We start from the raw sequence: 143,744 nt of genomic DNA on the forward strand, positions 1-143,744 counted from the left end.
CTCCTTGTCATGTATTTGTTTTTTTGCTGTCCTGTCGTGGGCCAGTTGCTAATGAAGGCCGACATTTTTATTCTTATTTTAGTATCTACGCTGATGTCTTATATCAAAAAACCTCATCACCAGGATCAGCTGTCCTCCATACAAAAGGTATACCCCTCCCCCACTCCTACCCCAATCCCCATGTGTTCCTAATGGCACCTCCACATTGGAATGGTAGAGACATTAGATAGAGTCGATAACAAAAAAATACATCTTATATACATAACACAGAAATGAAACCTAAAACTGTCTCATTCCTCTTAATCCTCTACTTTCCCACAAAGATATTTTAGCATATAAAATTTAATGCACGCCTAGAACTACTAGATGACGACATTAAATCATATTATATGGGTACAAATGTACTTTTAGTACACAATAATGTATGGACATATTGAGACAGGCTGTGCTAAAATTCCTCCATAGAAACTGTTGTCAAAATTTGTCACAATAGAATCAGTAGAATGTCAAAACAAAGGTCTGATTAAAAATATTTTCTTGGCATAAAGGCAAAACATAAGCTTGTGGTAAGTAAGGTCTTAAGAGTATCTATTTTTCAAAGTAAGAGAATTATGTATTTTAAATTTTCCAAATCTGTTGTAATATTCATTTGTATGGTGGTTTGATTATATTTAATATATCATTAACAGCCAGTGTCACTTAATGATGTTGTATACGGTCGGTGCATGTGTGTTTTGGAAGACTGCAGTATGTGGAATCACTCGCCCATTTTATAGTGCAATCTCACTGTAACATACTGCTAAAGATACTGAACAGCACACCCCACTTATAATATCATAGATATTAGCATGAATATGAAGTACACATTTGTACAGAAGGTGCTGTAAATAAGTGATTACCTGCAGATATGAAGATACCACCTGTCGGAAACATGAGGACATCTTCCACCGGATGGCCATGGTCAACGGTCAGCACACTGTCCCCAATACGACTGTCATACATCTTCACCTTGTGGTCATAGGAACCTTGCCAATGAAAAAGAAATCTTCTGTTAAAAGCTGTAGTCAACGGACAACGGTAACACTTCAATTGAACCAGAGTCTTCAAGTGCCAGAATATACAGTGAAAAGTTTGGATTGCTAAATTTACAAATTAAACAGGGTCTTCAAGTAACTTTAGTTTTGAATAAAAATAGAGCAATGATTTAAATCATTTTTGCATAATAACTAAATATATCTCTTTTTTTATTATTTCTAAATGGCATAAATAAAGATTTGATTTCCTGACTAAACAATCATCACTACATACAACAAAAAACTATAAAAGATAATTAGATATTTAGAACCACTTTAAGACAACATATTCTTTAATGACCTGATAATTGACTTCTCATATCAGTAAGACTTGCTATTTTTCTCTTTAACTTATGTGAATGACCTTGACATTTGACCTTCTGCATGTGCAGTAGGACTTGCTCTTTTTCTCGTTAAGTGGCGTCAATCAGATATGAATATAAAAACTGCCAAACTTCCATCATCTTTTAAGCTTAAGACCAGATATCTCCATACCATGTCAGGATTGGCAGTGTATAGTGAATATGAATGCCGATCACGAGAGTGACACGAGGTTTATTTATCTATAACACAACAGGACACTCACCCCACCTGTAACAAGTTTAATCAACAAAGTTGTACCACTTGCATCATCAGGGTATCACAAGATTAAATGGGGTTAATTTCCTTGCTGCTATATCTTTACATCATATCTTAGATGTTTTAAATCATTTTATCTTAAACATTTTTGATTTATTTAGTACGACATTATGCGTTTATAAACATTACAGCTGTGATTTTAGCCTTATATATACCATCTTTATATACTACAGATTCTAACCTTACATATACCATCTTTATATACTACAGATTCTAACCTTACATATACCATCTTTATATACTACAGATTTTACCTTACATATACCATCTTTATATACTACAGATTTTAGCCTTACATATACCATCTTTATATACTACAGATTCTAACCTTACATATACCATCTTTATATACTAACAGATTTTAGCCTTACATATACCATCTTTATATACACAGATTTTAACCTTACATATACCATCTTTATATACTACAGATTCTAACCTTACATATACCATCTTTATATACTACAGATTTCAGCCTTACATATACCATCTTTATATACTACAGATTCTAACCTTACATATACCATCTTTATATACTACAGATTTCAACCTTACATATACCATCTTTTATATACTACAGATTTTAGCCTTACATATACCATCTTTATATATATACTTACATATACCATCTTTATATACTACAGATTTTTAGCCTTACATATACCATCTTATATATACTACAGATTTTAGCCTTACATATACCATCTTTATATACTACAGATTTTAACCTTACATATACCATCTTATATACTACAGATTTTACCTTACATATACCATCTTTATATACTACAGATTTTAACCTTACATATACCATCTTTATATACTACAGATTTTAGCCTTACATATACCATCTTTATATACTACAGATTTTAACCTTACATATACCATCTTTATATACTACAGATTTTAGCCTTACATATACCATCTTTATATACTACAGATTCTAACCTTACATATACCATCTTTATATACTACAGATTTTAACCTTACATATACCATCTTTATATACTACAGATTTTAGCCTTACATATACCATCTTTATATACTACAGATTTCAGCCTTACATATACCATCTTTATATACTACAGATTTTAACCTTACATATACCATCTTTATATACTACAGATTTTAGCCTTACATATACCATCTTTATATACTACAGATTTTAGCCTTACATATACCATCTTTATATACTACAGATTTCTAACCTTACATATACCATCTTTATATACTACAGATTTTAGCCTTACATATACCATCTTTATATACTACAGATTTTAGCCTTACATATACCATCTTTATATACTACAGATTTTAGCCTTACATATACCATCTTTATATACTACAGATTTTAGCCTTACATATACCATCTTTATATACTACAGATTTTAGCCTTACATATACCATCTTTATATACTACAGATTATACCTTACATATCCATCTTTATATACTACAGATTTTTACCTTACATATACCATCTTTATATACTACAGATTTTAACCTTACATATACCATCTTTATATACTACAGATTTTAACCTTACATATACCATCTTTATATACTACAGATTTAACCTTACATATACCATCTTTATATACTACAGATTTTAACCTTACATATACTACATCTTTATATACTACAGATTTTAACCTTACATATACCATCTTTATATACTACAGATTTTAACCTTACATATACCATCTTTATATACTACAGATTTTAGCCTTACATATACCATCTTTATATACTACAGATTTAACCTTACATATACCATCTTTATATACTACAGATTTTAGCCTTACATATACCATCTTTATATACTACAGATTTTAACCTTACATATACCATCTTTATATATACAGATTTAACCTTACATATACCATCTTTATATACTACAGATTTTAGCCTTACATATACCATCTTTATATACTACAGATTTTAACCTTACATATACCATCTTTATATACTACAGATTTTAACCTTACATATACCATCTTTATATACTACAGATTTTATACCTTACATATACCATCTTTATATACTACAGATTTTAACCTTACATATACCATCTTTATATACTACAGATTTTAACCTTACATATACCATCTTTATATACTACAGATTTTAGCCTTACATATACCATCTTTATATACTACAGATTCTAACCTTACATATACCATCTTTATATACTACAGATTTTAGCCTTACATATACCATCTTTATATACTACAGATTTTAGCCTTACATATACCATCTTTATATACTACAGATTTTAGCCTTACATATACAATCACTACAGATTTTAGCCTTACATATACCATCTTTATATACTACAGATTTTAGCCTTACATATACCATCTTTATATACTACAGATTTTAGCCTTACATATACCATCTTTATAACTACAGATTTTAGCCTTACATATACCATCTTTATATACTATTTTAGCCTTACATATACCATCTTTATATACTACAGATAGCCTTACATATACCATCTTTATTTATTTACCAGTGGTGAATTGATAGTATATATTTCTACAAAGGCTACTCAACTTTATTTCTACGATAGATTGAGTATTACGTGCAATTTGGACCGCGCGATGAATTTATGATTCAAAATCAGAAACTTTTGGTGTTTTCAGCACCGAACGTACGTTATGAACATGCAGGTATCAAAAAATGATTTTCAACCTTACATGTACCATGTGTTATATACTAGAATCAGTTACAGATTTTAACCTTACTTTTACCATCTTTATAACTACAATATTGTAACCTGTACAATATTTTTTATTACTACAGATTTTACGTCGCTTACATGTATACCATGTTCTTTATGTACTGAATGCCTACAGCTTTACAACAGGTAGATCTACCTTACATTATACCATCTTTATATACTACAGATTATAACCTTACAATATCATACCATCTTCTATATTACTACAGATTTTAACCTTACATAGCACCATCTTTTATATTACTACAGATTATTAGCCTTACATATACCATCTTTCATATACTACACAGATTTTAACCTTACATATACCATCTTTTATATACTACAGATTTTAGCCTTACATATACCATCTCTTATATACTACAGATTTACTAACCTTACATATAAGCCATCTTTTATATAGCTACAGATTAGAACCTTTATCCTTACATATACCATCTTTGTTATACTAACAGATTTAACCTTACATATACCATCTTTATATACTACAGATGATTTTAGCCTTACATATACCATCTTTATATACTACAGATTTCTATACCACCTTACAGGCGGTTTTATTTAACCATCTTTTATACTACAGATTCTAGCCCGTTTACATATACCATCTTATACTAAGCAAAGAAAAATTAAACCAAACTTTATGCGACCATGGTGTTTTTTACAACAGATTAATAACCTTACATATACCCATCTTTATATACTACAAGACTCATTTTTAACCTTACATGTTCATTGATATAAGTTGGCGGGGAATTTCCGCCACTTCGAGTGGCTGTTCCAAATGCCCGTCGGAACCAAACATATAATTCAATTTTAGTCTTATAAATGCCATAAACACTATAAGTGTAAATTTTGAGCTATGAAAATAATAGTTCAGACTGTAAATATAAGGATTATTCGCGGTCCATTCCAAATATCAATACCCTACTCAACTTTATCCTTCGATAGAACCACCAGAAAGAGAATTTAATCCTTAAATACTACAGATTCTAACCTTACATATACCATCTTTATATACTACAGATTTTAGCCTTACATATACCATCTTTATTACTACAGATTTCAACCTTACATATACCATCTTATATACTACAGATTTTAGCCTTACATATACCATCTTTATATAATACAGATTTTAGCCTTACATATACCATCTTTATATACTACAGATTTTAGCCTTACATATACCATCTTTATATACTACAGATTTCAACCTTACATATACCATCTTTATATACTACAGATTTTAGCCTTACATATACCATCTTTATATAATACAGATTTTAGCCTTACATATACCATCTTTATATACTACAGATTTTAACCTTACATATACCATCTTTATATACTACAGATTTTCAACCTTACATATACCATCTTTATATACTACAGATTTTAACCTTACATATACCATCTTTATATACTACAGATTTTAACCTTACATATACCATCTTTATATACTACAGAATTCTAACCTTACATATACCATCTTTATATACTACAGATTTTAACCTTACATATACCATCTTTATATACTACAGATTTTAACCTTACATATACCATCTTTATATACTACAGATTTTAACCTTACATATACCATCTTTATATACTACAGATTTTAACCTTACATATACCATCTTTATATACTACAGATTTTAACCTTACATATACCATCTTTATATACTACAGATTTTAACCTTACATATACCCATACCATCTTTATATACTACAGATTTTAACCTTACATATACCATCTTTATATACTACAGATTTTAACCTTACATATACCATCTTTATATACTACAGATTTTAACCTTACATATACCATCTTTATATACTACAGATTTTAGCCTTACATATACCATCTTTATATACTACAGATTTTAACCTTACATATACCATCTTTATATACTACAGATTCTAACCTTACATATACCATCTTTATATACTACAGATTTTAGCCTTACATATACCATCTTTATATACTACAGATTTTAGCCTTACATATACCATCTTTATATACTACAGATTTTAACCTTACATATACCATCTTTATATACTACAGATTTTAGCCTTACATATACCATCTTTATATACCACAAATCTAACCTTACATATACCATCTTTATATACTACAGATTTTAACCTTACATATACCATCTTTATATACTACAGATTTTAGCCTTACATATACCATCTTTATATACTACAGATTCTTACAGATTCTAACCTTACATATACCATCTTTATATACTACAGATTTTAGCCTTACATATACCATCTTTATATACTACAGATTTTAGCCTTACATATACCATCTTTATATACTACAGATTTTAGCCTTACATATACCATCTTTATATACTACAGATTTTAGCCTTACATATACCATCTTTATATACTACAGATTTTAGCCTTACATATACCATCTTTATATACTACAGATTTTAGCCTTACATATACCATCTTTATATACTACAGATTTTAGCCTTACATATACCATCTTTATATACTACAGATTTTAGCCTTACATATACCATCTTTATATACTACAGATTTCAGCCTTACATATACCATCTTTATATACCACAAATTTTAACCTTACATATACCATATTTATATACTACAGCAATTATGATATCCTTTTGTGAGTGAAATTCAGAAAAATCTCACCTTAATTAATGCTCACAAACACATGACATCACAATTACCAGGTAATACCTACCCACAAGGGCAGATAACTAATACATGATAAGCTAAAAAGTATATAGATGATAGATATCAATGTTATATAAAAACTTAAAAGTAAAATTTTTAGTCTGTGATTTGTTATGCTGAGAAATCAAAGCAATAAATATTTATGTGTTATGAATATGTTAGGAGAATGTTTTACCTGTGGGAACAATGTTTTACCTGTGATAACATTTTATCTGTAATAATATTTTACCTGTTAAAAGAATGTCATTGCTGGAAAGACTTGAAACACCACATCGTACATAGTCCTGAAAAACAAATCAATGTGTTAGACATTGTGTTAACTGTAAAGTTTACTAACAAAAGTTTGAAGATCAGAGTGCTCTACTGTGCCTCCACTTTGTATGGGAAACAAGTAAGAATTTATTCGGTGGCAAAATGGTCCATCTTATTCCAATCTGACCTATGTGTTTAGACCATCATTCTCTTTGTTCTTTGGATGGGCATTATAGACAGGTTGGATTTTAAAAACAATTGTTTTAATTTCAATTTTAATTGTGACAGGTAGTATTGTGATATTGATTTCATTAAGAGTTATCTCCCTTCCAAACAGGTATGGTCATTAGTCATTTTGATTTCCTCTTCACGATATACAGAATACGATCAATGACTTCCACCTATAAGATAGCACAGAGTACAGAGGAATGAGCTTGTATAGATAGTTACAAGGGAATGTTTGAATAACTTTAAACTTTAAAACAAATATCAGTTAGAGTTTCCAATATTTGTAAACATTAGGTTATATATACACTGAATATAATCACAGACATAAAAGATCATCTCATTTATTTCACAGGTGATTGTTAATGAAAGTTAATTACCTCCCTTCCTAATCAGTGAATTCTCAGTATCTATATATACCAGTCATGGAATCAGTGTAATAATGTACATGTGATATAAATTATCTAAGTAACTCTTACACATGATAACGAAGATACAGTAGAGAGAATCAGAAATGTACACTACGAAATAAATCACAAGAAAAAATGTTTGTATTTTTTGACACTTTTATTTACAAGAGAAAGCCAAATCACCAGAATATATGTATAAACCAGCGAGAGCCTTGATCTAATGCTTGTTTTACAAGTACTCGCCCTGATATTTCATTTGACTGTAAAATAATTATTTATTATTCCAAAACTATTCTTACAGAAACATTGATTCATTTTACCATATGTTCAAACGATCTAATTAAATGATAATGTATGGAGAAAACACCTGGATTTATGGCTAGTGTAAAATAAGGCAATGTTGGTGTTGACGTATAGAATATAAAACAGGGCTATGGAGAGTGTGACCTATTGATAGACATAGCATATTAGTCCGTGAGATATACATGATGGATGCTCTTCGCAAACCGATATATGACCATACATTCAGTTTCATTTTCGCCCGGCCATTAATCAACGACGAGAAATGTGCGGGGAATCCTGACTCGTGATTGGCACTGACACTGCAGCAATTACAATCGCAAATTACACAGGAAAATCAACAAAAGATCATTTACAAATATTTAAACAGGGTATGGTTATATATTTCCAAATGATGGAAACTGTATAGCGGGGTTATAAAAACGGCAAAGTAATCAGCATAGCACCCCTTCAGAGGTCACGACCTCCCAGCCTCTCTCTGGTCTCACATGGCAGCAGACCATTATTTATTGGTTAATCAATGCGACCTCTTTTTTTTTTTGACTTCAATTTACATATTTTCTTACTTCAAATTAGAAAAACAACCACAAAATTAAGCACTTAAACAATTTTAACAGTTAAACTTTTTATAATGTAAAGCATTTAGCTTTTAAACTTGAAGATATTTAATCATGTAATTATCTCGAAATATTTGTAAATCCTTAACAAGTTTTCTTTAAATTTTCCAAAACAATTTTTTTAACTATGCTAATTTATTCACTTAAAATATTCTTGATTTAATACTTGTTACAAAACATGCTTTGATATATCTATTTTAGCATTATTCACACTGAAAATATATTGATAATCTATTATTACAATCATCAATATTTCTTAATTTTGTTTCTACATTTTATTTGATTAATTTAATGTAATATCAACAGCCATGGTCATTTCAAGCATGTGACAAGTTTATGGTGGAGGAAAGCCAGAGTACCTGGAGAAAGAACATCGACCAGCGGTCAGTGCTTGGCAACTACTCAACATAGGATTCAGTTCCCAACCCAGAGGTGGAGAGCTTTTGATTATGTCGGGATATCTTAATAACTTGGCTACTATACATGTGGCTCTAATGAACTAATTGATCCTAATTGATAGATCTGTTTGAACTTTAGTATTGTTTGAATATAATTAAACTCCCTGTGATTGAAGAATGAGTACATAAGTAAGTATATCATCAAAATCTTTACACAAAAGACCAGTAAGTAAAGTTATATGCCGTTTATGGAATGATATCTGGGATTAGCGTGGTGCTAACGGCCAGACGGTGGGATGGCTGGACTGCTATCTAATGTATCTTCTATAGGTGATTATGTATTGTGTCACGTCCATGATAGGCTAATTAACAGCCGTATTAGATTTCCAATCGCCACGCTATATCAAACATTAACAGGCTGTTTTTGATAAAATCCACTAGATGTCTCCACTGTCCATGTTCGACTCTCTACAAAGTACATTTTATCTGTGTTTCCGCGGAAATATTTATGACTTTTTGTATCTTTTATATTTTTGTATGTAGTTTGAGAGATGACTGCAATCGGAATGATAGAAAAAAAATAATTACAGCGAATACCACACAACATTTAGGGACAGTAATGCTGTCTACTAAAAAAGTCTGTCGATGGTGTAGACTCGATGTCAAATTGACTATTACAATTGCTATTTCCTTTGCTCCGTCTATAAAATACGCTGTGATAACAGAAATAATTACAAACTCATACCAAACAGCCAATGCCATTTTTCAAGAAGTCTATTAATAAAAATGAAAAGTTTTGTTGGGCAGACAGACATGTACACATAGAAGATGAGTTGGTTTTGTTACACTTATATTCCCCACCTATCACAGACAATTGAACGGCCAGGCCAGATACAAGCTAACTACAATTGTGATTAGATAGTGTGTGAGAGAGTCAGACTACAACGACCAAATGTCTGACCAATTGATAGGATCTGTAAGCATTCGTTACAATTAGCGCGAGACAACAGGGGTAGGTAAGCCTCCAGAGGAGTCGGATCAAACCTCTGGAGGAGCCTGAACGACACACCGATCCTCGTTAATATGGATCAGTGTTTTACCCACAGGAAATTATTGGTATTACTAATAAAACGGCCTCCATCTAAAACACATCCTGACAACAAAGTTGTACTGGGAATATCCCCGTAGGTTTCTTTATAAAACTTGTAATACAGACAGACACAGATTTTTCAAGTTTTTAAGTGATCAGTGATGTTTCACTACACAGATACAAACTGAAGGGAATTCATTACTGAAAACATTTCTGTAATGTACCATTTATTCTACAAAGGTTTCTACTTTAGATTGAAGATATACAAAATTGTATGGGGTTTTTTCTGGTGTTATTTAACTTTTTTTTCTAAAGACATACTATACAACTCCAGATCTGAATCCAAATTTTCAACTATCTGAAGGTGAAGGCTTTACTGTAAATTCTCTATAAAAATTTTTTAAACAAAATGTTTGGCAGTTGTAAGTGTTAATACCGAGTTATAATATCTATAAGACCTACCTCCATAAAGAATCAGAACAGGACATGACACGATAGGACGGGACAGACAGGGGTAAATTATACTTTCCTCCCCCATTTCACATCCTCCATACTCCATAACATAGTCCAGGGGTGGATGTAACCACAGTGATAGTAACCCCTGGAATGTCAAGGGGTGATATAAACACCTGAAGTATTGAGGAAGCCATTTTAAGGGATAAAGTTTTTCAGTTATTGTTTGTTTCAAATTATGAACCATTATTTTATTTTTTCTTCGTATTTTGTCTCCTATTGAAATGTTTATGAATTTTTCTTTTATGTTTACTTAATTTCTGCCTCCTAGGAAACAAAGGGAGGTAAACCAAACATATACCATCAAAAATGTCTAGTTAATATAAGATTCTGTAGTAGCGTGTTCCACGAAGTCGTGACAAATAGCAAGTGACCGCCCCAGACAGACGAATGATTACAGTCATATACAACAATATTCAACAATGATCAGTTGATGACATCGTATAAAGTATTTATCTATTGTTATATCATCAGATCCACCAGTCCGGCTGCTTGACCTCTAATGACCTTGGGTTACTGCAGACATCAGACTGACCATTAATGACACTTGTAGACATCATTGTTTTTTCTCTTTGCTAAAGTTATATAATTTCTAGGAATATTCAGATATTTTATTATTCAGATGATTTTCAGCAGTGGCAGAGGAAGTCCAGGGTTGTGGGTTTGATCCCGACTGGCTGTATACTACTCTCGCCCTGTTACACTGTAAACAGACTTATTTTGAAGAGATCAAATTTTAGCATAACATATATCATGATGAATTTGAGATTATGAGCAATAATTGCATTATTAACAATGTATAAAAAATATTTCATCAATAATAATTATGTTATTTTAGAGCAAATTTCTGGAGTGACTCATCAAAGTTTTACTGTCAATATAACAGGATGAGATATAGATCAGAACAGATAATAATATATATCCCTAATACCATTTTTAAGGAATCTAAGCTCAGAAATGGAGATATTTTGATGTCTACATTATCCAAGAAATATGCATAGAATCTAAGATGATCAAACAAACTCACTTCTGTCTTATTAGCTTTCTAATTACATTGGAAAATCAAAGACTTGTATGTAAACAAACATCTTGGTACGGACCTATAGGTATAAGGTAGCCTTCTACATAACAGGACCATTCATCAAATACAAGTAGACTAGTTAAGTATGGCCATTTCTTCAGATTGGGCTACCTATAATGCTCGAGACATTCTGAAGTGATTTCATGAGATGTTGACCAAACCTCGAGAGTCGGCACTCAATACAAAGGAAATTCTGGTTATGTTTTTTACCTGTATAGTTCATCAACCTGATAATGACTGGAATTAGTCTATACTGTATCATCAACACCTGGATCTCATAACGACAAAACCAGATAAAGCCAAGCCATACAATCTATACCTGGACCAGATAAAGCCAAGCCATACAATCTATACCTGGACCAGATAAAGCCAAGCCATACAATCTATACCTGGACCAGATAAAGCCAAGCCATACAATCTATACCTGGACCAGATAAAGCCAAGCCATACAAATCTACATACCTATACCTGGACCAGATATAAAGCCCAAGCCATACAATCTATACCTGGACAGAAAAGCATACAATCTTACGCCAACCTACAATCTATATGGAATAAAGCCAAGCCATACAATCTATACCTGGACCAGATATATAAGAGCCAAGCCATACAATCTATACCTGGACCAGATAAAGCCAAGCCATACAATCTATACCTGGACCAGATAAAGCCAAGCCATACAATCTATACCTGGACCAGATAAAGCCAAGCCATACAATCTATACCTGGACCAGATAAAGCCAAGCCATACAATCTATACCTATACAATCTGGACCAGATAAAGCCAAGCCATACAATCTATACCTGGACCAGATAAAGCCAAGCCATACATCTATACCTGGACCAGATAAAGCCAAGCCATACAATCTATACCTGGACCAGATAAGCCAAGCCATACAATCTATACCTGGACCAGATAAAGCAAGCCATACAATCTATACCTGGACCAGATAAAGCCAAGCCATACAATCTATACCTGGACCAGATAAAGCCGAGCCATACAATCTATACCTCCACCAAAACGACTTTATTTTCACACAAAAATTAATAAGTAACAAACAATAACTGTTACAAAGGGCAGATAATTCTATAATACTGAAAATTGAATACATCTAATGACAAACATTTTTTCAGCTATAAAAAAACACAAACTTTACTTCATACAAATTGTAAAAGATATAACCTTAAACTTTTTTTTCTAAATGGAAGATCTGGAAGAATCAAAACAATTCTTTTTAGCAACACTTATAAGCATAACTGGAGAATTGTACCACTAAACCTTGGTACCATTAGCTGTCATCGGCTACAGGAATCAAACCCAATGCAGTTACACAAGGGGGACCTCTGGTGTGGCATGTTCATTTCCTATGTTGTGCATTTGCCAGGTAGGTGGTTTTTCTCTGGGTACTCCTGCTTTCCACCACCAACAAACCTGGCACGTCCTTTCATTACCTTGACTGTTATAAGACATTTAACTACTAAATAAACCCTGTTACATAGGGGGCCATGGTGGCCAACACATAACTACAGGCCCACCAACTCTGGACTTCAAGTTTGAATCCAGCATGGGGCAGTTAGAAGTTATTGCTTATAAGTAGATGATTTTTCTCCTGGTACTCTTGCTTTCCTTCTCCTCCTTAATCTGACACAACTTTAATAATGACACGGCTGTTAACATGACATAAACCAAAAACAAACACAAATAAATTTATCTTTAGAAGCACGAATAGAAAATCAAAATTATTTCTTTGTGTGGAAGCTTACGTCAGCATATATATAAATGAAGAGAGCTTGGTTATACCCCAAACTTTATACTTGTTATTAAGGAAACAAGAATCCCAACGTTACCCCTAGTCTCTCTGACACCAGAAATACAGTATGTCAATGTCACGTTGTAAATTTTGGCCTAAAACGTTATTTCTGCCACAAATGAATGACTTTTCTAGCGTAGCCATTTTCTATTCTAATAAATCCTAGCCTTGTCCCACTGAAAGCATGTATAGGAACTAATCATATTTTGAATTCAGCAACGTCAGTGCCCACATATTTAAACAACAATAGATCACGAGTATATATACTGGCCCAATGACAACCAACTTCAATATCATTTAGTCTGTCCCAGTATCAGCAATGCTTCCTGCTTTATAAGTTTGGTTCCATAACATAAATTATCTCCCCTGAGTCAGAGAAGGAGTGCGTTGAGAAGACCGACTGTCTGGGATCTCAGACTCTGGTATGTGATTTACAATGGTGTAAATCAGAATTAAAACATAACATATAAACTATAAATGTATTTATCTAACGACATTACAGGCCAAATAACACTTGAAAAATTATGCTTACCAAATAAATACATCAAATTCTAGGTAATATGGGATGGCAAAAATTCCACTGAAGTGTGTATGTGTCTTCTGCAACTTGAATTATTATCGGAAACGGATCTTCTATTTATAGAAACAATGACACTGACCTTTGAACCTTTGACTTAAAAACACTTCAAAACCATGCCCGGAGTTTAAGCTTGATTAGACGATTGTTGAGCGTACCTTCATTAAATGCACAGAAATGAATAAACTAAGTTACCGTAGTAACACTGTGACCATGACCTTTGACTTTTAGACCTTAGAGCTGTTTCAATTAAGAACCTTTTTAATAATAATTAAAAGTAAGATGCATAAAGTTTCAACAAGAATGGCAAAAGGAATTTGGAGTTAAAGCATAATGACCTCTTTGTGCATGGATGGAAACCCAGGCATAGTGATAAATAAAAATAAATAATAACAGTAGTAAACAAACTGATAATCATCAAAGGTTTTCCATGTAATCAATTTATCAAATATTTCATGTGTTCTATAATCCATATCATGAATATTAAATATAAATTTTCATATTTCATACAACGTTTAATGTTATGACCAAGTTGGCATAAATACTGAACTTTTTTCTACAGAAGCTTAGCATTACACTTATTATCAAATTATCTTTCGGATACATTTCTTATAACAACAATAATCTTACTGACAACCATGACCTTGAACCTGATACCATATTTTTTGTAGAGCTGATAGCTTGGTATACATGGGAGTTTTGAACAAACCAGATATATTTCAGCAGTGTTGTATGAAATGCTGACATTCTATGTGTGGCTGACATGTGAAGGTCAGGATAAGGTCACCAAACTCTCAGTCAAATTTTGAAGACTGAAACTGATATGAAAACATTAAAATATATCTACATGATATAATTCAACAATACCATATTACTATATCAAGCCAAGGTCACCTCCAGGACAGGGTCATTTAAGGATGGCCTTCAATGAATGTGATGTGTTATGTGTTGTGTGCATGTTTTTGGGGATTGCAGTATATATATATTAAATTTGTGTCTTCTTGTATAGTAGAACTCTTAAATCCTTTTCAAAGTGATATATCATTGGAGCCTGTTGACAGAGACACAGAACAAATCCAGCCCATCCAATCGGCAAACCGATTGCCCCATTCTCTTATGATGAGACGTTATAGACTATGGTGTGTTTCGACCAGGGGACAGAACTCATGGCCAAAACTGAGGCAATGTCAAGGGAGAAGTTAGGAAGAAGAAAATGAGTTAGGAAGAAGAGAAAAAATAAGATACCAAATTTGGTTGCCTTTTACAAGCATGCAATTGGGCAACATAAACCATTCTAACACCCTTCCTGCAGGCAGTCATTACAAGGTCAATTCCTACCATGTAAAAAGTTCATTCTGAGTGCATTTGCTTGAATTTCTGTCTTCAAATTAATGCAAGGAAAATAGCAGTCCCCTCAAGCAAGATAACATCTTCGGCAAGTGAATAAAATCATTAGAATAAAATTTGAATGATGTATGACAAATGTGAATGAAAAAACAGAAGAAATATTTCTGTATGAACGTTTCCTGTTGTAAACTAAGATTGAAAAGTGAGATAAGGCCGCCCCAACCAAAACAACATTGACAATTATCCTTGTATCAGATCAGTAGGAACTCGACCAGAACATGGGGGTGTTAAATTATCATCCCCCAGCTCACAGAACTGTCTGTCCCCTTCTCATGTCATTACTTGGGGTGTTAAATTGTCATCCCCCAGCTCACAGGACTGTCTGTCCCCTTCTCATATCATTACTTGGGGTGTTAAATTGTCATCCCCCAGCTCACAGGACTGTCTGTCCCCTTCTCATATCATTACTTGGGGTGTTAAATTGTCATCCCCCAGCTCAAAGGACTGTCTGTCCCCTTCTCATGTCATTACTTGGGTTGTTAAATTGTCATCCCCCAGCTCACAGAACTGTCTGTCCCCTCTCTCATATCATTACTTGGGGTGTTAAATTGTCATCCCCCAGCTCACAGGGACTGTCTGTCCCCTTCTCATGTCATTACTTGGGGTGTTAAATTGTCATCCCCCCAGCTCACAGGACTGTCTGTCCCCTTCTCATATCATTACTTGGGGTGTTAAATTGTCATCCCCCAGCTCACAGGACTGTCTGTCCCCTTCTCATGTCATTACTTGGGGTGTTAAATTGTCATCCCCCAGCTCACAGGACTGTCTGTCCCCTTCTCATGTCATTACTTGGGGTGTTAAATTGTCATCCCCCAGCTCACAGGACTGTCTGTCCCCTTCTCATGTCATTACTTGGGGTGTTAAATTGTCATCCCCCAGCTCACAGGACTGTCTGTCCCCTTCTCATGTCATTACTTGGGGTGTTAAATTGTCATCCCCCAGCTCACAGGACTGTCTGTCCCCTTCTCATGTCATTACTTGGGGTGTTAAATTGTCATCCCCCAGCTCACAGGACTGTCTGTCCCCTTCTCATGTCATTACTTGGGGTGTTAAATTGTCATCCCCCAGCTCACAGGACTGTCTGTCCCCTTCTCATGTCATTACTTGGGGTGTTAAATTGTCATCCCCCAGCTCACAGGACTGTCTGTCCCCTTCTCATGTCATTACTTGGGGTGTTAAATTGTCATCCCCCAGCTCAAAGGACTGTCTGTCCCCTTCTCATGTCATTACTTGGGGTGTTAAATTGTCATCCCCCAGCTCACAGGACTGTCTGTCCCCTTCTCATGTCATTACTTGGGGTGTTGAATTGTCATCCCCCAGCTCACAGGACTGTCTGTCCCCTTCTCATGTCATTACTTGGGTGTTAAATTATCATCCCCCAGCTCACAGGACTGTCTGTCCCCTTCTCATGTCATTACTTGGGGTGTTAAATTGTCATCCCCCAGCTCACAGGACTGTCTGTCCCCTTCTCATGTCATTACTTGGGGTGTTAAATTGTCATCCCCCAGCTCACAGGACTGTCTGTCCCCTTCTCATGTCATTACTTGGGGTGTTAAATTGTCATCCCCCAGCTCACAGGACTGTCTGTCCCCTTCTCATGTCATTACTTGGGGTGTTAAATTGTCATCCCCCAGCTCACAGGACTGTCTGTCCCCTTCTCATGTCATTGCTTGGGTGTTAAATTGTCATCCCCCAGCTCACAGGACTGTCTGTCCCCTTCTCATGTCATTACTTGGGGTGTTAAATTGCCATCCCCCAGCTCAAAGGACTGTCTGTCCCCTTCTCATGTCATTACTTGGGGTGTTAAATTGTCATCCCCCAGCTCAAAGGACTGTCTGTCCCCTTCTCATGTCATTACTTGGGGTGTTAAATTGCCATCCCCCAGCTCAAAGGACTGTCTGTCCCCTTCTCATGTCATTACTTGGGGTGTTAAATTGTCATCCCCCAGCTCACAGGACTGTCTGTCCCCTTCTCATGTCATTACTTGGGGTGTTAAATTGATCAACCCCCAGCTCACAGGACTGTCTGTCCCCTTCTCATGTCATTACTTGGGGTGTTAAATTGCCATCCCCCAGCTCACAGGACTGTCTGTCCCCTTCTCATGTCATTACTTGGGGTGTTAAATTGTCATCCCCCAGCTCACAGGACTGTCTGTCCCCTTCTCATGTCATTACTTGGGGTGTTAAATTGCCATCCCCCAGCTCAAAGGACTGTCTGTCCCCTTCTCATGTCATTACTTGGGGTGTTAAATTGCCATCCCCCAGCTCACAGGACTGTCTGTCCCCTTCTCATGTCATTACTTGGGGTGTTAAATTGCCATCCCCCAGCTCACAGGACTGTCTGTCCCCTTCTCATGTCATTACTTGGGGTGTTAAATTGCCATCCCCCAGCTCACAGGACTGTCTGTCCCCTTCTCATGTCATTACTTGGGGTGTTAAATTGCCATCCCCCAGCTCACAGGACTGTCTGTCCCCTTCTCATGTCATTACTTGGGGTGTTAAATTGCCATCCCCCAGCTCACAGGACTGTCTGTCCCCTTCTCATGTCATTACTTGGGGTGTTTAAATTGCCATCCCCCAGCTCAAAGGACTGTCTGTCCCCTTCTCATGTCATTACTTTGGTGTTTAAATTGTCATCCCCCAGCTCACAGGACTGTCTGTCCCCTTCTCATGTCATTACTTGGGGTGTTAAATTGCCATCCCCCAGCTCACAGGACTGTCTGTCCCCTTCTCATGTCATTACTTGGGGTGTTAAATTGCCATCCCCCAGCTCACAGGACTGTCTGTCCCCTTCTCATGTCATTACTTGGGGTGTTAAATTGCCATCCCCCAGCTCACAGGACTGTCTGTCCCCTTCTCATGTCATTACTTGGGGTGTTAAATTGCCATCCCCCAGCTCACAGGACTGTCTGTCCCCTTCTCATGTCATTACTTGGGGTGTTAAATTGCCATCCCCCAGCTCAAGGACTGTCTGTCCCCTTCTCATGTCATTACTTGGGGTGTTAAATTGCCATCCCCCAGCTCAAAGGACTGTCTGTCCCCTTCTCATGTCATTACTTGGGGTGTTAAATTGCCATCCCCCAGCTCAAAGGACTGTCTGTCCCCTTCTCATGTCATTACTTGGGGTGTTAAATTGTCATCCCCCAGCTCAAAGGACTGTCTGTCCCCTTCTCATGTCATTACTTGGGGTGTTAAATTGTCATCCCCCAGCTCACAGGACTGTCTGTCCCCTTCTCATGTCATTACTTGGGTGTTAAATTGTCATCCCCCAGCTCACAGGACTGTCTGTCCCCTTCTCATGTCATTACTTGGGGTGTTAAATTGTCATCCCCCAGCTCACAGGACTGTCTGTCCCCTTCTCATGTCATTACTTGGGGTGTTAAATTGCCATCCCCCAGCTCAAAGGACTGTCTGTCCCCTTCTCATGTCATTACTTGGGGTGTTAAATTGTCATCCCCCAGCTCACAGGACTGTCTGTCCCCTTCTCATGTCATTACTTGGGGTGTTAAATTGTCATCCCCCAGCTCACAGACTGTCTGTCCCCTTCTCATGTCATTCATTCACTCCACAGAACTGTCTGGTCATTATTGGGTGTTAAATTGTCATCCCCCAGCTCACAGGACTGTCTGTCCCCTTCTCATGTCATTACTTGGGGTGTTAAATTGTCATCCCCCAGCTCACAGGACTGTCTGTCCCCTTCTCATGTCATTACTTGGGGTGTTAAATTGTCATCCCCCAGCTCACAGGACTGTCTGTCCCCTTCTCATGTCATTACTTGGGTGTTAAATTGTCATCCCCCAGCTCACAGGACTGTCTGTCCCCTTCTCATGTCATTACTTGGGGTGTTAAATTGTCATCCCCCAGCTCACAGGACTGTCTGTCCCCTTCTCATGTCATTACTTGGGGTGTTAAATTGTCATCCCCCAGCTCAACAGGACTGTCTGTCCCCTTCTCATGTCATGCTCCCCCACTCAGGACTCTGTCCTTCATGTATTACTTGGTGTTAAATTGTCATCCCCCCAGCTCACAGGACTGTCTGTCCCCTTCTCATGTCATTACTTGGGGTGTTAAATTGTCATCCCCCAGCTCACAGGACTGTCTGTCCCCTTCTCATGTCATTACTTGGGTGTTAAATTGTCATCCCCCAGCTCACAGGACTGTCTGTCCCCTTCTCATGTCATTACTTGGGGGTGTTAAATTGTCATCCCCCAGCTCACAGGACTGTCTGTCCCCTTCTCATGTCATTACTTGGGGTGTTAAATTGCCATCCCCCAGCTCAACAGGACTGTCTGTCCCCTTCTCATGTCATTACTTGGGTGTTAAATTGTCATCCCCCAGCTCACAGGACTGTCTGTCCCCTTCTCATGTCATTACTTGGGTGTTAAATTGTCATCCCCCAGCTCACAGGACTGTCTGTCCCCTTCTCATGTCATTACTTGGGGTGTTAAATTGTCATCCCCCAGCTCACAGGACTGTCTGTCCCCTTCTCATGTCATTACTTGGGGTGTTAAATTGTCATCCCCCAGCTCACAGGACTGTCTGTCCCCTTCTCATGTCATTACTTGGGGTGTTAAATTGTCATCCCCCAGCTCACAGGACTGTCTGTCCCCTTCTCATGTCATTACTTGGGGTGTTAAATTGTCATCCCCCAGCTCACAGGACTGTCTGTCCCCTTCTCATGTCATTACTTGGGTGTTAAATTGTCATCCCCCAGCTCACAGGACTGTCTGTCCCCTTCTCATGTCATTACTTGGGGTGTTAAATTGTCATCCCCCAGCTCACAGACTGTCTGTCCCCTTCTCATGTCATTACTTTGGGTGTTAAATTGTCATCCCCCAGCTCACAGGACTGTCTGTCCCCTTCTCATGTCATTACTTGGGGTGTTAAATTGTCATCCCCCAGCTCACAGGACTGTCTGTCCCCTTCTCATGTCATTACTTGGGGTGTTAAATTGTCATCCCCCAGCTCACAGGAACTGTCTGTCCCCTTCTCATGTCATTACTTGGGGTGTTAAATTGTCATCCCCCAGCTCACAGGACTGTCTGTCCCCTTCTCATGTCATTACTTGGGTTGTTAAATTGTCATCCCCCAGCTCACAGGACTGTCTGTCCCCTTCTCATGTCATTACTTGGGGTGTTAAATTGTCATCCCCCAGCTCACAGGACTGTCTGTCCCCTTCTCATGTCATTACTTGGGGTGTTAAATTGTCATCCCCCAGCTCAAAGGACTGTCTGTCCCCTTCTCATGTCATTACTTGGGGTGTTAAATTGTCATCCCCCAGCTCACAGGACTGTCTGTCCCCTTCTCATGTCATTACTTGGGGTGTTAAATTGTCATCCCCCAGCTCACAGGACTGTCTGTCCCCTTCTCATGTCATTACTTGGGGTGTTAAATTGTCATCCCCCAGCTCACAGGACTGTCTGTCCCCTTCTCATGTCATTACTTGGGGTGTTAAATTGTCATCCCCCAGCTCAAAGGACTGTCTGTCCCCTTCTCATGTCATTACTTGGGGTGTTAAATTGTCATCCCCCAGCTCACAGGACTGTCTGTCCCCTTCTCATGTCATTACTTGGGTTGTTAAAAAATTCCATCCCCCAGCTCACAGGACTGTCTGTCCCCTTCTCATGTCATTACTTGGTTGTTAAATTGTCAATCCCCAAGCTCACAGGGGACTGTCTGTCCCCCTTCTCATGTCATCACTTGGTTGTTAAAATTGTCATCCCCAGACTACAAATTCTATTCCTTCCTAGGAATGGCCTGTTGTCCTCCAAACATTCCATGTCATTCCTATTCATTCCTTCCAAGGAATGGTCCTGTTGTGATCCCACTCCCCTTCATATTATAAATTGTCCTCTCCAGTAGGACAGTCCAGAACAGGACTGTTGTCTTAATATTTCAGTATAGGATATTCCATTCCTTCCTAGGAATGTCCTGTTGTAATTTCCAACCGTCCCCCAGTTCCATATTCCGATTCCTTCCTAGAAATGTCCATGTTGTATTTTCCCACCGTTCCCTTCCAGTTAGGACAGTCCATATTCTATTCCTTCCAGGAATGTCCTGTTGTAATTTCCAACCGTCCCTTCCAGTAGGACAGTCCATATTCCATTCCTTCCCAGGAATGTCCTGTTGTAATTTCCCACTGTCCCTTCCAGTAGGACAGTCCATATTCCATTCCTTCCCAGGAATGTCCTGTTGTAATTTCCAACCGTCCCTTCCAGTAAGAAAGTCCATATTCCATTCCTTTCCAGGAATGTCCTGTTGTAATTTCCAACCGTCCCCTCCAGTTGGACAGTCCTTTGGTCTGTAGTCTTCCCCTCCACCCTTGAGTAGTATTTCCCCTACAGAGTGCCCCCAACCTCTCCTCACAGTTCTGTACTCTGGCCCACAGCCCTCCGAGTATTTAACCCCTAATCATGCCCCTTCCTTCCCTAACTATCTACCTGGTAAGCCAAGTTTCCCCTACCCCTCCTCTGAGAATTGCCCCACTGGTACTGTGTGTGCCATCCTATCCCACCCTTCCTCTGAGTACTGTTTCCATTAATGGAACTGGACCCCCACCCCCTCCCTTGGTCCCCCCCCCCCTGCGACTCCTCCTAAAGTACCATCCCCTCGCTTCCTCTTAAGGTACCATCCCCTCGTACAGACTGGTCCTGATATTGGGCAAACTGACATTCAATACAGCAACTCAATCATTAAAAAAAATTGACGTTATTTTTTTCGGTAGCCTATTTCTAATTAAATTTTTGTGGATATGGAGTGAGGCCTGTGACAGATATTTGGATAAAACAGCCCCCTACATTACAATTCCTCGAGTCTGACCCCATCACCACTAGCTCATCACATTCTACTAAGTGAAATTTTTGAGGGCGGGATTTGTAAAAACAGCGACAAGTTTTAGAACATGTGTAAGAAGCCAGAGATGCCAAATATAATTACTTTATGTGCTATATACCTCGGTGGTAATTCTCCGTCTAATTCTCGTCTAAAACATAACCAGTCAGAACGGGTTAACAACACTACTAAGTAATGAAACCCATTGTCATTGTACATGCCAATAACTCAGCCATATATTGGAATTGGACAATCATGATGAGAAAGTTAAAAAAATTTAGACAAATGTCCTGCCATTTATTCTTATTTTCTTCTTTAATTCAAATACCTAAATGTGACAAATGAATATAGGTGTTGAATACAGAGTAAATTTGCAGTAGTAAATGTTGACCTTTTTTACCTTTATATGTGTCGTTCTAATGCAGAGATAGCATGCTACACTCCATCCCAAAGTCTTACTTTGTACCAAGACTATCATTGATACATTCTTCTTTCTTTACGAACCTCTGACTCATCGCCGACACGTCAATCACCATTCTCATGTCACCAAATTTTAAGCTTTACAAAAGATTATTTGATTAGTCAAACAATGAATTGATACATTGATGGTATCGTCAGGAAAATCACAACAGAAATAGAAACTATTACCCGAGTATGTTTGTTTGTGTTTTGTTCAATTACCAGCCAGGGTCATTTAAGGGCATGCCATGTTTATAAGGTGATTGAAAGTCTAAGTACGAAGCAACTGCCACTCGTGGGATTCAAACTCAGAACTCACAGGTGAAGGGCTGGGCATGATTATATATGTCAAAACACCTCATCAAATCAGCTGCCACATATATGTTGAATAGTTTTAGCATATCAATTAATTTAGAATTTCAGTTTTAAAAGTTTTATCTCAAAAAGGAACATCAAAAATCTTTCAGATCTAATTGATATAGAATTGCAATAAACTTGGCCAACAAGTTGGAGATGTAAGGAGGAGAGTTGCCAGATACTAAATGTAGGTAATGGTTAATGGGCTTTCTTAGGAGGCATTTTGTTTTAAAACTAAATTTATCAGTCATACCTGTTATTGATATTAATGGGACATAACACAAGTCTAATACAGTTTGTAGGCTCCAAAGGCCAATACTTTTGCAGTAAAAATTTCTTCTCAAATGCAAAAAATATTCACTTGTAATTCTACGATATTTCAATTTAATCAATCAATATATTCACACTTCTTATAAAATTCACAATAAAGACAAAATAAGAGGAATTTTAAGAGGCCATTTTAATTTAATCAGCTGGAACAACACTGGGTTGTGATAAAAAGATGGCAGTTTTTATTTTTCCAGGGATTCTGATGCGAAAATGAAACCAGTTGCTTTATACTAACTGAAATAAATTAGATGGTGCATTTAAAACTAGATTGCCTAATTAGAGTGACATTTCTTCGCATCTAAAGGAATTAACATTAATTAATAAAAAAGTCTAGTGACAAATTAATCAACTCACCAGCCTGAGCCCGCATTCAATTTAATTTATTTAACAATAAAATTTATCCTTGCCTTAAGTAATTAAGGAGATTAATTAAGACCTTATGAAAGGAACAACCACAGCTTACACTAAGAACATCCCCTATGTCTGCTTCCCTGATAATCAAGCCCACAAACAATATTGGGCAAAGACCAAGGAAAATATAATCTGGCCCTGTTTAATGATAAATGCACTCATTTATAATAACAAAGTATAAATGCCATGGTTTGGGAGAAGTATGTGTGAACTTGGAGTGGTCGGTCAGCTGATGGTCAAACATTCGGAGAACTGGTCCTATGGTGGCGAGATGATGACAGGTCTCGGTCCGATATATTTCATGGTCTGTCTAATTACTGACACCTCGACTTTCCTTGTCTGACTCCATAACGACAATAACAGGGTACAGTACCTACATACACTTATACACCCTGTATGATCCTGTGGCAGGACCAGCAATACACAATATACATGTACATGGACAAATGTGGTAGGGTTTCTTAGATCACTTTTTCAATTAAACAATCTTAAAATCATGGCTGCTCGGACAATATAAATGTTTCTAGAAAGTCTTCTCATTTTTACCTTGTAACCATAGAAACTCGGACGATCTGTGTGTTTCTGGAAACTTTAGTCTATTTTATTTTGTACCTGTTATAGGACCAAATACTAGTGTTACTAAGGAACCTCAAAATGTACATGTTACAGGGCCAAATACTAGTGTTACTAAGGGACCTCAAAATGTACATCTTACAGGGCCAAATACTAGTGTTACTAAGGGACCTCAAAATGTACATCTTACAGGGCCAAATACTAGTGTTACTAAGGAACCTCAAAATGTACATCTTACAGGGCCAAATACTAGTGTTACTAAGGAACCTCAAAATGTACATCTTACAGGGCTAAATACAAGTGTTACTAAGGGACCTCAAAATGAACATCTTACAGGGCCAAATACTAGTGTTACTAAGGGACTTCTCAAAATGTACATCTTACAGGGCCAAATACAGTGTTACTAAGGTGTACATACTTAGGCCAAATACAAGGTTACTAGGGACTTCAAAATGTACATCTTACAGGGCCAAATACAAGTGTTACTAAGGAACCTCAAAATGTACATGTTACAGGGCCAAATACAAGTGTTACTAAGGGACTTCAAAATGCACATCTTACAGGGCCAAATACTAGAGTGTTACTAAGGAACCTCATAATGTACATGTTAAACGGCCAAATACTAGAGTGTTACTAAGGAACCTTAAAATGTACATCTTACAGTACCAAATACTAGTATTACTAGGAACTGGATAATGCATATCTTGTAAAGCCAACCACTATTATTACTAAGAGGCCTGAAAATGTACATGTTACAGGGCCCCATCTTCACCCTCATGAAGCCTGATGCTAACCCCGGGCGGTAATCTAACTTTGATTGTTAATACTATCAGGGGATCTAATTGTGAGAGGGAGCAATACTTGTGGGTATTAACTAATCCCCATCTTACTGCGTTGTATTAAGTTAATAACATCAACTCATTGTGTTATCATCAATTATTCTGTGTTAAATATGCATCAGACCTTCGTAGAGGCGGAGATCCACAGATGAGCTTTCCGTACCAACATTGCCTTGATATTGTACAGTGTTAGTAAGTTATGATATTACTGGCGGTGATGAACCCTCATCATCCTATAAGTAATCATTCCACATCTCTCCAACTTTTGATCCACGTCCTGCCCCTTGCTTGGCAATACCTCAGGGTCCTCATGAGTTTGAGAGGTTTTTTCTGATTCCCCACTGAAGTATAAGTACTAAGACCATCTACATACCAGGGTTTACGACATCAACAGGCAAACAAATTAATCCTGATTAAAGACACTGGCTTCCCTCTTCAACATCCATTCATATGAATATTTGCGTTCCATTAATTCATTATTTCATTAATTCTCCGACAGTAACTGTAAATATAATAAAAGTCTAAATCTCCCTCGCACATTCCTTCATTGTTCTTTAATAGCTTCTACCACTAGGTAATGCATCAATATAACTATTTTCAGACGTGATGTTCCCCATCTCAAAATAAATTTATATACTCCCTGCAAAAAATTCTCTAGATTACAGTGCTTGTACCTGAGATGTATTTCATTTAATTTGACAATTACGTTGTTTACCTGGAGGGATAATGAAAGTGCAGATGTTCTCATAGACAACCGTGAGTAATCGGCTATATCTGTAGAACTTTAATTCGTACAATCTGAACACTTTTATAAACCAGATAACCAAATTTAAAGTGATTGCGTACATTTTTGCTTAGCTACCAACCAGTATCAAACAAGATTCATGTGAATATTTTTGTTTCATTTTGATATCAATTTAACTTGTACTAGCAAGTTCCTCGGCAACCCAGCATTTGCTAAGATATTTTTACGGTCAGTAATTTTAAGATGGATTACGATTTTTTATAGTACTATTTTTTACAAAATTTGTTTAGGAAATCAAAAGACATGAATCATTTAAAATTTCTATCACACATGTAACTAAAATATTCAACAAAATTTAAATTAGGTTTTTTTCAATTGAAAATCAGTATTATTTTTATCTTTAGTAATACACCTGGCTTCGCAGTGTATTTCTTTACAATCTATATACATGTTCCTATAAATAATAATGGGCACAGCTGATAACACTGTAGCATCATGTATATTAGCCAATCATCACATATATTAGCCAATAATCACATATATTAGCCAATCACCAGGTATATTAGCCAATCATTACGTATATTAGCCAATCATCATGACATGTATATTAGCCAATCGATGTATATTAGCCAATAATCACATATATTAGCCAATAATCACATATATTAGCCAATCACCAGGTATATTAGCCAATCATTACATATATTAGCCCATCATCATGTATATTAGCCAATCATCATGACATGTATATTAGCCAATCAGCATGTATATTAGCCAATCATCATGTATATTAGCCAATCAACATGTATATTAGCCAATCATCATGTATATTAGCCAATCATCATGTATATTAGCCAATCATCATGTACATTAGCCAATCATCATGTATATTAGCCAATCATCATGTATATTAGCCAATCATCATGTATATTAGCCAATCATCATGTATATTAGCCAATCAACATGTATATTAGCCAATCGATGAATATAAGTCAATCAGCATGTATATTAGCCAATCAGCATGTATATTAGCCAATCAACATGTATATTAGCCAATCACTGTATATTAGCCAATCACATGTATATTAGCCAATCACATGTATATTAGCCAATCCATGTATATTAGCCAATCAAGTACATAGTCACAGTATATTAGCCAATCAACATGTATATTAGCCAATCATCATGTATATTAGCCAATCATCATGTATATTAGCCAATCATCATGTATATTAGCCAATCATCATGTATATTAGCCAATCATCATGTATATTAGCCAATCATCATGTATATTAGCCAATCATCATGTATATTAGCCAATCAGCATGTATATTAGCCAATCATCATGTATATTAGCCAATCATCATGTATATTAGCCAATCATCATGTATATTAGCCAATCATCATGTATATTAGCCAATCACATGTATATTAGCCAATCATCATGTATATTAGCCAATCATCATGTATATTAGCCAATCATCATGTATATTAGCCAATCATCATGTATATTAGCCAATCATCATGTATATTAGCCAATCATCATGTATATTAGCCAATCATCATGTATATTAGCCAATCATCATGTATATTAGCCAATCATCATGTATATTAGCCAATCATCATGTATATTAGCCAATCATCATGTATATTAGCCAATCATCATGTATATTAGCCAATCGATGAATATTAGTCAATCAGCATGTATATTAGCCAATCATCATGTATATTAGCCAATCATCATGTATATTAGCCAATCAACATGTATATTAGCCAATCGATGAATATTAGTCAATCAGCATGTATATTAGCCAATCAGCATGTATATTAGCCAATCAACATGTATATTAGCCAATCATCATGTATATTAGCCAATCAACATGTATATTAGCCAATCAGCATGTATATTAGCCAATCATCATGTATATTAGCCAATCAACATGTACATTAGCCAATCATCATGTATATTAGCCAATCAACATGTATATTAGCCAATCATCATGTATATTAGCCAATCAACATGTATATTGGCCAATCAACATGTATATTAGCCAATCAGAAAGTTTGGTTTGGTTGGTTTAACACCCTATCAGCAGCAAGAGCCATTTAAGGACATACCATGCTTAGGTGAGGAAAACCAAAGTACTAGGAGAAAAATCAACAAGCAGCAGACAGCACCTGACAACTGCCCCAAATGAACTCGCTACCCATAGGGGAAGGCTTGTGGTAATATCAGATATGAGCTTGGAAATTTCTTATTGCTGGATTACTGGTAAGAAATTTTTTCGATATAAAAATTGTGTGTGAAAACTAAGCAACCCCTTCAAGAAGAAAATAACTATAGGTACCAGAATACACGATCCCAACAATCCTGAGACCATATGCATTCATAAAACCTTAAGTGATTAAAACCAGCAGGCAGGTTATAGTGGGTGACCCTTCGGTCCTGTCATGTTTATACTTTTATAAAGGAATATTGTGTCACGCATGTCCATCACCTTGGAAACACTAGGCACACATAGGCATAGTTATCGTATAAATATGATATATTTTTTCTCGTTACGGAAGTGTTAGGAGCGAGGTGAAATGCTGACAGAAGTTTCCGGTACTTTTAACAACCTTGAGTGCTGTACTGTCAATGACACACACACAGATTTTTCATTCAGAGAAATTAAACAAAAACCTGTGATGCAAAAATGAACAAAGACAGCAACAGAAACAAAACAAATCTTAAAAAAAACCCAGACAACTCAGCATCAAATGGAAAACTTGATGTCCATATTTTGTAGATAAAGTGTGACCTTGGTAACCGTACAATAAATCACATGATGCTAAATAGCCGACCATTAACTTCAGAAAGAGGCACAGGAATCTGTTATAAAGCACTAAAAAAAAAACAATTCAGCAGCAAAACTGGCCATTCTTTGAAGTGGATAGCGACATAATATAAACCATGCTCAGCTTAATCCTTTCTGACAAAGAAAAGGACTTTGACCTTGGTGATGACCTTTCTCCTTGTTGAAATCCTTATCAGGAAGGATCATAAAAACCTCCAGGAGAAACCTTGCATTAATTTTTGAATTCCGTAAACTCCCGCTGGGCATGTCATATTTAAAATGACATATTAAAATTTGATGGCAGGAAGTAGTGCCGATATTAAGTCAAATCAACATGAAATTTAAAGAAAACACATGAGAATCTGAAAAATCAACGAGGGCCACTTCCCTCCAGCGACCAATCTGTTGCAGCTAACAGTGTAGATCTGTACGCACACGAGTAGGAACATGATTTTTTAGCAGCAATTCCACAGGAGGAACATTTACAACATGCCGTGTGACACAATATATCTGTAGAGCTGTACATGATGGATTGGACAGCGCCGTCTGCACATTCTATAAAATTTACAAAATTATAATGGAAACAAAATGGATAAAAAAACTGTGAATGGGTATCATGTGGTAGCACTTTATGTGTGGTGTAGTTGCTGGGGTTAGTCTGGGCTATTCTAGTCTTCTCTATAGCTGATTCAGGATATATTTCATTTTTTCATTTACAGCTGGAACATTCTGGTACTGTATATAGAAATGATAAAAAGGAATCACAGCAAAATCAGATTTTTTTTAAATAAAAACTATCAAAAAAATTTATTTTTAAATAAAAACTATCACAAAAACAGGACAATAACTTCACTTTTTTTACTTTTTGCTTTTTTGTTTTTGTTTTTTTGTTGTTTTTTTTTCATTTATTGCAACATAAGTGACCCTACATTAATCTAAGAAAACATTAATAATAGATCTAGAAAGTTTAGTATGCAGAAAACTGAACAATAGACGCAATAATAATATTCTAAGCTGATTAATCCGAGCAATACATACTGTATAATGGTAACTGTAACATACACCCCACTGTTTTTCAATGCAAAGTAACCTACCAAGCAATAAGTTCCATAATGAGAATAAAAACCCCATGATTAGAATCTGCTGTATTCCAATAACACAGCAATAAGATAATTATTAAAATTTGATTAAGGAATCAAGCCATGAAATGTGTCACATGAAATTCAAAGGATTTCATATGACACAGGATATGTTCAAGTTGAAAAAATGTCATAATTTTAAAATAAATTGAAGTTAACCGATTTCTAATCTCCGTTTAGTTTGAAAAATTCCTTTACAATTTATCAATTGAGCCTTGAAACTAAAGAATTGAACTTCCTTTTCTCCAATATTGGAAAAGTCAAAACTTTATCACAGTCTTATCATCTTAACTCATCAACCCCTGGAAACATATTTGACCTCTTCTAAATCAAAGCTGGAACAATTCATTATGGTTAATCAGGGGTTAACCAAGTTAACAAAACGATACAATATATGTACCCGTAATTAGGTTTAAGTTTATATAGAAGCATGATCAAGACACAGCGTAAAAAAACATGGCAAGACTTTAATATATAGTTACACAATGCATACTTTTATTTCTAAGACCAATAAAACTTATATCAGATATGCAGTATAATGACAATCATGGTGGTTTAGCACTATATTCAGATCTACAAAACAAATACCATACAACGTCTGAATCATAAGCAGCTGGATATAGCTCCAGATTGAGTGGGATACATCATTTAAAGAGTTCCGATACATGAACACAAATCTCGGTGCTGTATCTGCGGTAGCTATATTGAGATTGTTAGAGGGAACGATGACATTATACGTGAGTTTACATATAAATAAAAAGGTAGAAGCTTGTTAACCAACCAGTAGGAGTGCTTGATTGACAGGAATGGGAGAAAAATTATTTCTGCCATATCTAAGGAATTCATCATCTGATTATATCAGTTTTATCAGCACTGAAGGATTAGAGAATTAGAGAGAGGTACAGAGTTACAACGCTCACATGTGCCACGCTGTACAAAACTCTACATACATATACATGACAAATCGTATACCTTTCACTGTCGGGGAGAACAATTACGTTCTATAACACATACACAGATAATCAAATCTCTACAGGATTTTCACCCATTTATTTTGTGCCACGTCTATTTATTTCTGCTGGGAGACGTATTGGAACTCCACAACATTCCTCGTACAATTTTAATTGGTAAGGATATGTGCGGAGGCCTTCCATAATTCACAAACTATACATTGTGTCCGTTCTTTCTGACCATCTACAATACCATTCTCCACATTTGTAGGAATCTCTATACCTTACAACAATCTTTCTCACTGTTTATATAAAACACCTTAATCAAACCCAACAATATGTTTGGACAATCTGTATTGTTTCAACAGCAATGACCTCTTATTTTTTTTTTTTTTCAAACTGAAGTTGTGTACATTGGCGTCAGCTGGTTGCATGCTCATAAACTAATCATTCCTAATTATGATTACATATAACAATAGCCAGGCAAATTAAAAGTCCACTACCGCTTCGGAATGCATTTTGATTTAAAATGAAAATGGGAACAATATTGATAATTTTGTAGAGTTGCAAAAATAATAAGCTTAGCGTTAATACTACACATATTATCACATTCTGAACAATTTAATTAAAATTATCAAAATATTATTTTTAATAAAGCGGATCATATTATGTTTCCCGCCATTGCCCTAAATACCATGCGTCAGTTGATTATCATTGCGCCAGACAGTAAAACAGTGATATGAATCTTAATGTTTAACATAGATTACACAGAGAATATTGCATTTGTTCGGTGTTGCAACCTCAACATAAATTTTCTTCTTTTATTGTTGTTTTTAAGCAACTTTTATTTTTTCGTTTTGGAAAGGTAGTAAGCCTTCAAAAACACTTTTCAAAAACTTAACATTTTCAAAATAACGAAAAACAAAAGTTTTTAACTTTATTTCGTCACTAAAAGAACACTACCTTTATATCTAATGATTTTATTCCACTAATCAAGTATGTCAGTAATTCTCAATCAATCTAAGCAATATCTTCAAGCCAAATTATCATTTTTTCTTATTCTTGATAATTATTACTTTACAGGCAAACAATCAAAATGATGAAAATAAAAGTTTGGAAGCTGTATTTGTTGTTAGTTAGTAAGTTGAATTTAACTGTGTCCACAATTAACTCAAGATAAGGATCGACGGTGCTACTTAGTAAATACGGTGATCATTTAGTGAGATGATTATCACTGATTGGTGTGTCTGTGTACTTGGCTATTTAGTAGGTGTCTAGACCAAATTAACGGTGACCAGTCGAGGCAAGGACATCTAATATGTAAGGATAGGGGCCAACATCAATACTTAACACCACCTAGGTCAAGTCCATCGTGACCTTGGGGTCAGAGGGCAATCTGCTGTCTCTATACTTGGCTATTAATAAAACAATGCATCATTGCATTGTGTCTATACAAGGGTCTGTATAATTACTCTCTAATTCCGAAACATTTCCCAGTGACTTGAGGAGATACCATTGTCTTTTATTGTGGTACGTTGACATTGTTAGATAACAAATTTGGGTGATCAGTTGCTGTAATTAAGCCATTCACATACCCAACATGAATTTCAACACTAGCATGCATGTGAAAAGGTCAGGGGTCACCTGCCCAATCATGAGGGTTTTCTCTGGGGCACGTTGGTTTCCTCCCTCTCCAAGACTCTTCATGCGCTTACAACAGGGCTATTGAAAGCAATTTATGTATCTTCACAACCAGTTCTGCAGTGACAAAAGTGTGCTCTCTTGGCTTTCATAGTTTTTCTCTTTTACCTTAACTTTCATAGGACCTCCTTTTGCTTACCCAATCAAAAATGATATCATTTTAGAGTAATGCATGTGATTGGCCAAGTAAAACATAAAGAACTCTATGACTGAGATGAGATTAAGATTTTTAAAAACCATTACGTTGTATTTCTGGTAATTTTCACTGTAACGATATATTGCTTAAACATTTGATATTTGAACATGCACATGTAACTTATTGATTAAGCTCCCCAAAAGAATATGTCGGCCTATAAGAGCGCCAAAATCTAGGGATCATATATTCCTGGTTTTGAATACAGTGCCTTCAATCACCGCCATGTTCAGTACCTTCGGCTTTTGTCGGCATTCCGAATCGTACCACGAGACTTATGTCAACCATCCTGCACGTGGTGTTCCAGGTAACTAGCGTAAGCGCCCATGTGTTTGTTTACGTTTTCCTTCTGGCTAATATGAGCAAATCGTGCTTGTATATGTCCACAGAGCGAGTTTTTGAAACATCTAATTCACACATTGCCGTAATTCAATATTGTGTGTATCAAATATTGTAATGTGAAAGCATTATTTTCTTTGTAGATCCAGTCTGCTGAGGTCGACCGCATGTTTTGTTTATGATAAAAATTGTTAACATTTGGTTTCACAACTCGAGATTGTCGCGACGATGTTCGGAAGAGTTCGGAATGATTCGGCATCTTTCGAGCTTATTTTTGACGTGTACACGTTATAAAGATTTTTTACTTCTATAATTAAAAATACTGCCAGTGCTGCAACTTTATAAAAAGTGGTAAAAGTAGAAAGTTTAAACCTCGGACAGACGGAGAAAAATGTGTATAACACTTAAACAGTTTTCACTATGACAAAAAGAGTGAAAGGGATAGACCATACAACTTTAAGGTTTGTTATTTGTGATATTGACCTCAATATCATCTGGTATCTTCAACCTTGACACAACCTTCACACAAACATACATGCATGATGTCTCTAAGCTTGATATGACCTCTGCATGACCGACCTGATGTCTGACCTATACATGACTTCCACAAGACCTACCTGATATTTGACTCCTGAGACATGACCTTCTCACGACCTCCAAATAACCTATCTGATGTTCCTTGTATGTGGTGATTTGACCTCCATACGACCTCCAAATGACCTCCACATGACCTCTGCATGAGCTACCTGATGTTCCTTGTATGTGGTGATTTGAACTCCACACAATTGCAACCTTCACATGACCTACCTGATGTTCCTTTTATGTGGTGATTTGACCTCCATACGACCTCCACATGACCTCCACATGACCTCTGCATGAGCTACCTGATGTTCCTTGTATGTGATGTTTTGACCTCCAAACATCCTTCACATGACCTTCACATTACCTTCACATGACCTATAGCTACCTGATGTTCCTTGTATATGGTGATTTGACCTCCACACAAACGTCACATTATCTTCACATGACCTATAACTACCTGATGTTCCTTGTATGTGGTGATTTGACCTCCACACAAACGTCACATTATCTTCACATGACCTATAGCTACCTGATGTTCCTTGTATATGGTGATTTGACCTCCACACAAACGTCACATTATCTTCACATGACCTATAGCTACCTGATGTTCCTTGTATATGGTGATTTGACCTCCACACAAACGTCACATTATCTTCACATGACCTATAACTACCTGATGTTCCTTGTATGTGGTGATTTGACCTCCACACAAACGTCACATTATCTTCACATGACCTATAGCTACCTGATGTTCCTTGTATATGGTGATTTGACCTCCACACAAACGTCACATTATCTTCACATGACCTATAGCTACCTGATGTTCCTTGTATATGGTGATTTGACTCCACACAAACGTCACATTATCTTCACATGACCTAAAACTACCTGATGTTCCTTGTATGTGGTGATTTGACCTCCACATAACCATCAGATTACCTTCACATGACAAGTCTGATGTTCCCTGTATGTGGTGATTTGACCTCAACATGACCTCTACACGACCTCGAAATTACCTTCACATGACCTACCTGATGTTCCTTATATGTGATGATTTGATCTCCACATGACCTCCACAAAACCTCCACATGACCTTCACACGACCTACCTGATGTTCCTTGTATGTGGTGATCTGAGCTTCACGAGGGATATCCCACACTGCCACACTGTTGTCGTCGGATCCAGAAAATAAGCGAACACGGTCACGCAGAAATTTGGTCACATGTACAGGTCTGTAATTGAAACATAAAACATATTTAAATCTGTAGTGCTCTACAGATTATGTATACCATTAACTGGTGATACCCATCAATCCTATGTCCAGGATACTTGATTTGTTTTACGTGGGCAAATGGGTGATCCTGGTCTACTGTACCCTACTGATGAGGATGCTATAAAATATATTACCACTAGGCCTAACTTCTACCTCTGGGTTGTGAATTCAAATTCCATGTGGGGCAGTTACAAGGGATTGACTATAGGCCATGATTTTTCTGCGCGTGATCCAGCCTTGCTTCATCTCTCGACCTAGCATTTCCTTAAATTGTCCACTTATTTATAGGACATAAAACATAAACCATTCATAAATCAGATGCATCTTCTGAATTTGTCTAAAACAGTTATCACCTTTATACAACTTGTTGCACCTTTGTTGTAATATATATATATGTGTGATATAGGTAATAAATCGAGCTGATGTGTTAGCCTATCACCTGAAATCTTACCCTGAAACCCTTGAGGACGTGTGTACCTGTCGTTATTAAACAAGGTCAGATCTGTGTGCTTGTTATGTAATACACCAAGGCATAACTGACTCCTCTTATTTATGATTCTCAAAGAATCTCCTCTCAGAATTTTCACAAATAGGCATGATAGAACAACTGGTGGCTTACATTTTCATTTTCAGTGTTTTTAAAAACCGACATGAGTTAATACTTGAGGGAAGCGATGATCACCTAGGTACACATCAAGCTGAAGAGTCAACACTACATTTATATATCACTTGCTGAAGTACAACTTTCTGGCACTCACCACAAAAAGGACCGAATTCTAAACACTTCCACGAGATTTTTTTCACTAACTTAATTGATTGTTTATTACCCATAAAATACATTTAATCCTTATTTAAGCACCAAAGTAATGATATAATATTTGTGTTACTTGTAAGGTCTCCCGGGTACCATACCTGAAGCTGCTACAAGTTTGTTCTGCAATCTAGTGAAATATAGCACTAGGAGCTCGTGTGAAAAGCTTAGCCTAGCTATAAAGTCAACTTCTCTATTAACATCATAAATATTCATGCCTTCACAAAACCTTAACAAATGCTAAATATATAGATCAGTAGAAAATCACTATTAGCTTTAGATCTATTAACAGCCTGGGTCATTTAAGGATGTGCCAAGTTATGTGGTGGAGGAAAGTCAGAGTAACCAATGAAAAACCACAGACCTACAGTCAGAACCGGAAACTGCCTCACATGGGATACAAACTCCCTCAGGACATGTTAACCGTAAGACTAGCCCACAATGGCCCGTCACCATTAGCAAAGCCAATGGTTTACATATTCATTGTGCTAAGCTATAGCAATCTAAATATGAAAGGGGAAGGAAAGGGCACGTGTTCATTAAATAATTCTTTACTAGAAATCAAATATATCAGGAGTCAAAACCCTTTTATTTTTTTCATTTTTTTTGGGGGGGGGGGAGGGTGCGGAGAGCAGGAGGTTGCCGAGCACTAAAGTAATATAAGACAGCACGATTTGGTTAAAAAGTGTCCACATCCTGTATTCGAGAAAAAATCTGTCAAATATATATCAGGCGGCATCTTTCAAAAATTTTAAGTTTTTAGTCATTTTTTTAAAAATCCTCCATGAATGGTTATGGTTACATAATAACAGCACCTACCCAGAATGTCCTTTAAAAACCCTAAGTAATGCTCTTCCTTCGACGTCAAAAAGACGGATGAGGCCTTCCTCACCACCAGCAACCAGCAGTTTGCCATCATCACGGAAACTTCCACTATAGGCTAAGTCCTTAAATCGACTGATGGTCTTTAGGATCTGTAGAGACTTGGAACTGTAGATTTGTACCTGAAACCAAATGTCAATGATCACAAAATCTATCATGTATTCATCTTATCGATAAACTTTTGAAATGTTTGCAATGTTTGCATTTATGCCCCTGCTTTCATATGGAATTGACATAGGACGAAATGTGAGGAGACGGAAGAAAGGACAGATATGGTAACTCTATTTCAGCATTATCATTACATTTATCCAAACAAATCATTTTTAGAGATAGGTAATTTCTACTTACTTAGTCAGGGACATAATTAAGTCATGCCAGACTATGGAGGTGAACAAAAGCAGGAGTACCCAGAGAAAAACCAGTGACTCTAAACTACCACATAACCTCAGATGGATAGCTATATATATAGCTTTTAGTTGGATAACTCTATGACCTCTACGTCATTATGTCACTTTATGTTGCATCAACAAACATCCAAATATTCCAGATCTGTGTTCCACAAACAAATGTCACCAAAACATTCTACCTTACATACATTTTCTGATTCATAACGGGACTATATTATAGATGTACAAGGGATAGAAATTGTCCAGGTCATAATCAACTACACAGGGAATACTTTGTATTGTTTTAAAAATCCTCACCAAAGTTCAAGGTTAACATTCTACTCTAAGTTAATGTTTCTCTCAATAACATGATGTTGCAGACTTAGAAACAAGATATCAGTACATGGCAGGGCAGATCAGAAAACAATAGGATGTCTTGGCATTGTCTACCTGATCTGGATTCTAGCCACGGTGGTAGAACCTGCGATACGTATCATCTCCCAGAATTCCTCTCACTTCCAACACCTTGTCTCGATATGTCAGGTAGACTAATTTCACACACAACGATGGGAAAATCTCACAGTGATTTGATCTTCTTCATTATAATAGGAAAATACCACCCAGTGGTTACAGGTGTCCTTATCAAAGTTAATCATTCATCAAAGTTATCTCCCCTTACTAATCACTCATCAAAATTATCTCCCCTTACTAATTACTTATCAAAGTTATCTTCCCTAATTACTCATCAAAATTATCTCCCCTTACTAATTACTCATCAAAGTTGTCTCCCCTTACTAATTACTCATCAAAGTTTTCTCCCCTTACTAATGACTCATCAAAATTATCTCCCCTTACTAACTACTCATTAAAGTTAACTACCTTTACAAAATATCTAAATATCAATATATTTATATATATATATCCCCTTTCTAAACAATCATCAAAGTTATCTCCCCTTACTAATTACTCATCAAATTATCTCCCCTTACTAACTACTCATTAAAGTTAACTCCCCTTACTAAATCTCTAAATATCAATATATTTATATATATATATATATATCCCCTTTCTAAAGAATCATCAAAGTTATCTCCCCTTACTAATGTGCATTAAAATTATCTTTCTTAATAAATGTCTAGATATTAATATATACATATATCCCCTTTCTAAATAATAATCAAAGTTATTCACCCTTACTAAATGTGCCTAAAAATTATTTCACCTTAATAAATGTACATCAAAATTACTGGTAACCTTCTATTTTCAAGATGTTCAAATACAGGGTCAATTGAGTCAACAAAAGACATTTTTCAAATATTAACATTTTATCAATTTCAAGAATATCTTACATGAATGTGTATTTTCAATTAGTGATTTTTTTCTATATCAAATGTAAATTTATTATCACAGCGCAAGAAAGGCACATCCATTTTATCGTACAGGCCTGCTGTCGATTTGCCCTAGCGATCTTACACCAGATGATAATTGATTTGTCTGTCTGTATCGGCCATGGATGGGATGCCCAGCATTTATAAGCTAGATATGGTGTGGTATATATGGTACGTCCGCCTGCCAAACCATTCACACATTCAAATATCCTAACAGAACAAACACACAATCCAATGTTTTTCCTGATCACATAGCATTTATATTTCAACATATCAAGCTGTTGTTTCAATCAATCTAAAACTTTTACCTGGTATTTTCATCAAATGGGCTTGTATAAATATCAATTCCACTCATGTGAAATACTACACTGACTTTTATCTTAGATCTGCCAGGACTTATATCAAAACTCTCAAGGAATACATTCTTTCTGTTGATAACATGTTACAGTTCCCTTTAAAAAATTGTAAGTGATAAAGAGTTATATTTCTTTTCAATATTATCAAATTTTCCCCTTTTTAATTTCATATCCATATTACAACTTGTCAGGCAAATTGCTCAGTAATCTGTCCTCTCCATTCACTATAAAACCTTGTCATTTTTTCAAACCAATATGAAATCCAATTTCTTAAGACGATTTTCAGTCCAAATAATCTTGTAAATATTAATTTACAAATAATCTTGTTAGGATTGATTTAATTTCTGTTCCATTCCTAATACTTAATCACAGTCTAGGAAATTAAAAACTGTATCGCAATTCTTTCTAAGCTACCCTCTAGGTAAACTTGTATAGGATGTTCAAGGTTTCCTGGGTTTTATCCTGTTAATTCTTGAATGCTTACTCTCTGTCACAGATATTCAGGGCTATCTCCTGCTTTTCTTCGTGCATAAGTAAGGTACATTCTCAAGTCTGTGGACACAGGTTTCTGGAGCTATCTTCAGTTTTCCTTGGGTGTAGGTGCATACTGTCTTTGGATACAGGTTTCGAGAATATCTCGGGTTTTTTCTTGTATGCAAGGTGCGTACTGTCTTTGAATACAGGTTTCGAGGATATCTCGGGTTTTTCTTGGATGCAAGGTGCGTACTGTCTTTGGACATAGGTTCTCAGGGCCATCTCCAGTTTTCCTTGGGTGTAGGTGCATACTGTCTTTGGATACAGGTTTCGAGGATATCTCCGGTTTTCCTTGGATGCAAGGTGCGTACTGTCTTTAGACATAGGTTCCCAGGGCCATCTCCAGTTTTCCTTGGGTGAAAAGTGCATACTGTCTTTGGATACAGGTTTCGAGGATATCTCGTGTTTTTCTTGGATGCAAGGTGCGTACTGTCTTTAGACATAGGCTCCCAGGGCCATCTCCAGTTTTCCTTGGGTGAAAAGTGCATACTGTCTTTGGATACAGGTTTCGAGGATATCTCCGGTTTTCCTTGGATGCAAGGTGCGTACTGTCTTTGGATATAGGTTCTCAGGGCCATCTCCAGTTTTCCTTGGGTGAAAAGTGCATACTGTCTTTGGATACAGGTTTCGAGGATATCTCCGGTTTTTCTTGGATGCAAGGTGCGTACTGTCTTTAGACATAGGTTCTCAGGGCCATCTCCAGTTTTCCTTGGGTGAAAAGTGCATACTGTCTTTGAATACAGGTTTCGAGGATATCTCCGGTTTTCCTTGGATGCAAGGTGCGTACTGTCTTTGGATATAGGATCCCAGGACCATCTCCACTTTTCCTTGTGTGTAAGGTGCATATTGTATGTGGATACAGGTTTCTTGAGGTATCTCTGGGTTTTTCTTGGGTATATTTCCAGGGCTATCATCAGTTTTGCTTGGGTATAAGGTGAGTACTGGCTTTGGATACAGGTTTCCGGGGATATCTTCTCTTTTTCTTGGATGCAAAATACATACTGATGATGGAGAGAGTGTCTTTTCTATATCTAATATTTGCTAATTATTTATGTATGACATGTTATAGTAGATATGCATGTGAATATTTTTTTAATAATGGAGCCTGTCTAAAACAGACTTTTCGGTATGTACAACCAGAAACTTGTTCACATCAAATGTCTTTGCTACTGACTGATCCTGAAAAGAAAATCAGACCTTCATGTATAAGGCCTAAATGGTCAACTGTGTGTATAGGGTTCTACAATGAATGGGACCAATTCATGTAACATGTGATAGGCAGATACCAAATAACGTCTGCGCAGGACTGGTATCTCTAGTGGTGATGGACCATAACTATAATGTAGTAATCTTCATGCTGAAATGACGTAGCACAGGATATCAACTTTTGACGTTATTCAGGGTATCAGGTGGTACATAAATGATTCCTATTGTAAATTTCATTCATAAAAAGTAACAAAAAATGCATACTGCATTTTGATAGTAAAAGTGATGAAGATAGCAATAAGCCTTAAACATTGTATCTTTTATAACGTTTATTTACTGTGATGGTATTATACCAAAATGGTGATGGTAACCATGGTAACTCTAAAATTGTACCATGTTATTTACCAAGTGACATTTAACCTAAATTCTTACAATGTACCTTACTTACCCTGGTAGAATTTGTTACTGCAAAACTGTGAGGCTCAGATGGACTAAACTCTATGTTTGTGATGGCTCCAAATTCCTTTTTGGTCACAGGTACCTGGAAAACATAAAGAGATCATTATTATTGAAATGAAAAAAATCTAAAAACATTTTGCAGAAGAAATGTGTTCCTTGTATTCATAACTAGTGTTTGATAAGTGTTTTACAAAAGGTGTAATTGGGAAGTTGTCTCCCCTGTAGGCACCAAGTTCATTGGACAATACTCCAGGTTTTATTGTAACCAATATATGCATGTATACAGAGAGTTTGATTAATAAGGTTAAATCACAACTGAAAGACATCACTGACTTTAATAAACTGTAGCATTTTTCTGTAGGTAATATATAGTGAAATAATGCTTTAATAACTAAATATTGGCACGGAGAGAAAAAAGGGTAAATACTTATTTCCACTATGCAACTTGTAGCTTATCCCTCTTACTCTTTTTAATGAATCCTTTGACTAACATTCTTGTCTAACATAAACAAATCATATCCTTTGGTCTTAAAATTGATCAAATACATGTCTAACAGAACTGAACTTGGTCAATATATTTGGACTTTTGGTGACTGCTTGGCTCAAGAAGGCAGATCCAGCTAGGGTTTGGGGGTCCTGCAGGGTTCGAAATCTGGTCCGGTCGCTACATTTTCTCCTATCCTGTTACTACATTGGCAAGCTTGCTAATCTGTTTCAACGATTGAGAGTTGCTTATATTGTAAGTATGCTTAGCAGTGTGATATCAGAACTTGTATCGAAATAGTTGTGCCTTCAGGTTGAAGAATTGAGGAAAAGAAAAGGAGTGTAACGAAAATGGACAGGGGGTCAATCAAATTGATTGGGTGTCTCATTCGATAGAGGATCCACCTAGTGTTCTGAGGTCCTGATCCAACCCCGGAAGCTACAGGCCGCTACATTCTTTCCTGTCCTTTTACAAATGCATGTCCATATAATTAATCAAAACTGTTTTTTTGTACCAACAAATTAATTACATAAAGACACTACATTTCTATGAAGATTTTTAACAAAATATAATATTAATACTAAATAGGGTACTTTTTGCATAGGTATATCTTGTACTGTAAATTATGGTACCTGCATGTATACTTCAAATTCAACTGATCAATTTATCAGTATAAATCAATTGTCTATTCCAAACAGAAATGATTCAGATGCAGGTCATTTTATGAGACGCTGCGGTACTGTTGCTTGAGGTGTAAGATTAAGTCTGTGTTCATTAAAAGTTTGATTCTGTTTGACAGTTGACACACTCATACAGGCGTCATCTTAATTATTCTCTATTTAATTAGTCAGAATTAACTAAAATAAAGGCTGGCGATCAGACAGTCCATCAGTGTAGTTGACAGCACTTCATGCCACCAGTTACCATCGGATCTGCGCCATGTATGAAATACCTAGATATGTCACACGGATAGAGAATTGTGTAAAGTTGACAGACACACCAAGGAAAATGAAGGTCTACATATCAAATTTTAAAAGTAGAAAAATGATCTATTTGAGCTAAAATATATCATCAGTGTTAAATCTACACGTAACAGTAAATTTGACGGAATCTCAATTCAGTATGAATAGTTCAGGCCTGGTGAAATAGAGAAACAATCCGTTTGTTTACATTTTACACTGAACGTGTGAAAAAGAGCACGTGTGTTGATCGACATAAACAAACCGGTAAATGTGTATCTGGAGAGGTTAATCGCTGCAAATTAATTTGGATATATAGCAGAAATATAAATTCAATCAACAGACCTCCAAATTTTTCCAGTAGTTTGTGTCTGAAGTGATATTTTCCCCAACACGTGGAGTTGATTTTATCACGGTTTTCTTGAAGGAGGCCGCCATTTTGGATGTAGCCTCGGTGCGGTACCAGAGTGGTTATAATTTATATGTGAAATGTTAGCTAATATTTTTCTTCAATGTATGATATATTAACGTTTTATTGCAATTCATAGAAAGAAAATCCTTGGATATTCCGTATGTCGATAGTTGGTTTAAAATAATGAATATTCATAGAGTTAGAGAGTATGTTTATTCATCTGTAACTAAAAGTTGAAAGGTCATAGGTTAAAAGGTTCTGTGTTTCTTTTTCCCCAATCACGTGCTACCGGCGCATAAATTAATTTGTACGGATGACGGGGATAGGATTATATTCATTGATAAAGTGTACGAATCTGAAGTTGGTTAGATCAATTTTGGTGAATAAAGACTTGTCTACACTCCGGTAATTTTGCACGGCTAAGAAATGTCGAACGGAGAAAACAGTGTGGATGGCAGCGTGGTGAGTACTGTATATATATTTACTACTCTCTTCACTGTTACTTTAATGCAACTTTAGGGTACGAACACACAGATCTCTATCCGCTATCAACACACATCATATGTATTTAATTTTAAAAAAGAAATCTGGAAGTATTTCTTTAGTTTTTATTTTCTCTTTCCATTTTTTAATAAATCATTTTATACAGATTTAATAATTTTATAAACAATCGTCTTTTTAAATTTAATGCTATTTTCATATTTTTATGAACTAGTTTTGTTGTTCAGGAAATGGTATAAAAACTTGTTATTACAAAAGTTGATAACACAAAGATTTATAATTGATTTTCGCGCGTTGGAGATTAACTTTGCTTATTTAGTAATTTACTCTTACTTTTAGATTATCTTCTAGATTTTTTTTTCATCTTGTTCTTTTTATATATAAAATGATATAATTATCAATTGTTCTTTAATCCGGCTTAATCTGACGTTATCTATTTCTTTGTCTATCTACACCTATCAGTTAACTCTGTATTAACGCTATTGTGAAAATCAGAAAATTGCTGTCAAAATAATCCTTAAATGTTCTTTCATGTGACTTAGGCTATCCGACGTTGTTTACCCCCGACAAATAGGGGCACCTTGTTCGCATTAATTAAAGGCGTGTGTCTTTACTCGGCATACTTTATTACTTACAAAATACATGAAACCCGAGCTAAGAGGTGCACAGCTTACAATCCGATAATTATCATATTGTTTTTCAGTCATCCCCCAATGAAGAATTAAACATTTCCGAGATGGAATCGGACAACGTCAGTGAAAACGGGGAAGGAGGAGGTCATTCCGAAAAAATGGATCCCGCCGACAGGGAGCTTTATGAGAAGTTAAAACGTCAAGAACGGGAGGAACGCGAAGAGATCGAAAGGGAATTAAAAAGGGCCCATGAGGAAGCGATTGTAAGGAGACATGAGGAATTAAGGGCCAAGGAACTTAGGATGCACGCCGAAAGGATTCAGCAGTTAGAACAGGAGAGGGGACAGGACCTTAGGATGAATAAACATCTCCCCCACTCCGAGGAATTCCGTGCCCATAGGGAGGGACTCTCTCTTTCCGAATCTCCACGTTTGGACATTCTATCCCACAGTGCTTTTCTGGCGGAACGTTACCATAGAAATTCTCACTCCCCCCAAAGTCCGACTTCCATCAGCCCGACGGGGGACGGGCCAACACACCACTGGACATTTGAGGAACAATTTAAACAGGTAAACTTCAATTTAAAAATACTTATTTAATATCAAAATCAGTATTTCTTTATTTTAGAAATTAATAAATACCTTAAGTCAAAACATAATTAAAAGAAAAAAATATTTGTCATTTAAAAACATTGATATCGGAAATCATTCACATTGTTGTGTAAAAAAACTTGATAAAAGATTTTAAAATATTTACATTAATTGTATTGATATTGAGCAAAAATATTTACTTCATGGTATTTAGAACATTAATGTACCCAAAAACACGATTCAAATAATTTATCTAAATTTTTCTAATTCTTAAAAAATGAATACAAACAAAAAAACATATATTACTCTGTAGAAAGTAGAAAACAAACAAATTAAATATATTTTCAATTTACTTATTTATTTGTTCTGTTATAATGATTTGAGCTATTATTCATAGTTTCTTACTGAGCTGTTCGATTGAAAATTGACAGAAAATAAATAATTTGCAGTAGTTATCTTAAATATGAAATATTTCATGAGAATGGATCTAAATGTAAATGTTGCATTATTTTCTTTTGATTGTAAATCCCAGTTTTCTATTTAATGTAATACTATTACTTCCCCCAGTCGATTCACAATCTCCGATTCCTCTATAGTTTGAATGAATTAGAAGTAGATCCAATCAAATCTAATTAAATCAAACAATTACCAGTAAAATGGATATTTAAATCTATTTACATTTCATTATGATGTATAATATATTTTTTTAGTTAAGTCTAAATTAAATCTTGATCTAGCTCCGTTTAAGTTGTGGGTAATTAATGATTAGTATATCCCTGTATCAGGGATTGTAAAATTGCCTTGCCTAAATCATTGATGGATACACATTGGAAGTCCTATCCCGACCCCAGCTTGTATTTTACTTCTAATACCATCACCTACATCACGAAATACATGCAATTGGAAATTGAGTTTTTCCTCGGGGAATTCAAACATGTTTTTTTGTTAATACTTTTTCTCTGCGAAGACGATTCAATGTATAAGATAGATATTACCATGTCATTTCGACATGAGATAATTTTATATTCGATACATGATATATCTAACTGAGTGTGGAGATATATGGCCGGCTGAATGCTGAAGCCATGATGCATTTAATTGTTTGGGGTTTTACCGGGCCTGATGGTGGGTCACGCCAGCATGCAATATCCCTGTTTATATGTCCATATTAATTAATATTTCACGATATAAAGAGGCCGACAATCTATGTATTAGCCCTACTCAACTGGGTACCGTGATAACTAATGGTAAACAAAATCGCAGAAGCATATAAATGATTAAAAGCCATAACATCGCTTTATATTGGTCACCGCGGAATATTGCATTTTATGGCATTTTTGTAATAGAAATATATATAAATACAATTTTCATGAGATTGGCCATGTTATTCCGCACTGTGCTATTTGTATGGAGCTAAAAGTACACTATGTACAATACCCTATCAAAATATCGAAATAGTAGATCGATAGTCCAGGCCTCATCTATACAGCCTAATTCGATATATTAATTATGCATTAAATAATATTTTGTTCCGTGTAATAGCCAGAATTGAAAGCACAATAGTAATTTGCCGATGGGACCGAAGATCTTAACATATGGCCCATTTCCCACTTTAACGGAATTGTGACCAAATTAAAACTGGGACGTCGCGATCAGAAGCTGTGGGCGGTGTATTAAACATCGACATTACTGGAAATTTGTCCCAATAATTCAATCCTTTGTGAGTTCTGTTGACTTTAATACAGTGAACAATTCAAATTATAGATTTGTCAAACAAAACTTCATTGCAACAACACCTTTTTTCCATTCAGCTCTATTTATAGTTTATTATTAATTATATGTTAAAAATTAAGGAAATATATCAATCATTATGATATTAATTCTAAATTGATTTTATTAAAGAGCTCCCTGGCATGCCGAAAAATTTATACAAATGACCAAAGTTCGTAGACAGACCCAAGTAAACACTAATAATTTCGAAATAAAACAATTCATTTAAAATGAGTTATGTTTATGAAATGATCGAATGTCTTTATTGGTTTAACCTATATTTCCTTTTTTAAGAATAACCGTTTATTTATTATAATTATTTAAATCGAATTGTAAACATGCAATATTACATTACTTATGTCACAAATATTAAAGCGCCGATTGAAGCCAGCCCAGACTCATTTAATAGCAGCGCCAATTCAAAAGCCAGTGGATTTTCAAATTACTTGAAAAACTTGGGACTTGAGAGTTGAGAGTGAAATGTGTGGAGGTGTCTTAGCGGCGGACGAGCGCGCGTGCTCGTGGTGTATATTTGCCCTCGGGGACACCAGCCTCACTGCCATTAGAGGAGGCATGAAATTGTCTAATTAAACCTTACTGATTTATCAACCTTGGAAAACGTCCGACCGAGTGCTTGCGTTAATTCCACCCTTAAATTTTCTTGAACGAATTTTTGACAAATTTCTTATCAAAAGAAGTAGACGTGAATTAGGGATACTTATTCATAAATTAGTCTCAGTCTTGATATAAAATGCACACACGATTTACAGACTGCTTTTCACTCTATCGATTCTCAAGTCAGACTCGTTCACATCTTCACGGTTGGCTGCTCCGGCGTCTCTCATCTTTGGCAAAATTTGGCTGCATTTTAATTCAAAGCTGTCGGATTAATGAACACAGAACTATTAAATTTTACTTTCTTCAGTACTTAAGATGCAGTCCCAAAAATAGTTCAAGCGAATGATTTTAAAAACACCTTCAAACCTTCAGTGAGGATTAAATGAGCTGACGAAACTGGTTTTAAGATAAATGAGAAAATGTGTCGCATTCACATTAAACTGAATCAAATCAAATTTAAATCTATCGTTATACGATTATGGCTTTGTCAAGTCTATCAAAGTCGCATGTAACATATAAGCAGACGAATTATACATCGGAAATCTTTAGTGTGAAGTGAAAAAAGTAGAGTTGTTTTTTTTCACGCGCTCTGTCATGCTTTGCGGAAGCACGTGGGGAGAAATCTGCCAGATTTCGTGTTTGTTTGGACTCGGATATTCGGTCCCGGAACACAGAGGTGTTTAGGGTCTGATTTCAAACCCTGTCGGCTTTGTTTACGTCTGAGGCCCAGAGATCAGAAGGTGGCGATTCCACATCAATACCTGTCGTCACGTGATCGCTGTGCGCTAACTAAACCCAAGTAGATTTGACGGACAAAATGAAAGTAAAACTTGAGCAACTTATTTTAACGATTAAGTTCGACATATTGTTATGAAACTGTTGAAACTTAAACTTTTATTAGACAATTGCAAAAGAAAATTATCGGGTAATTATTCAGTGTTTAAAATTGAGATGATACAAATAATCGTAAATATTTTTGCGATATGAAGGAAGCCGATATGTTAATTTTCTAATTTTACTTTTGAGCTAAATAGAATGATATAAGTTGATATCAAATACAGATTTTTCCTTGGTTTAAAACGCATTCGGAGAAATCCTTCTGACAACATACTAGCCCTGTCAGAGTGAAGAATGAGTTTGCCTTCCCCTAATTTCCCCCTGGCTGGGATTCCTCAATTGACCGCTAGTTTGATGATAATTTGATACTATTTGATAAGGGTTGGTGTGATAAGGTGTCAGATACGGGATAGCTCCAGTGTGGGATCAGAAGTAAGGCTTTAGGAGGTGATAAATACTATGATACCTATCTGTCTTATCCCCTATTACTTGTTCTTGTGGAGAATTTTATTTCATATTTTTTTTATATTTATACCACTCTGACAGGTTTTCTTGAGAAATAAAGCGATTAGGTTGTTTAATTCGTAGTTACAAATTCCCCTTTCAAAACAAGATTGATATGCTGACCTTATGGAATCTAATTTTGAAAAAGTTCAATGGTGCCATTTTAAATTTTAAATTGCAGAATAATTGTACCTGTCTTTTCAAACTGAAGTATCATTCATCAGAATAGGGCAGTCAATATCTATATTATGTTCAATTTAATATCATGTTTTTACTGATGAAAGAAATGTGGGAAAATTTATATCTGTAGATACCCCAGCTTGCTCTAGGTGTTGTTTCAATGAGTTATTTATTTTGAAATGGTATTTTAATATAATTAACATAGGTAGAGGGGAAAAAAGACTATAAAATTGATAAGTTAAACAAATACTGAAACTGAAAATACTTTTATGAAACACTTATACTGTAACTTTACAGAGATATAATATCTTTTCAGACTTTTATTTATCTATTGAAAATAATGAAGATTTTAAATATAACTTTTTTAACCTTTAATCAAGTGAAAAGTAAGGAAAATGATATCTAAATCCTGCTAAAATAAAAAGTACATACTAAAATGGCAAACTTCATTTTGCTTTAACATTTCTAGAATCTGATTTTGAGAAACAATGTTACAATATGTAACAGATTTCAATTTGTAACTTTGTCCTTTGTAAAAATTATAAATTATACTTTGGACTAGATATATAATTTGACTTAACTCATTAATTTAGTTACCAATCACATTCTAACATCATTTCTTATTTGACATCATGTTTATTATTTGTACTTTGTAATAGATATATCTAATTTGATTCTGCCCATTGATATAGTAACATTTAGTAACAATGTTATCATTTGTATTTGACAACATAGTTATAATTTATACTTTGTAATAATATTTATAATTTGAATTAAGTTACAAAAATAATAGATATAATTTGCCTTGAATAACATATTCATTAATTGTAGTTGGTAACAATTATAATTAGTAGTATATGTCAGAATTGTTAGGTTTATATTTATCATTTGGAAATCAAATTGATCATTTTTATTTGACATGGATTTGGAAAATAGATTAATCATTAAATGGAGAGCCATAAATTTTAACTCAAATTCAAAAAGGATTAATAAACAAAACAATAATTGTCTTGTTTATTTTAATTTTATGCTACATAATATTATGAAAGTAAACACTAACATAGCATGCTTAGGAGATCAAAAGATAATTTACTTCATGTTTTGTGATGATGAATAAAGCTGCACATACACAAAGAATAAACTGCTGCCCACTTAATTTATCGATTAGGATATATTTAAAGTTTTATAACATTTTAAGCTTATATAAAGGCTTCTATTAATTGAAAGTTATTTCTTTATCACTAGACAAGTTTTGTTTTATTTAAAAAAAAAAATATATGCTTTATCCCAAATTCAGATATGAATCTTCAACATTTCACACAAATTGTAGAATTAATCAATCTTGTTTATTTATGGAATATAATTGCTAAATGTGCCATATCATTATCGTGAAAGTGATTAATATTTTAATTAACTATGCTTAGAATGAAATGATGAAATATTGAACATGTTTGATAATAAAAATTCTGTAAAGTTTGATTACTTAAAAGGAGTGTTATCTAAAAGTTATAATTGATTTAGATCTGTTGATTTGATAACTTAGTGCTGCACATGCTATTAGTATAATTTATGTTTTTGTTATTTTACTATGATCTATATGATGCTAACTTCATCAAGTTGACTGGTATCAACTTGACATAAAATGTTTTGTAGATAATCTTTAATAATGGGGTCACATTTTAAAATATATTTTTCTTCCTGTAAGTACTTATTTTTTACAAAGATTTGATGGACATTTAAATTTTTTGTGCAAATAATATTATTTACAAATTTATATTCTTTTATACATCGTTATTTTTCAGCTATATGAATTAAGTGAAGACCCAAAGAGAAAAGAGTTTTTAGATGACCTGTTTCAGTTTATGCAGAAAAGGGGTAAGTTTTTATCCTTTGTTTATTCTCAGGTCCACTTAAAGCAACCAACTGGCATCTGAATGAAAACAGAAAGACATTCATGACATATTCAAACTTTATATCATCAGCGATTATTTCATATTTAAATCAGTTTGGGATACAATATATATCAAAGGATTTTCTTTTTACCTGAATGACATCTTGTACAACAGAATATTTTAAAGTATCAAATTAAATTGCTGGTTGATTCGTGTTTATTCAGAATTATTGTCGATAATGTCAATTTGTTTCATACTAATGTCACCATTAAATATTTGTTAAACGAACCAGCAACCTCGGTAGACGTCTCCACATAATACAAACTTCAGTATAAACTACAAACGCACATAAACCATATTTCTCAAACCTTCCACATTTGAATCAATTTTGTTAATAGCACAAATTACATCTGACAATTTAATATGATTTATTCATATTCTTGAATTAGAATAATTTGCAATAAAAAATAATGACAATTAGATATGTTTAAATATTAAAATATAATTTTTCGATCCTGATGGCATAACATCATGTTAACTTTGTGATAAATCAGCCGTATAATGAAATAAAATCACACTATTTCTCACGGATTTCGCGTCCTTAACACGAATGTCACATTGTGAAGCATTTCTTTTTCTTCACTTAACAGGCCTCAAGGTCCTTGTCATGCAAACTTATTCTTTTGTCTTTTATTGCCAAAAGAAATTATAAATTTTCAGCAGATAAATTGTATTAATGCTTGGTCCTTAATAATCTTTTATTAAAGTCAATGTTTACTTTGGAAATGGAAACAAATTTTGCTGATTTCCTTTTGCAGTAAATCAAGCGTGTCTACTATTTAACTTCCCAATGAATGATAGTGTTTAAGAAATTTAAAGTTCTATTGTTGAACACATCTGTTAGATTGCATGAAAACTTAATAGAAGACAGGTTATTACGGAAATCATTTGGTATTTAAGTAATTATATGGGGGAGCGTATGTAATGCCTGGAGGTAGGCTAGTGGTAACCTCGTGATGAGTGTCGATCATTCGTCGCTGCCTAATGCTACCATACAAGGAAATGGATGTGGCCATTTTCAAGGGGCTAGGCTAAGAACGGTGTCTGATTGCTGCGAATCATGGAAAGTATTAATCAATAATAGTTGTGAGATGTATCAGAGCGATGCTCGCGTCTGATTAACTCTAACAGATATCACTCCCAGCCAACAATTACCAACCATTTGATACTTTTTCCCTGCTCCTCAATGTTCGTAAACTATTGGCTTTTTTGCCATTATGAGCCCAAGCAAATTAAGTTTTAGGGGATGAAGTTGGGACCCTATACTGATCGCTGGAGTTGATAAGATGCTTTGGGGGTTGATTAGCGGAGCGAGCTGCCGAGACTTCGGTGTGACATGCGATCACGATAGGGGTGTAAACAGGGGTGGCCTATATATATACCCATCACTGCCATAATTTATATATACCTCCCGTAGTCAGCCCTATACATCACACTATGATTTGTCCCCAACTGACCGGTAATGATGGGGTTGGTCTTCCTACCAGCGACTCACAATACAGGTTACAGTAAGCTCCGACCTGAGGTACAGTCGGGACACAGAACAATAGTAACACACAGAGGGCAGCACCCATGAGGACAAATCTCCGACCCCTTGCATGTAAACAGAGTGCAAATGTATTTATCATTTTATTGTAACCCCTAATCAGGGAAATGAAATATTGGACAATTTCAGTTGAGTCAGTATTTTGGTATTCCAAAAAGATGGATATTGTAGTTTGATAGATTTACCGAGATAAAATATTGTATACGCCACATCCCGATCAGGTTTCTGTGAATTTCTTCTAGATTCATCATTTCACTTGAATCATGTTCGTCTGAAGATACATTTGAAACAATAAGTATATGTTATGACATTAGTCATTCTTAAATACTGATTTAAAAAATGAACTATTAATTTAAAATAATAAGTATATATTATGATATAAGTCATTCTTAAATCCTGATTAATAAGATAATGTATTAATTTGAAATAATAAGTATGCAATATGGCATTAGTCAATTCATAATACTGATTCAAAAAATGAACATTTCATTTAAAATAATAAGTATAAATTATGACTTAAGACAATTCTTAAATATTGATTAAAGAAATAATATATTGTTACCCATATGTTTGTCCCATCTTGTCTTAACTTCATATGGAGGCAGGGGAACTTTTATGCTATACAGACATTTCTAGTTTTAGTTGTGTGGTAACAATCCACTTGCGATCAGACCTGAGATTGTTAGCTGTCCCCTGTGTAGCTTTTCTATATAGCCCTCATTTCTTCCTCGTTCAGCAGATTTTTGTGTCGTAACTATGAGCGTCCCCATATGTAATATTTAGAGAACAATGGTAATATATTCCCCTCCTATCTTAGCAAGCATCTGTACTGCTCTAATGTCCTCACAGTAAACACAACACTCAAATTTCAAATCTATTGTCGGCATGATTTGTTCTTTTGTGTGTATGAATTTCTTCCATTTGTTTTTGTGGCTGATCATGCTTTCCCATGATTTGTGTAATATTTTTGGATGAACATCAAAACACATCAAGTTATATTAGTATAGTTGCCTTCTCTTTTTCAAGATCAAGAGATGATAAAAGCTTGAAGAATTCATTTTATAAAATAAATTATACATCTCCATATGAGGGAAAAGACAGAACTTTTGTGTCCTAAAGATAGAATTTATTTGTTCTCCATATTTTTATATTTTTCTACTTGCTAACAGTTTATAAGATGCGCAGTAATTTTGCCTATCACTTTCAAATCAGATTATTTAAGTTCTTGTAAGATAGATATCACCGACGATTAAACACATTTCAAAACATTAAAAGACATTCTGCCACTTTCACAACATAATTTGTCAGAATGTTTTCAAATTCTTTATTACGTTAATTGGATGTAAATGCCAGTAATCGTTTTATATTTCTTTGTGAACTGGATAATAAGGTGTAATGACAAACAATTAATATTTTCATGGATGTGTATAAGATGGAGTTAGATAGATTACAATCTTTATCAGCTAATAAAAATATAGCTTTCATATTTATTAATACATGTTGCTATCGGTTCTGATGTAAGGTGGTGCTGTGTTCGCTTGGCTCCTAAGATAGACCCGACTCAACGTCTTCTTTTCCTGGAGGATGGTGCTACTGATGCTGCGTACCATCTCCGTGTTAAACCTTTCACTCCATGAGGAATTTATTCGGATTTATCAGAATTCCTGATAGCTTCGCAGACTGTGATATATATTCATAAAATGGCTATATGATTCCACATAAGCATTAGATAATAATCACAAATGCAGCTGGTTATCGCAGGGCGCTTCTTTGGTATTCAAATAAAATCTTTAATTTCAATAGGATTGACACACTGGGATTTTATCAAGCCGTAAATCATAGTGTATAATACGTAGCAATGCTGGGTATAGAGCTGGTCTGACAGACTATGGGAGGTATCGAGATAGCACCCCAATGTATCCTCGTTATGATGGAGTTATCACCTATATTGTTTGATACTGTTCACCTAATAAGATCTTATCCACTGTTCTTCTGTAACGAGCCCTGACGGAAACGGCCAACACAGAGTAGAGGCTGCCATCACAAAAACATTTTTGTCACTGCTTTGTTTAACCCTTCCCCTCTCTGTTTCTTCTCCCACTGGCTTTTGTCTTTCCCTCTCTCCTTTTCTTCTTTCATCACCTATCATCTGCCTTTCCTTTGATTTACTATCATGCATCCTTTCTCTTTATCCTCCTTCTATATTTTTCATGTCCTAGCTATCTTTTTTTTTCGTTTTTGCTTCTTCTTTTCCATGCACCCTTTTTCATTTGTTTTTTCTTTTGCCTTTTCTTTTCGCCTTCCTCCAAACCTTTTGTTTCCCACTTTCCTTTTGTTGCACTTCTTTTTATTTCACTTAATTCCCTCTTTTTTACCACTTTCTATTCCTTACCATTTATAAGAAATTTGGAATAAATTCAGCCTTACCCTATCTGGAGAGGAACTTCAGTTTCCTCACCTTCTTCCACTTTTTCACTCTATCTATCTTTTATTCCCTTTATACTATGTTCGCTCCCTTTTCTGTTTCCTCACTCCCCCTCCCATCATCTTGTCATCTCATACTGTTCCCTTTTCAAACTATACATCACTAAAAACTTGAGATCCCCGGAAGCAGAAAGATAACACATAGAATTGATCTGTTTCCTAACACTTGGCGGTGAAAGATATGATAAATCTTTATTTCAGAATAATGAATTTGATAGCGATTTCATTTTATAACCCTTTGATATCTTGATTGGTGTCAATTAAAGATATATGATGCATAAAAGTCTACCATTCCCCTATAACACAGTGCACTTGGCTGATATCTCGGTGAATTAAGTTTATAGGAAATAACTTGATAGGAATTAAGTGTATAGAAAATAACTCGATAGGAATTTATAACCATAGCTTTTCTCCGAACAGAACATTACGTATCTCAGACAGTGTATCAGTTTAAAGGTTTGTCTTATAGTAACATATTTTAGATTAAAGAATTTTTCCTGATTTTGATAAATACCATTTAAGTTTACGTGTAAATCTTTACGGGATTGAATAATTTTTTGCCCGATATTTAATACAAGTTAAGACATTTTTTCCGACATGTTATTTTTAGATAAAGGTGACGACAGAAATACATTAACGCACAATGCGAACCAAAGTGCAAACTTATTAGGCATACATGTCCATCAGATAAGACCGCACCCCACCGAGCCCACAGTCTTATTGGAGGTAATATCATTTTATACCCAGCCAATGTTCGTACAGATAACATTCAATCATCTACTATTAAACACTAGATTTAACTTGTCCTCGGAGAAACATTTGTGTTGAAATGCTTAGGCATTGTACCCCAATTTAGAGGCCATTGTCCGATGCCTCTGGATCACACAGTGTTGAAGTGTGAAGATTGATATCCTACATATTCAGTCAGATATCAGTCAATATCGTGCCAATTTAATCCACAGTCCACCGGTGTGGTATATACCTAATTCATTGAATCACAAATCATTAATTTTCGGTGTTCAGATTTGTATCAAACTCATTGATTTAAAAAAATTCAACCTGATTTAGCTCCAATCAAACTGTTCTGAATGTATGTGAAGATTTCTATCAAAACTATAGTCTTTTATCAGGCATAGACAAAGACCTTAATTTAATTCTATGCCTGAATTGGCAGGAATGAGCAATTTGATTTTTGACTGAGCATTCTATCGATCTTGATTGATATATAAATATCTAACTCTGACATAAAACAGAACATAAGTGGTGACAGAAATTCTGGTGTTCACCGATACATACCATATCACAGGCCTGCTAGATAGGACATTCAAGATTCACAGATAATCCTTCAATTCGATCAAAGTTTAATTCATCTCTAAATAATCTCCCGCAAATATCTGCCACAATTGGATTAGTAAATTCAGCCCCATGACAGGACTGAAAAACTTGAAATTGATTGTCACCTTTTTTTACTGAAGCTTGATTACTTTTAACTTGTTTCATAATTACAATGAAAATTAGCATATTTTACCGTTTGAGTTAATCGTTTGCTACAATTCTGATCAATTAACTTGCACATTTAATTGCCATTAGTCGAACATAATCACCACACAACAGTACTGCAACACTAAAAAGGTCACACACATATTACTTTAATTAACGGTTTTAATTATTTAAATCTTAATTGGCAAGGCCTTATTTGGTCATTCTTTCTTGATTGGATGATGAATTGTACATTACGTGGCCCCCTGATTTCCAGGTTATGGGGGCTATTAGTAATTATTGCTACACAGTCTGTTTTCTCTCAGCCAAGCCATAACCTTGTTAACACAATTTTTATAGGAATCTTAATCTGTTATTGATTAGAGAAATATGAAACGCAACAATTTCTTAAAATAAATGTGATAGTTAGGTTTTGCTTCCCATCAAAACCGAACAAGGGAAAGGAAGCACATCAAATGTAAAAGTACTTGAGAGAAATTAAAAACTAAGTCTGTGAAGAGTTGATGCACTTTATAATATTAAATTCTATTTGAAGAGATTACTGTAACAGAGTTTTTTTAGTTATTCCCCAGTCCTCTACTATTGCTGTAAGCTTTATCACTTATAAACTACAAGAAGCCCAGATTTTAGGGAACAAAGATCGGTCTATTTCCTCCGCAATTAATGCTTGTAATTTCACATTAGAATTCCTGTATATATTTCCAGTTGGCATTTATGATTTCAGATATTCCGCTCAAGTTAACATCGCTAAATGTATCTATCAAGCATGCACTTCTGCTGTTCCCTGAAGATTTATCTCTTTAACAGCCTATCTATTATCATTAAAATTTTCATCAACTTATATTTTTTAATGGGGATTGCCAGAAGTGATAGCAATTTGAGGATATAAAATGTGCCTCTTTTACGAGGATAAGCTAAGTCGAAAAACAAAAAATTTCCAGAAGTTTGCAATAAACATGATTCTTAGGTTCCATTACTCCCATAAGAGACACTTAGATTTCAATTCTGTTACCCATCAAATATTTCACCTTTGACCCGATATGAAAATTGAATGTAGAAGCTAGCTGAGGTATGAATGTGAGGAAAAGTGATTGAAAGTCGCAGCTGACAGACCAGTAAGAGGGACCCTTAAAGAAATCGAGGGTTAGTAGAGCCAGGAGGTAGGGCGATCTGGAGAACGGAGAAATGACTATTCTGTAGGCCTCTTAGAACCCAGTGGTGCTTGGGTGTCACTACCAATACGATTGATATTCCTGTTCGGACTAAAAATATATAGGTCTAGGGTGGTTGAATTCTCCCAAATATCATGTGATTGTAAATCTTAATTCCGGAAAATGCAGAAGTGATGTTGGCTTAATGAAAGCCACACAAGGGTGGTGACATGTATGATGGATGTGTAGGAAACGTATATACCCCACCAAGTTTTCTCCTGTACAACAGTGGGCATTACCCGTAAAGTGGAAAACCTGGCATGAATTAATGCCCCCTACATCCTGTATATACTTGCAAAAAGATCAGCTGTCAAATTCTGCCATAATTTAGTGTATTAATAAATTTATTGAAGCAAGCTTGGCACACATATGCACTCATAAAATGGTATATATGTTTTAGACCTCTTCATCACTCACACTCGTAAAGATTGTGAAAGCCTCCGGCGTATTAATGGATTTGAATCCCCGAGTCGGAGGATAAAATCGGGGAACAACCCTGCGGTCTTATAACCTGGCAGAAAACAGCACCAATTATAATGGCCGATTCTGTATCTGTTCGGACCACAGTTAATTAATATACTAGTCCCCAATTACACACAAATATGATGTATTTATGAAGCCAAATTGTGCATTGTTACCAAGACCTGCCACTGCTGGGAGCTGCGGTGTGTTCTGGGACCGTTGCCGAAGGACCCCTACCTCGAAATAAAGTACTTGATTAACACGAGATGATTCACTTAAAGCTAAAACGTAAATTGTCTGGATAAATAAAGGTTAACAGGCCATGAATCGCGTTCGGCGGGTTACCTTAGTGTAGAAATTATATCAAGTATGCATTTATGCCATTTGAGCAATAAATTTGAATCACAGGACCGGAGGGGGTTGAGCATCACGGACATATTCTATCAAAGGTAGTCTTAGCATGTGTTCATGTATCACACAGTAACGAGAAAACAAGATTCTTCTGTTTTGCTAATTTGAATACATTTGTAGCATTCCGATGTAGCTTTTCAAAACTAGTAGTATTTATCATGTGTGCGCGACTGATCAGACCGGTCCCCAGCGTGAGGTGGTAGTGTTTTATATCGCACAACGGTAAACACAGATGTACCAGCATCACAGTGATTAAATCAACAATACTGTTAATGAACTGTACAGTACCATCAACGTAGGACCCTTCCGCCGTCTAATATCGTAGTTCCTATTCTTCCCCGATAGCTCTGACTTTAGTCGTCGACCATGTTACCTCAGGTTGTAAGAGCCAAGGTGAATACAGGTGTAAAGTTTCTTACCTGTGGTGAATTGTGTTTCTTGAGAAGTTGAGAAACGACTAGTCTGTACTGATGTAGGGTTACAGAGATATCTGAAGTGAAGCTGATTGAATGTTGAGTTGATGTGCGTACATATGACAAGTATATTTTTTTGTCCCAATAAACTAGAAAAGTCGTATCCACACCATTGTAAAAGTGCATCAAAAACATCATAGAATAATTAAGAATACTTGATTCTAGATTAAATCTATTTGATTCTCTTTCATCACCTTATGATTGGAGCTTATGGTGTCTGGTGATTAGAAATGATTTACTACTTCAATCAAACTTGTTTTTAAACACAAATTCTACGATAATTTGTATCTATTGATGAATGATAAGTGTGTTTCACACCTGATATGTAAAAGACCTAATTTGATATGCCTCAACCTGACACAAAGGCAGATCGTCTTTTGAAAGTTTTCACAGTCAACCTTATCTAAGAGCATTTAATAAATGCAGAGTCAAGGAGAAATTCCCTACTAATAACCTTAACAGCTATCAAGTTGTTCACTTTATTTGGGAAAAAAATGTAAGTTACATCTAGGTGACCAATTGAGAAACAATTAAGACATTACACTGGGGAGATAGAGCAATATTAAAGAGTATTTGATATATAACACTGATTTCAATCGGTGCCATGTGTGATCATTTTAAGACAGGTATATATTTGCACAAGTTTTCAATTCTTCTTTTTACCTTCTAAAGAATAACAAATTAACAATATTATAAGTAACAAAATTAACTTCTTTAAAAGTAACAAACTCAAAGTGTTATAAAGTAGAAAATCTCACATCAAAAGGTTATATTAACTTATTTGTAAAATTGATAAAATATAATAATTTAATTTGTTTAATTTTTTAAAAATTAGTAACCGATTATGTAAGTTAGATTAAACTTGGCTGAAACTGATGTGATTCAGAGTTATTTATAAGCTTATTTTACAAAACTCATCAGCATAGGTATGTTTCTCAGGACTTTACCTGGGGAATAAGTCAATCTATTTGCATAATCTAATTACAGGTATGCTAAGGGTTTTGCAATTTCTGTAAATTTTGGATCTTTTAATGTGAATAGTTTGACAAGTTAAGTCCTAGAGATATGTCTGGTTTATAGTTTGGCTGCTGGATTAACATTATCGCTGTATACTTTAGTAGAACTGGGCCTTACTAAGTCGTAAACCATGCACATGTCTCAGAGGTGTTAGCAAACTGCTTCTGGTAGTTTTCAAATCTTTTGATTTTAAAATTCTGGCCAATATCAACTGTTTATACCTCAAATTCATCATGGCATAATGAAGATGGTAAAAGTTTTGATGTCTTTTCTTTAATTTGAATTTTTTTATTCATTAAATTTTTTATTCTGGCTTGATAATGTGGAAATAGGTTTATGTGCAAACTGTATACAATGTGTGCTACCTCTCACCAGCTTATCCTTGATGGCATCAATCATTAGATTGGACTGATCCCAGTACTTAAGAAGTTTGTTTTCTTGTGACTTGTTACACTCAATTAAATCTTCACTTTGACTCGGATTGAACCTATCAGCCTTAGATGTTCTGTAAGCCTGGTAACATCACACAACTAACTCTGATAAAGTCGAATATTTAAAAAAAAATCTTAAATTTCATACTTGCGAAATTCCTTTCATATGTATGAGATTTTAGAATTTAATTCTTTCTTGTTATTAGACCTAGATCAAACATTCATCAAACCTAGTAAAATAAAGTACATCAACAGTCACAAAGTCAAATCGCTTCAATTTGATTGATCGTTTTTATAAATAAAACAAACTGGTAATATAATCATTGTTCAGTAACAAGGGACAAAGGACTATGGGGAATTTATGGAGATGGTGGTGAAAGGAGACGTACATAAATGTGGGGGGGGGGGGGGGGCAATCATGTGGGATGTTATGTTTTCTACATTTTCTTTTAGAAACCCATAATCACTCAAACATAATCACTCAAACCTAAAAAGGGGAGGTAATCATGTACAATATTTTGTTACCTCCCTTAATAGCTTTATACTTTATATATCACTACAAAACAGAAATAGGGGAGACAATCATGTATAATGTTAAAAATTGGGAAAGTTACTAATATTCAATGTAAAATTGTCTTCGTTCGTATAAAACCATTTTTTACACATTGAAAAAGGGGAGATAATTGTGCACAATTTTTTGTGGTCTCCCTTTCTTTATAGCCTGTACCAACAACTGAAATCAGATAGACATTATGATGAACTCCTTTGTGTAGGTTGTTTATATACACAAGGTTTACTGCCATCCAAGATAATATCATTTGTCCTACATATATGTGTTGAAAAAAATTGCAGATTAATTTAACATCATGATAAAATGTTAACATTAATGATCCAAAAGACAGATATTTTTTTTCAAATGTGATTCAAAAATGAAGTTAACTTATGGAAGATTTTCTGATTAGGAAGTTCTTTATGAAAAAGAAAACATAAAAGAACAATTTAGATATTTCAAATAGAGACGTCCTTTTTACTTTAAAGTACATTGATAGACTTCATTTGAAAATAATTGCAATGAAATAAAATAATTTAATTTTATAATTTTTTCCTGAATTATTGGTGGAGGATGTGATATTTTCAGATGAGAAGCAAAAGATTGTTGATTAATTTACAGATTCAATCTTGAAACAATATTTTTGTTTTCTTAAGAATTTTAATATACCTTGGTATATGTTATGAAAGTCAAGTGTAGTTTGAGGGTTATGTACATGATTCTGCTCTCCTAGTTTCTGTCCAAGAAATATACATAAATACAGGAATTCTTTCAAAAATGTGAAACTGCATTTCCAAAGCTTTACTTTAAAGAGCCGACATTTAAGGTGAAAACTATTCATAAAAACAACTATGGAATTATAAACCAATATTGAATTGTAAATAATCTTTTAATTTTTAATTTGATGTTTTAAAGAAAAAAATTAAGTGGTTTTTAACTTGAGAGTCAACATCAACGGAAACTGTTTTCTGGGAAATTTTATTTCCTGATTAATGGTCAGGATGGAGAATGATTTGTATGGACAGTTAGATTCCTATGTAGATCGGTCAGACATTGGTATCAGAAACCATCTGGTAGATTTATACGATTCTCAAAGATCTGACATTCACTGTTGCCAACATTTTTATCTTGTTAACATGCTAGCTATTTATTTCATAATGAGCAAACCGGCCATGAGAAATTCAATGTCTGACATTAGCATTAAAACTGCCAGACTGACCATTACAGATTTAGAATACTGGCCAATCCATTGGTCACTTATCAGCGGCTAAATTCAGCTCCTGGTCTTGCACAATGAAATCTGATGCCAAATATTTCCTGGTATGTTAATAGAATGATATTGCTTGATAAATCTTGTTGGTTCCTTGATTTTATTTGGGTGTCAGATTTGGTTTTGGCAAAATAAACAAGGGAGGGCTACATCTAAATGTCTAGGTACCCCTAGAGACCTTATCTATAGTGATGATTTCCATCTGGGAAGGCGGATTAAAGGCCCCTACTGGCATTAACCAATCCAAGGGAATTACAATAATAAACACTCAAACAAACCAGTTAGAAACCCCATAGATATCTGCAAATAGATTTAACATGAAACACAGATAAAATAATCAATTTTATATCAAGATACATTTTATTATTATTTGAAAATTTATCATATCCCCAGCATCTGCATGCTCTACTTTCAGAATCTGTGAATCAAATTTTGTTTTTTTGTTGTTTTTTCCCTCTCTTTGTTCTTTTTTTTACACTATTTTTCTAAATGATTTGTTCTATTTTAAACCATTTGTTGAGAGAAATGTAAGCTGGTGCTTTAAGAATATTAAGAAAATAAAAAAAAAGTAAGTTAGTCTTTAAAGATGTCTTTATAATTGCTTATTGTGTCATCCTTCTGTTGTGTCATCTTAATTAAATTGATTTGTGATTAAGTCAATTGATGCTGATCTTCCACGTCAACAGTCTGTGACAGTTGTCATTATGATAGCCCTATTATCCTAGTCTCCCAGATCTGAATCACTTAGACGTTTGCTCTTTGTGTATAGAAGTCTTGCTTGCTGAAGAGCTTGGTACCCACAGAGAGGGCAGAAAGCACATAGTTACTCAATTAAATCAAATGAGAGTCAATGATTTGGTATAATGCCATGGCAATTTGGAGGAAATGGCTATCAAGGGTTGATTATAGGCTGCTTAAAGGGATTTGTAATGTCATGTGAATTTGTGTAGCCAATAAACTGTATCCATATTCAATTAGCTGGAGTGTGGATTGTCCATGCTCCTGATTTCTCCTCGATTCCTGACCTCTAACTTATTGATACTGAGTGATTATACTGGATTTACTTTGCTATCATAACTAAGGCTTACTGCGTGTGCCACGATGTCAGGATTCCACCCTCCCAGAGCTATATCCCTCCATTACAACTAAACTCCCTGATCTCGGACTGGATTGGAAATAAAGGATTTCTGCATGTAAGGATATGAAGCGGAATTTCTAGTGACAGTTATGTACATAGTGTTTTTAATGGAAAATGCCTGCTGAGCTTTCCACAGTATTAACAGCATGCTGCACTCTTAGTTTACTATTCGCCACATTTAATCCATTACTGAAGAAAATCGTCTTCAGCTATCCTTCCGTCCATCAGTCTGACATTTCAATAAATACCATGTCCACTACAATTTAACCTTTCAACAAAATAAACTCCACATCAACAAACAGATAAAAACAGTGTCGAGTAGTTACACTATAAATGTACACATATAGTTGATAACCTTTTAGGAAACTCCACATAAGTCTTTTTATGATTTTTTTTAAATTTCAAGAATGCCAATTTGCATTGTATACTTAATTATCATTTAAATTTCTTTGCACTTAATTGGAAAAATTAAGAATATTTGAAAATAAAATGCTTGAAATTATAAAAAAAAAAAATTGAATAAGAAAATTTACCTTTTATATGGTAAAATTGTTTTAATTTTGAAAATTAAAAGAATTGATCATTTTCGTAAGCACGATAACATTACACTTCTAGTAATGTTTTACCTTGATTGTTTTAGGAAATGTAAAACAATGCACTGTGATATGTGTAATAGAAACCTGGTACAAACAGGCCTGGTGTTGGGTAAGGGTTCTCTCATTGATCAGAAATAAATAATTCAGACCAACATTGTTGGTGGGTTAAACCTGAAGACATTCGGGAATCAGATGTGGATTCATTTTGTTTGATATTACTGAGCAAGCTGTGGGGCAAAATAATAATTACAGCAGGTATCCATCAATATCACTCAAACAATAATGGTAGGTTTGTGGTGTTGGACATATTGATGGTTACAGATCAAGTTTACTATGCCATTCTAAAGGTTTTTACCTTTTTACTAGGTTTTTTCCGTATCTGTTTTATTTTTATTAAGTCTAAGTTACTTCTTATATCCAAATCAACATAACAAAGAAAGTGTCATTGAAGTCTAATAATTTAGAACATATTTTTAGTTTTTAACCGTTTTTATTAGAAAAAAAACTATAGGAAGTGTGAATTAATTTTCTTTGTATAATAAAAATACTTTTTCTGGTCTAAAGAGATTATCATGTCTCAAGAAGTTTAAAAGAAATTCTATATTTTTCGTCACCTTTTCTTTTTGTTGATCATAATTTAAGGACATTTACTGTATGTAACTTGAATATTTGATCAATTAGAAACAGCCAGAATATTTATTCCTATCAAGGATGATCAGAAACAAAAAGGTTTAGTATCAATAACATGTTGTTATCTACCAAGTGATCGGAAAACAGTTGGAGGCAAGCATTTCATTTCTTCTATAAACATGTTTGATTATAAGGTTAGAACAATGCTGTATAAAAGCAGGGTTAGGTATCTGCTACAAGTAGGTTTGATCATTAAAGTTTGATAATGTTTGATGAATGTGACAATAGAAAGATTCAGAACAAAAGGTATATAGCCGGGAGATCTTCAATCAGGAGTAAAGCCTAGCGGCTCCGTGAATACGTTAAATCATTTGTAATATCTCGCAGCATTTAATAGCTCCTGTATTCCTACCAAGTAAATATTAAATTGTAATTGTGTGTTTTCTGATCCAAATCGCTTCAATTGACACCAGATATTAATATTGCATTAGTATAAAAACGCTATCAATAGATGTCCGTGGCATCATGAAGAGATGTATCGTGCCGGTCGGCCCTAAACCACTAGCCTATTACTAGCATGCAAAAGATTACAAATATTTTAATTGAAGCTGTGTGCATTTTCGCCTTTGTTGATTAATTGCCTTTGATTGCACTGGTGGCATTATATTTCTGATTTTGTATCTGGGGAGGGGTGCTATCAAGGTTATATCACATGGTCGCACTGGCCACAGTATCGAACACTATTTATAGCTTCCTTTGAAAAACTGTATGGTGGCTATATCGCAAATAAAAAACATAAGTGCTTGACAGTGTAATTGATACAATACGCTGATAGAAGTAAGCCTGAAACACTCACTGCTCTGTGTACTTTTGGAAAAACTTTGGAAATCAGTCTTTTTTTATTTCACAAAAGCCATTTTGTGATATAAATGGAAAACAATTAGCTATAATGGGCGAATCACTGCAATGCAGTGATGTATAAAATTGATAACCAAATATGGTAAAGGCTTTTTAACTGCTAAGTTTGTGACGGACAAAGAATCAGATATCAGTTTTTGCGATCAGGGAATGTAGAAACTGTTGTGACAACAGTCTTTGTATTTCCTAATCCCAGCACAATATTTGTAGAAATCTGTATATATCAATCTCATATGGAATTACAAAAGAGTTCTGTTACTAGGCAACTCTTAAACTGATGTCTCGTGAATTCAATAACTGGATTAACACCCCAGTTTTTCTCTCCTTATTATTTTAAATTGAACATTCTATCTTGAAATTTCCATATTTGACATATAGTTTTTTCTCATTCAAATTGATTCTTTTTTTTACTTCAAATTACGCATGCCAGTCAAAAAATTCAAATCCATTCCAGAAGAAAACCGTGGATTTGACGTTGACATTTTTGGGTTACAGAAAGAAAAAAAAAATGATTGAGATAATTTGAATTTAATTTTGAGCAATATCAGTTTCCTCATGCAATGGGACTTGCGTGGAATTGGTATATTCGATGACAAAGTACAGGACAGGATATCATGTGGCATTCTGGGTAATCATTATCGGCAGTTTTTTAAGGAAGCTGCATCCAGAAGAAGCGAAGTTTGAGAGACATTTTTTACCAACCATGATTAAAAACAGAATATTTAGGTAGAACAATTTCTGAGAACATAAGGGAGACATCAATGTCCTAGTCAACTGATGTCTTCTTAAATTTACACAAACTCAAAAACTTAGATCAAAATGACTGGTATTGTCTGTAAAACTCTCATAAATCTATAATGCTGGTATGGGGAATTTAAGAATTAAATTAAGCATTTTTTTCTTCAATATTGAACCTCTGTCATTTTGTTTTTGAATTTTTCTACTTTTAATAAGAACATATTTTCATGCAATTGCAAAAACTGTAAATGAAGACAAGAAAAAAATTAACTAACTAAGATTTTGGCGAGATAGAATATTGGTCTGTTAATCATGATGGTATATAAGTTAATGCTAAAATTATACAAAAGAGGAAGAAAAAAGGATTAGGAATATATGTTAAAACAAAGTGAAAACCTTATTAAGAAAATAATAATATTTTAAAACAAATAAGAAAAATATAATACTAAAAAATAACAAATTAATTACTGTTTTTTAACATTCATCAATGGAGAATATGAACTCAAAGTAATTAAATTAAGGCTAAATACATTTCAGTGTTACAGGTTATGGATAATTGATGAATTTTTTGAGAGCTTTTTCTGCTAGTTATCTGTTTCTTATCGTTTTGTAAAAATGATTAATCAAGGTATTTGAAGTAAAACTTTGGTATGTATATTGTTTGATGTAGTATTTTATTGTCAGATGTTAAAGACAATCAGAATTTGAAAACAGGCAGTATTTGAGCTCCTGTGACCACTGAGCTACTGATACAGTTTTATACATGTGGGATGTCAATTAAATCCTATCAGCCCATTAACTACCTGGCCTGACACCTTCCTCTCCCTATAACTGTAATTACACTATAGAAAACCTGGCTATATTTCATTTAGAGCACACACCTTCTTTAATATTAATTTGATATTGGTCCCTACAGCTGTTTGGAAGGTGACAAATTGTCGGTGGCGTACCACGATCAGATTTCTATACATTGATGTATTAGCCGAGTACCTGTACGGGACATTATAACAACCTTAAGGATCTATTGATCAAACTCCCTACAAGAAAAACATTGTGATTATCATTTATACATGTTGATATAAATTTGAATTGACATGTGTCACTTTGATTATGGAACAAACCAGAATTGATCACTGAGAAAACAGGAGAATCAATAATTGATGAGGACATATCTTGTGTATAGTGGTAGAAGACAGGGCACCAACATAGTTCATCATCTATATTTCATGGCTACTGTTTAATGTATCGAAATATGGGACATATACACACCAGATGTCACTACCAACACTTTTTTTTAAAAACGACAATCCAAATACCTTTACATTAGAGGTTCATTGTCTGATATAACAGTACATATTGTTCCTTAAAATATCACAATAACGGCCTGAATACCATTACATCAGGCAGGCATTGGTTATGTTCCTTACATTTGCTTCTTTATGTCTAGTATAACAATGCATTTTTCTTCAGAATGTTCTAACACGGCAGTTCTGACTGTCAGAATGGTAAAAGATTGTGTTGAAATTTAGTGACAAAATAATTCAAAATGGGAGCAAACACAGTTGGGTTATAACACATGACGTATAATACATACCACTGATAACCTTTATGGTAACCTTGGGTGACCTTTTTGGTGACTTAAATGACCTTTATGGTGACCTTGGGCGACCTTTTCAGGCTTGATTTACTTGTAGTAGCTGGTGGCTGCCTCATCAATACTTATAACATGTGATTAGGAAATAATTGTCTAATCTGGAAACCAAACAAAATCGGGAAATAAAATAATTGAAAAAATATTGGCAATGTAATGATGTTGAATTATGAATGAAATATTTTTTTTAACTGAAATAAAATTGCAATTAGTGTTTAATACCAGAGAGTGATCGATCAGAACAACAAAAATCCCTCTCATTTAGAATAAGCAGCATATGGTGGTAATGCAGACGCTGTGAAGTGATGCATATGTAGGTATTTATAATTGACATGGTTTAAATTTGTAACAATAAAAAGTGTGGCTGTTGTGCCAGAAACTGGTGCCAATGGGGGTTGTATGAGTCAGGCCCGAGTATCACATATCTACTGGAATCAATCATATAGGTTGCATGTCCATTCCATGTAAATTCTAACATTGTTGTATTTTAATTTCATTTACAGATAAGTAAAGCGTAGACCAAAAAGCATGTTACGCTGTAAATTCCAGATCATTTGAATAAGTCCATGTGATATTTTCTGTTTTGGACTCCACATTTCACATAGGTAGTTGCATGTTGTCTGAATGTTAAAAATGCTGTTTTGCATATAATAAGGCAGACATGATTAGGTTCTGAGAATAAAAAAGGAAAGTTTAAGTAAAGGTACTGATAGTAGGGCTATTTTGTTCACTTTGAAATGTCACTACGTCGATACTTTATACCAGTATAGGTGTATTGTACATGTAATTACCTATCAGGCAATATACAAAACGTGTTACTTTTGTGAAGAATAATAATAATAAAAAAAAAGAATCTTTAAATAGTTTTAAAACTCAATACAGATCAAATTTTAGATAGACAGTTTAGTTGTTATTCAGTGGAGTTAGGAGACTATAACAGTTAAAATGTGCAAGTCATGTACTAATTCATTTGACTATAATTCACAGTAATTATAAAATAATGTGATTCATAATGGACTAGATCAGTTGTCATTCGACTATTTTAGCAAACTTGTGTAAAAACATGAATTTTCAGTAATATTTCATTAAGTTTTGTGACTCTTTTAACGTATTATATAATTTTGTGGTTTTTTTTTCGATGATATTTAATAAAGACAGTAGACTATTTCAGCAAACTGTTTTGAACTTGTGCAGCTTTAAAATAATAGAGCGAAAAAAATAACGAGATAAAGACATATTTAGAAAAATATAGAAGTCATGTGATATATGTCATGTGACTAAATTCATTTAGTATGACATCATGTGACATATGTTCTAATGACTGTGCATGCCATTGTATTGCATCTCAAGTGGTTCTACTGTTTACCATATGTAGATACGTCAACAATACAAAACCTATTTCAACAAACAAGAGCCTCTTCTTACCCGCTGATTGTATCACATTGTAATAATTAGGCCATGCCAGAAGTTAACTGCGCGATATTCATGTAACCGAATACTGAGCATTTCTGTGATGAAAAAAAATACAAATGAAAAAAGTCAATACATTGCAAATTACTTCAATCTGTGTACATACTGAGTCGATAAAAATATTGTATAAGTTTTTTGATTAATATAGTATCTGATGTACATTTTTATCGTGCTATTCAATACTTTATATTTGTTTCATTTCAATTGCATCCTTGTGACCATATGTGTATACATGTATAGATCATCATTTTTTGTTATAATGATACATATCATGTTTCTCGGAGTATCATAATTCAGTCCAAATCCTAGACTGGTGATAATATGTGGCATGTGATTGATCACCTTCCATAAACACATTCTAGATCACAACTACGTTTGACTTCTTTGTTTTTCTCACTTTTCATGTCGGAATTCTACATATAAATATAAAAATCAGTGTACGAGTTATTATTTGTAGCATTTTTTACAACATCCAAACTCGCAAAAGTGTCGAAAACATTTTCACAGCAGCTAAATTAGCTTGAGGTTATTGAAGCTTAAATCAGGGAACTGTCATTGGTAGACTGGGATCTTCTTGTGAGTGTCACATGATATCCAAAGTGTGCCTGTTGAAATCCCATAATGCCTACTGGATAGACATTACAATTAGACTCAACATGTGTAGTAAACTCTCACATTTCCACCAAAAGTCATATTCATTCAGGTTTGGCCATTAATCTGTACAGGGAGGGGGTGAAGTAGGGTGGTGGGAGGAGGGGGTGTAGTGGTGCCAGTGGAGCCATTAATACGATCCCCGGGAGGAGGGGGTACCGATTGCGGTCCTCTGGCTACCATGTAAACTTGTCATCACTATCACAGTCTTCACCTCCAATCAAATCAAAGCAGGACCTACATCGGCTTGTCTGCCTCAAATCTGTAATGAAAACAAAACCGTTATCATTGTATATCAGTGAAAGTTAGTTGGATTCCTGAAGTTTGTAGCCAATCTCTATCATCTCAGCTCAAGTTTCTCTCCAAACAAAAGACGGGCTACTATAAAAGTTTTAACCAATTAGAAAATACCATGTTAACAATCTGGATTTATCTTTACTAAAATACCAAACTTGTTTTACGGAAACAAAATCCTTGCAAACATAACTAATGTTACAGTATGTAGTATGTGATGTGGTATATATGAAATTCTTTCTAGATTTTTCAGAATTTAATATTTGATGTATGCATGTATTTCTGTTTCCCAGTTAACTTGATATTATGTGTTTATAGATATATACCTTAACAGATTTCAATCTCACAAGAAAAACACATGGGAGCACTTTAATGTATTAAAACAGTCTGGTCAGGTTGACCCTTCTTTGTGGCCAAACTTCACCACAAATAAATATTTCATGGGATAGAATTTCCTTTAAAAGGTTTCTGTTTTGGCTCCATTTTAAAGCTTCAAACTTGACGCTCAAGGAGGTCTGAACAAAACACAATTATATCACCAATGTCATTGTAATAGTCACAGATAATTACTTATTATGTACAATGAAAAAATTGATCAGATTCATCATTTTTGCCTGAATATAGAAATCTTGCTGTTGAGCTTTCTAACATTTATAAAAAGGGAAGGAATCTCTGAGAAAACTCTTGGTCCTGGTCCTAACAGTATCTATAAATATTTCATAAAGAATGGTGCATTTTATTGGATATCATGTTCGTCTGGAAATTGAACATTAGGAAGCGTATCTTACTAATGTAACTTGGACCAATGTTAATGACTTCACTAAAGGAGCTGTTATTAGAGGTCAAGGTTAAAGGTCAAGGTCACACCACTGGTGCCCATTGCTCCTGATTGGTTTGTTGATTACTGCACGTGGATTCTAAATTTTCACCCAAATTCACGTTTAATGTATCTAGTGATTGATCAAACAGACCTAAATTGAATTTCCACTAACTGTTTACTCGGAGTTGCATGATTACAACTGTAAAACTTAATGTTTTGCTGTTATTCTAAATTTCTTGGAACCACATAAATGGAATTACTTGCGTATTAATAGATTTGGGGTGTAGAGAAAATAAAAACCGTCTCTCTCCAGCAATCAGAGGAGACAGAGGAGTCGAAACCTGCTCTAGTAGAAGAAATAAAAGACAGATTTAACCAGTGTTATAAAAAGAATTTAGATTAATTAGAATTTTACGGGGCGTAGGCATGTGATTAGATTGTGAGCATTACACTACAAAGTGTCCTCACACTCTCGCACCCTCAAGGACGCCCTCATGTCACCACAAAACTTCCTTGCATGGCTACACAGAGCTACATTCCAGAATTAAGCTTCAAACCTGCAAATTGTCTCAACCTTCACCAAATAATCAGAAGGAAGCTTTTTGCACATTAAGAGGAGGGATACTTTTCTATTAATAATGTCAAGAATGACAGATATTTTTTCTATTTTACTTTTTTTTAATGCACTGAGGTTTCCAAGTACACATAAATAAATATTAGATGAATATATGTATTCCAGTTTATATTAGTAAATCTAGTAATATGTAAGTTTTAAAATTGATAGCCAGTCAGCAAGTGCTAGAATAGTACGTAAGAAAAAGATGAACATCAGTTTTAATATATCATTTCGATGTTTGTTCTATTTTTTAAGAAGATATTAAAATGCAATATTTTTATCCCTATATTTCTTAAGAGGCAAGCTTTAACTAGTGAATTGTGAAATTTGGTTTGAACGAAGATAGGATCAAGGTTCTTTGATAACAATGTAATATACTTTATTCCAAGTTGCTTTATTGAAATAAAAAATGTACACATTTTTACATGGATAGTTAATAATGTGGATTTATCATGATTTAATGTGTTATGTGTTCACACAGACAGAGGTTTTACAATCCATTATCGACCAATTTTAGAGCATCAAATGATTTTGAAAATATCAATATCAATCGAATTTGAATTAACGAATATGATGTTACATAGGTTCCTAATGGGAGACGATAAAGGGTTTTACAGGAGAGGAAGATATACTTGAATATCTCTCTGTAAGGTACACAGATTGGAAAGATAACTCCTGTGATAATATTGAAGGTTTAAACCTAGAAGACAGTTTTCCCACCATCAGTTGATCTGATATCTACAACACATTAATGTTTTATTACCTTATATTTATTTCAGTAATGATATCTGAAAATAAAACATGTTTGACAATCCTTATCTTTAGAGAAACCTTTATGTTATATTATAAATCTTGTTATCAATCACATATCTTTGCAGTAGATCCTCTAATGCAATATTAACATCAGCCCTTTAAAATCCTCAATATCACACAAGTGACTTCTTTCCCTTTCCGTTGTCTGTCTTTCTGTAAAAATCCTGAATAAAATACATCGGACAAAATTTTGGGTGGTTTGGGTCAAGGTCAGATTCCTTTTTTATAAAGGGCATGGCCAGAAATTACAGCAACCATGGTCAAGACTATATTTTTGTTAAGTTCAAGGTCAGATTTTTTTTCTAGATTTGAATAACGGAGAAGCATTTTACTGAATGTTATAGATGAATGGAAAAAGTTATCCTATGATTCAGAATAACAAATTAATTCATGCTAATGGTCTAGCTGTTTGATAGTGAATACATCAAGATGATAATTTAGTTTCCACAATGAAGTTTTGTCTAGGAATAAATATAGATAGGTTTATATATAGTGAGTGGCCTGAAAATTGGTGGTCAGTAAGTAAGATTATTATAGAGTATATTTACATAGATCTATAGGGACCTGATATATGGGAGGGGGAGGAGGGGGTCACTCCTAATGAAAACAAGACTCATTACAATATAACAGGAGTATCTGGGGATAGTGCTACATATACTGATCATATATAAACATCACCCATTATTGACCATTATGAAAAGATGTTGTAAAAGTGAGCTGGAGGTCAGGTAGAGGTTAATCTAGACAGTCCTGCCAGTGATAGAAAGTATCTTCAATCACTGTATCTATCCCCCTCCTATATTATTTGTAGACCAGTATCTCCTAACATTATAGACCTCTGTATGCCAACATTATAGACCTTTGTTTTTTTAGATGTAAACCTGTTAATGTCATGACTTGGCCTTTATCAGAGGTACCCTGTGTTTTTTACTAGCTTCTGTCCTGAGTGATTTGTACTGTTGAGCTGAGGGACTAAGATCTGTGTTAATCAGCCTTTGATGAAGACCTCTGTATCAGGCTCTATAGAATGTTTGGCTGGCCAGGCCCTCAGATTCCAGTTATGATGGAGTGTTGCTGATTTATATCAGGCCTCGAAATCTAACACCCCATTCTTATGCTTCTGATAAAGTCTGCACTACTTTCTTATAAAGTGACCACAGATGATGGTGTTATTACAGTGAAGAAATCACAACAGGTTTATCATCTGTAGTGGCAATGAGGACCACCTACTAATCAGCTGATACTATCATCACAGGAATTACATGTATTTCTCCACCACCTAACTCACTGCAACAAGTCTTTTGTTAGAAACCTTTTGTTTGAAGATCCCCTTTCACCATTTCCTTTGTCTGTATCCAAGACATTCCACTAAACTCGCTCACTTATTAAGAACATTGAAGTTATAAGAAGTTTTGATCTTCTAAAAGTTTTCTGACTCTAAAGTTTCAAATTAAGGGGAGATAATCAAATAGTCAAAGTTTTTGTGAAGATGCTGAATCTTAAAATTATCTCCCCCTGGTTTAGAATTTGAGATCATAACTAATCTTTGAAAATTAGAAATGTTATTCTGTCTAATTCAGTTTCTTGTGATCAGAATCAATTGATCTAAATTGAACCTTTAAATTTAGGATTATTAATTTAAACTTCGTTGAAACTTACTTACTATCTATTATATATGACTGAAAAGTTCAGTTAATGAATAAACTCAATTTGAGATGTTAACATATAACTCCCACTATTTGCAGCCTTTAGTGAACATTCTTTTTATAGCTTCCACTAAAACATTTTAATTTGCAACAAGAAAACTTTTTGGAAAGTACTTTGATATTTTCTTTTATTTTGGAAAAATAGATAAGAAATCTGATGAAAACTTCATGTCTTCAATGTTTGTTGCATACTATTTACCTGTGTCCATTTGGTATAGGGATTTAACACTAGATATAGAACAAATCCTCTTGTATTGAAAACAAAATTAAAGTTAATTATTTAACTGCAGTTTTTACATTATGAAAAATATCAGATTAGGTTTAATATGGTATCTAAGATTTGTGTTACCTGGGTATTTTGAATTTTAAATGAATACAAAAAAATATACATAAGCACAAGTCAGTTGAACAGTTCTTGAACTTAAAAATATAGATATAAAATGTGGTTTTCTTATTGCATGAAGAATAATGGAATTTATTTGAATTTCTGAAAGTTGATTATCTAAAATTTGACGCCAAATGCTATTTGTAAATTGTTTTTATAACCTTTATTTAGAAGAATATCAAGCTTCACTATGCATCTTCGAATTCCTGTGTCCTAATAACTGACTATATCTACTTTGAAGATTTGTTACGATATTGATGCCCCCTCACCACCTCGAGGGATTTGCCTGTGGTTATAAGTGTAAGGATGCGATATTGATGCCCCCCCCCCCCCTCCTCCACCTGGACAGATTTGCCTTTGGTTATAAGATGATGAGATAGAGTGATGAGATGCTGATGTTGATGATGCTGATAATTAAGTGACATCTATACAAATATAACACTAATGTCAAGGATTATTTTGATATAGCTGCCAGTCTATAACATACAACAATAGCGCTGCCAGATCTGCACTCATTAATACACCTTGGGAATATAACCTCAATTTTATATAACCAACCCCTATCTCCATCTATACCGTAATTAACTAAGAAAAACAACAAAGTATTGCAATCATTTCATGATAATTAGCCCAGAAAACAACAATATGTGGGGTTTATACAGCACATGCCTGTCATAATGTACATGCAGGCAAGTGATAGTATAATTTGATTATCTCTACCCTTTCTCCTACCCAGCCTCCCTGCTGCTGGGGGGGTCTGCCGACCTCCATTGCAGGCAAATCAGGTTAAATCATTGTAAATCTACATGGAAGTTGTTTTAATGCCAGAATGTCAGCTTCTCTATGGGAGCTGAGGTGCCACATCGGGCCTTGTAAAACTTTTAACATGTAATTTGTAACATTATAGGTGTAAAATGTTAAACTCATTATATAGAAAATCAATTTACTGCAATAAGAATATCTGTAATAAAATTTGAGTGGATTGCGTTGTCTCTACCAAAAATGAAACTTTTCAGTTGTTTGTTAACTTTTATGTGCTCTGGCTGGTAATACATGGAATCTTTTACCTGTTGACTCCAATTCTACGCCTCCGTGATCTGTTCTGTTTTTGCATGATACAGAGTTATTTGCCCTTGGTGGTAGGTATTTATTTGGGATTGAAAATTATCTAGTTTTTTATGCATGAAAATATTAATGTCTAAGAAGTAAGATTGAACTTATGATATCTATTTTTAAGAATCTCTAAAAATTGAAGATTTTATAAATTGACTTTGATAATCCTTTAAAATAAACCTATTTGTACATAATTAAAAGATCATGATTTCATGTATAAAACTTATTGCAAATAAATTTGATTGCAAGATTATAAAATTATCTTTTAGTAAGTAAAACTTATATTTAAAACAATAAAGTCAGAGAAGATATATTTTTAGGTCTAATTTTTAAATATATTTGATGGGAAAAGTTGTTTATTTATTGTACTAAACTCCAACCTTATCTTTGAGAAATTTGATTGGTGGCATTTTAGCTGTTGTCAGGTGTATGACCTAACTCCTACAATTCCACTCCCCCCTCCCATTTTTCAAATGCATACATATGTAGATTGGTAATGCTGTATAAATACTGTAATTATATGATTACATAATACTTGATAATGGCACTTGACTGTAGTAGTGCACGCTGCATATGTCGGGCTGGTAAGCAGTAAAATGTGTGTGGAGAGTGACGCGAGCAATCAACATAATTCTATAGACATTACTGTCAATAGCGTGGGCTTCTACTCTTATTTATTGAAGCACATGGTCCAAATTAAGTAGGAATTATTATGATATCTGGCCTGATACATCCCCTCGGTATGACAGAGTGATTAGACCACTGTCACTTACCCATGTGCTTCCCTTCAATACATCTGGTAACATTGAAATGGCCATGTATTAATGAAATGCAGGACCTGTATCCACTCCAATACCATCCGACTGTGATATGGTAACACTTTATGCAGTAATACACTTGCTTACCACTCAAAATTCCCATTTTGCATTTTCTCAAGCTCAAAAGAAATTTCTGTGGCATGGACATAAATATCAGGCTTAGGTACTTGACATGGAGGCCCGACTTCCCTAAACATTGCTGGTCATGTATTTATTACAGTATATCAACATTACCGCTAAATTATATTCCAGGTACTTCAGTATGTGGATCCTCCCACAACAATACTCGTATTCACTCCCACAAACGATTCATATTTACTCTCCAACTCCCACAAACGACTCATATTTACTCTTTAACTCCCACAAATGACTCTTATTTACTCCTTTGCTCCTTCAAGATATTCATAATAAATCATAAATTTAGGCTCTTCTGTTACAAATTTAGGCTCTCCTATTATTCATACTTCCTCATACATTTACTCCCTAAACTACTCATATTAATTAATATATACCTTGTTATTCTGAATTAATCCGAAAGATTTTCATTAAAGGGAGATAATCTAGAGCAAGAAGTGAACTTCCTCTATTCTTTAGAATACCTAAGGCAGTTGTGACCAGTTTGATTTGACCAGAGATGCTCCTTTGAAGATGCTCCCTCTGTTCTTGACATTTGTAAACATACATCATTGGTCAGCAAACCTGTGGTCTCTTCCTATCAAATTAGGAACAGTTACTGACCTCTTACTGCTCCTGTCCATCAAGCATTGATGACATGGGTCAGACTGGTCATGGGTCAGCGATTATTAATGATGTGTATCATGATTATCAGCTGGTTATCAGTGGAGTGGGGAGCAGAAGATAGTAGAATTATTACACGGGAGGAGGGGGGGGGACAAAGTGAGGTTGATGGTCAGTCTCTTCTGTCTGGGGTCAATCTCATCCTTAGATTAGTCATTGTCTCACAAATTATATTAGAGGCTATAGTTGTCTTTTCCCCACATATCAATGACCCCCTCCTCCTTCCCTGATAATTAGTGACCGTGACCTTGAGGATGAAATGTCTGTTAAGGAATGTGACATATCATTGAAGGATACCCCACTGGGGATATATTGGTTTTAGCTTACACTTTAATGTAAGGACCATGTTACATCAGCCTGTAGTGGTAAACTGTGCCATTATTCCTGGCTTAGTGTCAGCTTCAATGTTACACACTCATTGTGTAATGGTGGACATAGACTGGACAGCCAGAGATTATCTATAGATCTCATCTCTGATGGTTTACACAGGACATTAACCCACAGTATTATTATAAGTAATGGGCATAGAGAGGGGGGGTATAAACACCCACACACTGTACTATACCTTCTTCCTGTCCTGTCATAACTGTCATTTAGTATTATAGGGAGGGGGCAGAGGGCATACATATCTTACAGACATTCTTAGTTTTTTAAAATAATTATTATGGATAAAAATCTTTCAGATATAATTGAATACATATAAAATTATTCATATGTTAATTGATAATTATGATTGTATTGTCACTCCCTACTTGATTTAAATATATGAAACTTTTTATTTTAAAGTAGGGGTATTTTTAATCCTTTAAAAGCAAACTAATTGATATGTTTTATTTTCATTACATCACAAAAAGAGACAGACATCAATTCAAATGAATTGTATAGATATAAGCATCTTTTTTTTCTTTTGAATTAGAATAAATTAACTAATATGTTTTTCATTTACAACCAATTAAAAGCCATTGATGTATGGGCTATATTGATATATTTGTGTACTACACAACAGTGTTGGGGGTAAACGTTCAGTAGAGTCGATCAAAGCACTGAGAAATGTTTAATACTGTGTTTTTCATTTGAGGAATTTAATTGATTCACACTTAGGACGATGATCATTGATACAGGGGAGTGATTTGTTGATAAAGAATTAGCATGCAGATGGCGAGTTGGGGACAGTGCTGTAAGTTACGTACTGTCTGTCAGCTGTACCGTAATGATCGTCACCGTCACGATCGTCGCGACGTCACACCTCCTTATAAACGTGTAAAGAATTGAATTGATAGTTCACAATTAATGCTGAGTGAGGGTCATTGACCAGTATTAATTAACGCCACGACTCCCACGGGACCTGAGTGATCGGGGACACACATCACAAGGGATCTGTCACAGACACCGATAAAAGACAGCGGAAACTATTCCATAGTGTTCAGGGTGTTGTGGGGGTAGCTGGGGTTCTGTCCTGTTTTGTTATAAAGCTTTCCATTTTGTACCATTGCAACTCAAAGCATTTCTGATTTACTAGGTTCTCCAAGGTATATTTACTTCCTTAATCTGAAGAGATTTTAGGATTTCTTGTACGTAATTTTGTCAGACTCCAGGACAAAAGGAGCTCAGAAGTGAGAAATCTCTCTTGTACCACTAAGCAATGACATTGAAGTCTGTGTATTAACTTCTATTTTGTTTGATATGTAATTTTCTCTGTATTGAGCTCTTGTAATTCCAAGGTATCAGAGTTACTGACATTTGATTTTCTCAATATTTTGAAACTTCTGTAAGTGTTGTGAGATTTCTTTATTTTTCTCAGCATCAATGGTTTATCATTTCCTAAATATTAAAAAAATTCTACATTTCCATTGCTCCATTTCCATGGTAACTCCAGGGCTTCCATTATTGTCAATTATCTCAGATACAAGTTATAAAAGTTTTCATTCTGATTTTTTTTCAATGACAGCTTGATTAGGTATATCAATGAGAAGTGACAAGATCTCTCAACATTGTCTCAGCTGTGCCATCCTTCCGAAGGTGTCAAGTAATTTGGATCAAATTGATAGGCTAGGACAAGCTGTTAGGTCTGTTTTCTCCTGTTCATACCCCTCGGATTTCTCTTCCTCTCTCGGGACACACCGAAACTATGATTATAGATTCCCCTATCCACAAAAATCTCCTAATCGTTGGTACTGTAATTAAGTTTTATGGCTTGATGATAAGAAATGAAATAAGGATGATTGAAGATGACATTAAAGATGACATGAGCTCAGAAATAGCTATTCCCTCATTGGTTTGCGTTTCTCAAATTAATACGGAGGTCACACAAATATCCCTCAGCATTAAATGATACTCCAGCCGAGGTGGCACTTATGCATTAGGAGTTGTATTAGATCAACATTACAAGTAAATCAATCAGCGATATTGTTTTATAAATTGTGTTAAAAAGCTAATACAAGTAAAATGGAATATTTGTAGAGTGTCTCTGGTGGCATCTACTGTTGGAAGTGGAACATCACTGAGGTGGTAACTACGGCTTTTATTTCTATCATTTACATTCAGTGATGCGGGCTCCATTCTACGACATCTGTTTACTCATGAAAAAAAATGGCCATCTCAATTTCTTTGATAGAAACTGTGACATTTATCTGATGGAGAACCTGTAATGGGTAGAGTTTAGAAGTGGGTGATTTATTGGTGAACACAAACCAACTGATACACACTTGTTTGGTTATACATTGTAGATATAAATTGCTATTGATTTCATCCAATATAAATATTTCATCTTTATACAGACAATTTTATTGTGTTTTCCTAAACTGGATTGTGAAGCATAGATTCTCATCAGATATCCTATCACTTCATCATTTAATCATAGAATGATCGGGTATTTTATTGTCACAAAACTACAAGTATCAACCTGACATTACCTCCTGATTATACATCATCAGCAAACACTGTGTTGTTTAGTCAGATAGATAAATAGATACATAAACAATTAAACTATCATTTCTTTACTCTAAATGTTTAATTGAATTAAATGCAAGCTTTTTTTTCAGAAAAATTATCATATCTGTATAGCAAGCATTGCAATAATCTTATAAGAAAAAGCAAACTTATAAGATCAGAAATTCAAACTAAAAACTTATAAAAAGATGCTGTGTTTTAAACCCTCCTCAGTGAAAGGAGATATCTTTCCAGCTTGTCCACTCTATTTTCTTCAACTGAAAAGTGTTGTGAGGGGATATAACTTGCAATCTATAGGACTGACCATAGGTCAGTTTTTGCAATGGATACAAATGAAAATGGTCTGTTTAGACCATCTTTCTACAGAAAAATAAAGAAAGAACAAGTTTCTCTACGGGGATACAACTCCATACATAAATTTCTTGAAGGTACGCTTAGCTATTGGTCAAGTCAGCAGTGGATACCACTGTTAATGGTCGGGACTGATCAGTTTGGTAGAGAATGGTGGACAGTTGGCCTTACTTTGGTTGAGAATGGCAGACAGTTGGCTTCTTCCTCACACAGACAACAAGAGACATAGAGAAGAAGTCTTGATTCAGAGGCAGAGTAATAACCATAGATTTCCGTGGCTCTGTGTGGATATATATCGAACATAGCCTCAGTGTCCATTTACCCAACCGTCGGAGATATATTACACATATTACACAAAAATTAAATGGCTGACTTTTCTAACTTTCTTGGGCATTTTACGAGAGCAGTCAGAAAATGAGAATATTACACTCGCGAGTGTGGAGAGGAGAGAGACGTGCGTCTATTGATTCCCCGCTATTCTTCCTTCATTGAATTACGATTTCCTTTGATTGTTGTCTAATTCGATTCTGATGTGGCCAACTTGGCAGGTTTTCATATAAGTTGGATGAATTTGGCGTAATCAGACAACAAGGTGTTTGATGTCCCGGGCAGGAGAAATTGATAACACCTCTTACTAAATTATTGAGCACCAATAAATATCCATTTAGGGACAAGGTTCATCATGGCCGCCTATCAACACAATTTTGATCTTATTCATCTTGAGAGGTGAAATTGCTTTCCATATGGTTGGCCCCGATCGGCTATTACATTAGGGTGTGAGTGAGCCTGGAGGAGATCCGTAAAACAGGTACAATGTAGTGTTAGACTCCTCCTTCCATCTATCGCCATCCCTTATCTTCACACCCTCTATTGGACATAGGCCAAAGGTCCCTGTTGAATTCTCATTTACATCAAAACTTCATAAATTTTCTTTCTGCTATTGCTTCACTGCAAATAGCTGTTATTTTTCAATAAGAAAATGGTGTCTGAAATTGGAGATTATTCTGAAAAATTGTCTTAGGGACGACACTTTGATGGGTTATTTTTTCCTTCTGTACATTTTTCTTAGACAACACATTGACATGAAAGCAGGTTATGAAGGAAGAATCCATGTTTCAGAGAAGGTGTTAGGCAGCAGACTGATGATGTCATTTCAGCCGAGGTCTACAGCAAAATTTTACCGCAGGCCTGTCAAAAAAGTCTGAGGAGGAAAATTTACAAACAACAAACTCTTATTGCTGAATTAGTTTTATAATGTTTAAATCCCTCTGGGAGGGAGCTTTTCCAAATTTCATTGATGCTTTTATTTTATCTTATATTATAAAGCTGTAGGTTAGTTCAATGATTGTTTTATGCTATTTCAAAACTTTATGATGAAATAGTGCATTAAAATATATCTTTAAAATTCTATAGCAGAGTCTTTGACTGAAGAAATCTTGTAAGTTTTACTTATTGGAAATATTCAGTTCTAGTAATTGAATAGTTCACTGAATCAAACTGCTTGGCTTTCTTTTGAAAAAGAATAGAAAAAATAACAGTTTTTGCATTGGAAATTGCTGTTCATGCTGGGAATTAAAAATTACTTTGAATCAACTCTGAGTTTGATATAGCTTCCCAAAATTATATCTCTGTAAATTTTTTAAGCCCCCAGGCTATTGAAATGGTAACTGCAAATTGGTACCACTACACAATGCATGAGTTACATAATCTAGCTGTATCCTGCATGGTGATGCAGAATTAACTTTCTTTTTCCACTATAATTATACAGGTGAGGCCGTGGTAGAAAATAGACTCGGAAAAAAATGAACAGAATTGGTTCAATTTAACAAAATCCAACTTGTGTTGTCACTTAGGTTCATGAAAATTTTAAATGTTAAAAAAATGAGAATGCAAGTGAGGAGGTTGAATTAAGATTGAAGAGAATGTGTTTTGGCCTGGTTACACAGCTGTGTGCTATTGGCCCTGTAAATGTGGGGAGTTAGCAGGCCGTAATTGGTTTAATTAGGATCCATATTGAATTATACCGGCAGATAATTTCGAATGGGCAAGAAAGTAAGGTGTGATATTGAGCCTGAACCCGTGATCCAGTTCACCATCTCTATTCAGCTGACATTATTAAAGCAAACCAGAAGGGACAACTAATTGGAGGTAGCTTTCCTGTAACTATTGCGAAATTAATCAGGCTAATTCTATCTGGTTATTACGATGCCAGTGTCCCTAAGCATCAATTTGGATTAAGACATCCCAGAACCATTACTGGGCTATGAACTGTAGTATTGTTCTTCCATTAAAGAGAATTTAATGGGCCATAGATGTAATTAGCAAGTTTGACTTGGCGAAGTTTGATAGGAATGTCAGCTGATTTCCCTTGGGTGAAGGGAATCAACACTTATGAGCAATAGTGGGCCTCGCCACATGATAGGTATATAGGACTTTAACTCACATTGTTAAAATTTTCTACTGTAAATACTTCTCTTTATTATATACCTTCATCTACATGACCTCAATTTAAAGGGATATAAACTCGGAAATTTTCTTGAACTTTCTGAGGCAAACTGTACTCTAAGTTTAAGCATCCTTGGATGGTGCCAATGGAGATCGTAATAACGGCTTACAGTACAGAACAATCGTATACCTACATCATGTGACAGGAAGTAACTAATATAAACATAACTTCGTATCAATTCTTACATTTCCCTAAATTGGTGCCGCTGATGTGACAGAGAATTTCAGTGTGGAAGGTGTTATTGTAGTTTTATGGAGTGAAAAGTGCCACTCAGAGCCTCTATAACAAAGAATTGGGAAATTAGAGTATTTCTGTTACACTGATCGGATAGTCTATACTTTATGGTACTTTAATCACCAAAAACGGCTCCACTTATATAATATCTATTGCTTCTGTGAAAACGGCATGAAAACTTAAAATTTAAGATGTTTTGTCTGACTTACATACAAGGTAATAAAAACTTCCGGAAAAAGAATCATTATATTTTACAAAGAAAGGTTTTTTTAATGTAATTTTAACTTGAATACTTGTTAGTTTACTCAGAGACGCTTGAGACAATTGTAGAAGCATGACTGTTAATTAATATTTTTGTTAAGAGTGAACGGCCAATTTAAGTAGTTATTAACATGCCTCCACTCGGGGACTAATACCTGATTACAAATTAGGAGATAATTAATTATACATAACTTGTCCTATCATTGTAGAAAAGCAGATATCTAGATATGCATTCAATCAGAGGATTTTCAAAGTGAATTTTTTAATACTTGGGAATGAAGGAAGGCTGACTGAAGATAAGGTCCAGTAGCCCAATGTATATACGGTGTAATTAAAGTCATCTCTGCTCCATGATCTAGAGAAACACTAATTAGGATTATACAGTTAAATATAAAGTCTTGTGAGAACTGAACTTTGTGACCTCACTCTGTGGCCAGCCTACACCAAAACCTCTGTAATAGAAACTTATATTGTAAAACCTTTGTAATCTGACTAACTTATTGTAATAGCTTGTGTTGTCATTATGTTCGTATGTGTTCACTCTGTAAAATGCCATGATTGAACACAATTAACAAATTTTTCATATTTATTAGCTAGACTCACACCAGTCTATATCAGAGTGTTCAATGAAATTTGCCTTGATGAATTTTGTCTCAGTAAGTTTCTAATCATAGGGGTAGATAGTCTAACATTAGAATTTGACTTTTTGTTGAGGTGCAATGTTGTCTAGTATTAGAATTTGACTTTTTGTTGAGGTGCAATGTTGTCTAGGTGCAATGTTGTCTAGTATTAGAATTTGACTTTCTGTTGAGGTGCAATGTTGTCTAGTATTAGAATTTGACTTTCTGTTGAGGTGCAATGTTGTCTAGTATTAGAATTTGACTTTCTGTTGAGGTGCAATGTTGTCTAGTATTAGAATTTGACTTTCTGTTGAGGTGCAATGTTGTCTAGTATTAGAATTTGACTTTCTGTTGAGGTACAATGTTGTCTAGTATTAGAATTTGACTTCAAATTTCTGTTGAGGTGCAATGTTGTCTAGTATTAGAATTTGACTTTCTGTTGAGGTGCAATGTTGTCTAGTATTAGAATTTGACTTTCTGTTGAGGTGCAATGTTGTCTAGTATTAGAATTTGACTTTCTGTTGAGGTACAATGTTGTCTAGTATTAGAATTTGACTTCAAATTTCTGTGTTGAGGATACAATGTTGTCTTAGTATTAGAATTTGATTTCTGTTTCTGTCTTATTGATTTACTTTCTGTTGAGGTGCAATGTTGTCTAGTATTAGAATTTGACTTCAAATTTCTGTTGAGGTACAATGTTGTCTAGAATTAGAATTTGACTTCAAATTTCTGTTGAGGACAATGTTTCTTGTTTGAGATTGCAACTTTCTGTTGTTGTCTAGTATTGAGCAATGTTGTCTATATTGACTTTCAATTTCTGTTGAGCAATGTTGTCTAGTATTAGAATTTGACTAATTTGTTGAGGTCAATGTTGTCTAGTATTAGAGATTTCTGTTGAGGTCAATGTTGTCTATATTAGAATTTGACTTTTTTGAGGTCAATGTTGTCTAGTATTAGATTTGACTTTTGTTGAGGGCAATGTTGTCTAGTATTAGATTTGACTTTCTGTTGAGCAATGTTGTCTAGTATTAGAATTTGACTTTTGTTGAGGTGCAATGTTGTCTAGTATTAGAATTTGACTTTCTGTTGAGGTCAATGTTGTCTAGTATTAGAATTTACTTTTGTTGAGTCAATGTTGTCTAGTATTAGAATTGACTTTTTGTTGAGGTCAATGTTGTCTAGTATTAGAATTGAGGTGCATGTGTCATTTCTGTTGAGGTACAATGTTGTCTAGTATTAGAATTTGACTTTCTGTTGAGGTGCAATGTTGTCTAGTATTAGAATTTGACTTTCTGTTGAGGTCAATGTTGTCTAGTATTAGAATTTGACTTTTCTGTTGAGGTCAATGTTGTCTAGTATAGATTTGACTTAAATTCTTTCTGTTGAGTATGCAATGTTGTCTAGTATTAGAATTTGACTTTCTGTTGAGGTGCAATGTTGTCTAGTATTAGAATTTGACTTTCTGTTGAGGTGCAATGTTGTCTAGTATTAGAATTTGACTTTCTGTTGAGGTGCAATGTTGTCTAGTATTAGAATTTGACTTTCTGTTGAGGTGCAATGTTGTCTAGTATTAGAATTTGACTTCAAATTTCTGTTGAGGTACAATGTTGTCTAGTATTAGAATTTGACTTTCTGTTGAGGTCAATGTTGTCTAGTATTAGAATTTGACTTTCTGTTGAGGTCAATGTTGTCTAGTATTAGAATTTGACTCTTTCTGTTGAGGTGCAATGTTGTCTAGTATTAGAATTTGACTTTCTGTTGAGGTGCAATGTTGTCTAGTATTAGAATTTATTTCTGTTGAGGTGCAATGTTGTCTAGTATTAGAATTTGACTTTCTGTTGAGGTCAATGTTGTCTAGTATTAGAGATTGTTGACTGTTAGGTGCAATGTTGTCTAGTATTAGAATTTGACTTTCTGTTGAGGTGCAATGTTGTCTAGTATTAGATTTGAATTTCTTGTTGAGGTGCAATGTTGTCTAGTATTAGAATTTGACTTTCTGTTGAGGTACAATGTTGTCTAGTATTAGAATTTGACTTTCTGTTGAGGTGCAATGTTGTCTAGTATTAGAATTTAATTTCTGTTGAGGTGCAATGTTGTCTAGTATTAGAATTTTTGATTTCTTGTTGAGGTGCAATGTTGTCTAGTATTAGAATTTGACTTTCTGTTGAGGAACAATGTTGTCTAGTATTAGAATTTGACTTTCTGTTGAGGAACAATGTTGTCTAGTATTGAATGACTTCAAATTTCTGTTGAGGTACAATGTTGTCTAGTATTAGAATTTGACTTCAAATTTCTGTTGAGGTGCAATGTTGCTAGTAAATTAACTGGGATTAATATAACTACAAGAAGTTATTTGTTGAATATTTTTTAATGTAACCCTTCCCAATTGACCTAGATAAATGCCTTTTACCCTATATGTACTTACAAGCACTCATTTGTGAACTTTTTTTTATAGGTATCAGATATTGGAATATTATGATTTATTAAACTAGGCATTGCTGATTAATACATAAGTAAAGTAAGCGATTCATTTGGATATTATATCTTTCCACGCCAGGACTAAAACACCTTAGTTCATGTCAAAGAAAATGTTTGAATTATTTACTATTATGAAGATTAATGAGACATCATCTTCCTTCGTTATCAGAGGCATCAATTAAGTGCCATCTAAATTATAGATAATACGGTACAAAGAAGGTCATAGCAACAAACAAATAAAATTGTGTTTGGGTGTAATCTCAGGTGAACAAAGGAGGAATATGGTCCACATCCTCGACCTGGAGTAGTTGGTGATAAACAGACTGGTCTGTACTGATGAGGGTTTCTTCTTGAGTTATACATCTTACATCATATTGATTTGAATAGCCTAATGCAGTATGAGTTTCAGTAAAATAGCATATTATTTATACATTTGAATAAGTATGAAATCGTTGTCATCTTTCATAGATTTTATAAAATAAAATATGATTGTTTTAATGCACTTTTAGTATTGATCATTCATTAAATTGTTATATTTCGATATTTAGTATTAATTGTTTAGATTTAATACGTATATCTGGACAGTGTTTTATTTTGTGTGAAACATGCCAGCTATTTTTGGTCAGTCAGTTCATTTGGATGGAGGAAGATATCCAAATCTAATAAAACAAAGATTTATACAGCTGTGTACTATCTAAAACCCAAGCTCTTCCTCTCTCATTCTCTACCACATGTGTCTACTCAACACTTCAGCGCATCAGATCTGCTCGAGTCTCGTGTTTTCATTCCAAAATGTGCAATACAATTCCTGATGTTGAAGACATTTACAAGACTTACTAAAAGGATGTTTAAAAACATGTTGAGATGTGGAGAAATATTATTTCAATACTTGGCAGCTTACTGTGGTAAATCCCCTCTCAACTGACATTTTGATACAGTCCCTCCCCCATTGACTGTTATCATTAGTCGAGAGGGATTTAATAACTTAAGCCGGTGAAAAGCAAACATGCCGCCATGGAAGAAGAGCTCCAGCGACTGATTGGAAAGTGGCTCGTAGTGTTTGTTTAACTTTTTATTCTGTCTGCATTAACTGACATGGTTAATTTATTTTGATAAAGTTAATCTATGGTGATCAAGTATCGGTACATATTTATGGATCAAGTCGACTCAGGCACTGGCATTACTAGTAAAACTATACCTGTCATTTTATGACAAAATTTCAAAATAGATTGAAATTTTTCAAGATATTGGTACCACATGTTGGCTCGGAAAAAATGAAACTACTCTAGACCTCCTTCTCATGCTGGAGTCTAGATTTCACAATTTGAAAAAAAAATAGGTCTCAGCTTTTAGGATCGAAACTCTTCTGTGACGAAAATTTGAAAATTAGGAGATACCGATAAAACAATGTTAGAAGAGTTCCATTTGTTAGTACCATAATATCAAGATATGTTTATTATGTTTCTGCGATTAAATTGGAGTGGGATCATGGTGAGGGTGGGGTAGGTTACCAGGTATAGTATTCCTACCAATGTTGGTCCCTGTTCCATCATATTTTATGTGGACCTTTCTTAATTTCAAATTGTGATATTTCTAGTTTTCCTAAAAGATGTTTTTGAAAAATTTGTCTGAAGATTAAGGCTAATAATTAAGATATATTGAGAAATAAAGCTTCAGATTGTAGATATTAAGCACTTCCTGGCCACCGGACTAATGGTTAAAAGCTATGTCTCCGATAACCCAAATTTGACAAGACCTTCAATATTTGTTTAAAGAAATATGTCTACAGTATTGAAACTGTAATTTTTATATGGATGAAGAACTGTAATCTGTGGTGATCAGACATGACAACCCATAGGTTACGTCACAGAAATCTACGAGGAGATTTAATGTTTAGGATATTCTCAATTATATCATCCTAGACCACACACATCTCAAATCAAATTCCTTCTTTTTGTGTAGACGTAAACTTGATTAAAGATAATGAAAGAAATTTAAAGAAATTAAACCACAAATTCAGATGTACATTTCCTGAATGTGTTTAGAAATTAAAGGCTTGATATGTATTTGTATTTAATTGGGCGGCATTTTTGCACTGGTTTACCTTGTGTGTGCCTGATAATGTATTACTATTTTGCACATTAACACTGCGGCCATACTGTACCAGAGAAATTCACCACAATCCTATCTGCCCTGATCACTTACAACTCAATTACAGATTAATGCCTTTTCGGTGGAAGTGATCAGAATGTTTTTATTAATTGAAATACAACTTCATGATTTCTCAATGAGTTAGGTCAGGAGGAATGGGTTTCAATGAATGGGAAATTTCGACAGCATAATAAACTAGATGTTTATCTACTTTTATTAATACGATTGTGATCTAATTATACAAGTTCCCTATTATTTACAGTTAAACTTGAATTAAACACAAGGTCAAAAGTTGGCTAATGCCATGAGCTCATGACAGGGTCTGGAAGAAAGGCTTGGTTTGTGACAATGGGCCTGACTTTGTGATGGAAGCGATCATCGTGTCAGATAAGGCTGTAGACAAGATATCATGTACTGATAGCTAAAAAAATACATTAATGTGAACTTTCACTGGCAATATTGTAAACATATACTTACCGAAAAAGGTCAAAATAAGTCCTGGGATTTTGATAATTAGGTGGGGAGAAGAGGGTGAGATCACCGAGAGGGTAGGAGTGGATATGGGCAAGGTACTGAAAGGATTTAGGGAGGCTTAATTATTTAATAAAAAATTCCCAAATCATCCCAGTTTAGAAATATAATTTTCTTTCTTATTAGAATGGGGTTGTAGTAAAGCTATACTAGTTGCTAGTTGCACGTTAAGGTCAAAACTGCTGCCTTTAAGTTGTGGAGTTGTTACCCCTGAATTTATAATGTTTCAGTAGTAACTAATTAATCATTCTACTATAGAGTTTGGAGAACAGCAATTAATTAGATAGGTCAATTGTCATATTACATACTGTCAAGGAAATATGTTTTCTTGATAATGGCTAATTATGAAATGTATAAAATATTGATATCACCAGCATTGTTCTACACCAAACAAGTGGTGCATGGCATTTGATTTTTACTCAATGTTGCCCTATTAGCATACAAAAGAGAACAAGTCAAGTTCAACCTCCGTACATTATTGGGAGATGGATGACAGCTAACCTTTGACATGCATGACTGAATCTTCTAGCTTATTTGCAGTAGCTGAAGGAACAAGATGCTTAATTGTGGCTTCACAGAGGCGGAGTCATGAATATTCATAATGTTATGTCTCTGCTCTATGAATATTCATAATGTGATACTCCCAAACTTTAGTCCCCCTCCAGATATCTGGTGATGGTTGGCGTACTCTATTGTACCACTCTGGGAGCCAAACTACATAGATTTTTGTCAGGGATAATTTGATGTATAATTATAGATTCACATGAAAAGGATAGCTATCATTGTAAATCCTATTGATTGGCTAAGGCTAATTGAGCAATTATAATTCTCCAAATCAATGTTTATTTTGTAAATCGTATTGATTATGTATGAGCCACAGAGTGGGAATGGATTGAGTTAATGCAGTCATTCTCCTACCCTTTAAGTCATTGATTATACTGAACGTTAATGCAGACCCTCGCCTCTCAATAAAACCTGCCTTCTGATTAGTCGGGATTACTTTGGTACATTTCCTATCATCGATATGTGATTGTGTTTTTCTGTCCCACCAAACCTTCCCATCTCTGTAAGGAATACACAGAATTCCTCAGAGTTATCCCTATTGATCTTATCCCATACAAATAATAAAGTTCTTTCAGCATCTTGAACCATCTCATTCAATCTGCAAGATTTTGTTCCCAAAATATCCTCTTTCTGATGCCTTGAACCTTCCCAGGAGATCTCCAAACTTTGATTCCTTTTTCCCAATCTCCTCCTATTACCTTAATCCCTAAGTCTTTTCATGTATCAGAGACGTCCCAACACAAACACTACAGTTCTTCCAGACTGTCATTGTATCATTTCTCCATGCTCAATAGCTCTTCATGACTTGTACAGTCAAACCTGTCTTAGCGACCACCTCTAGAAAGACCACCTTTCTAAGTTTCATCAATATTCCTTAAAAAAATTTACCTAACTTAAAATTTTAAAAAAACACTTAACTCAAAATTTTGAAATATGCCACCCAGCTACCAATCTCTATCCCTCTATCCTCGACCCCTTTCCAGTCTCGTAGTCAACCTCATCCTGACTGAATTAAGACGTAGAACACAAGATGAGTAAATAGTGCTATGAGAAATTGATTTTCCATGATAAGATCAGAGCTACACAGAGAGATTGGCTAAATAAAACCACCAATTAAGTTCATATTATCCAGAAGAAAAAAAAATCTTTCATCAGGAGTGAATTATTAATTGGTGTACTCTACTGGGAACTGGGTCCTGTGAAATTCATCGTTTAATACCATTAGTGAGACTGAAGGAGGAATTCAGTGCCGTTGATTTGTAATGATGCTTTTAATTGATCTATTATAAATTATCCATGTTAATTTGGATTTTATCATACAACCATCCAAGACGAAATCTCTCATCCGACACATTTTATTTCATACAACTATTTACTATTATAAACGCTTTATATCAAGAGCACTTTCGACATTGGGCTTTTTAATAAGTGATGAGATTTATCATGTGAAGAAAATGTTTTGATGATGCGTTTTATTTGGTGTATGATGGGATGGCATGATATTGCCAGGCTTTGTACTGTCTATAAGTTACTTTGATTTCTGCGATTATTAAGTATAAGACAATGAATATTTTAATACAAAGAAGTATGGGAGAAATCGAGTCTATCAAATGCACCAGTATGGATCTCTGTCATGCTATCACGATATTAAGAATATCAAATGATATGGTTCTAATGTAAAAACAAATACACTGTGGAAGGATGTCTTAGATTGACTTTGATGACAAATCGGAATTTTGATATAACGATAACTGTATATATGATATATCGGGATGATGTAGAATATTATATGTGTTTCAGGGGAGATGGAACTATCTACAGATAATTACACTAGTAGACAGTATATTGATTGAATAAACTATCATGGAAGCACGATGAAATGAAAAGACGGTGTCATTTTTTTATCCCCTGTTAAAACAGACGAGGAGATGGGGGTGATAGAAATGTTATGTGTTTTAGAACACAAAATCTTGTTATGATTGAAAAATCAATGACTATGATAATAAAAATGAAAATGGAGAAATATTTCCATGTCATTTAAAATTAGTTTTTGATATGTGACACGGTATTATGTTTGATTACGTTTGCCTCTTCATCAGATTAACTCGCTACAATGACCCCGCTTGACTACGATTCCTTTGACTGAAACGTTATTTCTGCAGATGAAATCGCTCCAAAAATCAACACTGTTTGTTGGTTTTTTTTAGACATTATAGTATTATAGTTCCATTTACTTAGATGATCTATACTGGTGTGAAACTCGTTATAAATCAATGTCCATGTTAAAAGAAAGTCTTTTTCATCGATAGCCATAAAAGATCTGTCAGATTTTTAGTACTTTTTCATTAAGTTTAATTAGAATTCCTTCATTCACAAAGGACGGTGTACTTTACATTTAATTAGAAAACTAATTGATAAAAAGATTGTACATTAAAACAGCAATAATTAATTTTTCTTTGTTTTCATACCAAATCTGGATTTCTGATTGGCCAATATTTTTTTTGCATACCGCTATGAAAAAAAAATCCTAGAATGGCGCGAAACCCCGACTTTATCGTGACGTCACAATAGAGACATTGACGTTGCGTATTGATTCGGAAAAAAAAATCCCTTGAAAAACCACTATAATGTTACATTTAAACATACTTCATTTTATCAAATAGAGTATAAAATTAATTATAAGTATTGATGTCACTATTTTTTAATTTTATCGGGTTATGAAAAAAAAAATGTTTGCAAACTTTCGTGAGAATCCGCTACGCGGATTCACACAGTTTGCAAACAATTTTTTTTTCATACCCCGATAAAATTAAAAAATAGTGACATCAATGCTTAAGTAATGTAGGTTATATTTACTTCATGATTATTTTGTTTACAGGAACACCAGTGAACAGAATCCCCATCATGGCAAAGCAAACACTTGATTTGTATGAGCTCTTCCGATTGGTTGTATCAAAAGGAGGCTTAGTAGAAGTGATCAATAAGAAGCTTTGGCGGGAAATTACAAAAGGTTTAAATCTTCCTTCATCCATTACTAGTGCAGCTTTCACTCTCAGAACCCAGTAAGTATTAAAAAATATTCACTTCTTAATTCTGTATTATAATGGTTATTGAAAATAAAAGATAGTTAGAAGAATATAAAAACCTAAAAAAAATGCACATTTTATATTTGAATGGTTATAAAACTTTTAGAAAAGGATTTTTAAAAAAAGAGAATATTGCTCATTATTTCTAATTTTTGTTTATATGCAAAATAATTAATTAGTAATGGCAACTGAATTCTTGTTTGTAGAATCAAATATTAAAAATCCTGTAACATCATCATGATAAATTATTACATTGTTCTGTTGAACTTTAAAATATTAATGTTTTAGCTATCAAACAAAAAATCATGAAAAATGATTCTATCCACAGGTACATGAAATACCTGTATCCCTACGAATGTGAGAAACTCAAACTGAGTTCTCCACAAGAACTGCAAGCTGCCATTGATGGAAATAGACGAGAAGGTCGAAGGTCAAGTTATGGTTATGACCTTTCACCTGGACCGACCTTGATCCCTACAGCCCATCATCCTCACCTGAATGGAAATTTACTTAATGGCAAATTTGGAGGCAGCACATCAGGTAAGTGATTTGTTGTTCTTTGGTTTTACATTGGAATCAAATTTATCTATCCTATGTATCTCCAATTGCAATGTACATAAACATTTTCACAGAAATTAAGCTAAATTAATATAATGTTAGCACAAACATAATTCAGCAGAATTCTTTCCAAAGGAAAATTCGCATTTGATTATAAATTTCATTTTGATTGTTTGATATTTTTTTACGCAGATCGTCGATCACCGCTGACAAGTTTACAGAAATTATGGCAACTTCAGGCTCATCAACTCTGTAAGTACTGATACAGATTTTAGATCTTCCTTCCTTGGCTTCACAGCTTTCCTGTCAATATTTAGTTAAAGCTGCAGCTGTTTAACTTTTTATAAAAGTTTGTGGTTTACATCATAGAATTAAGTAAATCACATTTATACTAATTTGCTGTTTGATATGATATTCCCAACAATGGAGATTATTTAAAAAGTTTTAAAATAGCTTTTAAACTGTGTAAAAATTCTAATCTTTACCTTTAATCAGAAGGATAAATTTTAAAATGAAAATAAAAAATTATTAAAATTTGTTCTATATTTAGATACACATTGTACTGGATCTGTGAGTCCCAGCAGAAAATAATCATATATATATATATAAATGGTTTTTGTCAGAGATACGATAATATATGTTTGAATCTATACTGTCATGGCGATGGGGTAACCTTGTACATCGAAATTTATAAAAAATGGAGATGAGATCATAATCTTTTTGATTCATCTATTAAATCAAACTGGCAGTAAAGAAACCTATAATTGTACTTAACTGACCGCAATCTAATCCCATGTTTACTGTAACAAAATAAACATAAAGACCTTATTAAGGGCTAAATCGCTGTAGAATTGTTAAATGGGATTTTTCAAAACTAATAGGTATTTAATTTCTGTCGAGGATCAGATTGGTAACTCTGTACTTTTGATATCAGTTGTTCTTGTGTTAGATATACAACCATGATATTGGTCGTGTCAATTAGAATTTCGCCTGATAAAAGGTAATCACTCATTCGACTCGCCGAAGTTATCTCTGTTTTCATCTTATTTATGCTGTCTAATGCTTTGTCATAAAAACGTATCAAATCATAGGCTTTGCACAGTCACCTGGTATTCCTAGATCCCGAATCATGTGTCGGCCGATTAGATGTCAAATAATGAGGACCCCACATAATACGCAAAATAAATCTCGGCGATGGATTGTTCAAATAATATGATGGTTGGCCATAAGCAGGAAAATGATTTTTAGACCTTTAATTTGATAGCTTTATACATTTAACACTCTCAATTAGACTGCTGCCAAACTAGCCCTACCCACAGTATAATAGCTATGTTGTCGGTCCGCGCGACGTTACCAGCCAGTCCTCAGATCGATTCCCCAATCATTTAGTGCGGTGAATTGGAGAAAATCGGTTTGATTTTTAACTGTGATCTGGGGATGTGTAAAAAAATCACAAGATGGTTAATTGTAGAGGGTGCTACTGAAGGAGGGACGGCAAGTCTGAAGGGGAGGGGACAGATGTAATGTAACCCACCATTGACCCTGTTAGGGGTCACGGGATACCAATAGGTGCTCCTCTTTAGAACCCATCATAGCTGCTCACTCGCTAACCTCACGAGTCACATTTCAATATTCGATGAAATAGATATCCGACTAGCCATTTTATTTGCCTAAATATTTAGAACATCGTGCTGGAACAATTATAGTTATAGATTGTGTGACTTCAGGTGTTGTTCTGACGGACAGATTTTGAGCCATCTCTTCCATATCTCAAATATCATGTTTCACAATTCTATTGGTTTATATAATGATACCAATATAAAATCACTTTGAAATAATTTATAAATAATGATGTAATTGTTTTCTGAATGGGAACGTCTATTGAATATAAAACGATAATTCAAACATATACTTTAGCTTGTTGGGATAAAAGGCGTGATTTGATGGGGAAGCAGGGGTATAGACATTGTACGCGGCTGATTTAACATGGTGTCGCACCTGACTAGCTAAACACTGTCACACTGGTAAATACTGTACCTATCCCTGTATTTAATCGCTACTGTACCCTTTAATGATATTGTGAATCAAGAATTACCCAGTCAAACTCGTACAGGCCTTATGTACTTATAAACCCGATTTTCCGGATGTGAAATTGGTATTAACCCAGTGAACTTGTTACAGAAATAATGGTTTTATGATATTGATAGGAAGGCTTTCATTGATGTTCATGTACATTTACAAAGTCGACTGATTTTATTTAACAATGTTGTCCCATCCCATTTCCTATTCAGAGCAAAATTATTATCATTATCTAAAGCTTTTATATACTAATTTTTCAAAATTCAATATCAAATTTCTATTGTGCCCTATTGTGCAATTGAAATTGTTCACATAAACAGGCTTAAATATATAATTATAAACTACTTTAGTTCTAATTTTGATAGTTCACTAAAGCAGTTTAATTACTTAATACCTGCAGTTTGGTTTGCTAACAGATACACATTATAACTACTATTCTTATGATAAGTGTATCCCTGCCTGTAATTCAAAGTAAATATTTATATAATTAACGTAAATTAATTACAGTGTTACAAGAGTACATATTGAATTGTTTTCTATATAAACATGAACTAAACATATTTGTTTAAAATTATATATAATAATGGTCAACATTTTTTTTTTCAATATTGAAAACATGACAATCTTGGTATCTAATTTATGATTGAATTATTGAATTAAGTGTAAAAAAACATGTTTGATAAGTAACAAATATATTTGCATCTGAAAAATAGCACCAGGATTATGCCTCTGTTGCTAAGATTATCCCACTGTTGCTAGAATAACACCATAGTTGCTAGGATTATGCCACTGTTGCTAGAATAATACCGCTGTTGCTAGGATTATGTCACTATTGCTAGGATTATGCTACTGTTGCTAGAATAACACCACTATTGCTAAGACTATACCACTGTTGCTAGGATTATGTCACTATTGCTAGGATTATGCCATTGTTGCTAGGATTATGCCACTGTTGCTAGAATAACACCACTGTTACTAGGATTATGCCACTGTTGCTAGGATCACACCACTGTTGCTATGACTACGCCACTGTTGCTATGAGACATTAAATACTGTCCCCATTACCTAGGTGGTGAGGAGGAGAGTATGCCCCCCACATCTACCCACCATCACAGAAGTCTCACAGAACATCATCTAACAGAACGCGATGCCATCGCCATGGAAGCCGCCTCACGGGTTATGGAACACGCCACACGTAAAATGGAGGAAGCGTCGCGAGCTGCAGCTCTAGTAGAGGAACCCCCCAGAAAGAGGCTGATGACATCAGAGGAAGAACGAATTATCTCACACAACAGTATGCCCAGCACACATATAAAGATCACAAGCAGAAGTAAGTATACACCATTAGATATCTGTATACATAACAATACGTACACATCTTCTATAATTACCTTCAAAAAACAAACAAGAACCCCTGTAATGAAACTTGCTCAATATTTACAAATAACATTATATCATTTTAAATAAGACAAAAGAATAAACAAAGATCCAGACTTCTTGTCAACAGCCAGTGTCCACTACAGAGATCTAGACTCCTCTCCCAGTATACTAACACCCATCGGCTCACCTCCCTTACCCTCCCCTATGAGGGCCTAATAGACCCCTAGGTTGTGTAAATGTGATGAAAAATGCATTATGGTATGCCTATTTAGTCCTGACACAGATAAAAGACTCCTCGATATCCCGCCTCTGTATGACTATAGTATAGAGACATCACAGGTCTGACACCTCATTTAACATTCCCAAACAAAAGCCGTGAGGTGTGTCGAACGCGACAAATTTTACCTGGATAAAGTCGTGGTATCTGATAGAACCAATTGATGGAGTTAGGTCTGCAATACAAGGAAAAGCACTTTTTATTTACATTAAATGCCTATCAGACTTGTCAAGCAAACATTTATAGTGTGTATGAACCCTCTTCATTCCCGAGATACTCCTTTAAATATCAAATCCACCAAAGGGTACGCTAATTTGTATTTTCAATACCTATCGTTGGAGGGTGTGACTGAGGGAGGGAAAAATAGCAAGCTGTTTTCTTTGACCACACAAATGCTAAATGGACAAAATAGACCTTGAAATTTGTCTTCTGATGGGACATGTTTTTCTGTACAGACAACATTAACAGATGGAGCGTGAGATGTGAGAAACATATCGTCTTGATGTGTTGTCTCTTTACATCTCCCGACAAGGTTCCAAGTTAATATACCTGAATTAATGGTCTTTATTAAAATCACTAAAAATTGATATTACACCAACTTCAAAAAACAAGAGTGATGACATGTACATGCTTGATGACTTATATGAATATAAACTGCTTTTATATCAAGCCCAATGGAGTCTCCCATCGTGAGTTGCAATCAAATAAAATTCCTCTTCAAATGCAATCTTCTAATAGTTATATGACGTTCTTTAATGTGCAAACAAGATTTAATAGGCTTACAATCGCGTCAGCCAAATTTTTTTGTGTACAGGTGAGTCTTCAGATCTAAACACATCAAGTTTATCTTGATATTAATTTTGGGAGAAAAATGGTTTATATATCTACCTGGTGATTATTTAAATACTTTAAAGGAAGAATGAGAGAGTTGGGGTAGATAGGTTTGTTGTTATTTCTATACAGGGTTTAGCAGAGAAATTATAGAAATATAAAAACTTACTCACATCAGTAAGTTGTTTTTGATGTGATCTGCTGTCAAGAGGATCAGCTCATTTTATAGGCTGACTCAAGAGGTTCATCAAAGGTGTTAACTTAGGTAGAACATTTATAAATCAACGTTGGTAGTGATAAAATACCCAGATATCAATCAATTAAATACTTGTCTGCAATCTGTATGGGATATGTCAGCTACTCCTCATGTTCACTAGTTTTATATTACAATTGATACCTGTATTAATACTCTAGATATCCAAGCATTATCAAATACATGCCGTTTTTTTGTTAAACGATAACGAAAAATTAAATTATTTGTTGTCTCCAACTTCAAAGGCAATTTTTTATGCCAAATAATAACATTACAACATTTATTGGAATACAGCTGCGTTATTGAATCTCTGAAATTTTATATAACGACGTTAATATGTGATAATCATTATCAACCTTTATTTCATGAATTTTCAATGATCATATTAATTTTCCTGCCAGGACTTGAGTTCCTGAAGTTCGGAACTGTCTAGTCGGCAGTTTTAAATCTTTCAAAATCGACCATTATGTATTTTCATGCTCTGACTTGAGATTGATATAAAAATTCAACCCATCACAAAATTTCTAGATTTCCTTTTTAATGGTGAGGGATTTTTGAATATGAAGTGATGAGAAGGATAGCAATCAGGATTTAATCGAGATATTTACATAGGTACAGGGAATTCACATGGTACTCCTCGATCAAATTTATAGATTGCATCATTAAAAGATCTGGTGACAATCGGTGCCCTACGACTTGTAGGTAAAAGTGAAACACATCCTGTCGATATGCGGGCCGATCAAATTGGGCGTATGGGGGAGATGGGAGTTGATGTCACTATACCCTAGACAAAACAGCTTCTATTTCAATTAAATTACCGCTTTAGAAAATTCAGAGGCGATACTATAAATAAATTGATGTTTATCAGAAGAAAAGTGAATATCATGTGGTACCAAGATTTACCTATATAGATCTATGTGCCATCGGCAATGGTTTTTTCAAATTTAGTTTTTACAAATTAAATATGTTATTGCACCTTTTAGGGAACATAATAAATGCTAAAATATGTTACAAACAGCATTATATATTGAGGACTGTTTTGATGTCTACATGGCTGATCAAATCAGATGAATTTACCTTTGCATTTAGATATATCATTAAAGTGTTTGTACTCCTAGAAATATTTGACGGAAATGCTCAGGGAAATATTGTCACTTGTGTTATTAATGTGTGTTCATCCTCAGGATAGGTTGACTTCAGTATCTCTTAATGTATTCCAAACACCTGCAAGTACATCTACAAATGTCTCCACATATAATTAAATCTTTGACCTTGAAAAGTAAATCAATGACCTTTATTATCACTTATAAATAAGGTACATGAATTATCAATTTTAGCACTGAATCTAGATAACAGTCAAATACCTCCACATCCATATACATGTGTTTGCAATATCCTTATTTATCTTGAAATTTTATGATGAAAACTTTTTTAAAATTTGTATAGTACTGATAAACAACTGAATTGTTTCATTTGTTTGATTGTGGATCTTTGAATTCATCAAACTATTGAAATAGGCGTTGTTCTGGTTTTTTTTTAGATTTTTATTTATTTGTAGATCTATGTCTTTTAAGTTACATTTATTGAGACATCCTTCTCTAGACAGTTTTATTGATAATTATTTTCTATTTTTTTTTTCCATTTGTAGATGATGGTAGAACAGAAATTGACAATTCACTTGTGGTGAGCATGGAAATAAATGGAATCATGTACCAGGGGGTCCTGTTTGCACATCAGCCCCGGAGACTGTGAAGGGTGTCCTTGACTCCTCATCAGACTGTACACACATCAAGGATTTCATCTAACCAGGCATTTTAGCTTATACAACATGGAATTTCATTGGTTGAACCAATCAACCAACATAAATCAGTTTAACAATGACACTTGCCATAGTGATGTTCTGGTTGTCCTGGTGAAGTTTCCAATAGACCTGTTTATGTTGGTCATCATCTAAATTCAGAACAATTTGGAGTGGTGCAATATCTTGAATCAAGATGGCTGCTACAAAAGGATGTGTGATATAAAGACAGTGTGTAAACTTTACAATGTTGGACTTTAAGGTCATAGTGGTGACCTTGACATTGAGTTTACTTAATGTAAGGATAATGTGTGGTAGGTTGAGTGGTGTATGGTTTGGTGAATGATCATCAAAATTGGTGACCTTATTTTATTGTGTGCAATGCGGATTCTTACCAATGAGTAGTTGTGTGTATGTATTAATTAGGTCAATTTACTGATAGGCTGTTATATAAATGTCATTTTGTACATGAATTGTTCTTAATAAGCCAGTCTTCATATAGACTTTTTACATGCATAATTCTATACTTATACTGATCTATATAGGCCATGCAATATATAGACTGTTCTCTATAGATCATGCTATATATAGACTGTTCTATATAGGTCATGCTATATATAGACTGTTCTATATAGGTCATGTTATATATAGACTGTTCTATATAGGTCATGCTATATATAGACTGTTCTATATAGGTCATGTTATATATAGACTGTTCTATATAGGTCATATTATATATAGACTGTTCTATATAGGTTGTGCAGATATAATTTTGATTTAATATATCCTATCCTTTCCTTCCTGCAACAAGCATTCCCAGATACACATAATTCCAAAAGGACCAAACCAAAACAATTTTCAGCAGATTTGATAAAAAGAAACCAATGACTCTTTTTTATAATCTTAATATCCATTTCTAATAACTCTTCAATATAAAAAAAAACAAAAGATTTACGAAATAGATGTAGGTGTTGTCAGTTATACGTGTCTATGACAACAAGCTTAATCCATCACAGATAACATGTGTACAAGTTCTTTATTATAAGACCGGAAATATCACTCTACACTCCCAAAAGGTAATGAAAAGTAAGTGATGTTTATGGATAATAAAAACAGCAAAAATCGCCACACTAGTAAAGTTTCATATTTCCTAAATTTCCTTCCTCACGTCTTACTACATCAGGGAGTGTCTGTTCCTGAAAGGTTAGGGTAGGACCATATTATAGGGAATCCTTTGTTTATTTTATATATTATAATATTGGCTTGTTAGGTCTTGCTCATTTACACCAATATCTGTACTTGGTGTAGTTGTTGTTGACAATCATTTCACTTCATTTTTTACACTCTGTATACCTTATTATAATAAATGTTTAAATATTACCTCAGTGTGTCGACCATGTCACTGTATCAGCCATGTTACCATATCAATCATGTCTCCATGACGACCATGTCACCTATACAGAAACACTTGTCCTTATAATTGTTACATTATGGTATTGCATTCAACACTTTGTGCAAGCTATTTTAGAAAATAACAAACAATGGAAAATGTTAAGACTTTTGGTGGGAAGTATCAACTAACGTTTGGTTAATCTAGGTTAAGTGCTGTTGGAATAGTTGCAATTTGTCTGTCCTGTTACTCATATTAACAACAACATGTTTTATTATAACTACAACAGTCCTACAGTGTAATGCTATGTATGATTATATAAATGTTATAAATTAGTGAAGATTACCAATATAAGTAACAATACTACCTACCGAGGTGTCATTGTACATTAAATTAGGATGGTAGGTATGTTAATGTTGCACACAGGTTATACATTAACATTTCCTCAAAGCCTCCCTTTGTTTTTACATTAATTTTATTGCCTCCCTTCGGGCCTATATTTAGAAAATAACCACATATACATTATTTGATCAGATAGGATGCTATATATGAAATATTTGACTTTGATATGTTAGACCAAGTCAATTAAGAAAACATTTACATTCATAGAAGAACCCTTCGAGGAATCTTGTATACAGTGTAACTTTTACATAACTGATTAGGATAGCTTCGGTTTTACCTCTACATGTTTGTAATTTATTAACAATGAATAATTCAATTTTGTCTGCAACCATTTGTACTATCGATTTTGATTGGCTGGTACAATGTGTACACTGTAGTGCATTCTTAAACAAAAAGTATCAAGAAATTTGGAATTCCATGAGATTATGCATAGCAGGTTGAATTGTAAGGATACATTTGACTCTTTTTTTAAGTTACAGAGCTTTTGCACAACCCAGTGTGAACTCTTATTAACAATTGCTAATTTAGAGTATACTCTGATGTTTTTGGTTATTCTCCATAACATAATATATATATTCATGTTAATCCAGTAATGTTATAGGTGACTGTAGATTTATTATATTTGTTCTGACCAGCAAGGGATGTTTTCTATATACTACGGCAATAAGCTGTACCCCTGGTAACAAACCCTATAACCCTGGTAAATAGCCATGTCACCCTGGTAATGAGCAATATCACCATGGTAACAAGCCATGTCACCCTGGTAATGAGCAATGTAATCCTGGTAATAAACCCTGTCAACCTGGTAACAAGATCTGGTACCATGTCTTCCATGAAGTTCATGAAATCCTGCAACATGATAAAGTGCAATCATATTTCATAACATTTCACACTTTCATTAGTTTCAGATAGCACTTGTTTATATTGTGATGTTTTATAATTTCTGTTTTTGTATACTAGTCATTCATATATAATCACAAAGGTCCAGAATATATGCTGTAGGTATTCTAAACTTAATCTTTCTACATTGATGCTCGTACCTCTTAAATATTTCTAGGAAAGAAGAATTTACAGTTAGGTGTAGGTGATCTTATCCAGGTAACATTAAAATGGAACACTACGGTCGATACTCTACACATATTATTACAGTAATTGGTGCAGTAAATGCTCTAAACTTTATAAAGGAATGCATATCTTGTTTACAAAGTTAGTCTTCAGGAAAATATATTTCAACGTTGTTTAACATCAGTAAAACTTTACTGATTCTGAAACAAATAAGTTGTAACTTAAAAATGTAACTGGTATATTACGGTACGGTAAATGTTCGTAATGTGATAGTAAAAACCCTACTATGGTAGATGTTCTGTAGCTAATAAAGTTACTGATAGCTAACACTAAAATCCCCCATTTCTGTTATATAACTGTGTAAGTAGATCTAACATTAACGGTTGCTATAGGTTACTTGGTAAAGGGGAACTGTTAATCAATATAGAATACACGGTCGTGTGTCCTCAAAATGGCGTGCAATTTTCCACCTGTTAAAATTTGTATTTTAATAATATTCAATTTGTACATGTATTATATTTTTGTTTTAACTATAGTTACGCACTTTTGGTGCATTGTATGTTATATAGGTGTTTTGCAAGCTTATAGAAGTTTTGTGAGTATCGTGGTAGATATGATGTTGTTTCTATAAGGACGTTCAGACGTACTACAACCTATGATGTTGTTTCTATAAGGACGTTCAGACGTACTACAACCTGGACAGCAGACACTGGAACACTATCAGTGCTTACTGAATGATGGAAACATTTCTCTTAAAACAATGAACAAAAATTAATAAAAAAAATATTAATGAACACTTTTTCTTTCTTGTTTTTGTTTTGTTGGTGATAACTGACTTGTAGAATTTTGATTGATTTGAGAAAAGAGTCTGGAACCTTCAGCGGGGAAGAAAGCGGAATACATGAAATCGTGGAAACACCGTGCCAATCACTTTTTTTGGTGGATTTGAATATATATTAGGACGTAGACAATTGGAAACTGTACATATCGAAGGAAGAGTAAGGTTTTATTCATCTGAACCAAGTTTCATCAGTATTCCTTAACTTTAATGAATTCCATGGCTTAAAATTCTCCATAGAAAAGCATTACAGAAGTTAATGGAAAAAAAGTTAAAGAGCTTTCTTTAGCTTTTATATTTGCGATTTCCTATGGATATGTTTAAGTTAAGGAATGTTCATGACCCCTGGGACCAGTATCATGAAACATTTTTTTGTCTGAAACAAACATGAAATAGTGCGTTATACCTGATAGGTATAACACAAGCTTACTCTTTGACTTGCCCAATCACAGGTGACATTATGGAAAGTTACATTGCTTTTGGTTGACTGGAACCTAGTTGAATGAGATTTGTTTTGTGCATGTCCAGGAATGTTGTTTCATCACCACGACTCTTTTATGGAAGACGCTTCATTACCTGAATTTGACCGAGAATAAACATATTGATATAGTACACAACATTATTTCATTTCCACTAAAGTTGTGTTAGAAAGTGTTAGCCTACATACCAACACTATCCCCTGATTATACCAGTACACTATGATTAAGTTATATATGTGCCAGAGCTGGGCGACAATGTTATGACATAGTATTGTGTATTCAGTAATTAAAGATCCTCCACCGAAGACAGAGCATAAATGATGTAAATCATTTGAACAATAATTGGTGTTTAATCGTGTATATATATGCCTAATTAACACAAAAAATAATATAAAATAATTTATTTCGCTTTCGGTGCATGCGCAATCAGTACTTCATTCCATATAGGATATCGTGTCACGGAATTTTTTCGGGATGCAATTAATTATTTTTCATATTTTCAACTCGAAGCAAAATTAGAAGCTCAAACTTTTCAATGGTGGTTATGGTGTAAAGTAAGTAACTTTTGTAACTGGAGAAAAATACTAAATCGTCTGCTCCTGTTTTTATAGTGAAAAAATACCATTTGTCAGCGGTGGAGCATCTTTAAATAATCTTTCAAAGGTACGGATAATATTTAAAGACGCTGTATAAGCGCATGAAACAACACAGAATTTATGTACTCTAATAGTTTAGATGAAACATGTAAGAGTAACTTTATAAATAATATATGCACAGCAGTAAAATGTGAAATGTAATAGAAGAATACAGTTGCTTGAAGGTTTGACGTTGTGTAGTCTTCTAACTGCATTGTAGACGAAAATATGATTTTTATCAGCACTGCCAAAATTAATTTTGAGCTCTTATATGTTGGAAAAGTTTATTTGTGAATGATTTATAAAAAGCCCTTCTTTATTCATGAATATGAAAATGACAACACATATATCAAGGTATCACAAACGAGACTGTTTAACAAGAATGAAGTTAATGTAGGAAAAGAGGAAATTTTATCCTCGTGTTACACCGGACAGTATTGAGGCAGAAGCAGTTTAATGGTAGTTATTATTAATGATCATCGCGCTGTTTCTTCAAATGAGCATTTTAGTACCCCAGGGTACCTTTTAATCCAAAACTATCAACTTCAATAAATCATCCGTCACATTCTAAAACACTAAAATCGTGTAAAGCCTGTCACACAAATATTGCACTCTTGATTCTAATGTATAGGTTCGGGATTGGGTTCATATTGAAATACACCACGCACCATAGGTGACTTTTTTTTCAACATATTAAACATAATCGTTTTATAGATACATTTTCATAAAATAATTCAAGAGATGCTACACATACATTGATATGCATTGATAAATTTGAATAGTATAATGATACACCTGAGTGCAAAATAGAGTGTAGATCAATAAAAGAAATGGAAACTTACAAGTATTTTTGGCAACACCAAAGTCCATAGCATTCTTCATCAATATGACGAGGGTTCCTATTATCCTAATAGTACCAAATGCATAAGTATCAGGATGGGGTGTTTCTATGACAAGACATTTACCGATAGATTGCTTCAACGACATGATGAAGGCCTTTACGGCAAAACCATAGGGGACAAAATTCCCCAACATCAGGATGAATGGCAGCTACAAAGTAAGGGGAATGAAAAAAGAATGGCCAGACCGGGGCTCGAACCCGGAACTATGGAACACTAGCCTTATGATCTACTAATTAAGATACCCTTTGATTGCCTCGGTCCAGAATCGTTACACTCTTCCCTCTCTTTTTCTGGTCTTTGTCCCCGAAGAGTCGACCCTCACAATCCAGGTTTGTGTATTCACTAAACATTCATCTCAACTGAAACAAGTATAATCAAGCGCATCCAGTGTGAGAAAGTTAAAAAAATGCACGACCAGATCAGGTTAGAACCCAGGACTGCCGAGGGTTTGAACGTATTATCTACCCACTTACCTGGTTGCCGATGATCATTTCGGTCCAGACCTTGCTAACAATAGCATGACAACAGATGCAGATTCTATAACACAGAAATATACTCAGATCTTGGATGAAGGGTTCTTAATTCAGGCCACATCGCCGATCAACATCAGGGGCGGATGTCCCTATAGTAGACTATAACTTCTTTCAATATCAGGGATGGAGGTCTCTAGTCTCTACCCCACATCCACAAATAAGAACAATCACAGGATGTATATCTTTCGGCAATAGCAGATATCATTTTGTGGACAACAAAATTACACGCTAGTTTTTTTAGGTTATATATATCCTAGGAAACACACATACCAAACCTTTTGAAGAACGATTGAGGTCTCTACAGCTAATTCATATAAGCTGAGCTTCCTGAGACCGAACATATGACTATATCTTCGAGAATAAATCAGGTGAGTCGTTCGTTATATTCTAAAATGTGTGTTTGTGTTAAATATCATCTCAACATTCAGTCCATATAAAGCAGTTGGGAAGTTTTGTCAGAAAAGACAAAAGTAAGGTTTATTAGGTAAACCCCGAAGAAAAATCCATATGGCGACAAAATGTTGAGCAAGTGTAGTAAAAGATGTCATATTCAATGAACTTGGATTCGGAGAATTCTAGACAACCTCAAATAGTCTGTGAACAACAATAAGTAATCATATTTATATCGTTGAAAGAGAAAGATAAAGATTAAGTGATATGAAGAATTTGAACATACGTAAATTTTACTAATATGCGGGTAAATAGAAGTTATATATAGGTATTTACAATAAAATTACTGTATTATTCGGCATAGTATAGACTATTGGATTATGTAGACAATGGGAACCAATGTTACTAGAAAGGAAGGATCAGACATGTACGTGTTGTTAGAGACAGCAATGGAAAGTAACAAGACTTATAGGTAGATTTTTAGCATACTAGTAATTATCTGATTTTGCGGGTAGGAAGTTATTGCTACAGAATATTTTTACAGGGAATTCGACAAAACGGTGTTTACACACAAACTATTGACTTGATAACCAATGCATGCTTTAAGGATCAGATCTGTAAGAAATGAAGACGGAATAGTGCTATAGAAATGATACTCCATAGGAAAGGGTGTTCTTCCTCCATGTACATAAGGACATTTTTACCTTGTGGTCGAACTTTATCAAAGTCAGTGGTGGAGAGGGTACCAGTAACATTGCTCAAGCCAAGAGTCATCTTGTTGGAGTGGAGAGATTTCTGTCACAGCGCTAACCCGGGAGATGACACTCTTTCTCGGTATATACAGAGGTAGGGGTTAAAATCACCAGTTTTAGCAGGTATTAAGTCTGAATGGATTTTTTTTCTAAATTCTATCGTCTTAAATAGCCATTGAGCCGTTGAACCTCAAGACATATATCATAAGATAATGTATCGGTGAAATAAGTAGGACTTGGTAAAATAGTATTTTTAGTAATAAAACAAACACGAAAAACAAACCTGAAGTTAGCTGACAAAAAAACTAAAATGCTTCTTAAGGTATGAAAAATAGACATTTTTGTTAAATATTGAAGAAAACTATATTGATATTTGACTGTTACTTTACTAGTTTACCTATTTGAGGGCAACCGTATGATATCATTGAAAAAAGAGAGGAATATTAATCTACTAAATTAAATCTATCATCACGGGTCTATTCTGAAAGCTGTTTTGAGATGTAAACAAACATGTAGACGAACACGTTGTGTTAGTGTTATTTCGGACTGAAGAAGGCCCTATAGTGGCTGAATATATATTCCATAGAAATGATTTTGATTTTACTTTGAATTTATTTTGGCCTTTTATTTCGGATTATTAATATACTAGCTTTATACCGTTTTTCCTCATTATGTTTGAGATGAAGGTAAGTAATTTCAAGACTGTTGTCAAAGTGGCGCGAATTATTGTTTTAATTGTGTATATAGTTTTCTTCTGTTAATGATTTATGTTGTGGCAAATAACACTCTATGAAATTATGGTCACATATTTTTTATTTCCATTGTCGTTTGTTACAGAGAAATAAGTACTACTTGTAGATAGTTTGGAAAACTATTATTTCTTTCGCAGCAGTTATTTATCGAATGTTGAATTTCCTGACAATGTGAGGCCATATTATCCTACGGATGTACTAAACTTATACAGTAATGTAATACCGCTACCGTTATGACAATATAACACAGAATATAAAATTTAAACACATCACTAACTGCAGTACCTATCTCAACAGCTAACCTGTCATACCAGAAAGTAATTTACATGTCACCATCAATTTGATTGACTTATACTCTATGCCACTTAGCCGTCGAGGGGCCCTTAAGTTTTGTCATCTTATATCTAATTATTCTCTACAAAAGCAATGAGTAGTCCCAAAGTTTTTGTCATCCACAGCAACATGCTACCGATTAAGATATGAACTTTTCATACTAAAATACTGTAACGTTGACAAAACAAGTACAATAGAAGTTTGAAGTTTATTTTTCGGTTTAACTAACTCATAAATTGAATCATCATTATAACCGCAGCATCATACCTGTTTTATTTCCTCTGGTGTCCTTCGATGTTTTGAAAATTCAACCTTAAAATGTTTTTTTCTTTCTTTGAAAATATAGAACAGCAGAAATAGGTTTTTACTAGAAACCAGTATATTTTTCAAAACATTATACACAGTTGACAATTATCCATCTGTTTTCAGGTGAATGTAGATATTTATCAACCCAACGAGGTGATATCTTCCAAGACCGAAGGAGATAGTAAAACACGACCAGATCATAAGTACTACCGAGGTATTACTGGGAATTTGTAATGATTCTACTATATGATCTATATATACATTGTGTCTAACTTGTCATCTCAACAACCATACAAGTTCTGGCAACATTTAGTGTATCGCAGTTGCTAAACGATACACCGGAAAATCGTCAAGTGCCGGGGTATAAAATGCTGATAAATTAAACTAGGAACTTAAGTGGATGAGATAATCAAAATCATATTGATACTTAGTATAGTTTTAATATATCAAGTCGGTAACGACACCCCGATGACGTTAAAAGACGCTTTAAAATTGAGTTAAAGTCGAGTGACGTAGTCAATCAGTGATTAGAGTCAGCATAAGGCATGGTTTGGGGACAATAAAATACTAAAAGACAGGAGATAATGTTTTATAGCCTAATGTCATTGTGTTACTTTTAAAAACCTATTTTAATTTCAACACCGTTTCTTGACATATATAGCCGGTCTGTGTATACTAAAAAGTTCCGCTACATAGCTAGATTTGTGGTTAGTATATAACGTATAATGGCAGAGACTCTAACTTCCCTCAAACACAACCAGCCTATTACATGTACGCTCTAGAAGTAGCACTGTCACTTGCTAATTTTGTTAAGAAAATACTCACATAGATCTAAATACTTGCTAAATATTACAAATAAATCAAGGAGAAGTTGTAAAAAAGAAAATCTAATAATCTTTTTAGAAGAGTACTCTACAGTTCGTAGCGTCTGTGTGATTCAGGTAAGTAACAAATTGTATACGGTTAATGTGTGTAGGCTCAAGTGATATCAGTGGTAGGGGTAAATAATACTGATGGCGATACCAGGAAACCAAACAATACCACTAATATGACAATCACTAAGAAGGCGCTTCGTTTTTACATTGCCAGTATCCTGTTTGGGTTTCCAACCGTATATATCAGTTACACCGTTATATTCGAAAGAGACGGAAAGTATTACGTAGATTTCACTGAAATTCAATGTCAAAAGAAGCATTACACTACTTTATTTTTAAATGGCTTTCCGTCCCTTTCCTGCTAACCTTTGCAGTTTATCTTTACAAGTAGATTTCAAAAATACTAAGCTTGGTATCAAAAATGCATTACTGAAACAGGGCCAGGTGGTCAAATGATCAAATGTTTTTCTGACAAAATACTCATAAGGGTCACTTTCGGAGAGAAAAAACTTGTCTTGATTTCTTTTTGATTTTCTACTGAGACTCTATCGTTGGTTTGTTGTTTGGTTGTTATATTTCCATTTGCTCGGGACTGACAAACAAACGGTGGAATTTCAGGGCTCGTGTTATTCAATTTGTCTGCAATCCTGGAAAAATTATAGAAGGACCATGATTTATACCCCTAGAAGGCAAATTAAAGCTTAAATAAGCAGCTAAGGCCATATAAGGACGGTCTTATTGCAGTATGTACGTGTTGTGTCTCCTTGTGATGGCGGAACTCTTCATATTTTTGTGCTATCGCACAGAAGTACTGTTATAAGTGACCGAATAACAACATTCGAAAATGTTCATGGTGAAAAAACAGGTGCATGGCATCGACAGGTTCCAGAATTTATATACCGCTGCCATGTGATCTGTTTATCCTATATTATTGTTTAAAGACCTGCTAACAAGTCTTCTAAATTAAGGACATACCCACTTGTCATGGTAGTGGGAAGACGGGGTACGAGTATTAAAGATGCTCCACCGCTGACAAATGGTATTTTTTCACTTTCAAAAACAGGAGCAGACGATTTAGCTTTTCTTCAGTTACAAAAGTTACTTACTTTGAACCATTACCACCATTGGAAAGTTTGAGCTTCTAATTTTACTTCAAGTAAAAATCACAAAAAATAATTAATTGCATCCCGAAAAAATTCCGTGGCACTATATCCTATGGAAAGAAATACTGATTGCGCATGTACCAAAGGCAAAATAAATTATTTAATATTATTTTTTGTGTTAATTAGACATATATATACACGATTAAACACCAGTAATTGTTCAAGTGATGAATGCCATTTATCCTCTGTCGGAGGTGAAGCATCTTTAAGTAACAGGTCCTTTCTCGTCCATCTCAGCGGTTAGACTAGTGGAAGCACGTGTGACACCTCAACCACTTCGCCGGAGTGTGGCCAATGACCTTTGTATCCTAACAAAAAGCAGGACATCGACACCAGGACATTTATTAACGTTAAGTTCTGTGTGTTTGCGACATAGGATGTGCGTTATATTGTTGCTGATGAGTTTTCCTGGTTGCCCAGCATCACCCTAAGGGAAGCTGTCACCGACTACATCACCTGATCGTTAAGATGCCCATATACTCTGACAGTGAAATAATACTGACAATAATTCTATACTGTATCCCCGCTAAAGTGCAAGTAATATGACTGTTTGGCATTATATAAGGCAGTTCCGGTTATAATTAATTACTTTCAATTAACTTTTTAACGATGCACTTTTAATTTTTAATCTAAGTTCAAATGTGTTTGTAGTTTTTCAAATTTTGAATGAGCGCCGACCTTCAGATGACGTTAAGTGTTCATTATCGTTGGATAACGTATTTTCAGCTGCACTTCATTTTCATTATGTTACGATGTATCTGTTTGCACCCCTGTTTTATTTATATATATCATTACTTAATCTCATTACACTCCGTTAACTATAGAAATACTGTAGCTGAGGAACTGTCGTTACGATTTGTTTAATGAGGTACTAATGAGATTAAGAGAATGCCTATAACCCCATGTACTTTAGCGAGCTACACGGCATCGTAATACACAGGCTAATTATTCCGAATTAGTTGTTACATTCTCAAAAATAAATTTAATTATCCTCAAGCATATGTTTGAATTTAATGTTTATGATGCTCCACCTTTACATAAAGACATCTAAAGGGTTCTAGCAGCTATTGAAAACTAAAATGAAATATTAATTAAAATCTAAGAAAAAAATCGCAAATTTTCCGTTTGTTTTCAGAAATAACCTGATAATTCATATTTGAAAGTTGGGATTTTTTTTCAACCGCCTGTGACTGTGATAGAATTTTACCTTACTCGTTTTAACTGATAATTGGCTTGTATGAATATCAGCGCATTTTAATCAGGTGTAAAATGTTCGGGTCCTTTGTATTTTACGTGTCCTTTTTCTAATTCTGATAAAGACGTAAAGCTGTGAGTCAGTATTTAATAACCTTATTTTTTTCGAAATTGTTCATTTCAAAATTTATAGAAAAGACGGAAAAGAAAACGAAGGTTACCATCTCGTAGTGATGAAAAGGAATTATGACGGAACGTCTCAAAGTTATTGTAACGATTAACAGATCGCAGCTGATTAATCTGGTCACGCCAGGGAATGGCTGAATAAGGACAAGATCAAACAGGATCGGATTTCTCATGAAAGTTTGATATGAGGACAAAACACGAGATGCATTTGTTTATTCGTGTCGATTTTTAAACCTCGGTTCTTTATAAGATACACATCTGTGCCTAATCGGACGGTACTGTTGGCGAGAAATGACGCAACGTAATTACTGAAAAATACAGTGACACATCATATCAAAACGTGAACTCGAACGTACAGGTGGCTTCCCTTCCAGACGGGAGCTTAGTAAGATACCAATGCCAGTATTGTCTGCGATGAAAAAATATCAAGTCACATCTTTTGAGGACAACGATCTCAATAATCTCGAACTCAGTCTTTGCTCTATCTTTTAAAGGTCATTCAAGGAACTTCAAAACAGACGGGAGCAACGTCTTGTAAAAAAGGTTCGATAATGTACCGATGTCGGACAAAGCTGTTCGGTCCTTCGTTTTTCATTGGTTCGACAGTTCTTCTCCCTCTACTTTTGATGCCTGCAATAGGTCAGTGTTACTTTCGGGTGAACCATCAGCAAATGTTTTTTTTCCGTATAACTCCGTGTGCTCCAAGCCCCACTTCCATACGATGGACAGGTCTTTGCAAGACAGATACAAATCAAAACGGTACTACTTTTTCATAAGTTTGCTAAGGTAACTTTACCAGTTCTTTCTTTGTTCGTCTTCTTCTCGTCTCTAAATCATTGGATGATGCAGCTGCTCACCTGAGTACTATTCTTGTCTTCCTCCGTACATCACACATGTGATTACGTAAGGATAACCTTTCAGAGCTACAAAGTAGGCATTTTATACGCTCTTACCAAATATTCCAGTAGTCAATATTTGTCCCCTTGTCTCTGCAACAGTTACTTTGATGGGTATATCTCTACTATCATACACAAGTTTGATGAAACTGCAGCATGCCATTCAAGGCAATGGTCTTTAAACGTTTACGACAGGAAATACATTGATGCGATTCTTAATTCAACAACAATAAAATTATGGTAACCTTTACCAGATATTCTCTTGTAATTACTTTATGGCTTTATTTCCTAACTCTATATATTTTGTATTTGTTATCCAAACAGAGACAGTTTTTTCGATACTAATCTGCTCTACCAGTTGATTAACTTCCCTTGAATTTAGTGCATTGTTCATCTCGGCATTAAAACATAGGATCTGCTCAGAACCGAAAATATAAAAGCGACATTGTCAGGTTTAAAACACATAAATAACACTGACAAATGAAGATATCGTAGATGAAGGATATAAATCAGATGGGAATTAAACTAACCACTATCGCTCGGATGCTTACACGGTAAGAAGGCCCAGTAACTAGATCCCACCTCTGTGTTATATGATAACTTATTATATATAGTATAATCAGATGATCGGGAATCAAAATGAGCCACCCAATAGTCTAAATAGTATGGGAAAGTCATTATTCTCTCTCTGTCTCCGGACGATCAGGTTAGGCTCCATTGATAGGCTCTGAAAGATCAAGGTTGTTGTGAAATCTGATACCAGACAAGGAAATCGAGTAGTCAATAGATCGTCAATTAACCGTGAACAAGTCGCGGTCTCCTGTATTTAATATGACTTAATATAATTTGTAGTCAGGAATGAATTAATAAAGCCAAGTATCCGGTACTGTATTACATTTGTAGTGTTAGTAAATGAAATAAAGATCTGAAAACATCATATATAGGAATCAATTAAAGTTAAAATGATATCACGGTGTCAGGCACATATTTCCTCCGCTTCTCGTTGTATTTGATTTATGACATTTTCACTTACTTTTTTTAGATTAAATTTTCTATTCTCTCTATTCAGTTAATGTTTTTGATATAATTTTCACCGATATTCTTTTGTATCAAATGCTTTATTATACCAGATCGGCTATCATTCTGCATATGTGACGCTAAAATTGATAATTCCATTCGTGTCATTCCTAGATATGGACTCAAACTTAAAAGACAGTTGGCCACCTTAGTAAAACGACCATGTGTTATGTCGCCTAGAATAGGCGATAAGGGAACAACTATATCAAAAACTGTATCATAAAGATATCACCACTTCTCACTTATTCTCCTAAATCTTTAAACATCCAATGAAACCCAGCCATATGTAATAATTTGCATAATATGGATGATGTACGGGTATACGACAGATCGATTCCGATAGAGGAACTATCGCTGTCATCTAACCCTATCTCGTCATCTATGTTTTTATAAAAGAATAAGTGTTAGGTTGATAGTTTGCGTGCGTGGACAGTCAGGTATGTGCTTCCATCAGGTTCTGCTCGGGGTGCTGGGATATATACAATGGGCGAACACAATGGGCGCATGACCCCACAGCCACCATACTATGTGATGGTATTGTACAAACCATCTAGGATAGTTCTTCACACCGATTTATATTTCGCTTTATCACTGAATATGTAATGTTTGTGAATATGCCATGGTGCATGTATGCTATTTTTTGTCAAAGGTGTAAAATAAGGTTTGTTATAGGCGACTGATGAATATTTGAAGAGGGGTGTCAATTTGGTCGACAAGTGTATGATGAAGTTTGCTGCACGTGCATGGTGAAGTTTGGTAAACGTGCATGATAGAATGTTGCATGTCTATGATGAATTTGATACAAATTCTTTATGAATTTTGTTGCACGTGTATGATGAAGATTGTTGCACGTACATGATGAAGATTGTTGCACGTACATGATGAAGATTGTTGCACGTGTATGATAAAATTATTAACACGTAAGATGAAGTTTGCTGCACGTATATACTGAAGTTTTTTGTAAGTGTATGATGAAGTTTGTTGCAAGTGTATGATAACGTTTGTTGCACCAGTATGATGAAGTTTGTTACATGTATGATCACTTTTTTGAACGTGTAGGATAAAGTTAGTTACACGTATGCTGAAGTTTGTTGCACATACATGATGAAGTTTGTTGCACGTGTATGATAAAGTAAGTTACGCATATGATAAAGTTTGTTGCATGTCAACGATGAATTTGTTGCACGTGTATGATGAAGTTTGTTGCATGTGTATGATAAAGTTAGTTACACGCAAAAAAGAAATTTGTTGCATGTCAACGATGGATTTGATACACGTGCATAATGAAGTTAGTTGCACATGTATGATGACGTTTGTTGCATGTGTATGATAAAGTAAGTTACACATATGATAAAGTTTGCTGCATGTCAACGATGGATTTGATACACGTGCATGATGAAGTTTGTTGCACGTCTATGATGAGTTTGATACACGTGTATAATGACGGATTTTGTACGTGTATGAGGAATTTTATTGCACGTGTATGATGAAATCTGTTGCCAATGCATGATGATGGTTTTTAATTATCTACAAACATATTGCTTGCACATACCTGATGATGAATGTTGTAAGTGTGCAACTCCATCTAGAAATGAAGAACATGATGAAGTTATGACGGCGCGTGATACATATACTAAAAACATGCATGATCCTGTGTTCGACATGAACGGTGACAGTGTTTTCACATGCACGCTAGTCATTGTTACACGAACATAATGGTAATTGTTATATCTGTACAATCAAATTTTGAGAGCGAGGGTGTTGTATCCGTACACTGATTTAAAAGTTGACGTAGTGATTTTCATATTGATTGCATAGAAAGATGTATTGTAATTAATGTTTATACAAGAAAATAATATATATTTATATGTTTGCAGTTTGTTATTATAATAAATTATTACATGTATTTGGATAGTTTATTTCATGAATGAGGGATACTATTCCTATATGCGTTTTTTGAAAATGAGTTACCCTGTCAACTTAATTTGTGTTGATATTATGAAATAAAATCTTTTAATAATACACTGTGTGAAAGCAAATAAAACTATTATCACAAAAGCATGGAACAATACTACGTTCGTCATTATCGAAGAATAACCACGATCTTATTTCCATATAAAAAATGTTTTACATTTGTCCTTTGCATATTCAAATTACTTTATATTTAGATATGATGAGATACCAATGACGGTTAGCGTAGCAGCAGCTCGGCCGTTTGATTGGCTGACGACAGTAACACGTGGACCGCGCGCGCGGTGATGAGCTTCGCTGCACGATGTAATACCGCCATACCGTGCGCGCGCCACTGAAACTGATCTTGAATGCAAACCAATTACATTACAACCAATTGATTCAGAGACATCAGAGTGCCATAAAGAATTTCAAATGACAATTTATTTGATTAGAAAATTAGCGTCACATATTTTCGATAAAACAATTTGCCTGTACATTAATATTGCATTGCTGTATAAGCATATTTTGTGATAATAAATTAGCTGCGTTTTATCCATTCTCTATCAATCGATCTGAGATTTATTACCAATTTAGCTGATTGAGCGATGAATGTTTTATATAGTCGCAATCGGTCTGAATGTCATTGATTAACAACAAAGCGAATGCCCACCATGCAATGCGTGCAGTGTTAATATAACGTTATATTATATTGATAATTTTCTTTTGATTCAGCGATATCGGCTCTGGACCATGAACTTGTATATTACTGAAAAAGAATTCATTAGGATGTTATGGTATTGTGGAGAATTCCATCGCATGCTTTAGTACCATGAGTTCCGATGTAATTCGTCTTATGTGTTGTATAATGTATTACGTACAAAACTATAGACTGCTGATCAAGATTATATAATTAAGTCGGGTACTTACTTGTTTTATAGCTGTAGATCTGTTCATATAGTATAATTAATGCATTTCAATGTTATAATGTTAATGTAAGATATTTGTATGGTTACAATAAACTAATGTTTGTGTTTTTCTGACAGACAGGTATGTCTTTTGTCTGTTGAAAATGATTGTTTTTGTGTATAATTGTTTGCTGGTGTTTGATATTTTGTAGTTATGGGTCATATTGTCTGAATAAGTTGATCATGTCGTGATATGTTCGTCTTTGTTTAGTGAAGTACCATTTTTATAAATATTGCCTTTGTGACCTCTTCACAGTTTATAGGTGAATCTTTTTATTATTTTTATTTCTATCTATAAGCCCATTGTTTTACCACATTTAAAAGCCCACAACCTTTCCAGAGCAAAATATTTAAAAGATTTCAATAATACTTAAAACTTCAAAACACATATATTTATGGCCTGAGGTGAAGTTACAACATTCAATCTATGAAGGTACATTTTGCTATTTTACAGTTATACTTTAAAATGTTACTCATTACAAATGTATGCGAAATTCAATTACAGGCGAAAATTAGTAGATTTGTATCAATTTATTTCTCATTAAAATAAACTTGGCATAAAATAAAACATCGATTTTGGTTTTGTTCTCACTCTTATCCTTTGTCTAGTTTTGAGACATTGATAGGATTCCATAGGTCTAGTGATAAAGCTAATGTATCCACGTCTAAGCCATGTCTTCCACATACTGTTAGAGTAACTTTGTCAGGCTGAATCTCTATTCCTCTATTTGTATAATTTGTCTTCCTCTAGTATCACCGTAAGGAATGTGGTGTAGAGTGTACGAAAACAAACAGTATGGACTGTATTTCTTGCACCATTTGACGAACTATTCTTCTGTATTACTTGTTCATGACATAGCACCATTTTAAAGACCAATTGATATTTGATCTAGTCTTATTAACAGTCTTCCTAAAGCATATGACTTTTTGTGGTGTAATCATGACGCCCTACAGAGCTGACGGAGCTCCTCTGAAGAGACATAACTATATGAAGACTTGATGGAGGAATGTGTCATCAGCATAAAAACCGAACGAGACTGAAATTTAGAGGATTTGGGAGGAAGTATGAAGCTGAAAACGCTCCGTCTACTAAATCGCCTGGTCCGAATGTATCTCTCCATGTGTTAATATTTGTATATATTTCTGGCATTCACTGTTGTTTCCAACTATTTTGACTTTAAAGGTTTGTGTAAATATTTTCGCCTGTTTATTTTATGGCACAAATGCTATACATTATTCATCATTTACAATACCAATCTAATAATACCTCCAAAGGGTTTATCTCATGCTTGGCATTAAAAAGTATTAAATATTCAAAGTATCAAATTCAAACGCTTTTTGTTTTCTCTACATCGGAGATTACGTGTTTTAGTTCGTAGCTATTTACTTAGTGATGTTTTAACTGATATTACAAGGACAAACCCCCAAACCGAATATGTTTATGGACTCGGTTTGTGAATTGTTTTCCATCCGTGATGGAGTACAATCAAACATCACCTCAAATAGTTCAATTGTTTATTCAGAGGTACTTCTAACACTTTCCTAGTAGGTATGTACGTAAAAATGACATTTATTTCTGGTTTGTAAATGTCAAACTCGTGGTTTTCAATTTAATACGTAACTAGTATGTAATAAAACTTAACTGACGCAAAACGAATTTCGCTGCAATCCTGGTATGTTCAATTGACGGCAAAATTAAATATTGACGTAAAATGATGCCAGTTGTCGCCCAAGTAATCTATCACAGATACTACATGATATACTTATGCATTAGAGAATATATTAAAGAGTAATAAACTGACACTTAGGTGCAGCCAGGAAAAATGGAGCCGAATTAGACGTGCTGTTGTGTTGGTTATATGTATTCGCACTGGAAGGCTCGTAGTGTACATCATAAACATAGGCATATTATCCCGCATTGAAAACCGTCTTTCTATTAAAGTGTACCTACTAGATTAACTAACATTTTATTTGCATTTAACTCAAATGTTTAACCGATTTGGTTTATTTAATGATGATATATGGACGGAAGGCTGTGTATAACGAGATCAGGCTCAATTTAACACCTATCTTATAAATGTCTATCAAACCACACAGACAATATGGCGGGAGATTCGGGTACACCACACTATATATCGAATGATAATTAGCACTAAATGATTCACACTTAGGGTCACAGACGACAGTTCAAGGGTTTGAATGCTTAAATGAAATATTTTTATTTGTATTATGACGCAATTTGAGTTTATATTCTAAATACTGAGATAAATACACATAAAATGATAATAGCCTTTTCTGTTTATTGCCATTTATAGTCTGTGTATACTGAAAAATCTTTTTATTGATCACAACGTTTTTCCTTTTGATCTATGTAGAATCATGCACTGAACTTTGCTATGATGCAATATACATTTGAATTGTAGCATAAACTGAATTTTGAAATGATACAGCATACATGAACATTGTTGCATACACAGTTTACAATAAATTTTGTTATTAAGCAGTATATATTTCCATTGTTGCATACACTGAACTTTATTATAATTTAGTTGACATTTACATTCTTGCATATACTGAACGTTGTTATAGTGCAGAATAGATTTTGTAACATGCGCTGAAGTTTGGCATGTTGCATTATACATTTACAATGTAGCATACAAATAACTTTGTAATTATGCTGGTTACATTTACAATGTAGTAAAAACTTTGTTTTACAATTGTATACATTAAAATTGTTTTCTATAATTTTGTAATACGTTATATATTATAATTATATAATTATATTTATAATGCAGTGAAAATCGATATTATTTTTGTTTGTTTGTTTGGATGTCGTTCTATTTATCAGTCAATAGCGATTTTTTTATCAAACTGTATCGTGGATACTATTTCTGTTTTCGGTCTATTGTTATCGAACTTAAATATTTTTCTCATTTTGATTACAAACGTAAAAAAATCAATTGTTGAATGTTAATTATCAACCTAATTACCATGGTTACTATTACTATTAAAACGTTTGTTTGAACAACAGAATAGAAATAGCAAGGCTACCACAAAACCCTATTAAAGGTGGTCGACAAAAGAAAGTAAGTTGCTTTGTTAAATGCACTCATTATCTATTGTATCAGTGTATCTATTGTATGGTTTGGCGCACGAACTACTTTTTTGAACAAGACGCTACAACAGTAGCGCTGTTATTTCAAGCGACAGACAAATACTACTAATAATTATTTTTTTTTATATATTTGAGATTATGTTCGAGATTTACTGTTCAAAAAAGAATCTTAGCATTCGACACAAATACATTTCATTAATAATCAGTCATATTCCTATCATTGGCACAATGCATTGTTCTGTGTTATAAATATATTGTAAAGAGAGAAATATAATTTCTATCATGTAAATATGGGGCACTTATACTCTTATTTTCCAATAAACAGCAAAGGGACACTTGTTAAAAGCATAATAAATCTTCAAATTGGCGTCAACATGCATCAAATCGAGTAGCTTTCTATTGAAACCATGTATAAGTAATGTGTCGCCAATTAGAAATCCTTAAAGTCGAGGCTTAGAGTAGCTAAGCGTTACATATGACCATAAAACAATAACATATCATTATTTAAATTAGCTACTTCTCCTAGGTAATCCACGTGGGACAATGTTTACTAAATTACAAACCGAATACTGCAAAATAGTGAGTATTAATTATGTATTAGCGACCTGGATTCTTTGGCTCTGTGACTTTTTAATTTACATATAGATTCTCGCAAATATAATTATTTCTTTAAACCTTAGATAAAATATAATTGTCTATTTATAATGTCATTGTGTTTTTATTTCCTACATTTCATTCTTTATGATTTAAAGAAAAACCAATAGAAAATCCATTATTTCTGCTTGGGTATTATTGTAATTAAAGTACTAATTATATTAAGGAGACTCCTAATACAAGAACAATAGAGAGGAAATAGAACAGATTTATTTGTTTGTGTTTCTTTAGAAATACTCGTCGTAAACAATATATCCTACAATATAATTGTGTATTCAGCCTACTAAAAGAAGGAATAAAATGAAGCTATATTGCCATCTAAGTAATGAATCTATTAATAACAATTCATGAAGTTTATTAATCACTTTCGTTGGACGAGAGTTTTGAAATGTTATCATTAACACGTATTAACCTTTGTGTAGTTTTACCCGCTGAAAGTGTCGACACTTTAGACGTAATGTTGTGTGGATATGATAAGCTTCTACAGAACCAAACGTAATAAACAACTTAATTCCCAGACTTAATAGTAAACTTCTCGTTAAAGAACATATTGTGCATAAGCCAACACCCGACTTATTTCACTCTGTCGGTTACTTTAATTTATTTCTCAGGTATAATAACGCCAAGTAAACAATATTTCTTTAACTGTATATAAAGTCAACACGTCAAATATACTTACATAATCTATTCTTCATCAAACTTGCTGACAAATATCGATCACTGTTTGTCAACAAAATCCAAATAAAAAAGGCAAAACCCATTATGTCAGACCAATCCCACATCAGGATTCTATAGTGAATACTATTCTGCAGATAATAGCGATGTATTGTTTTATAGTTAAAGCATCAAGACACTGTCCCCAAAAGGCGAGATTTCAGGGTGAGAATCCAATAATGAAAATAAAGAAAACTCCTGACAATAGATCAAAGCGTTATTTGAGATTTAATAAAGTCTATGGAGTTTTGCATGAAGAAACAAACACATTTTTTAGGTAAAACTTCAAACACGATCGTTTTCTGTGTCCCAATGAGAGAAACGAATCAGTGTTGTTATACATGTGAATTATATCAGTCCAAGTGATAACTCAATCCATCAAAGTCAAAAGGAACGAGTCTGAATCGGAACCGATTTCAAAGGTAACATCAAACACATCGCATCATTTAATACACCATTCACAGGAACCAAGAGTACAAAAATCACATAAAATTAACCATATCGAGCATTTCATATTTTCATATGATCACGAAAGATACCGAAAATAGTTTAACTTAAACCAAATGTAGCATTATCATATTTTCACAAGAGTAATAATGTATAATTCTAAATACAGTTCCAGATTTCAGGAGTACAAAATGTCACGAAGTATTTAAATCTCGATAACATTTACATGTTCAACTATTTTGTAAATGTATATAATTTCATTTTATTAAAGATGATGGGACGATAAGATACAATTTTAATGACATTTTATAGGGGCGAATGCTTTTAATCCCAGTTAATTATCATGGAAAATGTTCATCAATGCATACTTAAAATGGAAATTTCATCCGATATATTTGTCGAGTCTTTATGGGTCTAAAGTAAGGTAAAAATCAGAAGGTAATCAGAATTGTATGACTGGTGACACTATAAATAGAAGGGAGCAGTGTTTAATTCTACAATTACAGTTTTTTACCTGGTTTGGTAGCTGTGTAATATATATAGGGTAAATATCAAATGATAATTATTATTGTGTACTTTAGACTAATTTCGTATTCTACACGAATTTACACATATGGCCTGCAGTTTATGACAAATCATTGGAAATAAAAGGACAGATACCATTACTTAAAGTACAAGTAATATACCCAAAGAATGGCATTTCTATTTTTGGGTGTATGATATGTTACCTGAGCTTTATTAAACTGTTTGGAGGAGGACATACGAGCTGAACTGACACATGACAAAAGTTAGTCACCGTGTGTATATAACGACTTAATTATAACCACTCTCACCCTCCCAACAATATCTCAATCCACAACAATAACTCGGGTCAAAGGTCAGAGATACCAAAGTGTTATTCCACGACAAATACCTGAGCGTGAATAGCGTTAGAGGCTTGCTTTTGTTATCTCGATATCTGTAGAGAAATCGGAGTGTTCGGCTTTGTTGAGGTAAATACGTTAGTGGTAGCGTCCAACACTTTACTTGTGGGGTCAGATTAGTATCAACTCAGATATAGTAAAAGTGAATGGCAATCCCACAGGTAAAGGCGAATAAGAATGCTACTAAACGGTATAATTGCGAGATCAATCATTAAGTGATTAACTTTCCATTTGTTAATAGTCTCATTACTGCTTAATTTACTCCTAAAATTATTACTCAATCGCAGAATTCTATAATTTACTAACGTCATCCCTGCTTCATAAAACTGTTCCAGATGATTTAATTTAATATTGCTAACTTTCTGTTATTTAATAGTAACATTCCTGCTCCATATATACATGTCCGATTTGATTGAATATCCAAACACTTAATGAAGAAAACGGGAAGATAATAAAAAAACAATTCAAAGACAAATGAAAAGGATCATAACTTCTGAACTATTTATAATCCCAAAACTGATATCAACATTGAAATATTGCATAAAAATAAATTCATTTTGTATTTGTTTATTAAGTACTTTAAACATATATGATATATTATTTATCCAACAAATAAACAATATATACATACGAATTAATACATATTTATAGGATCGCTTGTTAAGTCACAATCTCATAAATAATGAATACATGTAACACAATATCATGGAAGCTACCTTTATATTTACAGCGTAAAATAGTCATTATAAAAAAACTAAAACCGTGTTAAATAATGAACAATTAAATGCACATTAGGATTATTTCTAGATGATGTTGTTAAAGACGAGTCGTTGAAAAGTAAACTAGGTAGAAATCTTGTAACAGAACCAAATCAATTACGAAATGACAAGATTCGACATGGACAAAGCTCTACATAGCGTGCGGACGGACACTCAGTTCATCTTCTTGCAAACTTGGCAGATTTGATGTTTTAATGACTTTGACATCTGTGAGGCTATTGTGTAATATATCTACCTTGATTAGGTATAGACAATGATAAAACACAATCCACACCGATATATATCATCTCCTTTATATACAACACCTTTAATGAATATTTGTTTATTTGTTTTTTTCTACGATTATAATCTAGCCATGATTTCTGGTCTCATTTTACGATGAACGATAATGGTGTTGTTCATATGAAAATATTCCACGGCCTTTGAGCGACCAGGGGGTAACAGATATCCAGCATGCCAAACAATATTTGTATATATTTACTTTAAAGTCTTGATTAGGATCAGCCCATCTCGCCAAATTGATGCCGATTTTGTCCTGGTCTTTGAGAATAAAGAAATGTGCCACAATTCAAGGTTTATGATTCAATGAACTTCAGCAAATTCTTTGACTTGTTATTTCAATAAATGTTTCGGAGGTCGTGTACATCTGGGGACGACTTGTTGTGTTATGAGGGATTGGGGGTAGATACCTGTTGTCTGTGCTGGGATCGGAGCTAGATAGCGATCCTAGCATCACCTAATACGTGTGACAATTATTCGGCTGAAACAATGGAAAGCCTTACAGGGTCGTGGAACTATTGCAATCCTCTGACCCTGGCTAGGGGACGCCCGATTAGGGGGATCGTATTGATGTCTAAAATGTCATCAGCTTGTGTAAGGAACTATTTATCGACCAAATCACAGATTTTTTTTTACTTACCCAGACCTAATCTGGCTATATATTACCGGAGATAAGACAATAGACATCTGTAGACTTGCCGATAATTCTCTTTAATATTTTGGAGTAATATATTTGGTCGGCTCGCGTTGAAAACAAGGTGATGACAGAGTGTGAAAGACTCCAGTGACCTGTGGCCTAGCCACAATAGTCACGGTCCGTGTATAGAGCTGCCACAATGATATTATCCTCACAAGGTTTGCGGATATGTTACAATTAGTCGACAATGGCGACAATAGGGATATGAAGTGATACGCCGATACATCCTACCTACAAAACAATACCAAATTATTAAGGCTTACTTTTAACATATTTCAGAACAATGTGAGACATGATGGTTCGATAAGAGCCGGTTTTGAGACCAAACCGAACCAAGCCAGAAACATCTTTATTAAATAGTGTTAATTATCACGAAAGGGTCAGTCTTGTTTTTTCTGAAGTCTCGCATACCGATCGTATCTCACAACTAATTGTCGAATGGATTTAGAATGTCATTTTACATGTGATAGTTCCTTTTCTGAAATTCCCTCTATCGCCGAAAAACGAGTGAAATTGATACTAAAACCTTTTCATGACAACTTGATATCAATCTTAGCTTGCATGATACGCCGAGAAACATTAATTGTTGATTGTTCATGCCGAGCTGTCCCGGATGCCGGGTTATCGCGAAGATCCACCTCGAGTATGATAGTTTTATAGGTAACGCTATCAGATAATACTAGCTCCTTATCATGGCTTATCGTGTTACTGCCGGCCTCTGTTACAAACCATCTCAATGTGTATCACAATATTTCAGCTTTTATTCGTAGCAATCCATACAGAATTAAACTTATTCACACTTACAGTAGCGAGCTGGAATTCCTCAGGGCCTGACAATGCTAGCCGAGAACTTATAATGGCCCTTCATGTACTTTAACTCGCAAACAAACTCGTCAGAGATGAAAGATATTTCAACAGATACGTAAATGTTATCTTTTTATCGAAGACTTTTCATTAAACTGGTACCGGATTGATTTATGTAGAATTGGATTGCGTGACAACACCTGTTTTATTTATTGATGTGATTAAGCAAATCTAGCACGACAAGATATCTTGTCAGCGTGGCAGCTACCGACTGACTACCTGGTCCTTCTACAGCTGGTGGATATTTCTTTGTTAATATTTGTATTATATCAGTATCATAGCATTTCTCTGCAGCATAGAACGCCTTCATACATTTTAACACCTTCTAGTTTCGATTTTTTTTTGCATTATTTCATCTACCGTTATGATGGTAGCTGTATTAGTACCATTATTTTTTCATTGCCACATAGAACACTTTTAATACATTTTGACCAGTATTCATCATCAACCCAAACAGATTTTAAGATAATGGTCACACGTTCCATGTGAGCAGCGTCTCACGATTTCCTCACACCTCGATTATGCAATATATAAAATGTTTTCCTTTGAATTTCATTTATCATTCATTATATATCTTTTGAAGGAAATAAAAATGAATGCATTATTCACATGTTGTTTGATCGTATATGTACATTTAAAGTTTTTATTGATGTTGAGGGCACTTTGATAGATTTCATTTTATATATTTTTTTGAGTATAGAATAGCTAAATAGTGTCATATCTGATTATCATGGTATAGGGGTTTGCTATCTCAAATCCTTTAATGATGACACTTAAATACGACTATAGCATCTAGTTTTGTTAATTTTTGTATTTCACTACTGAATATCTTGAAACCATGTGATAAGTACATGTACTTTAAAAAGTTTTTCAGCAGCAGTGTTCTGTTATATAATTTTTATCCATTTCTTATTTTGTCCTATCCATATCTAGTTTCCATGGTGACCTTATTTGTGTGTTAAAATTTCTTCTGTGATATCGGCAACTTTGATACATATTTTACCTTAGTTCCGTATTTTGTGGGTTTTTTTTTGTTTTAATCAAATAAATCAATAATCTAAAGCTCATTTTATGTACGTTTATAACGAACATGGCACAATTTTATTTTTATTTGTTTATTTATTGTTTCATATGCTTCAATCTCTATAGGATGATTCAATTCCATGCTCTGGAAAAGTTGGCCTTGTATCGACACCAGGAATTAATTGACAAAGTATACGTTAATAGAATAGATATGATAATTATTATATTAATTTAATTTACTATATCATATAAGGTCCAGTAAAGCTACAACAATAGTGTTCTGTTGTGTCCAATAAATTAGCCACTTTTTATCACATTGCTTTGAATCTTTGCTTTGAAACCTTTGAAAATTGCATTTGGAGCATTCTAATGAATTTCAATTAATTCTGCTTTTAATATTGTTCGGAATTTGTTTTCATCGCTTGCTCCCCAATACAAGCTTGACATGCTTTTGTTGTATTAAAGTGACTTTAAAAATAAGAAGAAAAGAAAACCATGGTCGGTACCTCAAACAGGAATAAATTTATTTGTTTGTATAGTTTGTCCTGTCCATTGGAAATCAACTTGCTTGGGGGATTAAATTTGTAATAAAGCAAATGATAAACACTATAGCAGTTGATTATCGTTAACGTTTCCAAACCACTTTGTAATATCCAACATCTCTGGATTACAATTGATTTTATATGGCTTTTGACAACTTTTCCTTTTTTCCTATTTTCCTTTCATTTGTGGTAGGGACCGGTAATTTGCTAATTTAGAGTACCAGCAACAGAATATTGGATCTCTATTTAGGCACTATCCTAACGATGTTATGACACTATATATGTAGACGAGAAACAACTGATCACCACGAGTTAGATAAGTTATGGGATAAACAAGGTTCACGGCGAGTGATTGTTATTTTTGTTTGTTTGTTATGTTTATCTAAAATCTTACTTATTTTTAAAATATTAAAATACACTTGATAAAGCTTTTTTTTCTTTTCAAAACTTCAGGAAATTAATTGTGTCGAGATAATAGTCACTGATTTAGAACCTCATAAACATGCACGCGAAGACTATTGCTATTAGTATTTTATTCTCATTTCTGGTTTAACCTAGACAAGGATGAACAATGTAAATTAACAAAAACCCAATAAAATAAAGGGTAGCAATAAAAAGGAACTAACTGAGGAACATAATTAACTTCTTGTTTAATGTCAATGATTTATCAAAAGAAGGGACCCAGAGCAAGATTTAGTATACTGATGCTACCCGGGGGTTGGGTGTTAAGTATACTGATGCTACCCGGGGGTTGGGTGTTAAGTATACTGAAGCTACCCGGGGGTTGGGTGTTAAGTATACTGAAGCTACCCGGGAGTTGGGTGTTAAATATACTGATGTTACCCGGGGGTTGGGTGTTAAATATACTGATGTTACCCGGGGGTTGGGCGACTTTTATTTGATGATTGCTTATTTTGTGTTTTTATTATTATTTTCATATTTTCATTTTTATAATGTTTTTAATTTTTATAATTTTATAATTTTATAACATTTTAAAAAGGTCAAACTTAATCTTCAAGTAGTTATTTTAATCTGTTTTTAAGACAAGCGTTACAAATCAGAAGTTCATTCATCATTTGTCACGTTAAAGCATTCAGATTGTATTATATTAGATATGACACATAAGTCGCTGATATCGTTAGTAACGGAATCTCTCTACATAACTGTAAGTATCACCGGTCGTGATATCATTCTGATACTATCTACCCCGGCATCTATGATAGAGGATCAAAGCCCATTATTTGATACGATATACCCCGAAATTAGGGATGGACATTTGACATATTTCACTTGGCCGTCATGGGTCTGTTCCACCCTCCCCTCCTGGTCTGGTCGCCCCTGGCGCCGGGCCGGAGGAAAGTTGTGTTCTGATTTATTGAATATTGGTGTAAGCTTACAATCCAGATTGTGTGTGGTAGGTGATAAGGCGGAGACAGACTGATTGGGGGACGATAGCACACACAAGTCAGTGATCACCAATTAGGAGGGCTGGTCTCGGCCACTTGACCTCTCACCCCACATAGGCACTACCTATCGATCAATTAACCATCACCCCTATTAATCCATACTGATCAAAATGCAACACTATCCAGTAGTATGGCGGACGACTCAATGTGACACGTTTCTCCACCCTCGAGTTGACAAGGGACTGATCGTCACCGCTGACGGCCATTGTGTGGTTAGTATTATAACTGTTTTGTCAATCCATTCCGGAGAGGATAGACATTATACTGTGTTAGGTCGATACCGAGCCGTGTTGGGCTGATTCCTTATAATCTGATCCAATCAAGGTAAATCTTGTCTGATAAACTGTAATCGTGTGAGGACATAATGGCGGATACAACAAAAATGTCTCATGATTACGTCAAATAAAATTTGTCGATGCTTCTGACTTTATCACTAGGCGACTCCCGAACAATGATGTCCATTGTCACTTTTAATGACGCGACAACACAGGCAGTTGTTGATTATATCAGGACGAGGTTAAAGAATAAAGTTAAATGATGAGTAGACAAATGCAAGAAATGAATGCCAGATTAGGGAACACGTGAGGGACAAATTAAAAGTATCTTTCATTAAAAATTTGGAGTATTAGTTAAGCATATCAGTTATGTTTTCGCGGATACGGATTGGTGTACACACGCAGCAGCGTGAATCAAAGACTAGATAATAATCAATCAAAGTGTTCGATATTTGTACCCTAATTAGTAGGCGACTGACATCGGACATAAGTAACATTCAGAACAGGCTTTCATATACACAAAAAATAGATTCAGGCCAATTGGGCCTGAAAAGAGCTGAAATTCACATGGAAATTTGACCATGAAGAATTTAAAAAAAATCAGGTTAAATTGACCAGGGAAAAATCATTGTGTAAATTCAGGTCACATTTAGGTTAGCTGGATTGATATGTTTGCTCTTTTCTGATAAATTTCACCTAAAATATTTTACCGGAAATACTGATCCGATTTACCTGGAAATATTTGGCTGTCAGTACCTGGAAAAACATAATTTCTTTAAAGGGAGTTATTTTCTAAAGACTAAAGTGATGCACTTTATACATTCTTTATTAGACATAGCTTGCCTGATGCACTACACGCGGTTTACATAGTCTTCATCGAATGAGATTTTGTAATTTTAATGTTTGATAATGTTTATTTCAATCACTTCGTATTCTGTCACCTAACCAGGTTTTTTAGTTATCCTTTTGCTTCTATCCCTTTGGAATTTCGTTTGGCTCGAAACTTTCAACAGGAAATATTTTACTCCCATTTATATATACATATATTTCTTCATCATCACGGTTGATTCCCCATGCTTCATTCCTATTTTTACTGATTTCTACTATGTTTTTAGCCCCATTGACCAGGCCACCAGAAAAAAATATGGTATGTATGGCATATAAAAAAAAAGAAACAAAAGAAAAAGTAAATAACATCTCGCAATATTTTCTGAAGTCCATTTTGAGATGCTTATAATTAATGTGTTTATGATGGAACAGAGAAGATCAAAATCTGTACTGCAGTCCACCGATACTATGTTGGTTAGTTTTACATGTTTGTGCGGTGGAAACGACAACATAAATGTTTATTGTTTTGTCACCTAAACATAAATTTCTAATAATTTTAGAAATACCAGACAGATTTCTAGCTTTGTAAATAATTTATAACATGCCACACTTTGTCTTTGATTTTATTCGAATGGATGAACATCTTAAACGCATGGCGTCATAACGCATGGTACTGGACAGCCGCCAAGAATTTTACATAAGATTTTAATATCGTATTTTAACTTTATACGTTCATCATTAAGGATAATTATAAATCTATAAAATGTTAAGAACTAAATATCCTTGTGTATGGAGGCGTTGATGCCGAGTTATCACGCACCCGTGTCCTGGCGCCGTGCTTGTGTGAGGCTGCAGGTACCCGCTAAGTTGTAAGGCCGATATCAAGGCTCCGACGAAACTCGACACAATAGCTGTTTAAATATGTAAGAACTACTAATTCTTCCAAAGGATATGAAAAAGCCCGTAACAAAACATTAATTTGAATTCTATTAGATATTAATTATTTGAAAAGTAATGTGTTACGTTAGTTTTACATTTGCCAAATACATTTGCATGTGACAATTCCTAATAGAGATAGTATCAGCCAAGCGCACGTGAAGAGGGACGCGGTATTACTGCGCATAATCACGATCTGGGACGGCTGTATCACGTGTAACTGTGTATGGGTACCGCGCGTGCGCTATTATAATATAAATATTTATACAATAGACCATTGTTATAATGATTAGTGAAAAGATACCAGTAATTCTATTGTTCAAATAAAAAAAAGATTTTAACCATTTTATATTTTGTTGATAAAGAGAACGAATCAGAAAACTGCTTGATTTATAATTGTCTTTGTGTTGCTTTAATAGAACCTTTAAAATTATTTTAAAGTTAATTTTCTCAAGTTCTAACTTGTTAATATTGTCTAAACCTTGACTCTTTGACATTATTCATATCGTGTGCTACTTTATGTGTATATGTTCAACTATGTTATTTTTTCCGTATTTTCATACATGGTATTGAATATTATAATTCTTTTCTTGCAATTTAGCAAGTTACTGTACATAAAATCAGTTATAGAAGTTAAAAGTGCATTCTGTCCTTCTGCTCCTCTCCTTCTGCCCGGCCCTGTCTCAATATATACTTCTTCTTAAACCTCCTCCACCATATTCCTCTCCTCTCTTCACATCTTCTCTTCCTTCTCTCATCTCCATTTTTTTCACTTTCTTTAATAAAAAATAGGCTATGCTTTCATCTTAAAAAATAGAGTGAATATGAGGATGAATGTTTATGACACTTTCTGTATTGTATATGTTTAATATAACGTCATTATAGCATTGAAAATAAAAGAAATATAAATATATATAAACTTCTCGAGTTCTTAATAACTTATTTTCGAGTATTATAAGTGAAATTAGATTATATTACAGCATGCTTACAGAACTCTGAATACAGATCAAAATATTTCAAACGAGCACAAAGAGTCGGTAAAGAGACTGATGACAATAGTCAATGGAACTAGAACCAAATGTTCACATGGAGTATACGTCCTCGACAACATCTACCATAGAAAACATCGACGTCATCATCCACATCAAATATGGAAATCCTCAAATGATAATTCCTAATAGGCCGACAATAACAACTATAAGATATAGAATAAAATATCGAACAATAAACTAGTAACATATATCGCAGCTATTCATACCAATATCTGATCATTTCTGTACTTTGTTGGATCAGTATCGGCTATTTTCATGTAGTAAAAAGAAAAATAGAAATGTGATGTTTCCTTACATTACTTATCATGAATTATTATTACTTTAGGATATAGCTTCATATGTTTTTTAACTTGTTTCAAAATCCTACTTTTTATTGTTGATACTTGATGCTATTTTTGTAATATATTGAATAGAAATAAGGTTTATATTAATCAACGGACCATGAGTTCAGAATGTTGCTTAAAATCAAACAACTCTTCAAATGCGTTGTTGAAATCAATCTTACTTAAATATGAATGTGTTTTTATTTCAAAGTAAACGATGTTTAACATTATCGAATATTTATGTATATATTAAGAAAATTAAATTGAGTTTTTGTTGAACCTAAGGTTTAAATCTGTTTGATATGCATCCTCTTCGTTGAATTGTCATGGAACCAAGATGTATGACGGTAATCACAGCATTGTAGTTGCTAGTACATATCGTATTGGTATTATTAGCAGCTTGTTCCTGGTATTTATTGTAGTCAAGAAACACATTAATGTTTTAATCGTTCTATTTATTTAGTCTCTGTTAGCTCTTAAATCACTGATTTATTTTTGAAAAATTATGTCCATTAAGTCACTCAGCTGGCACTTGCCCAGGGCAAGTGAACCAACTTTTTCTGCTTGCCCGAACTAAAAAACTGGTTGCCCCGAGCGTCGGGCAAGTGGATTTTTACACCCCTGTGTCAGATAATGATAAAAGGTTGATAGAATTGCATTTCATTATGTTTATTTAAACAAATTGTATTGTAAGCATGTGCAAAAAATAGTGGATTTGACATCAGATAGATAAAGTCTATATAGGCCATTTCCAAATAGATATATGTACGTGTAGAACTAAACTCATTTATTTGTAGAAAGAGAATGTAACCTGTCGGTCCAATGGGCATACCAGTCTTTATTTAATTAGAACTATTTTTTTTTAATTTTAATGCATATCAATCGTTTCCTTAAGCCTTTGGTGTATTTTTTTATTTACAAAAAATCTTAACTTCAACTATGACATTAGATATTGTTGATCCAAGACGGAATAGCAGAGACAATTAGTTAAATTATGCATGTCTACAGCAGGTGACAATTGGATCGACTGACACAACTATCAGACAAAATGCTGGATTGCACTTAACATTATGTATTTTGAATACCTGAAAATATCAAACATATTTCTGCTCGATGAAATTATAATTAAGGCACGAATAATGCTGGGAAAAAACCCCATAAAAAGTGATTTAGTAGGAGATGCGCCTAACCTGTTCTTGTCTGACATTGGAGTTTTGTTGGTAATAACGCCTTATTGATGATAAATAGTACATATACTGGGAGTTAGTAAATGATACATTACAACACTTTTATTTGGTATTCACCTATGATAATTAATTAAATAGGGGTTCCTTAATAAGTGTTGAAGTTTTTCTTGTTCAACAACGTCACGCCGATTCAGTTATTTTTTGGTTTATTTTTTTTAATTTGAAAATTTACAAACGAAAGTTCAGATAAACATCATAACTAACAGTTATTCGTTAGGGAACCTCCCGTAACGTTATCTTCATCTTTATAAGGCAGTGGTGATCTGTTCTACAATCACTGGGGGGGGGGGGCATTACAGCACTTTTATTTGGTATTCACCTATGATAATTAACTAAATAGGGGTTCCTTAATAAGTGTTGAAGTTTTTCTTGTTCAACAACGTAACGCCGATTCAGTTATTTCTTTTTTAATTTGAAAATTTACAAACGAAAGTTCAGATAAACATCATAACTAACAGTTATTCGTTAGGGAACCTCCCATAACGTTATCTTCATCTTTATAAGGCAGTGATCTGTTCTACAATCACTGGGGGGGGGGTCCACTTCACATAGAAGCCAATATTATGTTGGTCAAAGTAAATATCTGTTTTAAATAAAAACCGAACAGAACATACGGTATTAAAAGTAGCTCAAAGTAGAAAGGCAAATGCGACCAATCGGAATCGAAAGACGATGGAGATGATCAATGAAAGCAGCTATAGGGGTTGATATACGTGTCTAATCCTATTTGTATATGCAATTAATATAATTCAATCAAAACCACCGTTGTATATATCCATAAACGATAATCAGCTGATATGGGGTTTATCAAATGAAATTCCCAATGTCCCATTTCCATAATGCATAGTCATGTTATACAACTTGTAACATACAGTATAGAAGTATAATTCGGTATTGAGGACCAGCATTAGTTGTTGTATCATTTTAAGACAGTATCGGAGCTTTATTTTGTAGTAGGAGCCAGAATTAGTTATAACATCGGACTAGACAGTATTGATGATGTCCCATCAAACATAGATATGGTTCGGGACGCTTTAACCGGTGTGACACTCACGGTTGGCCGACAGACCTCATCAATTATTTCATCATTTCTGGATAACCTTTCCGTCGATGACCATTTTGGGTCAGGGGTCATTGATGTACACCTAAGGTTAATAGTAATGAAGTCTGGCGAGGTATTTTTAACATCATATGAGATAGGGGTGGAGAGAGAACCCCACACTTAATCAGCATAATACGATATTCTCTTCGGTCGGTGTCCGCATGGATGACTTTTTCCTGATCTAAAGGTTTAGATTTTTACGTACGTAGTCATAAATGATTTTTTTGTTAGTACAAATAATACATGAATAAGAAATTCAACAATAATATTGTATAGAAACAATTATTTAATGTAAGTTGTACTTAAATAATTATTCTATAGTATAAATTAGTAAGCGTCAGTAAGTCAATATAAAGTTATCAGCGGAATAGGAGAAACACATCTACCAACGCTCTATCTAGAACGCTTCTCAATCTGCAGTCTCCCAAAACATACATGAATTCACACATCGCAGTACAATGCACACATTGAGACCGTTGTTTCATTTCTTTTCATTACAGAAGATTTTATTGTCGGATGTTAAAATGGAAATTGGACAATAGGCAAAAAGACTATACATGTCATTTCCCTGAAGGGGAATTACTATAATGGTCACTGGGGAATATTTCGATATGCTATCGTGTACAGTTTGTTTGATGTTTGGTGGTAGTATTTCTGCTTTCATTGAACTCGATTGGTTTTGAGTTGTTACCCCGAATGAGTTACATTTGCGTTGGTTATTGTTCAGAAAGACGCTCATTATCACTGAACACTATCCATGCGTTCCATTTGCAGATTCGCACCAGTTGTATCGATACGAATCTGTTGTATCTCAAATGGAACGTGCCGTAGGTTCGTTTTCAGAAGCGTACCACTTAGATCCAAGATGGCGGACCAGAGAATTTTCATTTGAGATCCGAATGTTTTCTTTGTTGAAAACAAGAAGGAGATTATTTATATCCTATAAAACTACACGGGTTATTTATTGCAATGTTTTTCGAAACTATTGATGTTTTACTTTAATATCCATTTTATTGTTAACACCAAAAATACTTGGCTTTTATATTCGAAGCGTATCTTTCATATGGGTGCCGCCATCATGGAAAAATTCAAACGCGTTCCATTTGGTGCTGCCGTATCACTTAAGTACAACTGGTACGAATCCGCAAATGGAAAGCACGGCATGACTTCTTTCTTGGCACTTGTCGCAGTTAATATTTTTGATTTAGAGTTTGGGTAAAAACTATTATTATTTTCAAGAAAAAAAAACTACCCTAGAAAATTAAAGAGCCATTGTAAACTTTTCCGTGATGTCGATTAAATATATTTGTTCAATTACTACAGCGTTTGAAGTATTTTGATATTCATTGTTTATATATGTTCAAGTGTATTTTCACATGTATATATGTCTACTATGATTGATAAACCCAATCTTTCTGGACAGATCTGACCTTGTATCAGCCCTAAACAGCCCAAAATGTCCTGATTCACGCGACCCTCACACGGGCATCGGGTGTTATCTGTAGGTGTAAGCCCTACCTATTGTTACCTGTAATTAGTTACCTATTCTAGAGGGGCGGTAACTGGCCACGTGTGATGGCACGAACACAGACAGTCATGAAAAGGACAGTCTTTTTTTTCTGTCACTTTAATATTTTACAGATTGCTGGCGATAGTGTAGAGACCGTGTCTTGGACTTAAAAATCTTCTTAATTAACCTTTGTTATACGGTTTTCTTTAAAAATACCCCAACAATATCTAAGCATAGGTCTGTCAATCGTTAAAATAATTAAGTTCCAACAATTACAATTTGTTTTGTGCTTTTTGTCCCGAGAATAAACAATTCCGAAATAAAAGAATACCACACTAATGTATCACATACCTTTCTTCGGATTACAAAAATCTACATAGTCGTTTTCTAATTACGGACACGAACAAAGGCATATTTCTCCACATCTTCGATGGGTAATTAAAGATTACCTTTCTCTCAGACAGGTAAATATCTCAGTAATTATTAGGCATTATAATTTCTCTATCAATTTCTCTTTTATCTGACTTTGAAAAGAAATAATGAATAACATGTTTTTTGGCTCATCGCGGGAGACTGACTCATTGGAGGACAATTAGAAAGTGAAATTACGATATCAAGATATGTAGATATTAGAGTGGATTAGCTGTAGAGATCTCGGTGTACCTGTTGGCTCATTGTGTTGGGATCACAAAGCTGACTCCATTGTTCTGGTGAAAGCCGTAACTATTGTGATTTTCACACTATTTAATTGATATGATCACTGTTAAGACTTTACCAGTCGATACCCGATAGTGACTAATCATTAGTGTTTTGTTTTCATTCCAATTACAACTATATACAAAGTACATTTTAGTATACTTGTCATTTGTGATATGAAAACCGCACGCACTTGTCAATACGTCCAAGATGAGGTGATGTCTCGTAACAAATTACTGTCATTGTCTTTTATCTATATATTTACATTAAAATATATTTATAGCATAGACAATAGTAATTATTGACACTACACGCACTTGTTTGCACGTGTCATCTTTCTAATTGTTTGGTAATGAGTACATAATATATACCGTGATTATATATAGTGATTAGTGTTATCAACGTGAGAATGTGATATCTCTGTATACGGAACTATTGTCTTGAACATTATCAAAAATGTCCTTTATAGTTCGGTAATATTACAATACCACAGAAGTAATGACATCTGTACTGTCTAAGTACTTATATAAGCACAAGCCCAGGCAGAACACAGTCGTTTTTGGCTTGAAATAAAACAAAAACGTTGTTATCACTTTAAACTATTTAAAATTTTAATATCTATTCATATCATTCGTTTTTACATCATAAGTAATTAATGCTTAATAGTTTGTCAATACTTATTGCTGCAAAACATTAACAAATTTTGCAATGTATTTAACTTATTCATGGCTTATACCACATTAGTTTTTAATAAGTAATAAGCGCGTTATGCAAAATGCACAGAAATACAAACCAAGAATTCAAATGGATTGTCACAATCAATATTATTTTAACTGTGGAGATTTTGTTTGTAGTAATATTGATGTAATATTGATACTCTTCAAATTATGATCTTGTTTTGTATGATTAAAGTTATTTTGTTTACGTTAAAATACTCTGCCTTCTATTAATTGAATATGTAAACCCAAACCAGTGATTGTACCAGCATGTTCTACTCTAAATTAGTAACACAACATGGTAGCCACATCAAGTCGTCATTACCGTCAACATCATTGATGACATTGAATTCCACTTTCATAATTCATAAAGAAAAAAATCATAATTCAAATGAAAAACTGAAAAAGGGCAAGGTTTCATCAAAGCGATTGGTTTAAAAATGACTTTATATATGGGGCAAAACGTAAAAAAAATAGAACCAAGCACTATGATGATGAGACATCATAAGAGGATTTTATTACAATTACAATAATGCTATGTCCTTCAGCATTTTAAAAGCTCAATTCAAACGTACATCATCAGTGTGCAAATCAAAAATTTATGTTAGTTTTCGTATATAACGTTAATGTTTAACTTATTAAAACTAATTATCCTGTGAGATTTGAGGTCCTGAAGTGTTGTTTACCATGCATGCATCAGCCTCTTACCATACTATACCATAGCTGCATTAGAAGTTATGATATCGGAATTCCATGACAGTTAGTAACTTACTATGCTATTCCAGCTGAGTTTGATCAAATATTTCTCGATAGGATTTGAGTGTTTGCTTATGATATGTAGAGTTAAGTAACGAAGTCAAATATCTCCATGGTTATTTTTCATTTTTATCTAGTTTAAGGTTATATACATGTACCATTAACAAGTATTATTGACAAAAATATATAGAGTACGTTGGAAATATTTATTTTGAATGTAAAATGTGGTTTGAAAACTGCGTAAATGAAAGAGACCACATCGCAAAACAAAGTAAATACGTTCCATACAGTATTATTATAGACAAAAAACAGCCATTGGCACAGTGAAAAAAACCCAACTTATTTCATATACTTAAAGAAATGTCTGACTCATAGCAATGCACATAAAAATGCTTAAAAATGTAAAATTACAGAATTCAAGAAATGCTTTTTAATATGCCTTCCTAGTTTCAAATTCTTCATAACAAATAGATAAAAAAAGGTTGTACTGCAATAGTAGTAAATGGTTTTTTATGAACAGTGTAAAAAGTAGATCGACCCTATGAACATTTAGTAAAGCAAAAAGTCTACGTCGCCTTAAAACTAAGAACTTCAGAAGACTGCATTGTTAATTGCAAGTTGTTTGATTGTTATACAAATAGGGCGTTTGATTAAACAAAAGCATAATATAAAAGCATGAATTCCCATCAACGACCACTGTAACTGTTTTGGATTTCAAGGCAATAGCATAGAAAGACAAAGAACGTATTTTGCCGCATATTAGACAGAAGTCGCACAAAATGGTGACTATATATTGAATTTTGATCAAAATCCATGCTTACAACAAAACGTTTTTCTGTTAGTGTAATTGGGGCATGCATGTATCTTCGTACGGTTAACAAAAAAGAGTAAATATATAGTATATATACGTATATATAAAGTAAATATAAACATCTAACAAAACTTATCAAAGATATTCAAATGAAGAACAATATATTGCAAAAGCATTAGGTGTTGAAGTTGGAAATAAAAAAATAGGAATATGACTGATAGATAGGTTGACATACATGTTCAAAGTAAAGATGAAAACATAAATGTTACAGTTGAAATGTTTTATTACAGATTAACTTGGCCAAGGGTGTGGATCAGTCTGATAGTATAAACATGATAAGTATTAGTAAATCGGTTTAATAATTACAAAATAATGTCACAAAGTCTCAATAATCGGCATAAATATTAAACCTACATAGAATTTTTGATCAAAGACACTTTAATCACACAGTTCAGAAAATAAACGCCCCGTTGAATAAATGCTTTAATATTTATGATAAAATCTTAATTTTAGACAATAAAACGTATCCGCCATGATAACTAGTCCAATCCTTTATTAAAGCATTAAAATCAGCCAACATCAGGTGCAGTATGAATTAGTGTGAATACTAATACCCTGGAGTTAAATTCTGATATCAACAGTCTGTCTTGGTGAGTAATTTTATATTGAATATAAAACTTTTAAGTTTTTCATGAATGATTGATTTCATATTATCAGGAAATAATTGCTATTAGATGTGTCAATAAAATCCTTTGAAGAATATGTGTTTGATTCAGGAGCGAATCGATGCACTTTTAAGATAGGTCGGACTCTGCGGTACAGTATGACCTTTATCACAGAGATAGATACCAAATGTAATTCACCTAATCGCTCTTAAATAGGTGTACCTGAAAATGTTGAAAATTATTGCACTTTCTCTTTTTGACTTTTAAGATACAAAAAGATGCATTCGGTTTTGTTAATGGTATCACCTATGTGAAGACAGTTCCATGTGATTCCAATATCAACTGTTTTCTTCATATTTCGTTTTATTCTAAATATAATGCATTTAGCGTCATTTTAACAGTAGTTATCAGGTGAGAACAAGGCGTTCTTACATTAAGATCCTTAAAGAATTAGAAAAGTTTATGATAAAACAGAAGACGACCCTCATTCTTGATCAAGAAATGATTTAAGAAGAGCTTCAAATATAATTAATCTATCATTTAAAATAATAAATCTAGCTAAAACACAGTGGTGAATGAGAACAAAACTGTTCAAGTTTTTATTAAAGCTACAAAGTATTATTAACTACTGTTCATCAAACATACTATGTATCGACCATAAAGCTTACCGATAATGTTCATTATGCTCATAATGAAACTTTCTTTTTTTTCTGTCTATCTATCAGAGTATCGTTCATTCTTATACACTAACAAAGACTTCGTTACATCGTGGTTAAAATACGATAAGTAGGGCAAGTGACCACCTCAATTTAGCAGTATTTATTCTATTTTATCAGTAACTTTAGTTCAGCAGAAATTTCATTTTAAAATTAACGTTTATCACAGTTTATCTCTAAATATATATAAGCCATAACTTAAAGGGACAATTCAGTAAGGCTAATTCGTTACATAACCACGAAGCAAAATATGACATTAATGTATTGTTCTACAGTCCTTATGAAACATACGACAAGAAATAGGGACAAATTCCACAACATTGTTAAGTATTTTGATTAATACCATTGAAATTCCAGATCGTTGATCAACACGATTAAGCAGATACAACATGTACGCTGTTCCCTTACCCGAGTCAAAGTCACGCACGTTAAACAAATGCAATACATAACCACAGAGGAGTTGATGAAATTATTTTTAGACAAGAACATGCATCTAATAATGTTACCACAACTGTAAGAGCGATTTGAGTAGTTCTAGACAAAAAATGCTTTACTACACAGGCAAGGGTCAGGGTTCGGCATACAAGGCTATGTGTAATGGCGATTGAACATTTCACATACATTTGACTGCAGTGGGCTTTTCTGACATATCACAGTAAAACCAACTAATCTAATTTCCATTAGAACTGGTTTGTTTCCGAAATATGTGCAAGTTTTAATGAAGTCTTAGAGCGAATTGTCCCTTTAAACAGTTGTTTGTTTTTTGACATAATGTCGTAGCTTTATTATTTTGCCCTTAAGTATAAGCACCACATGTTGTCTATGACGGTTAGTTTAAATGTATCAATAATTGCATTATAGCATTTAAATTTCACATCTTGATAAAGTATCACCCGCCAATATAACTGTGTCCCCATTTTCCTTCCGCTGACATGTTTTATGAGTTTTCAGTTAAAGGATAAATATCTTTATCTGTAGCCTGTTTTGATATGCACAATAAAATCATCGGACACGATAAATGGAGAAAGAGAAATACGTAGAGATCTTAACCCCAATTAAACTGAAATCAATCATCCTGCTGCTGCTAGGGAAAAAATTATCTGAAAACTTCACAAATCTAAGATAGTTATCAAAACATACATAATTTAATATTTTAACCGATCGGTGTTTCATGCCAACATTAGGTAGAATATGTTATATAAAGTGATCATCTGGATAATTTGAATCTGGATTAACGACAATGGTCGGTGTGTGATTTCATACACAGTTTCATCCGTAATTAACTAATTAAATTGACCGTAAATATGATCATAATCCTTTCCCTTTCATCTGGAATGATTATGATCTTGAGTTTATATTAAAATTGGGATTTTGGGAGAAGTTCACAGTGGTTTTAGCCCTCTGTGGTTTCAATATATTAGCCATAGTGAATATCTTATAGGAATACTTTGATATTTTACTTTTAACTACCAATATATACCGACAATCACCGGCTGATATGCACCTGTTTCGTGTTTGTATATATTTGTGTTTAGATAAGCTCATTGTAGTTCAGGTAAAAAAATAAGTAAATAGGATTTTTAATTCATAAGCAACACTCATGAAACATTTCCCATTAGGTTTCCCTTACCTAGTAAACTTGTACTCTTATGTAACATCTATGTAACGTCTATATACAGACAGCACATAAGAATATTTGCGTTTACCAAGGTACCATAAATAAATATGGAAGCGAATTGTTACTTCTATATGAGAAGGCATGTAATAATATAAGAATGGAAAAGGAAATGTTATTATTTTGAAATAAGATTTCGAAGTAATATTAATATGGTAGAGGAATCATTACTATTATATGATAAGATATCAAAATATTATTAATATGGTAAAGGAATCATTACTATTATATGATATGATATCAAAATAATATTAATATGGTAAAGGAATCATTACTTGTATATGATATGATATCAAAACAATATTAATATGGTAAAGGAATCATTACTTTTATATGATATGATATCAAAATAACATTAATATGGTAAAGGAATCATTATTTTTATATGATATGATATCAAAACAATATTGATATGGTAAAGGAATCATTACTTTTATATGATATGATATCAAAATAACATTAATATGGTAAAGGAATCATTACTTTTATATGGTATGATATCAAAACAATATTAATATGGTAAAGGAATAATTACTTTTATATGATATGATATCAAAACAATATTGATATGGTAAAGGAATATTACTTTTATATGATATGATATCAAAATAATATTAATATGGTAAAGGAATCATTACTTTTATATATGATATAAAAACAATATTGATATGGTATAGGAAACGATAGTTTCGTTTAATATGTTATCTGAATAATATAAAAATGGTTAGGGAAATGTTGCTTTTATACAATAAGGTATCAAAATAGTATTAATATGGTTAAGGAAATGAAAGGTTTTTTAATACTGTATCTTAATATATAAAGCTAAGACATTTAAATAAAGAAATATACAATATACAAATAGAAAACAAATTATAATATTTTGCAATAAAATATACAAACATGGCAAGTACAAAGCTTTATACTGTCGTATTTACATAAATACAGTAAATGATAAATACAAGTATACATAGTACAACCATTTAGCATTTTAAAAAGCATAGGTTATACATTTTATGTATAAATATTTCAGATAAAATTGATAAAAAATCCATCAAAATTAACAGATATATTACATAAATATTTCATTATTTCTAAATAAAGAAACATAGCAGATAAATTTTACAATGAAAAATACAAATAAATCAAAATATTTAAACATGTAAATAAGGTTACTCATTTAAGGTAAAAAAATAACTCAGTTTGCCCTTAAAATTCTCTTTCATAATCAATTAGCTTCATGTTAGTAATTTCAGGTAGGCAATGCGCCCCTCTGGGCCTTTTGTCTTGAAAGGCATTTGAGCTGCACATTAAATCTATTCAATAATGCAATTCGTTTCATTTTGATTCTGAGTTTTACGCCCTTTCAATACGAATGGTCAATAAAAGAAATGCTAGGATTTGGTTTAATGGAAGAAAATCTAGAACCTTAACAATACTTATGAAGAATATTTATGGAAACTTTGAAAAACAAAAAAGATAAATCAATATATTGATTTTTTTTTCATTTTGTATCTTTATCTACTTCTTAAGCAGGTATCCATCGTTACGTCACA

At 34.1% G+C, this 143,744-nt stretch overlaps 2 protein-coding genes across 2 annotated transcripts; one reads left to right on the forward strand and one right to left on the reverse strand.

The window, feature by feature from the left end:
- Positions 1 to 448: 448 nt before the first annotated feature.
- LOC138332604 (U3 small nucleolar RNA-associated protein 15 homolog) lies at positions 449 to 43,333 on the reverse strand. The gene is made up of 7 exons (XM_069280602.1): positions 43,227 to 43,333; positions 41,428 to 41,520; positions 37,047 to 37,231; positions 35,252 to 35,375; positions 7,407 to 7,461; positions 900 to 1,025; positions 449 to 468 (listed from the first exon to the last, which is right to left on the reverse strand). The coding sequence occupies exons 1-7, from the start codon at positions 43,317 to 43,319 to the stop codon at positions 449 to 451; spliced, it is 696 nt and encodes a 231-aa protein (XP_069136703.1). The 5' UTR covers positions 43,320 to 43,333.
- A 239-nt stretch (positions 43,334 to 43,572) lies between these two features.
- On the forward strand, positions 43,573 to 103,945 carry LOC138333402 (AT-rich interactive domain-containing protein 3C-like). Its single transcript, XM_069281756.1, has 8 exons — positions 43,573 to 43,755; positions 44,498 to 44,995; positions 50,728 to 50,800; positions 92,911 to 93,094; positions 93,447 to 93,658; positions 93,869 to 93,928; positions 96,825 to 97,085; positions 100,145 to 103,945. Exons 1-8 carry the CDS (start codon positions 43,720 to 43,722, stop codon positions 100,246 to 100,248), a joined length of 1,428 nt encoding a protein of 475 aa, XP_069137857.1. The 5' UTR covers positions 43,573 to 43,719; the 3' UTR covers positions 100,249 to 103,945.
- The last annotated feature ends 39,799 nt before the right edge of the window (positions 103,946 to 143,744 follow it).

The sequence above is a fragment of the Argopecten irradians genome, chromosome 10, assembly GCF_041381155.1.
Source record: "Argopecten irradians isolate NY chromosome 10, Ai_NY, whole genome shotgun sequence".
Lineage (NCBI taxonomy): Eukaryota > Metazoa > Mollusca > Bivalvia > Pectinida > Pectinidae > Argopecten > Argopecten irradians.

Coding starts and splice junctions, on each gene's coding strand:
- LOC138333402 (XM_069281756.1), top strand. CDS start 43,720: ATGTCGAACGGAGAAAACAGTGTGGATGGCAGCGTG. Junction 43,756..44,497: donor ACAGTGTGGATGGCAGCGTG/GTGAGTACTGTA, acceptor ATTGTTTTTCAG/TCATCCCCCAATGAAGAATT. Junction 93,095..93,446: donor GCTTTCACTCTCAGAACCCA/GTAAGTATTAAA, acceptor TTCTATCCACAG/GTACATGAAATACCTGTATC.
- LOC138332604 (XM_069280602.1), bottom strand. CDS start 43,319: ATGGCGGCCTCCTTCAAGAAAACCGTGATAAAATCAACTCCACGTGTT. Junction 7,462..35,251: donor CCACATACAAGGAACATCAG/GTAGGTCGTGTG, acceptor TTTGTTTTTCAG/GACTATGTACGATGTGGTGT. Junction 1,026..7,406: donor CAATGACATTCTTTTAACAG/GTAAAATATTAT, acceptor TTCATTGGCAAG/GTTCCTATGACCACAAGGTG.